This window comes from Silurus meridionalis, chromosome 22, assembly GCF_014805685.1.
Source record: "Silurus meridionalis isolate SWU-2019-XX chromosome 22, ASM1480568v1, whole genome shotgun sequence".
Lineage (NCBI taxonomy): Eukaryota > Metazoa > Chordata > Actinopteri > Siluriformes > Siluridae > Silurus > Silurus meridionalis.
This window is the reverse complement of record NC_060905.1, coordinates 14,778,028-14,922,206: the sequence shown is the minus strand read 5'-3', so window position 1 is coordinate 14,922,206 and position 144,179 is coordinate 14,778,028. Positions and strand designations below refer to the sequence as shown.

Genomic DNA, 144,179 nt, shown 5'->3' with positions numbered 1-144,179 from the left:
ATTAAAAGTGGTCCAAGGAAGGAACAGTGGTGAACCGGTGACAGGGTCATCGGCAGCCGAGGCTCATTGATGCATGTGGTGAGCGAAAGCTGGTCCGTGTGGTCCGATCCTACAGAAGAGCTCCTGTAGCTCAAATTACTAAAAAAGTTGCTGTTAATACTCGATGGGTCAGGAGTGTTTTGGAATAAAAAGGGGGCCAACACAATATTAGTCAGGTGGTCACAATTTTATGCCTGATTGGTGGAAAACTTACAAAACATTTTAATTATATGAAACCCAAAGATAAATTTGGATTATGGATAAACTTCATTAGACAATTTTTCAGGTTAATGTGTGGGATTAATAGATCATTGCAGGACACACTCCCTGGTTATTTGTGTAGTCCAAATGTAAGCATGCAACATTATGTAATGAAGTGTTCCTTCTAAAAAAAATCTAACACCGTGTATTTTAACAGGGGGTTCCACTTAACAGCACGAAATTACGACAAGAGGACAAACCACCACCATATCCTTACAGTCAGTTTCCTTTAACAGGAAGTCCAAAGGTTCATAATTCTTCTCAGTCTTGGCAGCTTCATCAGTCAGAGGGATGGGATCAGTGCAGACAAAATATCAGATGGTGCCAACATCAAGGCACAAAGCTTTTAGGCTCTCACTATAAACCCCAGCCACTATATATGCGGCATCAGAACCAACAGTGCCAAACACAGGACAGCCTGCTGAATCAATATCACTATGCACCTCAGCAACGGCTAGACAAACAAACACCGCAGGCACCACAGCAGTGCCAACAAACTCTAAGTAATCATCAGGTGCAGCAACAAGCAATGAACTGTGCACAGGCTCAGCAATACTTACAGCAACAGTTTCCACCACAGCATCATCAGCAATACCAGCAAGACGACCAATGCTGGAATCACAACATGCAACTCATAAATCACAGCCAGAATCAGCAGCACTACCAAAGCAAAGATGAAAGTCCACAGCACCAGCAGCCTCTTCACCAGCACAATGTCCTGGCAGCTCATGACGAATACAAATCATGGAACTTTCCATCCAGTCAACAAAACTTCCCTAATACGAGGGGACAAAGATCTCTAGGGACGTGTATGCATTTGAAGGAACGGCCAAAACTGCAGTCCAAGAAGCAGGTTCAAGAAACTGAAAGGGAACGAGCTCACATTTCTAAACCAGTCCGTTCTCAGGAAGATCTCCAGTTTAATGAAATGGCTTTTCCCGGTTCACCGGATAATGAATTCGGGCTTCACAATGTAAGTACTGCACTTCATCCTTAATAACCTGCCTTGTGTAAGCGTGATTACAAAATCAGGGAGATGGTAAAAGACACAAAAGGACTTTACTGAGATAGAAACATACTGTCAATAGCCCGTGTGTGTGTGTGTGTGTGTGTGTGTGTGTGTGTGTGTGTGTGTGTGTGTGTGTGTGTATGTATATATATGTATATATATATATGTATATATATATGTATGTATATATATATATATGTATATATATATATATATATATATATATATATATATATATATATATATATATATATATATATACATATATATATACATATACACACACTCACACACACACACACACACACACACACAATGCTGAAAGAATAGGTTCACAAACGTATCTTATAAGGCCAAAAGTATTGGCACACCTGCATTTTCTACCCATATGTGGTTGTCTGCTTTAGAGATTTGACCTCCATCCTACTGAACACCTTTTGGATGAATTGGAAAACTGACTCCACCCCAGGCCCTTTTCACCTCACCTACATCAGGCCAGGACCTTATTAACACTCTTGTAGCTAAATAAGCACACAAGCACACTCCAGAGTCTAGTGGATCTTCCCAGAAAAGTGGAGGTTATTATAAATTGGGACTAAATGTGCAAATGGGGAATAAATATGAAATGGGATGTTCAAAAAGCACAAACAAAACTAATTGACTGGTTTCCACAACATTTGTCAATATAGAGTTTATTTCACCAAAAACAATGTATTTTTAATTGCACAGTAAATTAAATCGCAGTTACTTTTAGAATTTGGTCATTTGCCAGTTCTAATCTAACTATAACATTTATAACTATTATTGGAGAATTTCTGTTTTTCACTGCTGCTATTCCATTTCATTCTGCTAGACAATCATTTTTCTTTGTATATATGTTAATATGTATCATTTATTTATATTTCTTATATTCATTTTTATTTTTATTTTCATCTTTACTTGATTTTTGCTTTTAATCTGAGCAATTGCAACCAAACAATTTCCCTTTGGGATCAATAAAGTATTCTGATTCTGATAGTCCATGACAGCTATGGACTGTAAATGGTAAAGGCTAACGCATGCTATCTTAGAAAAAACCTCAAGCTACTCATTATTAGCTCACAGATGCCCATCACTGATTGCCACTAATCTATAAGCGTCACCACCGGTATCTGTTGCACCACCCAGTTTCCCTCGGGGTGGAATCTTTGAAATGCGATTTTCTTCTTTTTCACATTGAAAGGCTGTAATGAGTTTTTCAGAACTTCATGTCACAGTTGACCCTGTGGCGAGTGCCAGGCCGAGACACGTGAAAAGGAGTTCAAGCCTTGGAATTTGACAGCTTTGTTGGTTAATATTAATTTTACTTTGCAGAAATCCTACAGTGGCCTTCACCTGACACCGAACCAGACACAAGCTCTTTCACAGAAGGTAGCAAAATATTCTGTAGCTTAGTAACTCCTACTGAGCATCTGCTGAACCATTTATGTTAAACCACAGTCTTCTCATTTGTTGCACAGCTTGGCCAACTGCAAAAGGTCAGCAGAAATTCGGGATCCAAATGTCAGGATGTAGAGGGGAAACACCTGTGTCATGTTGAGCACTTCAGGAACTCACCACCCCAGAGTTACAGTGATGATGTGTCAAGTGGTTTTCCCAGCAACAGTTGTTCAGGTCAGGCATAAAGCATTTTTACAGTTAATATACAAGCCATTATACAAGCCTTTTTTAAATCTAATCTAAATCTAATCATACTAAACTGATTTTTTGTTCTCCTATTTTTACAGTGCCATCTTCCTGCATGGATGATGCGATTTCAGATCTGTCATTCTCAGTTCCAGAATTCGACCTGGACCCCTTTATCCTGGCAGACTGAATCACCTGAATTATAGAGGATTTTAGTGACATGCAAAAAAAGTTCACACAAATTCAGGGTAAATTTTACTAAAAAAGAATAGTAAATATTTTAACCCCAGTGTAATTTATAGTAGAAGAAATGGGCCTTATGTACAGAAAAATTAGAATGTGTACAAACCTTTATTAATATATATATATATATATTTTTAAACCATTTTAACGTTCAGTCTTACTTAAACAAACAAAAAAAACGTAGTTACATTATATGTGTGAATAGCTCATTAGCAGTTTGAGAAAAAACGCCAGCTTTAGTCGAGCAGCACTGCTTCCTTTCAGGCAAATAGTAAATGAGAAAGTTTCTATAAATGATTTGCACTATTAAAACAACCTTAATGTCGAATATTTATGTTAAAGTCAATATTAAACGTGACACTAATGGTTATGTTCATTTTTGCTATATATTTTACTTTCATAAGAAAATCTGACATAGTGCAGCAGATCGTGTTGATTAGACACATCTCCCGCATCCCATAATTCTGAGTTTGTGTTTGAATTTTTACGTGTTCTTGTGTCTGTGTAGAGTTTTTCTGGCTTTTCCATTTTCCCTAAAACTACCCTGTAGTTTGATTGGCGATTTGAAACCCTCCTAAGGCGTGTGCGCGTGTGTGTGCATGAACTGCTGTCCCACCGATAACGTATTCCCACCTTGCATCCATTGTCACTGTTCCCAGGACACATATTAGGTCCACTATAACCCTGCACAGGATGAAGCAGTTACTGCAGATGAATGAATAAAAAGCTTATTATTCAATAATCATACATTTTGTTGTCTGTTGTCCCACTTTATATGAATGATTTTATACATGTTCTAATAAATACTATGTATTATGAATTATACATAGTGGTTACTCGAAATCAGTGGTTCTCAAACTTTTTCTGCCATGATCCACTTCAGAGGGTGGTGGGTTTTCAACCCCCAAGCTCCTGTTCTCCATTACCCCCAAAAAAATTTAAAAAAAAAAGTCTAATTTATTGAAATCTCAAGATCCAAATCAATAACACCAAATAGCTTTAAGTTCAAAAATAGAGAAAATAAAAGTGAAGTTGTGTCAGGTACCCTAACTGATACTTAGAATTTACTTGAATGAATGACATAATTTTTGTTTGTGGTTCAAAAATAAAAATTAATAAAGAACAAAAAATCTTTATATAAATCCTGCTGTTCATTGCGCCCCACCTGTCATGTTTTTATTCCCCACTAGAGGGCGCGCCCCACACTTTGAGAACCATTGCTTTAAATGATACAGGCAACTGTAACGTAAGTAGCAGATGGATTAGAGCAGAACGTCTAATATAAGTAAACATGAATAATCAATTTTGGTTTGCCTATGTACACAAATCCACATGGACAGATATAAATGATAAAAATAGATTCAATAACAGAAATGCTTGTGTAACAGGCTGGAATGCAGGTTCTTTTTTTTTTTTTCGGATTGAGAATGTATCTGCATACTACATATGGAGATACGGTTTACCTTTAAAGTATGATTTTATATAGAATATATACTGTACAACTGACTTTTATGTTGTTAGTAAATTGGAACCGTAAAACTACAGATTTACATTTACAGCATTTGGCAGACACCCTTATTCAGGGCAACTTACATTTATCTCATTCATGCAACTGAGCAGCTATGAGGTTAAGGGCCTTGCTCTTAGTTTGGCTGGGATTCCACTGGGTTTGTTTGTTTTAACACAAATCTGGTATAGGTGCTGAAGCTGCTACAGTGTAAACCCATACAACCAATAACATCAAATCAGATGCTACAATAATTATAGATATAATAGTGTGAATTCTTTGTAAATTGCTTAACTGAGCCCACATAATGTCAGAGAAATGTGCTGAACATGTGGTTCAGCCAGACACGACTCCGGCTTCATCCAATGCGAGGATTACTGTGTGAACGTGTCACATAAGACAATGACTAATGTTTCAGCTGAACTCAAAATATTGTTGCGTAGGAATTGCTTATTGGTTAATTACCATTGAAAAAGGTTTTCATGTAATATAACATTTCATGAACGTCAAATTAGCAGTGAAACATTTTTTAACATAATTGCTTATAGATTTGGTCAAAGATCCGTACATATACACTATATTGGCAAAGGTTTTAGTCGCTATGTGCTATTATAATTCCCTCCGCTCTTCTGGGAAAATGTTTTACTAGATTTTGAAATGTGCTTGTTCACATTTGCGTTCATTCAGACACAAGGGTGTTAGTAAAGTCGGGTACTGATGTAGCTGAGGTGAGAAGGCCTGGGGTGCAGTCAGCATCTGCAAAGGTGGAGCTGGCTTTGTGCACGGGGGCATTGCAATGTTGGAACAGGTTTGGGGTTTTCCAAATTCAAGTAAACAAACAATTATTTGTTATACCGCATCCAAAGACATCCTGTACAATTGTGAGCCTCCAGCTTTGTGGTAACAGTTTGGAGAAGGACCACAACCACACAGGAAAGGTCAGGTTTCTGCCAACTTTTGGCAATAAAGTGTAGATTATATATTATATTCATAAAGTATGAAAAAATTGAGAGAATAGAAGACATGTAGTGAGAGAGCCACACTTTAGACTCACTCTGGTCTAATGGGGTGAGTATATTATCGACCAAATCTATGTAGACACCTGACCATCAAAACCAGATGTGCATCCTGAGGATTCTGTTCTGTGTGATAGTCAGGTGTCGAAAAACATTCGGCTGCATTCTGTATGTTTTGTTTTAGGGGAAGAACACTGTTCAAAAGTGTTTGTTTATTGGAATTAATTCATATTATTTTATTATGGATTATTGTCATAGATTTTGCAAGTAAAATTGGACAACTAATAAACTCTCTCTCTCTCTGTCTCTCTCTCTCTCTCTCTGTGTCTCTCTCTCTCTCTCTCTCTCTCTCTCTCTTATAAAAGTATATGTATAAAAGTATCGGCCCTATTGAGAGTAGCTTTTGGTTCTAGTCGAGCAGATTTAGTTGTCGGAACGGAAGTTGGTTTTCCCGTTTCGCTACACTCTTCATAATAATTGCTTTCACGTTCACGAGTTAACTAAAGAGCACATTTTTTCCCACACAATATTCACACAAATCTATTGCGACTTTATTTTAAAAAACAGTGTATACGTGTATGTCTAAATATGTTACATCATAGCAATGCGTTTGAAGTCACTGAGAGGGACATTTATTTTGAAAAATAGTGTAGAATAGTGACATTCCTGATTTCGTTTGACCGGTTTGTAAACTCTCGTCTGCAGTGTGTTTGAGATTAATTTTATATCGAGAGAAAATGGTTTCTTTGTCTATAAACTCGCTGAGACAGGTGATGCGGGCCATGCTGGAGTCTCCTAGATTTGACCGGGTTTTAAATAAGGTGAGTAAGAGTCTGACCTTGAAGAGACTCAATTCTAAACCAAATCCCAAACTCACACAATCAGATCAGCATTCACTTAATCTATAATAATGTATAAAGTCATGCAGCACGTGTCTCTGAAGAGTTCCCAGTGTAATAAACTTTTTTCCCCCTTGTATTTTATTTTATATATTTTTGCTTTTTTAAAGTATATGGATGTGCCTATGTTTAGGTGCAAATGCTTGAAAGGATCAGAATAGGTACATAAAAATTATATAATATAATATATAATAATATACCATACCGAGTGCAATCCTGTTTACATGCACAACACAAGTGAACACAACATGCAGCTTTTAAATGAAGGTTTTTATTATTTATAAACGCTTGATTGTAGTTGTTGCTGCTAAGGGTGGCCCAACCACTTATTGGGTTTAGGGGGCAAACACTTTTTCACACAGGGCCATGCTGTTTTGGATTTAGTTTTCCCTCAATAATAAAAAACTTCATTTAAAAACCTGCATGTTGTGTTCACTTGTGTTTTCTTTTACTGATATTTTAATTAGTTTGATGATCTGAAACATTAAAGTGTGACAAACATGCAATAGAATCAGAAGGAAGGGGGCCAACACTTTCACACCAATATATTTGTATGTGAGTGTGTGTGTGTGTGTGTGTGTGTATATATATATATATATATATATATATATATATATATATATATATATATATATATATATACACACACACACACACACACATCACTGCACATACATAAAAATCCGAGAATTATACAAACATCTACATCAAAAGTTTTGAAACACAAAACACAAGAATTGGACAGTGAATTACTGGAAGAAAGTTCTGACAGTTTTGGCTCAAATAAGTGGGAGAACAGGACCGATATGCCCACACTGCCTCACCCCCACAGTAAACACAGATCTCCAGAGAAGATTGGAGAATTATTTAAGGTGAAAGGAACCAACATTTCAACCATTTCTTAGTTCAACACCATGCAATACCATCTAGACTGCGGTTCATTGTAACCGACTACATCATATACAACAAGACAATGAGCCAAAGCGTATGACCAGACGCTGTAAGCATTATTTAGAGAGTAAAACAGTCGTCTGAAGTGATATCTATCATGAAATGACCTGCCCAGTCACCACACCTAAATCCAATTGATCTGCTTTGGGATGAACTGGATCACAAGGTCAGAAAGAAATCTCCAAGTGAAGAACAACTTCGGCAAGTTTACAAGAGGACCTTTTAAAGTATTTCATCTGAATGCCAAGTGTTTAAACTGTTATTCATGCTAAGGGAATATTCTCCAATGATAAAGAAAAAATGTTCAGGAACAGCTGTACATTTATATAAATGGTGATCCAAGTAAATCTTCATACCGTTAACTTACCATATAAACAAAAGGAACATGCAGGTGCCTCTCAAAAATCAGAAAAGACTTGGTGTTTCCAAATTATTGACAGATACTGTAGTAGTAATAATAATTATAACAGTAATACATAAAGAGCAGAAAACATTAAGCACAATTCTAAGGTTACTTAGAAAAGTGTCCTATTTCAATAATTTTTTATTAGATTAAAAGAATTCAAGTATTTGAATTCATTTCTAACATCAAAATATTCAAATGTTGTATGTATAAAGTGTTTTGTTGTTTCTTGGTTGTTGCTTTTCACTCCGTACTGTTATACAGAGAGCTTATGATCATTATGAAAACAGGTCGAATTGATTTCAGCCAGTCCGGGGAAAGTCGTGTGTCAGTTTAAAGTGGAAAAGGAGCACACTAACCAAGGAGGAACCCTGCACGGAGGAATGACCGCCACTCTGGTTGATGTGATTTCCACTGCTGCGCTCTTGTACACGGAGAGAGGAGCACCTGGAGTCAGCGTCGACATGAACATCACGTAAGTGTTTATTAACTTGGGGATGGTTGGAGAAGCTTTTGAAAGTCAGATGCAGAGTTGCTCGTCTTTCTTTTTTCATACACAGTCTAGTCTTTAGTGTCGGGCCGCTTCACACCACCATGTCGTTAATTATAATCCTATAACAGCATGCCCTGAAGATTCTATTCCTTACATAAAATAGAAATGCTGTTCATGACTGTAAAGGAACCACCCCACCATTAATCAATAAGTTGAATCCATGACACTGATTGCTGCGTGAGAACATAATGGTTGTAAGCTGTTTCCAGAACCGCATGCACTTTGTACTTGTATAAAACTAATTTTATCCAAGATCATATATTCATGATGAAGTGTGTGGAAATTCCCAGCTAACACCCCCTCCCCTCTGGTGTTGTCAGGTATATCAACGCAGCCAAGGTTGGAGAAGAGCTCTTGATAACCGCGCAGGTTTTAAAGCAAGGACGCACTATGGGATTCACGACTGTTGATTTAACAAACAAAGCGAATGGCAAACTGATCGCTCAGGGAAGACACACGAAGCACCTTGGCAGCTGATTCCTAAAACAATGCCTGTGAAATATGGATAAGTAAACGTGTGTGTGTATATATTTGTATGTAGGCATGTAATAAAACAGGAAGAGATTTTCAAAGCTCGCACTGTATTGGGATATTTTCAGCACAGCGGTAATAAATCAATAGAAAAAAAAAAAATACTGAACACTGCAATTTTTGTTTTATGATTTAAAGAGAACTGCAACGGGCATGAAAAGGTAGATTTTTATGCTTTATTACTCAACAAAGCTAGCTTATGATCATTAGTACTCGAAAGGAGGGATGAACATATGGGAGGGGGGAAAGCAAACAAAATGTAATGGTGCACTGAATTGTTCCACAATAATTATTTTGTTGTTAGGTGCATGAATTTAAGCATTAGTTACCCACTGAATATCCACCAACAGAAACAAAATCAGGTATCAGTAGCATGAATGAATAGTGCATGAACCGCTCATTGGTTTCAGAATACCCACACCCCCAAAAACAAAAAGAGCATTATAATTCAACCAACAGACCCACTTCTAATGTCCATATTCACGTCTTAACCCCCAGCAGGCATTAATCTTTCAGAAATTACAACAAAAATATGAAGGAGCTTAACATGTAATAAGCAAAGATTGACACTCAAAAAATATATATATTTCCAGCAAACCTCAGGCAGTTGAAAAGAACGAGAAGCAATGTCTACCCCAAATCAAAGTTTAACAAGTATTGTTCACATACTCAACTCAAATGAGCCTTTTCAATAAGACTACGAAGGCTGTTTAATCCCGTCTCTGATTGTCGTTGATCTTAAACTATCCTTACCCTCCCCCAAAAAAATAGAGGTCAACTATCCACTCATGACACTGATAACAGAACCAGTCCAACACAAGAGGCCCCGTATTTAAGACAACCCCCTGAAATTGGTTTGCTTTTGCTATTATTCCCCCACTAAAGAGTTCCTTCTGTGTTTGGGTGGTGTTGACAGTGCTGCTCCGAGAGAACAACCACTCAGAAACAATGTTCGTGCAAGTTCAAATAAAGGCAGACAAGTTAAGGGCGGGATAAATGAGCAAACCGAACCAAAAAAAACTGTCTGGTAGGTGGGATATAAAAAAAAAAGTACTAAAATGAACTTCAGAATGAAAATGAGTGGTTAACAAAAAAAACAAACAACGAGAGTTCCACACAAGTTCAATTCTATTAAACTGAGATGGCTATGAGGTCAACTTGCTTCAAGTGGCCTTGGAGCAGGAATTTTCTATGTCTGCTAATCTGGCATGTACGGGCGAAGGTGGTCTTCGATGTCTCCGACCCCCCAACAGGTCAGCTGATCCTGTGGCAGGTAGAGGCAGAGGCTGCACAACTTGAAAACTGTGGCCTTGGTTTTTGGAGTCTGCAAAAAAAAAAAAGAATAGAATAGAATTTTTAAAAATGAGAGCGAAAAAGGACATGAAGAATAAAAATAAATGGTACTTAAATATTTCTAGTCGTTATCAGTGTTGTAACAAAACTGACCTGCAAGTGCTGTCTGTCCAAGAAAAGAAACAAAGACTGATTTGGGTTGTTCATCACCATCCCAGCCTTGTCCTTACGGCCAAGAGCGTGCAAAAACTGCTTCTCATAGTCCCCGTGGTGAAATTCAAACTTGGCCTTTGGATAGAAATAGAATAGTAATGAAGAGAAAAACGTTCAGAACGATAACACTGATACACTTACAGATATATAGTTCAAAACTACTAGAATGTAGGAAATAATCACCTGAACAGGCCTGAAGGGTTCATGATCTGCTCCCTTCCATCTGGAGAACAGAAGACACACTATCTTCTCGATATCATTGCGGGGCCAAAGAATGAAGTCCATCTCCTGTGTGCAACCTATTACATCCTTTAGAAGGAGACCATAGGATTATTAATCGGCGTACAAGTGTACAGTGGCCAAAATGTTGCATAAGGTCATGAATATTCTGTATAGAATTTTTTTTTCAATCTTCACACCAAAAATATTGACCGGGTGGATTTCAGTGACCATAATAGCTAAATATGTTTTGCAAAAAAAAAAAAAAATTTTTTCAGAATAAACACTAAATTTCTAGTGCATGAAAATTAAAGTGATGTTTATGTGGAAAGGTTCCCACAAACTACATATCACTATGCACAATTTCTTGTTTATTTGCGAATTGTGACCAGACACTTGCATGTATGTGGCCTTTATGTTTTGGGTTCTATCCCAAACGTTCTTGTTTCTTACCCTGCGCATAGATTGGTAGCGAGGGGCGTGCAACTGCACAACATCTTTCTGAAGAAGATCCAAAGAACTTTCTAAGGAGTAGCTTGAATCCTTCACTCCTTTGAGGATATTTTCTTCATAGTTGTTAGTCATTACAGGCATCACTTCCGCTACCTCAAAAAGTGCAGCCTTCTTTTTCTGTTTGAAATGAAAGACGCGACAAATTAATGCAATGTGGGGACTCGTAGAAAACATTTCTACAATAAGTATGTTGAACAAATTACCACGATTTTTGGTTCATTATCAAATCTTTTTCTTTGCACTGATTATGATGAATTACAGTGTTGCAAATGTCTACGCAAAACAAGTGATCTTCCAGCAAATAAACATATACACACACACGTTACAGTAAGTGTCTGTATGTATTTCAGCACCTTTTCCTTAAACACGAAGGCAATGTAGATTTTGAAGTCAAACTGGTCAGCCAAGGATTCTCGTTTCTTCCGCAGCTGGGCACGGAGTCGGTTTCGGGTTTGATTTCGTCGAGAGTTTGGGTCTCCCATTGTTTAATAGTAAAAAGACTTGTATCTTTTAAATCACCTTATTCGCTTTCAAGACTTTCAAGGCTTGCAAAGAGCAGGCTACACTGTTCAGATTACGGTGTTGTAACAGGAACAAACAGAAAAGAAAAGATCTGGCACTAACTGCAAACGCCTAATAAAAGCCTAATTGAGAAAAAAAAAAAAACCCTTTCCAATTGAAATCAAGTCATTTTTTTTAGAGCGATGTTATTTCGCACAGCCAGGGAGACGGCGTTAACAATTTTAAAGCGGAATAATCACATCGTGTTTTGGGCTAAATTAAAAAAGGGGAAAAAAGAAGGCGAATTTGCACAAATAGGAAAAGCAGTGAGATGATATGCTCGAGAAATCTCAACCTCGCTTTTCAGAGCTGACGAGAACTGAACTGAAATCCATGTCTAGACTAAGTTTTTGGAAGAACAACAACAACAAAAAAACTAAAAGTATAGCCTCTCTTTTTTTTTTTTTGCTTTCACACCCTGAAGCTGCACAAGCTTATTCTATCACCCCAAAAAAAAACAACAAATCCTTTCTAGATCTGACTACTGTGGATGTTGGAGTCTCTTCCACGACAGATGTGATTGGTTTTTCATATTGATGTATTACAACTCTCAGTAACGCACAGCTGAATGACGGGGAAGGAAGCCGACCAGGGCAGAGAAACGGAGATGCCTGAAAGAGTTGGCACCAGGTGCAAGAACAAGGTGCAGACCGCTCGACATGATGGGCTTCATGGCCACAAACGTGACCCAGGCCTTGTTGTTGTTGTTGTGGCCTCGCTGTCGTAGTTCACCATCCTCTCAGGCTTTTGTGGCCGCTTAGCTACCGAAACCTTACCAGCACTACCACACACCACGCTCAGGAAACCTTCAGCTACATGTCAGACTAATGATAATTCCTCCAGGACAGCTTACTAGCTAACTAACTCACTAGTCTTGACGGTAAGACAGTTACATTTTCTCCCCGGGTTCCACTTCAGGGGCTAGTTATGCTAGCAGGGAAGGGAAGTGCGTGGCGTGTCTAGTTCACGTCTAGCTACACTTTCAGGAACTACCGGAACGCGAGTCTCATGGTGTGCAAAGGCTTGAAACTCGGAACCTTGTACGCGTTTTGAACCCCCCTATCAAACAGCACTTTAATCGTAAAAAATAAACTCTTCGTGTGCAAAATTAAACGCTTAGTTGGTGCCTTAGCTCGCTTTCCCCCCCCTCAGTCGTCAAAACCAACCGACCAAAAAACCTCTCGTGCCATGTCAAGATAAAGTGACAAACCAGTTCAGATTCTCCCTTCTTTCGGCTAACAAGCGGCTAGATTTGCTTCGAGGTGGACCCATCATTACTAAATAAGAGGTGTTAAAATGTCTTTCGAGCGCTTCTCCGACACCTCGGCCTCGATCCCCTCTGCGTGTGTGTCTGAAGAACAACAAGCCGTCACACTGAACAAACAACTCAAAATGGCCGACCATCGACCAACCAGCAGGGCTGAGCTTAAAGGGTTGCCAGATCCCTATCAAAGAAACCCGTCTGTCTACCGGGTAAGAAAATATACAGTATAATTCTGAATCAGAATGCTTTATTGATCCTATAGGGAAATTTAAGTAAATATATATTACAAAACAAGAAAATTGTAATTAATAAATATATATTAAGTTATATTACTTAGAGAATGTTGATTGAGAAGTACAGAGAAGGTCAGAAGGAGTTAGATTAGTGGTTTTAGAGAAAAAGTAGGACAGGGTGCCGAGAGAGGAGTTGTGGTATTGTATGAGGAAGTCAGTTGTGTCAGAGAAGTATGTAAGTGTGGTACAGGAAGTGACAGCAGTGACGTGTGCAGTAGGAATGACAGATTGGTTCCAGGTGCAAATTGATCAAGGATCGGCTCTGAGGCCTAACTTGTTTGCAGTGGTGATGGACAAGTTGATGGACGAGGTCAGACAGGAGTCTCCGTGGACTATGATGTTTGTGGATGATATTGTGATTTGTGGTAAGAGTAGGAAGCAAGTTGAGAAGAACCTGGAAAGGTGGAGTTACGTGCTGGAGAGAAGGGAAAAGTCAGTAGGAGTAAGACAGGGTACATGTGTGTGAATGAGAGGGAGGGCAGTAGAGTGGTGCAGTTGCAGGGAGAAGAGGTGGAGAAGGTGGAGGAGTTCAGGTACCGTTTATAGGACTGTGGTGAGATCTGCGATGTTGTATGGTTTAAAGACAGTGGCAGTGACTAAAAGACAGGAGGTGGAGCTGGAGGTAGCAGAGCTGAAGATGTTGAGGTTTTCGTTGGGAGTGACGACGATGTACAGGATTAGAAAAGAGTGTATTAGAGGGACATCGCATGTAGGACGTTTTGGAGACAAGGTTAGAGAGGCGAGATTGAGATGGTTTGGACATGTGCAGAGGAGGGACATGGGGTATATCAGTAGGAGAATGCTGAGGATGGAGCCACCAGGAAGGAGGAAAAGAGAAAGGCCAAGGAGGAGGTTCATGGATGTGGTCAAGGAAGACATGAAGGTAGTGGTATGTGAAAGAGGCAGATGTAGAGGACAGAGGGGTATGGAGACGGATGATCCACTGTGGCGACCCCTAATGGGAGCAGCCGAAAGATGATGAAGATACTTTAATATGTAAATCAATACTAATCCCAGAAGTTTTGTCTGAATTGCTTTTGTCTACCAATAAGTTCAAGGATGTATATTTTAAAATATTTATTCTCTGCTATGCTACCAAGCTTTATTTTAAAAAGTGCGTTGTCTCTTTTTTGTCTTGATAATATTTTAACCTATATTTTTCTTAAAACAAACGTTTGAAAAAGTTTAGTGTGCTAAGACATATTTCTGTGTTTTGTTTTTTGGTTTTTTTGGGGGGGGTAAATCCCACCTGCACACTTTCACCTATCTCCAGCAACACCAAAGCAATTTGGACTATGTCACTGTGTCATCTGTTTGTGAAATATTGTTTGTTGTTTCATAGGTAACTCTAATTTATATTATACCCCTGTTTATGTTGTGCATGTCTTCTGTCATTCGACATCACCTAACCGGGATTTCTTCTACATAGCACACAATCTGGCAACCTTTTTGAGACATCACGTGTTAAACTGTATGGGCTGGTGTTATTGAGGCTGGTTGTTGTTCCCCACTTGAACTTTGTAACAGAACAAAATCCATTTTGCATGTTTGCAAATTTTCATAACGCATTTTTTTGGGTTAGAGAACACATGTATGCGTGTAAATCCAGGTATCCCGGATCCTGAGACTGTATATTCCTGTATTTTTTTTTTTTATATGTGCAGGCCATGAAAATAAAACATGATTATAGGTCCACGTTTTTATAATGTCATATATAGATTTGAAGTCCATTTCCCACCTCCGACTTTCATTCTGAATCATAACTACAGCAAACAAGTCGCATCACTTCAGTCAATCGAACTCAGAAAGAAAGACTCACTTTGCGCATGTCCCAAAGTCACGTGACCAGACCCAGCGCTGCTACTTAAGCTTGTGGCGCGCGCGCTTATCTGTGTTTGGAAGAGAAGTGAACGTGTTGGGAAAATTAATACAAACCCCAAAAGTGTTACTTCCGTCCTATAATTTATTAGTTTTATCATTATTTTCACTTTTCAGGTGCGGTTTTTCTCGACAGGTTTGTGGAATCTTATTTTACAATGTTTTGTTTCGAGTTATAAAAGTCCTAAAACTGTTGCTTGTAATTTGTGGCGCAAACGACCATGTTTTTTTATTTTCTTGGGTCGTTTATTTGCTCTTTTATTTAACAGTAAAAAAAAATTAACTTTTTGTAAAATTGTCTCTTTTTTTTGATAAGCTAAAGACTTTTGCGTGTTTTTTCTGGTTTTGTTTGTTTAGCTAGGTTTTGGCGCCTGTGTAGGTTGTAGCTTGTTCGCTTGCTAGTCGTGTTTCTCCTAAAGGGCATCAACCACAACAATCATTTTGCTGAGGTTCAGTCAGAGAAAGAACCCAAACTAAGTAGATAATAAGCTTTAGGTAAGGCTTGAAAAGTACCTCTACCACTAGTAATCTAGTTAGTCTGTTTTCTTTCTCTAACCGATTCTCACCAAGATGGTGGTGTGGTGGAAATCCTTTCCTAGAACAACCTACTAGATATCTTCTGCATAGTTAGTTTTCTTTCTCTGATTTGTCAAATGGATGTGGTGGAGATTCTTTCCAAGCCCTACTAATATCTAATGGGTTGGGCTAGTACAGGCTCTCCACCATCATTTTGGTGAAATCCTTTACTGGTCCAACCTACTTTCTTCTTGGTCTGATTTGTCTCTGACTGATGCTCTGTAATCAGAATAGTGTGATGCTGGATATCCTTTACAAGACCAACCCACCAGTTCTAATCTATTAACTTGTGTCTCTTTGTAACTCTTTAACAATTAGTTGTGGTTTTTCTACTAGATATTTTCTAGTTAGTTGCACTGCTCAGATTCTCACCCAATGGTGTATGGGTGCAGATGTTAACTAGACCAACATATTTGTTATTCTAGTTAGTTGCCATGCTTTAACTTAATATTTACAAAGAAAGATTTGTCTTTTTATACCTGGGGTTTGCAGCCTGGGCCACTTCTACTGTGCAGTGAATTTTCTGGTTAATTTGTACAGAATGAATATTTGCTTGTGTGAATCTTCTGCTTGCTGTTTGTTCCTGTGATTTCTTTTTTTTTTTTTTTTTTTTTTTTTATATATATAACTTGTAACACCTTTAAAATGGGTATCTGTAGAAGTTGCTGTTGGGTTAATACTGGTTATACTGGTTCATAAGCTTTAGATGAATCCTTTCCACCTACCCACTACATTAGACTTATAAATATCTGTTTAACCAGGGCTTTAGATGGCTAAATTCTTTCTGTATTGGGATTTGAGTGGTGGAATGGAGACTGCATACATTCAGTAACACACAGTATTTTAGGTACTTTTTTTTTAATAAATTTTGTTTTTCCCCCATAGATACCCGAAGACATGAGTTCTGTCCGAAAAATGAAGCAGGTGGAGAACCCTCGTGAAAATGTAAAGGTATGTAAAGGTTTTTTTTGTTTTGTTTGTATCTAATTGTTTTATAAATAGCTGTAAATATGGTTTAATGAACATTGTTTTCTACATGTACATTGTGTTTGTGTGTATGTAATATAATATTACATTACACATACACGTGGTACACGTGTTTGTGTACCGTATTTTTTGGACTATAAGCCGCTACTTTTTTCCCCCACGTATTAAACCCCGCAGCTTATTTATGAATTTTTCCTGGGTTTTTCCTGGTTTCACAAACTTCAAGCCAAAAACTGAACCCCATAACATTAGACCAATTAAATTTCTGCACGGAAATGAAAAAACGCACCTCACCTGTGTTCTGAGCTGCACTGCATCGGAAGAAAAAACTTTTTTTTTTTTTTTTTTTAAACGCACGACGATGCCAAAAGAGAAACTCTTGGTAGGCTACTGTTTAGATACAAGCCGTTGTAACGCGTTGAGTCTGGGTGAAGGGAGAGCTCGCTAACTCCAGTTGCAACAGAAATCATATCACAGACAGGTTTCCAAAACTCGTGCTTTTTTTTTTATTTTTTGGCCACAGCGTTACGGGTTAGTCAAAAACTTAGAAATGAGCATCAGAAAATAATAAGGGCATATTCCTCAGTCTTGCACACATGCAGTAATAGTGGAAAAATGCGGCAGCAGGCTATTCCCAAAATGCCGCTCTGCTCTCAGAGGAGCCACAACATATTTCACCGTGTAACAGACACTGTCTTTCGTTAAAGCCTGTGTAAAGTTCATTAGTTTCAGTGTAGACACCTGCATCTTATAGACAGGTGCGGCATATTTATGTTCAAAATAAAAAATCTTGGTCAAATTCAGCTTATATATGGGTGCGCTTTATAGTCCGGAAATTATGGTATATATTAATTTGGAAATTATTTAAGATATTTTAAAAATACTTTGTTAAAAACTATATTATATACAGAGTTGCTTTTAGTATTGTTTCCTGGACACACTAATAAAATGAACATTGTAGGATTAAAAAAAAAAAATGTATTGTGCATGTTTTGCACATGATGTAAAGGGGAGACTGTAGCAAACCTCTTGAAGAAAACTGAGGTTATAGATTATTTTAAGCTTGAACCAAGGTGGAGAAGAAATTGACCCAGTCTGTGTATTCAGAATTGCCCAACCCTAATGAGTTGACCTTTTTAGTCTGTCCTGTGCTTTAAAATTGGGAGTGCCTCACATTAGGTTGTGTAATTTATGTACAAGTTTTGGTTTTAAATGAACCCTGCTCTCTCGAGTTGAATTAATCATTGCCCACATGGGCACAAGTCACTAATATGCACTGGTGTTGCTCCTCTTGCCACTATGTTTCAGGGTAGAAACATTAACTAACCCCTAACTCGTAGTTGGCAGTAATGAGTTCTCTCAAGCAAGTTCCCACAGTAATTTGTTCATGCAGTAAGGTAATGTGTAAGGACCAATGGCTGACTGTGGGAATTTGAGGTGTCTTGCCTCGTGTAGCCGACAGTCCTGCCTCTTTCCCACGCTAGCGAGGCATGCATACACAGTGCTGCTTGGCTACCGTGCTTGCTTACGTCTCACAATGACTGTTAACAAGAGTGTAAGTGGAGATGGAGTGGGAATGTTTTGGTATGCAGTAAGTGAACTATAGTTTGTCAGTTCAGTTTATTTGTTGATCACCTGATCTCTTAGAATGTTGATGCTAACATGATGCCATCTCTGAAGCTCCATATTTATTTTCTTTGTCTTGCAGAATTTTTTCGTGGCACAAACATCAGGCGAATCTTCCAGGAGAAGAACGCTTCAGGTCCTCCAGCCATCTGCTGTAAATAAACCTCTTGGGAAGATATTTGAGGTACCTTGCATCAGCTATGTTGAATGAAGTGCTATGTTGAAATTGATTAGACCGCTAACCTGTTTCAAAATGTAATTTTTTTATTTTTTATTTTTTGTTAAGACTGGGAAATCTGTTCCTAAGAGGAAGCTGTGGTGTGCTGACCAAGTGAAAGGCTCAAAGAGAGTTAAAGCTGAGGTGGCAGTGAAGCATGCAGATGCAGAAAACGAAAACCAAACTGAAGGAATCTCACAGGAAGCTTATGAGCTGATGGTCAAAGGTGATTCAAGATGTTTATGCTTTTAGTCACCTCAGCTTCTCATGTTTTCCAAACACTTGTATAGTGGAAATATTAAATATGGTGTCATTCTTAAACCCGTCCAAAGGTCTATTGTGTAGCCTGGGAGATCTGGGCAAAGATAATGACCAGTTGTTATTTTTTCCCCTCAGAAACCCCTACGGCATCTTACTGGAAGGAGTTGGCAGAGGAGCGGCGGAAAGCCCTTTTCAACGTTCTCCAAGAGAATGAGAAGGTTTGATTTTAGCACCTAGCCCTGTTTTACATGAAATTCTTTCCGCACCGATAAGTCATCATAACATCGGTTTTGTTCTCAGGCTTGATGTATTGAGTACTGATGCAGTTCCTTTTAAAGGTTTTTACCATACCTTGTTTACTGTAATATTACCCGAAATGGAAATGCAAAAACCGGCCTCGCAAGATGTATTAAACAGGAGCATGCTCCGGTTAACTGCTTTTGTATGCGTAATTTCTGGCTGTCGTCTCTTATTGAACATGAATTCCCGGTGGTTTGTGATTGTAAATGTTTGCTCTATTGGCTTTTCATGAGCAAACCCTGCTGAACAGTTACAAATCTTTGTATTTATTAACCTAACCTATAAACTATTAAGAGATGGTGTGTATACAGTGAAGATGGGGATCTTGTTTATCCACACTCGAATTTCATAAATGGCAAATGTTTCCCCAAACAGCTTCACAAGGAAATAGAAGCCAAAGATGAGCAGATTGCTAAGCTGCAAAGTGAAAATGATGAACTACAGGAGCTAGCGCAGCATGTCCAACACATGGCTGATATGATTGAGGTAAGGCTTTTGTCGCTCATTATGATTCATGTAGATCTAGTCGTATTCCGGATACTAAATTTATTCATTTGGTGACAGCGGTTAACTGGTAAAAGTCCAGACAGCTTGGAAGACCTGCGAGAAATTGCCTTTGATGCAGAAGATGAAAATCCCGAGAGTGAAAATGAAGAATCTGGAAGTGATCTGGAGGATGAGACTGAGAATGCAGGGGTTGAGACTGAAACAGAAGATAATGTTGCTTCAGAAGATTCATCAAAGTAGCCTGGAAAGATTTCCATGGACAATTTGGGACTCTGGCATTTGATCTGTTATGTTTTAATTTGTGATTTTTCTCAAGTGACGTGCAATTTATTTTTTTTTAATTAGAGGTTTTATTTAATCTTTGTTACTGCAAGGAATTTTACATTTGATGGTTGTGAGCATGTTATCTGTACATATGTAAAACTTGACATGTATGTGAATAAACACCCATATTTTACATTTTCTTTTGGCAAACTTGATGCTATACTTTGGGTCTTACTTTGGCAGGCAATTTAAACACGACTTGCTGCATTTTCAAGTGAAGTAATTCAGACTTATTTTTTATTTTATTTTTTTCCTTTTTGGGGTGTCTTAACATTGCTATCCGTTCTTAGAATAACTTATGTTTGCTATGAGTCTTCCTCAACACAGTCAAGATCACCATTAGGTCTGTAGTCAATCTGCCTTTAGCAGTGAGTGGCTTCTCAACATTTGACTGTTACTATTTAGCTGAGATGTAATTTTTTTTTTTTTTCTCTTTTCACCTTCAGTTTCCATAAATGGAAAAAGTACAAAAGGTCATAACTTAAACATTAAACTGGCACTACTGATTATGCTCCATGAGGAAACAAATGCTCACAAACTGAAGTTGGTGTAGCTGTTGTGCTACAAGCTTATGGTCACACCCTGGTCTTGTTTGGGAAGAATGTGAATTTAATAATCTATAAGTAAAGTGCGTTTAAGACATGCATGAAATTTGTAGAAATAACCTTTTATTTGGTGGGGAGGGGGTTTGATTTGACACCACCACTAGTTCTTGTTCCCTATTTGGGAAGAAATGCAGCTTGATGTAGGGTGTGGTGTTTTTTTTTTTTTTTTTTTTTTTTAAATTATAAAAAAAACAAGCAGTTAATTCAAACCTTTGCAGACATGGTAAACTTGCCCAAACTCGGATTTTGTAGGGTCAAATTACAAAATTAGCACAAAATTAGTCCTGATAATTTCATATGTAGGTTGACATTAAATTAAGGAGAAACAGCTGTGTAGGAGGCTGAAAACTGGGTAAGGAACAGCCTAACTGCTAAGGCAGAGGTGTTGGAAGTCACTGGTTATACACCATGGTAAAATACGAGGTAGTTATGCTCCATCAGCAAGGTCTCTTCAGGGCAAAGATTTTAAAGACTGGGGTTTCAAGATGTGCTCTTCAAGCTATTTTGAAGAAGCACAAAGAAATGGGCGATGCTGAGGACCATAGATGCAGTAGTCAGCAAAAGAAATTTAATGCACCAGAAGAAACATGCTTCCCTTTGACATATGTCCAGCAGTGCCATCAGCAAAGACTTGGCAGAAACCAGTGAGACCTATCTTCATGGAAGTATTGCTGCCAAAAAGCCATGCTTCTGGTGTGGAAACAAGACTAAGCAACTCAACTATGAAAAAATGCCAACAGGTGCGCTGTAGTCAAGATTTGAAATATTTGGCTGGCAAAAGTACACACATCCTTTACTTAAGTAGAAGTACAGATACTCATGTTTTAAAATACTCGGGTAAAAGTTGAAGTACTGATTAAACCTTTTTACTCAAGTGAAAGTAAAGAAGTCTTGGCTCTCACATGTACTTAAGTAAAAAGTAATTACTTCTACCTGTTTTAGCTGTTAACTGGACCTCACATCATATTAGAGATAGATAGATAGATAGATAGATAGATGTCAGGGTCCCCACGAGGATGAGTTTGAGAGTTTGATTCCTGGTTGCTGTGTTAGTAAATAAAACTTCTGGACCTTTCTGTGTTGGATTAATTTCTTGATTTCCTGGTCTTTAATGAAAGATAACCCCACCAAAAAAAAAAGGCACTTCTGTGGTAGCTCAGTGGGTTAAGGGTTGTGCCTGAACATGGTCCTTAATATAGTCCACGCTGGTGATAAGGTTTCAAAGCCAGTCCTACATGCCTTCTTTCTTACTGCGCTGACATGAAACAAAGTATGAACCCTCCAAAAAGCACACATGCTTTTCAGCAGTGGTCGCTCAGTGGTTTAAGGCTTGTGCCTCATCTAAACATGCTTCCCAGTCTGATCTCTTCCATGGTTCAGTGGGTTAAGGCTGGTGCCTCGCTGAAGTCCTAGACTTAACACTCGACACACACTCATTACTCATCTCAGCCCATTCCACCATCATTATACTCTACCGTACTACACTGTTTACATGCTGTTTTTTGCACCTTTGGCTCTATTATACCATTTATATGCTGTTTTTTGCACCTTTACTGTTTCTTATTACACTATACTGTTATTATACTATACTGTTTACATGCTGTCTTTTGCACCTCTTGACTGCTGCTGTTTTTTGCACTACATTGTGTCTGTTTATATTCACTCCCGGGTATAGTTTTTACATTTCTCCTCATACAGTACTGTATATTCAGAGTATACAGTATACAGGTTTACTAGTGGGCGCTATCTTAGATTTTTTGTGTCTTTTCTTGTGTTGTCTTGTGTTTTCTGTCTGTCTGGACTTGTTTTTTGTCTGCACTGTTTGCACTAGGTTGCACTCGATGCACTTTATGTAGCTTGTTGTTGTTTAGTGTAACACCAGGGTTCCGGAGGAACTTTGTCTCGTTTTTACTGTGTAATGTGTACCACTGTGTATAGTAGAAATCACAATAAAAACCACTTGACTTGACGGTGAGGATCAGGGTTCGAATCCTGCTTTCTTCCTGCTATTTACAATGTGGGTTCAACTTGTGCTACTTACATCTGTATTCGCTTCCTACATCTTTCCTTAGCGTTTAATTCTTGTGTTGATGGTTTGAAAAGAATGATAGACCTGCTCTAATCAAGCTTCCCATCCTGTTTTTTTCTGATGGCTTAGTGGGTTAAGGCTGGTACTTTGCTAATGTTGGTGGTCAGGGTTCAAACCTGGCTTTCTGTCTGCTAGTCATGAGGTAGGTTCAATTCCTGATTCCTACATCTTCATATTCTTGTTTTGATGGGTTAAAAAGAAAGATAGACCAGCTTTAAACAAGCTTCCCAGCTTGTCCTTCCTGATAGTTCAGTGGGTTAATGCTGGTGGCCTCGCTAATGGTGTGAATCAGGGTTCGAATCTTGCTTGTCCCTGCTAGTCACAATATGGGTTTGCTTCCTACGTCTGTCTTTAGCATTATATTCTTGTGTTGATGGTTTGAAAGAAAAGATAGACCTGCTCTAAACAATCATCGCAGCCTTCCCGATGGTTCAGTGGGTTAAGACTGGTATTTCGCTGTTGGTAGGGTTCAGGGTTCGAATCCTGCTTTCTGTGTTTCTGTCTGGTTGAATTTCTTGTTTTGAAGCATGAAACGAAGGATAAACCCCCAAAAAAAAGAAGGTGTGTTGTGGGACTTGATGGCTTTGTGATAAAAGCCTTGCCTCTGAGCTCAGAGGTTGCTGGTTCAAATCTGGCTTCTCCCTGCATTGGGTAAGCTGTGTAGAAAGTACTCTGTGGTGAGCAATGGAGTGGTTGACGGTAAACAAAGGCTGTGAAGACCTGCTGCTTCAATGCCTCAGAAAAATTGAGGGTGATAGTTTTGCATATATAGGGAAAATTTCTGCCAAAAACCTAAGTCGATACTTTTTTGGAGGTTTTTGCTTCATAACCCCCTCTTTTCAGCTTCTCAGACGCTGGGGGGGCAGATGCCCGGATATTGCCCCCCTACTTCAGGATACACCCTCCGAAACCGTCCACATCCAACCTTCCACGCAGCCATTCCTGACACCTTCCACACTCTTAACTTCGAGCCCTGCCCGGGGTTTGAACCGGCAACCTCTCAACACAGAGGCAAAGCTCTTCCAGATGAGCCACAGGATCTCCTGCAAGAACCTGATTTTTAGGACCTTTTATAGTTCTTTATTAAAACTTTTTAAACAATTTAAAGGAAAGCTAAGGGTAGGAATCGAACCAGGTAAGTCAGATAGCAGAGACCACAGCACTAACCACTACACTACCACAGGGGTGGCAAACAAGCTATTGCTTATTGGACTCTTGGTTTTCTATAGTTAAGAGACCACTGTTTTCTCTTAGATCATGAATTTTGGAGGGTTAAAACTTCTCCTTCCTGTACATTCTCTCAGTAACTCGAAGTCTATGAGAAGTGACTCAGGTACAAGAACCACATCTCCAACACCTGCACCACTGATATACCATGATTTACCAGCAACCAATTTTAATGACGTTTCATTGTTCTGTTTTTAAAAACTTCTTATAATGTTCAATATGAAACTAGAGGTAAGAATCGAACCAGGAAAGTCTTTCATCATAGATCACTAATGGCATTACTTCAAAACTCAAAACTTTGTTAGACATGTAAATAAGCAGGAAAGACAGAGACAGAGACAAAGACAAAAAGACACAGACACAGCTTTAGAAAGAGTGAGAAACAAATAGAGAGACAGCAAGAGAGAGACATATACAATGAGACAGAGACATTTACTAAAAGAGACACAGAGACAATTAGATAGAGAAAATAGAGAGACAAAGATAGCGAGATATAGCCACTTCCTGTTGGAAGTGTTTATACCGAGTGACTCTTAATGATCTCATTTACTAAATGAGCAGTAGTGAGTTAAGGGCTTGCTTAGGTGCCCAAAACTGGCAGCTTGGAGGTGTTAAACATGTATCATATTTACAGCATGTGATATATATGTACTTATAAAGCACTAAATGGATTATCTCCATGTATCTCTCCAGTCTTTTAACACGCTACAATCCGTCACGCTCACTGAGATCTCAAAACTCTGGGCTTCTAGTAGTTCCTAGAATAGCAAAGTCCACTAAAGGCGGTAGATCATTTTCACATTTAGCTCCTAAACTCTGGAATAGTCTTCCTGACAGTGGTTCAGGGTTCAGACACACTCTCCCAGTTTAAGTGCAGATTAAAAACATATCTTTTTAGCAAAGCCTACACATAACATACGTCTCACATCATAACCTTGTGCTCCAGAACATCTGATCACATGCACATTATCAACTTGTGCTGTTAATATCATGAACAGCAGCTACGCTAATTCCTCTCCACTGCTTCTCTTTCCGTCCCCATCCTGAGGCATTCTGAGGTTTGGCCAGCTCCAGTCACCTCCCACCTCGTGAAGAATATGGACCTTTGAAGAAGTAGATGCCGAACTCGCAAACATCCCGAACCATCTAGAGACGTACCAGTTCCAATTGGATCCCACTACATGTGTGGTTTTGACATTGGACCTCCTGGAGTGTTTAAAGGCTCTGGCATGGAGAAGCTGATGCTGGATCTGTGATGATCACAAATGTTGAGCTCATAAAACTAGGAGCTACTAACCATATAGACTGTATAAGACTGTAGGAAGAACATTACTTCTAATCTTATACTCCAGAACTCATGTTAGTTCTCACTCTCCAGTGTTCTGTATTGTTGAAAGATTTATGATCAAACTCTTGATGTCACCCAAATGAGGATGGGTTTCCCTTTTGAGTCTGGTTCCTCTCAAGGTTTCTTCCTTGTTACATCTAAGGGAGTTTTTCCTTGCTACAGTCGCCACGGCTGCTCATCAGGGATAAATACACACCATTCACCCTAACTGTTGATTTCTGTAAAGCTGCTTTGAGACAATTTCTGTTGTGAAAAGTTCTACAGGAATAAACTTGACTTGACTTGACTTAAGCATATGTACAGTGATTAAATATAAAGGCTATAACAGTGCAGAGATGTGTGGACATAATTAAAAGCCATTAAAATGCTATGTTTCCACACGGACAGTTATTGAGGTGATACCGGAGAGACTGCACCTCTTCAAGTTAAGTCAGGAAGCTTATATATATAAAATTATAGACATTTTACAGATTTGAATGATGTATTGTTTTTATCTGTACGATCATTAAAGACATTAATGTAAGTTTGTGTCGCCATTATAAGGGAAAAACCCACAAAACGCCACCCAGAGGGTAAATTGTGTAAAACATGGCGGATTTGGTGTTTGATTTGAGACTTGGCGCAGAAATAAAAAATAAAAAAATACTGATTAAAAATATTTTTATTTATTTATTTTATATCTAAGTAAAGAAAGGACGTCGTGGATAAATTTATTTTTTGCCAAAGGTTTTAATTTCGCCTCTTTTTTATTTAGTTATTTATTTATGTATTTACATTTGGGGAAACAGAAATGTGCGCTGAATTGATCGCACGTTAATAAAATGTCATGCTGTTTAAAATAATTTTCATTTTGACAGCCAAATATACATATACATACATACACATATATATATATATATATATATATATATATATATATATATATATATATATATATATATATACAAAACGAATTAAAAATGTTGTTACCTAATGAATGTGTCCAGGCTGAAGATCCGCATATAAAACACAAGCAGAGAAAAGATGATGATGATCATGAATGTGTCTGTTCTCAGTCATGTTTACATCACTGACTCCCTCTGTCTCATCCACATTAACCCCAAACTTCTTACTGCCTTCTGCCTGCTGATTCTTAGCCTCGTAACTAGTCTACATCTGTGGTAAGTGAGAGTCAGGACTTTATACACCAGTGGATTGAAAAAGATGCACAGTAACAGGAAATCGGTTGTTCGGCTGAAATCGGCAAGCAGTGAAAATAAAAAATATATATTTCACCAAATCAATGGATTAAAACTAAAGTAACGAGTCTGTTTTGAAAATGTAAGAAGTGAAAAGTACAGATATTTATGTAAAAATGTAATGAGTAAAAGTAAAAAGTTGTCTGAAAAATAAATAGTGGAGTAAAATACTGATACCAGAAAAATCTACTTAAGTACAGTAACGAAGTATTTGTACTCCGTTACTTCCCACCTCTGGTGAAACATGATGGAGGTTTCCTGCAAGTTTGGGCCAAAAACTGTGCAAGGGTACCCCTATATATATATATATATACACACACACACACTTTCGGCTGCTCCCGGTAGGGGTCGCCACAGCGGATCATCCGTCTCCATACCCCCCCTGTCCTCTACATCTGCCTCTTTCAACCCAAACACCTGCATGTCTTCCCTCACCACATCCATAAACCTCCTCCTTGGTCTTCCTCTTTTCCTCCTTCCTGGTGGCTCCATCCTCAGCATTCTCCTACTGATATACCCCATGTCCCTCCTCTGCACATGTCCAAACTATCTCGAACGGGCCTCTCTAATTTTGTCTCTAAAACGTCCTACATGCGCTGTCCCTCTAATAAACTCATTTCTAATCCTGTCCATCTAATTATTTTTTATTTAACGCAGTTTATTATTAACAATAATGATCAACATTTGAGAAGTTTACATTTTTTAAAACAATTTAAAATAAAACGCTTGCTTGGTTAAATAATATAGAAAATATTTTGTAATATTTTATAAAAATAAAAATAGAATAAATCAACTTAATACAGTACATTGATAGAATATATTTTATTATATTGATTAAATTTGGTTATTTAAATTTGCACAAAATAAATGTATTCAATAAAAGTAAATAAATGGAAAAATTGTATTAGTTTACATTTGTTAGAGATGTGGATGTAACTGTATGTGTTTTACATTTAATATTTTATTTTTTAAAGATATGATCGACAGATGATCCACTTGTGGCGCCCCCTAATGGGAGAAGCCGAAAGATGATGATGATCTACTTAACGGTTCTATTTTTCTCAGCATACTGAAATATGTTCAGGACTCATTCATTCAGGACTTTGTCCTTTAACAATTTTCCTCATTTATTTGGAGCATTTCTCGAATCATCCTTAATATTTGCAAACCAGTTAGCGCATTTCCTTAATATTTGCAAACACCACAATACATTAAATTTCTTGCAAAAGCCTGAACTTTTCTCAAAATCCTTAGTTCATCTCTCAAAAGTAAGTATTTGTAAGTAAGAAGTTGGCAGAGATGAACTAAAGTTGCACTACGCCACTTAATATGTCCCGCATGTAAAAAAGGATTGTAACACGTGTACCGAATCGAAGTCCTGTACTGAAAAATGTTGGTACTAATACATATACTGTTACACCCCTAATATAATATAATATATATTTAAACTATTAATAATTTTATACTTTAACATCCCTATATTTGTATCAAACACAAAACAAAACAGAAGATTTTGAATTATTTCAGTAAATAACATTATCCAAAAATAAATTTTATTGCAGACAGACAGGGGAATATTATAAACACAAAGAACAAAACTGAATAGAGATATTATACATTATATTTGGGAAGCAGAGTGCATACTGCATTTCGTTTAAATCAAAGTTGTGCGAAAGCTGTTGATACAGCACTCCTTTACCCTGCTAACTAAAATTGATCACTTTGAATCCTGTTATGAAAAATAATACTAAAATATTTAACAGAATCTCAGGAGTTTGTTATTAAAAATGCAAAAAAAAAAAAAAAAAAAAAAAAAAAGACGAATCGAGTTGTATGTGTGAGCTCGCATTTGATTAAAGCACATCAATATTCATTACACAACTCGCATGAACTATATGTACAAAATCCCCCTCAGAGTCTGGTGTTTAACTGGTTCCTTAATGGCCAAGTCCAAAAATACTGTGGAAATGATAATAATGTGTATCAGACACAACAAAAAAAAAAAAAAAAAGGCAATGTTATCTAATATGCAAAAATAGGCCAACTTTACAAAGCTCTGTGATCGGTTACAAAACAAACACGTCATATATATAGTTCTTGGGTGATTTATGGCTTTAAAAAAAATTGTGAAGTATGTGACTGAAGAAAAGAAAAAAAAAAAAAACAGGACATAAATGAATATAAACACTAAAAACAAACCTTTTCAGTGCTTACTAAGAACATTAGTAAATAGTAAAAGATATCACGTGATCAATAAAACAACTTAAAAGTGTACAGTATTAACACATAAAATGTGACTGTGAGTGGTTGCAGAAAGTAATCACAAATACCAAGGAAAAACATTTTCATGTTTAGTATATAGCAGATAATAATGCAATTTTATGATTTAAAAAGGAAAACAAAACCAACCTGAATGTAATAAAAAATTATAATAATAAATAAAGTGATGAAAACATGAGCTGTCACAGGTAAAAATGTGACTCAGTAGTACAGTTACACTAGGCACAGAAGCAAGTTGGATCACGGAGCACTGTACTTTCAGTCTTCATTGAAGCTTAACACCAAATTCACAGTAAATCCATTAAGACTGCTTACTTGAGATACCAAAAAGTGCATTTAAACATACACACACACACACACACACACACACACACACACACACACACACACACACACACACACACACACACACACACACACACACTTGTATCTGTTCTTGACATTCACCCGCGCATTCGTACCATAATAATGCAATACTTAATCTGAAGGATAACACTAAAGAAGCTTGCCTCTTCAGCCAGTAGTGGCAGACCACCATAATCACCATCTTTACTGCTCACTATTCCATATAGTCTAGCTTTGAACGATGCTGACCAGCCTACCAGCAAAGCAAAGCAAACGTTATGCGAGGTCTAAATAAACAGACATGTGCTTCTGCTATTAGCATCCACATGGTGTGGATCCAACGATGCCCACAGTTAGGACCTAGTCACTCACGTATACACTCCGAGTTATTATGAGGGTTAGGTGAAAACACATCGCTCAGAATCCCTGAAGCTGAAAAGCACATGTCTCAGGTAGTTCAGGTCGGATACGCCACACAATACGACAATCATGTGTTCTATGTACATGCCTCTGACAAGTGCAAATTCAGAGAACCTCAACTAGTACCAACCAATAATTAAATGCTAGTCAGAAAGAACATCAATAGTAATGTGAGTGATTCATTATAAAAAAAATATCTACTGCTAGAATCGATCTGTGTATCAGTCTCTGGTACAGGGTGGCTTTGTGTTAAACGGTGCCTTAGTTCTTAACACCAGGACAACCTCATGCCCAAGATAAGTAGGACAAATGGAAACAGGAACACCAATGAACGAGCTGCTCTCAGAAGGCCGTGGTGACAGCAGTGCTACGACGTGTACCCAGTCGCACCATCTCCCTTGGCACTGTGTCCAACTGCTCGTATGCCAGCCGACCTTCCTCACCTGCACACAAACACACTCTCCGTCAAATATCTTCAAATCAGCATGAAAATTAAAACCGACTGGGCTTGCAGTGTAAGTTGTATTTTACAAAATATTTCTAGCTCACCACCTTGTTGTGCCACAATTCTTTCATTTGATAATTAGAGGAGACACTGTGTTCTTGGGAAACTTTAGAGCAGCAAGAATTTTTTTGTAGCCTTCACCAGATCGGTGCCTTGCAACAATCCTTTCTCTGAGCTTTCTGAGCAGGCAGTTCCTTTGACCCCATAGTTAGATTTTTTGCTCTGGTATGCTTTGTCAGCTGTGAGGCCTTCTATAAATCAAGAAACTTTTCCACAGGTAGACTCCAGTCAATGTGTAAAAACATCGCAGCGATCAAGAGAAATGGGAGGTACCGAGTTGCAAATGTTGCAGAGGGTCCGAATACTTATGTACATGTAATATTTAATTATTTTTATTTAAGAAAGTTATTTACAGACATTTCTAGAATTTTATTTTCACTTTGTCATTATGGAGTACTGAGTATGGATTAATAGGAAAAAAAAAATCTATTTGAATGATTGCAGTATCAGGCTGCAACATAAAATTGAAAAAGGTGAAGGGGGCCTGAATACTTTCTGAATGCACTGTAATCTAGAGTGCCTTGCAAGTGTATTATACTGTAAATGCTTTCTCTAAAAAAATCTATACTGATAGTTTTTCCGGGTAGCGTTCGTTGCGTGAGCAGTCGAAAAGGTCAGCTGTCATTATGAGAGTGGCCTCTAGAGGCGAATCAATGAAGCTATGTGCCGTTTGTTTGTACACGTGAGACTGCGCTCTGCACAGAGAATGCTATATTATATGTATTGTTGATGATTGGACAACAACGGTCAAACAACAATAATTAGACAGAAAAATAGGCATTTATTCTTTGCGTCAGGGTCAAACACAGTTGAGTTTGTGGTGTTAGTCATATCTGAGGAGATACAGCAGAATTTTTTTTTTATTTTATACAATATTTATTGTAAACTAATTATTGTTAATAATGATAAATTATTATTACAGATAAATAATTACTAATTATGGTAATTAAATAATTACAAATTATAAACTAGTGTCACAATTTGCAAATTTGAGCTAAACAGCTCAAAATACACATTGTCCATCTTCAGAGAGAAATGCAGCTAAAACTGCATACATACCGAACGTAAGGAGGGTCTCTATGGCAGTATGGCGGAGCTCCTCATCGGCAGCGTCACACAGATTCACAACTGCTGTGATGCTCTCCACAGACTGGGACAAAAAAAAAAAAAACTATGTGATTTTCTACCCTTTCGCTTACACTTGCAACATTATCACACAACTGTAATCATAATTGTGTTGCTCATACTGACCTGCAGACAGCTCAAAGCAACACAAGCAGCTCTCTGTGCAGCTACACCTGCTTCTGATAAGGTTTGTGTGTAGCACTGCACTGCCTGACAACACACAGACACACACATAATTAAACCTGCAACATCTTCCATTTGGCCATTTAAGTCAATCAGGATTACACAACATACACTGACTGATTAAATAAATGCCACTGACCTTTGACCTGAAACTTGGATAAGAGGCAGCATTAGAGAGAAAACTAGAGACAGCTTTAGTGATGTCAGGGTCATCAGAGGTCAGGAGGCCAGCGAGAACACGCAGCGTGTGTGTACGGGGCTGAAGAGCAGTCACCGGCATTTCCTGCAACTCCTTTATACAGCACTCGCCGTCGGTGGAACTGAGACGCTCTGCAAACGCCGCTGCAACACAAAATATGCAAAACGTATATCTTCAATATCCTTACACTCATACCAGATTTATCAACAAGCAGAAGGACAAATACAACGTCCTTAGTCATTCACAAAGGAGTTTTCATAGAGTATTAACTGCATACACTGTAAAACTGTCCTTTGAACATGCATACGTGTTTAATCAGTAACAAATGGTCAGTTATGGAAACCAAACCGCTTTGTAATTTTTAACATAAATTCAGGAACACAGACATTTCCTACACAGCATACGCCACATAAATATGCAGATCACTGTGAAGGATGCTGTGTAGGAAATGTTCATGTGTTCCTGAAGAAATAAATTGACACACTGCTGTTTAGCTTGCCATTCCAGGTTACTTTAAGTTTATAATGCTCAGTTTTATTTTTTTCATAATGCTAAATTTCTTTTTTTTTTTGTTGCATTAAAAATCCCTGATTACCCACTGTTAAAGATTTGCTTCATCAAGGAAAATGATTCTATAAAGACTATGACTAGGTCATGAGACTCCAAATGTTTTTTTCTGTGAGGGTCACAAATTTTTCTTTTCTTCGATGGGGGTTCGAGTCGGTCTGTAACAAAATATTACATGGGCTGGAGTGACTACCAGTATTTTTGTGAAGATTTTATTATTTGTTTATATGTATTTATTATGCCTCCTAATGCCTATTAAATAGCCTACTATTATTATTTATCATTACTTATCAACATTACTATCATAATGACATTTTTTAATATGCATTACTACTGAAATCAAAACATTTACTCACTTATGCATATGCATATGGTTGGTGGGTAAGATATGTTAATAACTGGAAGTCAACCGATTGTGGATTTTTCCAAAACCGATAGCAAGATAACCGATTAATTAAACAATAGTTTTTACAAAGAATACTGGATAGAAAAAACACTCCATGTGAAATAGTACTGAACCTAATTACAAAAATATAAAAAAAAACAGCACTGCATCATAAAAATATGCTATATATAAATAAGGAAATAAATATGAATATATTTTATAAAAAATAGAATTATATTTTTAATAAATCCACCAGCAGTGATTCGCCTCTAGAGGCCGCTCTTGTAATGACATTAATTTCACGTTGCTTTCATATCACACCTTTGTATCAGCTAATTCTCACAGTGATCAACATCCATAGTCAATGTCATCATACCATGGCGGTTTGAAACTTGACACACATGCTTTACAATTCACTTCTGGATTATAGTAAGTGGATATTTATAAGTAAAACTACACTTGTAACACAAGTTATTGAATAATTGTACATTTTTTAATGACAGTTATTGATAACGGCTGATACACTGCTAAGATGTTTTGGCTTTGAGTTGCGTGTGTGAAAGTGTGTCGTACCCTCTCTGGCTAATTCCAGCAGGTGTTGCTCCATGTCTGTGACATTGTGCTTGGTGGCGTAGCTGTAAAACTGGAACACTGTCAAAACATCTTGTGATAGAAAGGAAGGGGAGGAGGCAAGCTCATTCCTGTCTATCATCTCAGTCACCACCAATCTTATCACTGTAAACAAACACACAAACACATACAGCTTAGTAATGCTCCAAAAAACCCAAACCCATAACAACCTAACCCGTGTAATCTGTTCTGCAATCTATATACACCAACCACCAGCTTCTACCCCATTATAACTATTATTTCTGAATTGTTAACCCCAAACAAGCCCAGCTTCTTCATCTATTCTCTTTAAAGTATATTATTCATTAACAATTATGAAATCAGTAAATTACACTAAAGATAATACGAAAAAGTAAATTGTTAAATGTAAGACTTGGTGTTTTTAAAGAGTTTAACAGGAAAGAAAGGGAAGAGAAAAGAAAAGAAGACTGCAGTATAGTGCTTTGTACCCGAGTCTGTGCTGTGACGGTGAGTCTCCTGCTGTGGTGCAGTGAAGCGTTGTTGAATGTGTTGCAAGACTCGCTCCACTGTACTGTGAAACAGGGCTCCAGAACCAGTGCACTCACACCACAGGGAAAGCAATGCTGATCGATCGGCCAGTCCAGGCAGCACTAAGCACACAGACGGACAGAGTTAATGATATTTTACTTTTCAAATGTACATATTTTTATCTGTACAAAATGCTGTTTGGAAACATGCAAATTTTCAAACCTGGTAAAAGTATATAAGACTTTCCACAATAATTAAAAATGCTAGTCTACACCTGGATCAATCCTAGGACTGTTCTCATCAAAGCAGGTTTGTTTTCAGGGAAGTCGAATCTGAATCATGGATTAGTCGTATAATTAAATGTAACAAATTCAACAATCAATGATCTATTAAAGTACATTATTAAACTGATTTTTGCCACTCACTTGGCCACTCATTCATTTATGCTTTTATTCTCTTTTTTCCCTGTCATTAAACTGTCAGAGTGTAACCTGACAATTAAAACTGCTTTCCTTCATCAAACAAATTTTTGTATTTACTCTCTATACATATTTATTTACGGTATTTATTTCTATACAAGCCTTCTGTCTTTTCTGGAGTCTACAACCGTTTGCAAAAATTATAGAAGTAATGCCAATCAACGCTTTTTCTAGCAATTTCTTTGCATTAAGAATTCCTGACACTGTCCAGTAATTTCCTACAAAATCTCACTGTTAAAGATTTGCTTCATCAGGGAAAAAGTTCCTATCAGGACTTATATAGCATATTTTGCAAGGTTTTCTTTTCTGACATTCCCTGCTTATAACTAAAAAGGGCAATTCTAGAATTCTAGCTTTCATATCAACATCCATAATCATTGTAACAGAAATTTTATATTTGATCATATGAAAACAAAATAAAAAAAGAAATAAACCTGCAACATTTCAAAGAATTAAACTGTGTCTCTAATATTATATCAATATTAATATAATTAATATAATGTATCCTGTATACAGTCATTCATTACTTTCTTTTATCCTTGGCATTAAACTGTGAGGGTGTAACCTGACCATTAAAACTGCTTTGCTTAATCTAACAACATTTTTTAGTTGTATTTACTCCCTATACATATTTAAATGGCCTTCTGTCTTCTCTGGAGGCTACAACCGTTGCAAAATATGTTAAAGTAATCCAGCAAGTTTGGCCAATCTCGTTATTTAAGGCTTAGCACCAAGAGCAACTCACTTTCACATGATTTGCCAAAGTTTACTCCAAGGCAACCACCAGGAAACTGTTTGAGGCAGTCTAGAAATCAGTTCCTTACTCCAACACAGCAATACACTAAATAAAACATGCCTTGGTTTGGGTGCAAAAAGCCTTAGTTATAGAAACAAGCACAGTTGTGAAACTGCTCTTTTTTGAAACAGCCATTTTTTTGGACTGCATGTATTGTCGTTCTGGGTAAGATCTTTATATCAAGCTCATACACTCACCCTCAGCAGCTGAGCTGGTGCTTCCCAGCCACTCTATGCTGTTCTCTGTTAACTCCTCAAGCAACTCAGTTTGGACAGACAGTTTGTGCAAATAGGCCTTATGCTGCCACGGGCTTCCTCCTCCAGTTAACATCTATAACCACAAATGAAATGATGTGGCATATGTCAACAAAAATCTAACACTTTTCATGTTTACACAGATCACATTCAGAGTGTTGTGCCTGCAGATATTCAATCTTTACTGGTAAACAAAAAAATATGTAAGTATAGAGCTCATCAACATGATATGTGATTAGCATACTACATCTCTCATAGCTATAAGGATCTAGAATGGGTTGCTCTGTGTGTGTGTGTGTGTGTGTGTGTGTGTGTGTGTGTGTGTGTGTGTGTGTGTGTGTGTGGCACGTCACCTGAATAAGATGGTGGCAGTATTGCAGATGCATGACGATGGCTATATCCAGACTGTCGTTGCCTGTGCTAAGTGGCAGAGGGCTCCCAGCTACACTGTTACCTACGCCTGTGTCCTCTGTCAGGGCTTCACTCAGATGACCCCGTGCCTCTGGATGCCGACTTGGCCTGTACACACACGCAAATATGCATGTCTTATTAACTTCAAAAGAGAGAGTGAAAAAATGAGAGACTGTAATGCAAGTGATAAAATGAAGTAACAAATTTTGGAGCTATTCATTAAAAATCAAAAGTAAACAGACATGGGGACAGTGTTTTTCATGACTGTGTCATTGTTTAATAGACTAAAAAAATGTTTTATGAACAGTTAAGTATAAAACGGGAAGCCCTTCATAACTAATAGCTTATGGAAATTTACATAGAATTAAAATCATGCTGCTGATTAAACAGTATAACAGTGTTGACAGTCACTGTGTTTACTGTCTCCTTGTCCTATGTTCTATCCCGTTAGTTTTGAGTAGTTCTGTGTTTCTTTTTGTTAATGTGTCTGATGCAGCACCTTGGTTCTGGGAAAACATTTCATTTCACTGTGTACTGAACTGTGTATTGAAATAACAGTAAACACCTACTTGATTTGACTTGGCAGAAAGTGTAGAGCGCTTACCCGATTCTCTCAGTTTCTATGTCAAAGAATACAGAGCGTGAGCCTGCAGCATTGTCATCCCCAGTGTCTTCATCATCAAAGTCTGAGGTGTTTAGGAAATCAAAGCTCTCTAAAGCACTCTCCACAGTCAGGCTGAGACTGGAGGAGCGACTCCTGTGAGCAGGACCTCGGCACTGCGGAGACACGACAGCGGTTTTACATTGTGTCACACAATAAATATTATTGTGCATTATAAAGTAGAAATATGGAGGTAATTGTGACTATTACACATTTTCCGAAATCGTTAACTTGTCGTAGATGCAAAGACCACCCTGTAGCTAGTTTTCTTTATTCTTTATTTATTAAACATACCAGGGAGGGTGAAGGCTAACACACTTTTTCTGAGATAAGTGAAGCCTGCAACCACAAAAGAGATGCTCAGGCAGTGTCACAAAACAGCAGGAATTTGGAGGACAGAGTTAATTTGGTTAATTCTATTTAAAGACAATAGAACTCCTCCTTAGCCATACAGAGGGTTAACAGTTTTATAATCAACACACATTGACTCTTATTAGGTTAACAAACAGTACACAAACAAATAATTAAAAAGTTACCAGTTAAAAGATGCAACCATTTAAAAAAAAAAAAAGTTTAACTAAATTTGCCAGAATTGCATTTACATTCAATTGAGAAATCCAAAATTATGTGAGAATTTCAAATCAAATCAAATTTTATTTGGTCACATACATACATATAGAGTACGATATGCAGCTAAATGCCTTTTGCGACTCTCCAGCATTTAAACATAAAAGGAATATCCTAATTCATCCTAATTATAATGTTATCACCACTGACCATTTTCATTAAAGAAATATAAACCTTGAAAATCTTGGAAAAAACATGATCCTAATTACTACTAACTACTACTAACTAACAAGGTAATCTCTCACCTTGAGCAGGTCCTCCAGCTTCATCACTTCCTGTTCGAGGTCCTGAAGCTCTCGACAGCGCTGGGCCACACTTTCTAGCTTTATTAGCAAGCTGTGGATAGCCTCCTCAAGGCTGCTCTCTCCAGCCCAGCTCACAACAGCTGGCTCAGGCAGGATATCAGAGGAAGTAAGCCTTCTTACCAGCTGCCTGGTCAGACTGCCTTCCTCCCCATCCAACTCCACTGGCTTCAGCTCTGAGCTCTCATCGTGGCTGCCAGGCTCCAGAAATACCACATCCTCAGGCCCTACAGCTGAGATCTGTCCTTCTGAGGACAGCGAGGGTGCTGTGGATTCATAGCCATGCTGACACTCTACTCGCTCCCACTCACGCTCCGATTCTGCCTCACTGGCGCTCGCAAGGCTGGCACTTACACTGGTGCTCTCCTCCTCATCCTCACAGTCCTCTTCCTCACCAGGCTGATCATTTAAGGCAGGAAGCTGAGGTGGTTGATCACTTTCAGGAGGCGTTACGGTGATCTCAGGATGTGAATGGCCAGGAGCTGGGCTAGAGGCTGGTGTGTCAGAGAAGGTGAAGGACAGGCGCTTGCATTCGGCTACACCACAGCCACCGTTTTCAAAAACATCATCAGGCAATGTGGACTGTGAAAGCAAGACAGGGACGTAGTATGAGCAACAACAACAAAAGTCTTGACGATCTAAATGGTGTAGTTGTACAACCTCAATTCCAAAAAAGTTGGGAAAAAATGTTCAATGTAAATAAAAACTCCCAAACCCATATTTCATTCACATTAGAACATAGAAAACATATCAAATGTCTAAACTGTAATATACCATTTTAAGGAAAATATAATGTAATTTTAATTTCGATGGCTGAAACACATCTCAGAAATTTTTTAACAGTGGAAACAAAAGCCTGGAAAAGTGTCAATCATAAGAAACAATTGAAGTAACATTCTGCAAATAAATAAGTTAATGGGAAACAGGTCAGTAACATGACTGGGTTAAAATAAATAAATAAAAAAAAAAATGTAAAGTATTTTAGAGAGGCAGAGTCTCTCAGAAGTCAAGGTGGGCAGAGGTTCACCAACATGAGAAAAACAAAGTAGCCATATGTAAACATGATCCGTAAACCCACTATTTTCTCTGTGCCGAACTGTACTGAGGCAAAGTGGAGAAATGTTATGTGATCAGACAAATCTAAATGCCACGTCCTCCAGACTGAAGATATGGATCATTCAGCTCATCACCACACAGTTTAAAAGCCTGCATAAGCATGGTATGGGGGTGCATTAGTGCCCACGAAAGGGCAGCTAGCACTCCTGGTCAAGGAACCATAAATGCTGAAAGGTATATACAAGGTTTTGTGGGCGCAAACGTTTCCATTCAGATCTCTTTTTCAGGGAAAGCCTTGCATATTTCAGCAAGACAATGCTAAACCGCATACTTCATTCATTAAAACAGCATGGCCTTGTAGTAGAAGAGTCTGGGTGCTAAAATGCCCTGCCTGCAGTCTAGAACTTTCACCAATGAAACATGGTGCATCATAAAACATAAAATATGACAAAAAAGACCCATGACTGTTCTGAATCCTGAATCATACACAAATGGAACAACAATCTTCTCCCAAAATTCAGAAACTAGTGTCATATAGTAAAAAAAAATTAAAAAAGAGTGGATACTATACAAAAAATGGGTTTATGAGATTTGCAAATCATTGCATTCTGTTTTCATTTACATTTTATATTTTTCCCAACTTTTTTGGAATTAGGGTTTTATATATATTTGCAGTAAAGCAGGAATGGAAATATTAAGAGTGAGCTAGGAGAACTGGGTGCAACAGATTATTAAATTAGCATGCACACACACACACAAACACACACATGCTTTGAAGGTAGTTGGGCACACATAATGACCTGACTCACATAGACTTCCAAACTGGACCTGGGACGAGGCCGCAGTGCAGCCAGGTCACCAAATGAACGACTGCGCCTGAGTTTCTCTAAGAGAGTGTCCCTGAGTGTATGCAGGAATGAGAAGTGGCCCTGACGAGGCTGAGACTGCCATGTCTGTGCACCCGTTCCAAAACACACAAACACACACATATAGACACACAAACACCAGGGAGAGGGCATGTTGACAACGAAGGCCAGGGCAGGTAGTTAATTGGAGTTAATAAAGCATAGCAAAATAGACAGGATGCAAATCACACAAACATGTTCTATAAATAGCAGGGTTCCTATAATCAGCAGGGTATTAAGCTCAGTATATTATGAGCTATAGTTCTGTACTTTTAGATTATAGTTTTATGCAGAACCCATAAACAGAAAAATAATTACAGCAATTTTTTCCTTCTTATTATTTACACACTCTATCCGATGATTTTATTACTGCTATCATTCTATTAGGTGTATTCTACTTTAGGATTTATACTTGCATTGCAGCGCTCACTGAGAACAGCTGATGATTTTCTACAGAAATCTGACAAGTGGTGTTTGTCAATATTGGGTACGGCTTGTGTGTTTTTCCCCCTCACCTAATTACAAGACTGTTGCTCCCTCAGACCATTTACTAAAACTCTAAATGGTCTCTTTGAGTTTAACCAAAGCAGCAGGAAATTTTTTTTCCCCAGAAATAAATGAAACCAATCATTCTGTAACCTTCTGTAAAATCATCTGATGAGAATCTGATCATTTTCTCCAAAGAAAGTATTAGGACATTGGCTCATGTAAGAATGTATTTTGAAAGGTGTGTTTTTCCCGTTTGTACCATTATTAGGAATCACACGAGGGGATGTTGAATCAATCTGGCTTTTATTTACATTTTAGAATATAGCCAGTTTTCAGATCTCAGAATGGTATCATATTTTCATTCAGACACACTTAGATGTTAAGTATCATTTATTAGATAAATAAAATAAATAATGGAAAATGAAGAATTAACAATTCAATACTGATAAGAGCTGTTAACTATCTGCTAGTTAAATTAGAGCTGGAAAACACTAAAACATTAAGAATATGGGATTCCTCAGGAGCAAGGTTATGGAATCCATGCTATACTTGATAAAAGGTTCAAATCTAACCAAAGTGGTGATGTGCAAAAAAGTGTCCATGGTTCACACAGAAAACATGAACTCAATAATTAAACCTAGTTTCCTGACTGCAGAGTAGAATCGAAAAGAATTTAAACTTACAAAGAATGCTGTGTCCTGGAAGGTGGGGGTCTCAGGCGTGCCCTGGCTGTACACTGACACACGTCTCTGCAGGGCAGCAGCTTTGCTCACGTTCCCTGAGGACAAGGTCAGGTCCTCCACATCAAATGGACTGCATGGAAAGAGAGACAAAATTCTTCATATAAGAAAGACAATTCCTCGCCACTAGATGGCAGCATTCTTTAATTTATTCTAGAGATGACACAATGTCTTGGGTGAGTCCCAAAACTGAATGATGCCACTTTTATTCCTTGAATCTACATCACTCATCTTGTGACCAAGGTATTCGACCAAAGACTGCCATCTTTAAGGCTGTACCAATTTCTAAAAGGCACTCAGAGGAATCATGGAACAAGCTGAGAAGAAGCTCAAGGATGTGCATGTGTTTCCTACAAGGAAGTATTTTTTTTATTTTGCCATTTCTTGCATACATGTCAGTTGATATGCAGTAGTTTAAAAAGTCGTGGTTTTATTTGAAAATGTCAATATTTAGGCATACAATGTGCATCTGCAATTATGTTTTAATTAAAAATAAATAAGTTTGTACTCATTTAAATGTAGTTCAATCATCAATTAATTAATTGTAACGTAATACTTTGAAAAGCATGTCTGTTTGCAATTCCTGCTGTCCTATTCCTGCATGCTTTGTACACTCCTTCAGAGGGGAAAGCTAAAAAGCACATAAGCATGGAAGAAAAACAAGGTGCAAGGAACCCTTTTATATAAATGCAACTTACAACCAGGTGACCTCCAGGTTCAGTTTAATAGTGCCCAGGTCATTGACATCCACAGCCACCACCTGAGGCATAGCGGTGAACAGGTCCTTGGTCTCACAGATCACACTGCCCACCAGAACATGAGTGGCAAGTCCCTTTAGCTCGGTAACCTTAGGAAAAGTCAATGAGAGTTCAGGGTTCACAATTCACTGAAAGGGCAATTGATTTTTTAAAAGATTGAATATAAGCCATTGAATACCTTTTATATTATTTTATTAAAGTGCTCTTGAAAAATAATAGTAATTATAAAAATAGTAATTAGGCATAAGTATGCATTGTGATTAAAAAAAAAAAACAATTTCCAGGACCAATCATATACAAAATGAAAAACCTTTAGCTACAGATCCAATTAGCTAGCTTGCTTACTTAGCTAATGTGATAGCATGCTTTTGATTGTATACAGGGATATAGTTTGACAGGCATGTCTACTGTTAATATAACCAAAAAGACTATAATTCAAATTAATACTTAGAAACTGATTTCAAACTGTATAAAAAGTACCTACTGTAATTTCCGGACTATAAAGCGCACCCATATATAAGCCGCACCCACTGAATTTGACAAAGATTTTTATTTTGAACATAAATAAGTCGCACCTGTCTATAAGCTGCAGGTGTCTACATTAAAACTAATGAACTTTACACAGGCTTTAACAAAAGACAGTGTCTGTTACACGGTGTAACGGGTGAAATATGCTGTGGCTCCTTTAAGAGCAGAGCGTCATTTTGGGAATAGCCTGCCGCCGCATTTTCCAGTATTACTACTTGTGTGCAAGACCGAGGAATATGTCCTTATTATTTTCTGATGCTCATTTTTAAAGTTTTTTTGACTAACCCGTAATGCTTTGCCAAGAAAAAAAAAACACGAGTTTTGTGGAGTTAGTGAGTGAGCGGCAGGTCAAATGTCAGAGGAACCTCATCCATATTTATGATGTGGTGCGGTCTGATTCAGTGGGAGCACATCTGATTTAATATAAAGAGTTTCATTGGTTCACCTGAACCCGTTCCGCAATTTCATTGGTCTAATGTTATGGGGTTCAGTTTTTTGGCTTGAAGCTTGTGAAACCGGGAAAAACCCAGGAAAAATCCATAAATTAGCCGCTTCGTTGTTTAAGCCACGGGGTTCAAAGCGTGGGGAAAAAGTAGCGGCTTATAGTCTGGAAAATACGGTAGTTGTGATCCTAAGAGGATATGGGGCATTTGAATATTGCATATTTATATATATTTATTTATCTCCTGATATTTTAATTAGAGGGTTATGAATAGAGATTGTTCCAAGGCCATTTATTGTCTTTTCCTGGGTATTAATTTTAGACTGATTCCTTTTAATGGTTCACAAATAGATGTTTCGGGGATACATATTATCTTCCACTGCACCTTAATGGAGATGAGATCTGTGATTAGAGGCATAAAGATCATCTCCTCTCCATCCCAACTTTGCCTGGAGTTTGCCTCAATCTTCCCTTTCAGCTTCCAGCGCTGTCGTCCGTACCTCATGAAAATCTGCAGCGGGAGTGGGTGGACAAGAGGAGAGGAAAACAAAAGTATGTAGAAAAGAGAGAGAGAGAGAGAGAGAGAGAGAGAGAGAGAGAGAAAAAGAAAGAGATGGTGGGCTTGAAAAGGTAGGGGCATGCTCATGTGCCCACTCAATCAGTGTTGCACAGTAACTAAAGGGAAAGAACATCCAGCACAAGTAGAGATCTGTAGTTTTTCATAGCCTAATAAACACTGAGCTGGAAGGAGGGTTTGTGCTGTGTTGCTGGATCAGAGCTGAGGGGGTTGCTACAGCAACAGCCATTATGGATGTATTTAGCAGGTTTAACATGAGCAATGTAATTGGGGGTGAGTGCAATGCATTTATATACAAGACTTGTATACAAGAAATAACTACAAAAAGACCTATTAGCCTTAGAGGTTTTTGCCATGCAACATCAATTATACTAGTGATTAGTAACTTGTTGCTTACCTCATATTGATCACCTGGACAAAGCCTCGCAAATCCAGCCAAACCTGAGATTAAGAATATGTTTAAACATTAGTATTAATATCATTCATTGAATCCATTTGAAAATAGTCGCATTTCAAATCTATATCTACGAGACAATGCAGATCTTTTCAACCGTTTCAGCAAATTGAAGTGTTTGTTGATGGAACAAATGCTTGGGAAAGTTTTTCAAACTGGATCAAAACGGGTTAACCAACAGTTCTATCTTGTTGAAAATGACACCATATAACTCCACAGCCATGAAAATGTTTTTTGATGTTAAGAGACGCAGCATAAAACTGTTGTGCGAGACATCGAGGGATGTAATCATTAAATTCTACAGACTTGTTTACTGCTACAGTGTACTATTAAAGTAGCCTATTACTGTAACTGCGAAAGGAATCAGCTAGCAGACCTAAAGAGACTGGTGGCACAAAAACGATTGCATTCACTAATAAAAAGTTATAATGTGAAATTTTAAGGTAAATCAACATATTTAGGGAAAACTTCAGGCCTCCGAAAGCACTAAAATGTGCATGTGAGGTTTTTGAGAATGCAAGAAAAAAAAAAAAAAAACTATTTTAGTAGGAAATCAAACTTAAGCTGTGTAATAAAACAGCTATGTTGTTATTTATGTATAATTATGTTAATATTATGTATTGCTTAATGAAAATCAGATGGCTAGAACTTCATAAAACCAAACTCTGCTTGAGTTTACAAATTAAAACAATTCTACTTTTGTGTGATCAGTGTTCACATCGCACTCTCATGATCCCAGAATTGTAATAATAATAATGTTTTTAAACATGATCATAAAACCATATAAATGTACTAAATAAAATGTAGATTCTGCAGTATCTTACAATTTTGCTGCAATTGGACGCACGCTAAACTGCCATTTACAAATACAGTTAGCCAGATTTAACCCAGATACAACCACATAATATTCATTTAAATAATATTCATTCAACATCCACCTTCAATAACCCAAAAGCTTGTTTACCTTTCATTTTGATATGGAATTCTCCTAACAGGTTTTCCAGCTCTCCCTCAAAAGTGCCCATATTCTAAAGAAACAAAAAAGAAATACAGATAAGCCACCACCATGCTGCCAGAAATGTACCAGGGAATGTCACAGGGCTCCAGTGTAGCTTGAGGCACAATTGTGTTGATGTGTGACAGAAGAGGAAAAGAGAGCAAGAGAGAGAAAGAGAGATGACCTCCGTGTATTCTTTATATCTCCGGTTGACTTCAGTCAGGCTCTCTCGTGTCCCTTTAGTGGAAGGTGAAGCACCAAAGGCTTGCTTCATTTTACTGGCGCCATCTCGTAGCCTTCTCTGGATACAGAAGCCCTCATATAACTCATCCACCTGCAGCAAAAAATACATGCCCCATTACCTTTAAGATCTTCATACACATACACACCCACATAAATGATCCATGAATGTATCACATATCATTTAGCTTGAGGGCTGGAGTGCATTCAGAAGACAAGTTAATCAAAATTATAATACAAAATCATTTGAATGTTCATGCCCAACCCAAGTAAACTTTCCGATTGAGAATCTGCTTAATCATTTCTTCTTTACGCAAAATTGACGTATAAGCATACACGCTACGTAGAAAAAGTGGTCCAGTGCAGAAAACAGGTTATGCTACAGATTTTACAAAAAAAAAAAAAAAACTCTGCAAGATCAGATGAGAGGGTCAGGTGTGCATCTAAACAATGTATTTATTTATAACAAAATAAAGTTTGACTTATTGCTTCATATTCTGTTTTTATATTTTACTGCAACTGCCATTATTTAAGAGTTTTTTCTTTTAACACACCATACAATCATACAACACGGGTCAGGATTATTACAGCTAAATATTCCTCCATTAGCACACATTTGGCTTTGAATAAATCTGAAAATAATTAATGATCCCAAATGGCTTCTCCCATCATGTAAAGGTGCAATCAAGGTAATTTATTTAAAATATTTAATATTTTTTAAATCTATTGTAGGGTGAATGTGCTTTACATTTATGACATTTAGGAAGACGCCCTTATATCATTTATCTCATTTACATAGCAGCTACGGGGGATAAGGGCCTTGCTCAGGGGCCAAGGGGCAGCTAATGGACTTCGGATCCAGAGTTCAATGCCTTACTTTACCTCAAAGCTACCATCACCCCCAATTGTATGCAAGATGCGCATTGAGAGATTTTGTTCAATATTGATTTCCCCCCGAATATTATGCATGGCTTTTTGTTCAACAATTAGAAACTAATACTTTTTTTAAAACTGAAATATGAAAGTTTTGACTAATTTTGGTGGCATCCAATTTAAAAGTTGTAAATTACACTTACTTGCCTTAGCTATATACAGCATATATATTATTTAGCCAAGTCAAACAAATAACAGAAAGTGAGGGCAATCGAGTGAGTGCAATCAAGTACATGAGAGATTAAGTAAAGAAGGTGGGGATTTCAGGCAGTGTTAAATAATTCAGATGAAATAAACAATTTCAGATTCATTTGTTGATTAGCTCGTTTCCTGCTATACTGGGGAGAATGAACTAGTATTTCTTGAGCGCTAACCTACAGTACTTATGTATTCAGATGGTAAATTGTGGACCTGCTATAAAAATTACTGATACAAACAGGCTGCCAGATTGGGTAAAACTAAATAATCAAAGCAAACATATCTGATTACACTGGATTTCTTGGAATGCAATCTTATTTAGGGATGATAATCAAGTTACAAGCTTTTATAAAATGGGTAATGCAACACTACCACAGATTACAGGTTTTAACAACTGTAGGCCATTTTCCCACTAAACAAAATGCACTTATATAACACGAGCAAGCTGTGAATATAGTCTGCATGTTGCGTCACGTTTTAAACATTGTGTCAAAGCAGAAGATCAAGAAAAGAGGACAAATGAGAGGTAGAAAAAGAAGAAGCAACACAAAACAGGATGTGCACAAAAAGACAGTTAAAGAACATACGACAGGATGTGACAGATAGAGGAATAAAAGCGAAATAACAGGACATAAAGAATTGAACACAGCCAAATCTACACAAATGTCCTGGAATTGAGTATAATGTGGTCTCGTAGTGTCAGAGACATCATTTAAAATGTACCACTTTTCTACCAGATAAAGAGAAAGAATACATATAAAAACCCTCAATAAAATAAACTAAATATAACTATGTTCATAAGGAAAAACATTACATAAGGACAGCTTACATACATAATAAGAATCAGGAAGATTTATATCTACAGCATGGAAAATTCATAGTTTCACATATTACAGTTAATATCAGCGCTTCATGTTTTGCAAGAGTCAGAACTAAAATTTTGTGGAGGAGAGAGCTCAGGGAGCAGGGCTGGCTGATCCAGATGAAATGTGTGTTGGGAAAAATGTGGGATTGTCTGGTGGTGGTCCCATCTGTTTAGTTAAACTGGGGAATAAGACCCACCCAAGTCTAGGCCATTACACACACTCCCACCACAGCCATTCTTGCTGTGGTAAGTATGCGGCTTTTAAAATCCCCCTTTTCTTCTTTGCCTTGTTTTTTTAAAGCCGTCTGTTTGTGAAGGCTGAATCAGCTTTATTCGGGGGGTTGGGGGACTTGGGGTTTTAGTGGGGTTTGAACACAATTTGTCTAGTTTTACTAACTTATGTCTTTTTTTGAAAAGTGGAAAAGACATGCCTGAATATGTTCGAATGTCTGACTTAAAAATGGCTGATGCAGCATAAACCAGAGTGTCAACATTGTAGATGTCAGTTCTGCATTTTAAAGAGGAAACTGATAAACAGGGTGTGGACAATTATAGTCTTTCATCTTTTGTGACATGATTATAGGCAAAAAAAGCCTACCGATTTGTCCTAGATTGGAGGCTTCTAGCTGTGATTAAATGCTCATCTCCAGATTGCTCTTTACGTTTTCTGAGAGAAAGTAGAAGGAAGTCCTGCACTGTCTAAACAATAAATACTGGCTGAGGAAAAAGACTGGCTGGGTATGTTTCACGGTCCTATAAAGGCACAGTGGGAAGTGGATCAGAGTGTGCAGTAAAGTTTAGCGCCTGTGCATCTCACCCTTAAACTCAGTTTCAAGGGTGGGGCAAATGTGAAAGAAGAGACCTCAAGTGCACAACACGAGCATGTATTTGCACACGCACATACAAAACACACATGCTCTATTAAACACAAGTGTAGCTTTCCCTTGAGATGGCTGTTGATCTACTTGTGCTCTTTCCAAGTCACAGCATGAGAGCAGCCACTAGTAGACCCACCCATGTATGCAGCAGCTGTTTGGCAATAACGTGTGTGTGTGTGTGTATGCTGGGATAGGGTGTGGGGGTGTGTGTTTGAATGGGGTGGGGGGATTTGTGTGCACGTGCTTGTCTGTGGGTGTTTGTGCTAGGCTTCGGCTGGTGGATGTTCAGATTAGGTCCGAGAAAATCAAATACAAAGAGGGACACAGTTCATTGACACGATTGCTAAAGTTGTAAACAAAAGGTCATATTAAACACAAGTAAATTATGTGTATATTAAACATTGATTTAAAACACTTTAGCCAATTCCATTTACAGCATTTGGTAGATGCCCTTATCCTTATTATAGGGATGATAAAGTATTTGTTAGCTTGTATAATAAAGGCAATGCAGCACGACCACAGATCAAGATTTTAACAACTGTAGGCCAAATGCATTTAAATAATAAAAGTGAACTGTGAATAGTCTGCAAGCTGCATCACATATCAAACAGTGTGTCACAGAAGAAGATCAAGAGAAGAGCCAGAGCTAGCACAAGACAAATGGGAGGTAGAAAAAGAAGAAGAAACCAGTGTGACAATTCACAAAACACAATTATTTAACGTACACAACTGAACAGCCTTGCACAAGAGCCCAGCTGAGGTAGCCTGATTGTGCTGGGAGTTGAACTTCTGATCAGAAAAAAGTTTAACATCTTAACCACAGAGTTATGAATTTAATTATTAAATCCCAGTTTGAAATTATGCTTAGTGAATTTAGGAACTCAGTTGTACAGGAAATAATAAAACATATAACATCAAACAAGCTGGTTGCCTAAGCATTCCAGTCAGATTTAGAAACGATAGAATTAAAAAAGTAAAAAAAAAGAATAAGAGAAACTAAGGGATACAACTAAGGACAACATTATTTGGACAACTGTAAACGCTTTCCAAAACATTTTCTGAAATACTGCCACTCCTAGACCTCCTACAGAAAAGAACAGGAAAAAAAATAATCACAGAATTTCACTGGACTATTCGATCTCCCAGGGTTCCCCTCTAAGGATTTGGACTAAAGAACTAAAGCCTGTAGAATTACTTTCCCTGTGCCAGAGTCCTTTTAATTAAAGACCTTTCCTACATCCTACATTTGTAACCTGTTAAACATTTAACATCCTACTCCATGATAATTGCATATCTATAAATTAATTAATGTCTGCTGTAAATTGTTGCAAATGATTGTATATTGACTGTTGACTGAAACACCAAAACTCATCCCTTGTAGGTGGTGAACATCCATATTCAGATTCTCCAAACAAGAGTAATGCATATTTCGGTAAACACACTACATAAAACACGGAATCTTTCCAAAGCTTATATTTGCATGATAGATATTTCATACAAAAGACATTGCTTTTTGACACCCACTCGTACCTTTTTTTTCCCCCCACACTCTAGATTTCTGATGGCGCTGAAGCCATGTTTTTAGAGAAAGATTCCAGAAAAAGCTGATATTTTTAACCCACGGCAATGCCATTTTTTTACCTGCCTTAGAGAAATAACTAAGAATGACTCCTAACTATGTTTTTTTCCCTTTACCCTTCAACCATGTATTACATGACTTCCTGTTAGTCCAGCTTAATTTCTGTTTGACGGCTCATCAGAGATAAAGGCTGTACACTTGCCCTAACATTATTTGTTAAGAATCAAATGTGTGCAGATCCTAAAATAATGACAACATTGCCATTGTAAAATACATTTAAATGGCATCATAGTGGCACAGTCTCTCTTCAGCCAACCTTATCGAATCTGATAATGATCTGCTAAACACCACCTGTAGTTTGAATAGTCTGTATTGAACTTGGTGATAGACATCGATTGGACGCCTACATGAATCTGTCCTTTCCTGGACAGAGTCTCTGTCCAGCAAAGTCTTATTTCAAATTTGTCCAATTGACTCAGAACATTAGATCGGTATCCACAACGACAGTGTTGAAAACAGTATGAAAGTCCAAACTAAGCATCTTCAATACAGTGTGAACAATTAAAAACTACACAGATTGTGAAATTTCCACAATGTCAGGAATTGAAATAAAAAAGAAAATAAAAAAAGACACTCAGTACACAGGTCATTTTACTTTTTGTATGATATTGTATTTGTATTTGGTCCTTACAAATTTACACCTTACTGTGGTTAATTATTCTTAAGCATTTTAGTGGTGGCTCAATAGTTAAAAGTCTGGTTACTGATCTGAAAGCCCCAGTACTGCCAAGCTGCCATTGTTGCCCCTCAACCTGTCTGTCTGTCTGTCTGTCTGTCTGTCATTTCAGTTATATGCACTTTCCCAGACGGTTTATCGTATTCTTGCTAGTGCACTTCCATGTTTTTCTTAAGGTACTTTTTAAATTAATCTTACAGATTTAGAAATCACAAATAACTGACATTTTTCTATGAAAATACACTTCAAATAAATGAAACCCCACAAATTTATATCATAAGGGAGTAAATCATTTTCATATTTAGTGTCTTAGTACAGGGAAACCTGTTTCAACTGCAGCCTATGATAATTACACATGCAGCACTGCAGGTGCTGTTAAAGATGATGATGAAAAAGTACAAAAACTACACAGATAATTATTTTTCAGTCTAAAACCAGAGTTGATTTATATAAAATACAACGCTTCAATCAATTTGCAAAATGGATATATAAGTGATTCTCAGCAAAATTATGCTCCCAATGTTCAGAACACACAGCCCTCCCATTCGTATTCACACAGCACCATGCATATAGAACATAACCAATTCATCTGTTAGGGGGTCTGCCTGTTATAATGTGGAGAACTGCTTTGACCTACATCCAGAGCTAAGAAAACAACTTAAAATGCTGCCAAGTGGATGGCAAAATAGGACCGAAAGGCTTTGAATTTCTCCAAAGGAGAATCTTTACACACTAACCTGACTATGATTGTAAACAAAAATACAGGTGATGATTCAATTTTCACTCTGTTGTAGTAAAGCAAGAATATTGCAGGGCTAATTTTCTGGTTTCATGAAACGGCTGAAAAACACTGAGCTTCTATTTTCAAGTTTCCATGGCGACCATGAGAGCCCCCAAAAAAAAAAAAAAAAAAAAAACGCTTTAAGAGTTGGCAATTGGCGTGTCGCTGTGCATCAGCCACACACCTGTGAGTGTAGCACAGGGCACAGCAGGGCTCTGGAGACCAGGGCACTTTGGAAATAAGCTCTGTCAATTACCACAAACAAGCTCACCTCACTGCCAAAAGCACCCACTCACTGTTCACACAAGTCCACTATGAAAGCGCAAAACAGAGACTTTACTTCCGATTCACATAGTGAATAATAGAGCCTGGCCTTACAATGGTGTTTTCATTTAAATCCACCAAGGCTGGGTGTGTGTGTGTGTATCAGGGGGTGCATTTGGCTGATGGTGTGTGCAGGAAATACACATGGCAATAAAAGAGTGTGTGTAGGTAGAGATGGAGAATGTCAAATAGAAGAAAAAGTACGTTTTCAAGCTTTATAACATGCATGCAGCTGAAATCCTGTTGTAAGAATTATTAAAGAGCATATGAAGGGTAGGGTCCGTCACTTAAAAAGCCATTAGACCCTTACTGTGGAAGAACTTCTTTCCATTTGATTCAAAGGCATATTTATTTGTCTGATATGAACTGATTAGATTTTCCTAAATTCCACATATCAAGCACAGTGAACAGAATAACATATTTCTTTAATACTAAATATCAAATGCTGCTGTTAAAAGAGTGGTAATAATAAACTTCAAACCATCTTAGTCTTCGACACATTTTTTTTTGCCATTGTTTGGCTTTGATGTTATTTACATGTACTACACTTAATAGAGTTACAGCCGAGGAATAAAAAACTAACACTCCTTACCTTACTTATGTGGAACTCCAGGCGTCGTATATATCTCTCAATGGTCTTAATTTGCTGCGAAATAAAAAAACAAAACAAAGAGATCTGAACAAGTGAGCGATGTGAGTTTATAGATTTGCACACCTGTACAATGTGTTGCAATAATACTATGGTTCCAAGAATGACAGATTTCTATGAGAGGCTGAGTGAAGTGTTTATGTCAGAGCTTCTTTGACTCACCTTGTCAAGATCGTACAGCAATCCCTGAAAAGAAAAAGAAAAAAAACGTGTCAATCAATGTAATATATTAAGACATGATTTAGAAAGAGAGAGAAATAGATAGAAAAAGCGAAAAAGCATATCTATCTATCTATCTATCTATCTATCTATCTATCTATCTATCTATCTATAGCGAAAAAGCATATCTATCTATCTATCTATCTATCTAAAGCGAAAAAGCATATCTATCTATCCATCCATCCATCCATCCATCCATCCATCCATGTTTTTGGTGTCTTACCAATCTGGAGTTCCTCTTCATGTCCTTCATGAGAGAGGTGAGTTTGTCCAACTCTGATTGGTGAACTTCCAAATACTCACTGAACGAAGAAAAACAGAGAAAAAAAGAAAATATTTGGTGAGTCTTGAAAAGGTGATGAGACATAAACTCACACATAGGATCTTAAACATACTGTAAATTGTTTCTTGCATCAAATTCGATTCTAAATTCCTTCGATCTGCTTTGCAATTAGAATTCACTAAATTTACTGTACTTTCTGTTATTAAATTCTAATATCATTAAATATGTATGTATTTTTTTTTTTTAGCTCTGTCAAAATTACCGTTATAAAGTAATAATGTTGATAATGTGTCAACGTTAATTCATTTTAACAGCACAAATCACAGATAAAAATGTGTGATTAAGTTGCGATTAATCACAAGCCAACTCAATCACACGATTAATCGCGATTAAACATTTTAATCAATTGACAGCCCTGATTTTTATATTTATTTTTGGTAGTTATTGTATGTAACATTTACAATACAGACGCTCGCCACCTTACGAACGACCGTTCGTACAATGAATTTGTTCGTAAGCTGTTACTGTGTTCGTTATTGACTATGCATCTCCTAATGATGTAAGAGCTATAAATACTATAAAATAAACAATAAAATTTACTAAAACAAATCGGAATACTGTATACAATATTTTGTATTAAGTAATAAAATAAATAAATAAAAATGTATAAAATAAAATTTATAATTTCACTTTCACACTAATTCATTGGCCCCAGCCTGTGTAGACTTGTTAGGGTGGACGACTAGCTCTTCTCCAATTTGAAATTGTATACAGTGGAACCTCGGTTTACGAACGCCCCGGCATACGTATAATTCAGGTTACGAATCGCAGTTCATAAAAAATGTTGCCTCTAGTTACGAGAAATTTTTTAGGATACGAGCGTTGCGCACGGAAAAATCGCAGGCAGGTTAGTTTTTTACGTATCGCCACGTGCTCTCGCTGCGCTCTCGTGCAGCACATACACATCCGCTCGTCGCTCTAACAGTGTGAAATTACTGAACTTTAAATACTGTACGTATTCCTATCACCATGCCGCCAACAAAGTAGCCTGATGGAAATTCTCCTTCCAAACAATAACTCTCCTCCTCCCGCTTCACGGACGTCGTCTCCATCATGCAGCGAGACTTCTTAAAGGTAAGGTACCATTTAAAAGATTTATTTTTTATATGTTTATATGTTTTTATATGATACGATTTCAATATAACATGTTAAAAGTAAATAATATTAGTGAATATTGGCGTTATTTTTTTTATAAGAAACACTTTTTGGGTGTCCAGAACGAATTACCGAAGTTTCTATTCATTCTTATGGGAAAATTTGTATCGGGATACGAGCTTTTCAGGTTAAGAGTAAAGTGATGGAACCAATTAAACTCGTAACCCGAGGTTCCACTGTATACATAAAATTATAAATATAAAAATATAATAAAATATATACAAGCACAGAAATATTCGTCTCGTATTCAGTTTCCAATTTGAAATAAAACCAAAAGCCTGGCTAGCCTCTGTCTAACAGAAATGACATGAGGTGAACATGTTTTAGCCTCTCAATTTGTACTCTAAATGCATGAAGGTCAAAATTTGCATCCTGCTTACTTCTGAATTCCCACGTTTTTGAACAAGTTGTATGTACAAACACTAGATGTACTGTATTTTAATATTCACTGCAATTATTAACTATATTTACTTTTGTACATATGCATTGTATACTGTATACTGTAAACACTATTTACTATACTATGTATTCTATATATGTTTTGCAATACGTTCTTATATGTACTGTTGTGCATGAATCTGTATGTTGTTGAAAGTATGAAAATGAACTGTACTCACTCCAGGCCCTGTTTCAGAGCTCCATACACTTCCTCCACTCTCTTAGGCTGTGGTTCATGTGAGCTGCTGCTGCTGGACTTGTGCCCACACAGATGGGGCTTTTTGGTCTTTGTGAGTGACTTCTTCTGTACTACAGCGTTCCCTATGAATGAGTTACACCTGGAAATACACATAAGCACACTATAAGAAATAACTTCAAGTAGCTTTATGAATGAATGTGCCATGTGAAGCCATTTCTAATAAACACGTGTGAGAGTATTCTATTTATATCTCCAAGGTCAATAGAAAGGACTTTTGCATTAATTTGGGTTGGTGCTCAGAACATCAGAAATGTAAGTAGCATAGTAATCTGGTGACATATAAGTGACTGACTCTTCTCCAGGTACAGTCATTCCACCAGCCAAATAGCAATTATTAGGTGCTGCATTCCTGACACTGCATTCCTTATTGCTTTTACACGTCTCAGCATGTCCCTTACACACTGGAGTTTCAGGAAGATAAACCTAGGGTACTTTTATGAATAAGCGCACATGCAGTCGCCTAGGGGTCATGAACACACTGCCATGCATAAATCAGCAAGTTACTCACTAGTGGTGATTTGATATGTTCATACTATACAGACATCACAGAGACAGGTCTGCTGTAACTGGTTAAAATCTCTCTGCATGTCAAATCCAGTGCATATTATATGACTAATTGCAAACTGCAAAACACAAATTACGATTTAAACAGTATCTTTGATTATTGTGGTGATAAAACAACACAATTCTTTATTTTTTATATTTACTGATTTCTGGGCATCACTGACAAGCACCGACTTCTATAACAGACTTCTATAAACCTCAAAAAAAGCTTATTCATCTCAATGATTATAAATGTTTATAATTAGTCTGAGTCTAATGGAGCATTTGCCATTCAAAACCCCTGTCTAAAGTGGAACTGTACATAAGATAAAGTGTAAAAATTAGCACACTGAAATAAACATTTGTTTTTATGTGGGCAGTCCTGCTGTTCTAGAAAATGCATCATATAAAAACCTTCTGACCAATCAAAAGTGAGAATTTAGTTACATAGTGGTAAAAATTTGCATACAAAGCTTTACAGCCAAAGATCATGCAGCAAAATAGCTAAACGTTCATAAAAGCCTATAATAAAGTGCAAAAAAAAATCTGACCAACTCTTTAATTTGACCTACAGCATATGCATTATGACTTAGTAGCTAAATGTGATACATAATTAAATCTTAATGGATTCACTTAAAACATAAAAGATATATTAAACGCTTTTTATTCACGTAATCATTTCTGAATGATAACATATCTGATAACTATATGATGCCCACCACGCCTTCTATGCATAGATATAAGAACAGCAGCTTTGGAAAGGTTAGTGTTTGTGACACACGCGCACCGTGAGCGTCTCTCCTGCAGCGTGCTGAAGCCAGCAAACGACTGACTCCGGATGATTCCGCTTGGCCCTCCAGGTGAGTGTGTGCCAGCCGCCATGATCTCTGGGAAGCGGGAGGAAACTCCTGCAGAGAGACAGGTCACCGGGTGAGGAAAAAAGATCACTATAATTAGAGGGGTAAGTTTAGACAGTAGGTAGGATGTAAAATAACACATTTCAAACAGAATGACATAGTTTGGATTAAATGACCCTCGTACGCAATGAGGTAAGATGAAGTGTTTTAAAAGTATTCCTTGTTTTATTAGGAATTGTTTTTAAGGATTGATTTTATTGCCTGGATCTCAGTTCAGCCGTCATTTAAAGAAAATCTAAATTCTGCTGAAAACATAAGCAAGAAATGAGTCATTTAATCCTCTAACCAAATGGTGGCTGGAAATAGCCACTGTAGTGAGAGTCGGCTCCATACTGTGCCCAATCAAGTGCTCATATAAAAGACGTTCCTCTTTCCATGTCCATGTAATGAGGATGAACATTTCTTTGTTGCTGATTCTCAAAAAACGAGGGCACAAAAGATATAGAATGTGAATAAATAAAAAGTATTTGTACAGTAAATGTAATATAAAATGTTATCAGTCTGTATTTAAAATGGTTATGGAGCTGTATGAAGTTATTTGTGTCCCTTAAAAAACCATTCCTGAGTGTGTGATATATAGTTGAAGACAATGTGCAATAGTAGCTGAGATGCTGTTTAAGTCAAGCTAAGGTTATGTAAAGATATTTCATACTGAAAGACCTGCTGAACACTTTATCTACAGTACAATCACTTTTTTTCATTCTTAAGGCACATTTATTAATTACAAGTGAGTGGATACGATCAAAGCCACTTAGAGTCCTGGGTTCAAACCACAATATCCAGGGCACTTGTTCAGTCAATAAAAGGTCAATAACAAACAATAACTAACCAACTAAAATAATTCATTTTATTCATTATATATGTTGCAGAATGAAGAGCAAAAGAACAAGCTGCCCTTCATAGAGCTCATTTCAGCTCATTTGTCCTGAACAAATATATATGGCATATATTATTCTGTATAAACATTTATCCAAGACCACATGTTGTCATATAATGACAATTCCAGCAAATGTTATGATCCAAAAAAATCACTACACACAAAAAAAAGAAAAATAGCAATATGATTCTCCATGTTAACACTCAGCAAGTAGTATTGTTTAAAAACAGTACATCATATATAAACCACTCCAAACCAATTTTGCTTGGGGATCATTCCCTAAACTTCCCAATTCCAACTCCCCAAACAAAATGAAAACGTGGCCCTTGATGCATACTCTGAGGGCTGCTGAATGGAGGTTTCCTCATGCTTCACTGAAGCCTGCATGGAGCGGCTTTAAAAAAAAAGACCTAAAGGCCTGCCTGAGAAGGGCTACGTCATCCTTTGCTCTTTATGCCCAACCCTCATCAGCATTCTGTCTATGTGACAGAGGTCTGGAGTCTTCTTTGAAGACAGATCAAGAGAAAAGAGTGGAGGTGCAAAAGGAGGAAGTTCTTTCCCATGTTCAACAAGCAAGTCCATACACATCAGACATGAAGAGGGTGAAGAGAATGGGTTTATTAATATGCACATATATTATTCCTTTAAATACACCATGTTTTAGCAAATTCTTTAGAAAGAGAAACAGAATGTCACCCGGTTGCATTTATTCAAGTCTTCAGTGTAGCATTCTGTAGCTAACCCCTGATGACCAACTAAAAACTGTCCGAATACAATCATTTGTCTCGCAACTGTGACTTTATTTCTCGAATTGCTAAATTTTTTCTTGTAAAACATCCAACATTTCTGGTGTAATTTGCCTCAATTATTACTTGTATTCGAATCACTAGAGTTACTCGAGGAATCGTTTCATCCCTGCAAGTAGTCATGAACTGGATATTAAAGTACTTAAAACTTGTTTAATACATTTTACTGTTTAAATAGACCTTACATTATCTTACACCTAGCCTAATTTACAAAATGACAAAAACTCTGAATGGAGCCCTCCTGCTATCATCTATATAAGTCTTGATTCATGTCATCAGATTCTGAGACTTAGAATTATCTCATTTAAACAAGTGAGTAGTTGAAGGTTAAGGGCCTTGATCAGAGGCCCAACAGTGGCAGTATGGTTTTGCGACCGTTGTGCATTTTCACATGCACACGCCCCAAAAATAAGGCAAAGCTTGTACTAGATTTAAAAGTATAAAACAAACACCAAAAAATTATAAATGTAAATATTAAACACATAATCCAGGCCATTTGGGTGCATAAAAAGAACAAAAAAAAAAAACATGAGGAACCAAGAAAAAAATGTAAAGAAGCCAAGTTCCTTTTTTTCCCCAGCACATCAATATTACATTACTTTGTACACAAGCAAGAAGATACACATTTAACCCACAATCCCACACACAGAGAAATATAGACACTCAGCAGCTGACATGCTGGGTTCATGCGAATAACATTACACTAAAACCACAATGTTTTAACAGCAGTCTAATTCCATATTCTTGACAAAAACTATGATCTCTCAACAACACCATACAATACACAGTGTGTGTGGAGTAAAACAACATTGCTATTATTTGGCCAGTGCAGAGACCAGCGCCTCCACCTCCCATTCAGCTCTGAAGCTCTGTTGTCTTCTCCCGCGCTCTACTACAGGCGGTGCTAGGTAGGAGGGCCCTTGTGTTTGGGACCTCTCAGACTGTTCTTTGTGTTTCACGCATCCCTTCTGTCTCCACACACACACAAATGCACAGTGACTTCATCATCACTCTCTGTGCCAGTTCACAGTAGTGACCCACTGACCACCGTCCCATTTTAACCCTGAGTGATGAGATCTTTCAGTGGCAATGCTGACCAAAGCTCAGCTATAATCTTCTGCAATGGTGACATGGTTACTGATCTGTTGACCAGCAGAAGAAAAATCTTAAAACTAATGAGCAGAGCTAAACCTTAATCAATCAGAAAAACAACAAATACATGTTTGTCCTTATAACAGTTATATAATATTTGTAAATATTCACAACGTATGGGATTATAAAAAAATATATCTAAAAAAAATGTTCAACCATGTAAGATGATGGCATACCCTGATTATTCCTCTTCTCTCGCTCCTCTCTCTCTTATGTGTACCTCACCAGCTGCCTGGTAATGCTGATGCCGGATCCTCAGGGACTATCATGTGCTCATACCCAGACTCTTGTTCAGAATGTGCTCATAATAAACATCCTTTCCAAAGATATAATTTCATTTTGTCTGTACTTTTCTATACTATATAATTTGCTGATTTAGAATCACACTCACAAGAAAACTTGGTTCTCTTTTGGTTCTTCTCAAAGCTGCTTTCTCAGGTCATTTTTAGGAGCTTTTTTCTTGCCAACATAGCCTCTGGCTTGTGCATTAGGGATCCAAATCTACAATACCAAGGTGTTCCTGAAAAGCTGCCTGTGACAATGTTAAAAATAGTTGTTAATAGATCAGACTCAGAGTACACAGGCTTATATTGATCTTTTAGTTATTTTTGTCAAAGCTGCAGTGCGACAGCATTCATGTCATAAACTTTTCAGGTAATCTGTATTCATGTTTCAAAAATGCCTATATATAGCATTTTTCAAAATGAAGGTACTTTTTCTTGCAGCTTTGATATTACAGCAAGCTGGAGAACCCGGATATCAATATACCAGGCAACACAACACAGCAAGAAACTATAAGAGCCTTTGGCACTGGATGTGGAAGTGAGATTTGATCAGTAGCTTGTTAAAAACTGGCAGCAAAATTTATTTGTGTTTTTGCATAGAGCAATTTCTTTTTGTCCGTAGAGCATATACAGTGTGCCCACAAAACTCACAATAAAACACAACTGGTCCTTTGGGTCATCACAGAGTTCACAATGCATACAGAAATATAATGAACCTCAATAGTTCTTTAGCAATGAGAAAATATCTACCATACTAGTAACAGAAATGTCACGTGGCAGTGTGGAGTTTTAAACACATGTTTTGGATACATTCATTATCCATTCTATTGCTGGACAATAAGATACAGTTGTAGCATCTGTAGAATTTAAAGTGCTTCTAGACCCGCCATATAATCAAATGTTTCCTAAATTATTAGCATACGTCTTTAATCGACACACACTATATGGACCAAAGTTTGTGGACACCTGACCATAAGATTTGTATGCAATTTGTGAACATCCTGTTTCACATTTAGTCCCCATTTCCTGTTATAATAATCTCAACTCTTTTGGGAAGATATAGATTTTAGAGTGTGCTTGTGGAGATTTGTGTTTATCAATCACATGGCTGTAAAGTCAGGAACTCATGTAGATGACCTCAGGAGGAGGCCTGGGGTGCAGTCAGTTTTCCAATTCATTTCAAAGGTGTTTAAAAGGGGGTGAGGTCAGTGCTTTATAGCAGGCCACTCAAGATCTTCCACTCAAACACATGTAAACCATATCTTTATGGAGCTGGTTTTGTGTACAGAAACAGTGTCATGCTGGAACAGGTTTGGGTCTCCTAGCTCATGATTAAGTGAAGGGAAAAGTTTTATGATACTGCATTCAAAGACAACATATTAAATAGTGTGCTTTCAACGTTGTGGTAATAGACTGCAGAAGCAGCAGATATGAAACAGTTTATCTAAATAAAAAAATAAAAACTCCTCATTCAAGTTGACCCAATCTATGCATTAAGGGGCCATACAGGTCAGATCTAGCCACCACAAAACCCTATTTGTTCAACTCCCAGCCAGGGGAGAGATAAACCAGAGCACTACAATGTTATCTCCAACTGTGTGTGAGCTGCTGATATGATTGCTTTAAATGTCATGCCACTTCCTATTCCTACTCTAACTGGGATAGCAGAGCAAGAGGTCATGGATAAGTTTGACTCTATTATAGAGTGGTCAATTTCTCAATGTCACACACTCAAGAACACACGAGGTTTTGGAGAAGTTGGCGCATGCCGAAAATGCTAGTGAACCAAGTGGGACATGGCTCAACGTGACGCAAATCTTCTGTCCATACTATAAAGCGATAACCTTCGTTGAAAAGCTTTGAATTCATGACAAACTACTTAGTGAACAGCTTTAAAGCACTTATGGGGGAGCTTTAGATGGAGACAGCTTATAATTTTGTTTTTGAGGAAGTAATTTGCGAATTTAGGTCTATGAGAGGAAGGCTTGAGAAAGCTGGATTTTAAAGTGGGTCATTGCTACATATGTGACAGAGAGCGGAGATGACGTGTGTATCACACAGCTGCTGGCATGGTATAGGGCATTATGTGGAAGACCAATATTAATAGAACACCCTGACAAGAGAGGCATGTGCAAGGGTTGACATTCCTGTATGCAAGGAGTGTAAGGCAGCAAGAAAATGTGATGCAAACACAGCTGCTGAGACCATCTGAACCCAGCCCTGACAACACGCCTGAGCTGTTTCACAGGCCATGAGGCACCATGACAAACTGTCAGCCACTGAAGCTTTACTAATTAACCTCTGACCAAGAATTCACAACCAATATATGCTATGAAAGGGACACCGTTTCATATGTAGAACAGTGTCCATGAAACATGGATGGTGGGACAAGCGGAAGTTAGGTCAATTAAAAACATGACATGGGACAGTAAGACAGTAAACTTGTTTGTGTCTTTTACAATTTAGTGTCACAATCATCAATACCAAATACACACACTTGGACATGCACAATCATATTACTTCCTACCACATGGCTTAGGAATGGTTAAAAATGAATTGATCAGAAATTAATTTCTACTACCGTTCTGACAGCAGTGTGAACTGTAATTTAGATCGAAAATTTTTATTTTAATATGCTTCATTTAGCATGTTATAGTTTCTGTAGTAACAGATCCAGTGGCGGTCTGTGCATTTGGTACCTGGGCCTTCAGTGTGGACTTACCCGACTTAATCCACCTCTTAATACCACCACTATCACGTCTCAAAAATAGAAACCATCAATACAATACAAAAACCTCCAAACCTCTACACTACAACCGCAACTGTGCCACCTACATCATCTGGAGCAGTTCAGAATCAATATTTATCTAATAACATGACAAAAACATTAAAAAATACAACCTACTTACGAGAGATGCAGACTCATAATTTGCGCCGCTCCTCAGAGGCTGTAAGTCAGTGGTACCGTTCGTATTCACTGGTTTGGAAGTGGTAAACAAACCCTTTAATGGGCTGAGACAAGCTAGCTAGCTTCAGGGTTGGCCGTCCTCTCCTCATGATGTCTAGCTTTTCTTCAAAATGGATTTTTAAATATGTCCGCGACCAAATAAGTTGATAAGTTGAATGATTTAATGCTAGGTTAGATTAGGTCTAAGGTTTATAATAAAAAAAAACATCTAAATATAATTTTAAAAAAATGCATTGATATTTCTTAATAAAATGATAGGCTGCATATGGTGTTTTAAATTCAAGAAAAGAAAAACGAAGTATGTAAATGCTATATAAGTGATAGTAACCAACTTGTGCTTAAAAAATTCAACAACATAAAAAAATCATTTTGTTTTCTTTTAACAAAGAATTTGCACAAATTGCTGTGGTGTCCATTAAATAAAACACTCTGATTGGCTCAAAGACAAGAACTGGATACAGCAACAAACAAAAAAACCTCACAAACAGTTTAATTAAATGCTGTGCATCTATGTTGCATATACATTTATTTTCCTGTAGGCTTGCAATATAATTACAATAAACTATGATTTGTCACGTCACTGGATTCAGATCTGAACTGTGCCATAGATATAAATCCCCTTTTTAGTTCACAATTAAACGTTCAACTTTAAAGTGCAGGAAATTAACTGTAATAATTGCAGGCAGAGAGCCATTCTGGCAGCACAAGACACGTTACGGTATGATACAGCAGCTGAGCTACAGATGTCTGCGCATTTGTTTGCGTGTGCGAGGTATAGAAATATGTGTCACTGGATTCTGCTCTACCCCATTTAAACAAATGGGCATATCTGGTGCATCTGTTCCCAACACGACATATCCATCCACTAAAGCAGTGTAAACATGCAGATTGAACATTGCATATTGTCTACTGAATCTTTTTCCATAGATTTATACTAATTTACACTTTTTTTTGTTCTCGCAACTTCTGCTACCACCAATCCGAACTACAAAGCACTACCATTAGGTCATTCAAAGCATGCATGTGTGCAATCAAGATGCACGTTTAGAAAATACTTTCGCAAGCAAAAATCATCAAAAGTAATCACTTTTCCTGTAAATAAGCACTTCCTCTACTGTTTGAAACCAAAAACATTCTGCTGGCTCACAAATCCATCTCTAATTCCACCCAATGTAGCCTTTTGTCTTCCATGTTGCTATTTAGAGAACCATTACACAAACCAAATTACTTTTTGTAGTAGCCGTTCTGGGTCATTTAAAGAAAGATGGAGGCTGTTGTTGTTGTTTGTGAAAGAGTACTTGCTTGTTGTTTACATCGCCTCTGGCCTACCAAGTCAACTCCATTTGCCAATCTCCTCTACAGCTGTAATGCTATAGTTCTGCATCTCGTCTATCCAGAGATATACAAACCCTCATCTCTTTAAAGACCAACCTTGACAATTTAGCATTTTTAGCAATTTAGGATGTGGATTATACATCTCAGTAGTCCTCCATCTAATAAAATCATAAAGGCGCATAAAGGAGAAAATGTCTCATGGTCAACTGCAGCTCACAAAACAAATGTTCAGACAAAAAACAAACAGTTTTGAGGTACAGATTTAGAAACAGTGAACTGTTTTATTCCAGATGTTCACAGACTTCTTCTCAGCTGATCTGGTTTAGGAACATGGCAATGTCTCAATTTCAACCCCCCCCCCCGCCCCAAAAAAAAAAAATACAATAAATAAATAAATAAAAAACATGGATGAGTACTGATGTACTGCAAGTGGAGTATTATGTCCAGGGATTGACTCTGAAACCACTTCAAACCAAACCAGGATAAGATTAGATTAGATAAGCTCACAATTTATGGCTGGTCAGTACAGTGGTACAATGGGTACCATTACTGCATATTACTGCATTACAGCTCCAGGGTTTTGAGCTATCAAATGTGGATTTTCTCCCAATGCTGGTTTTTCTCAGGTTTTATGGTTTCCTCCAACATTCCAAAATCAAGTGTGAATTGTGTTAAATCAGCTATTGGTATGAATAAGTGTGTGTGGTGCTATACAATAAAATGGTATTCCATCCAGGGTATAGTCACATATGTTTCCAGGACAGGCTCAGAATCTAGATTATGATTAAATGAACGAATGCATCTACAGACGATGGGTTATGTCATGCCTTTTGGTGATACTTTCGAATTTAGGCACAATGATGCAACTCTTGTTTGTTGAGGTTCCACCTGGTGCAGAACTATTCCCTAAAACCTAACCGACATCATCTCCATTTAATGACTGTCCACGGAACCATATTTGTCATTATACAGCTGGTTACCACTGGCAAAGTGCATTTGGGAAAACATCAAACATTGAGTTTATTAGCTTATAAGAGACAAACGTATTGATCAATACTACTGCCGGAAGTATCCTAAAATAGTGCTCACTTAATCCAGATGGTCTATTACTCAGGAGGATTATGGAGCAACCCTACTTTCATTCAGCGCCCCTGTCAAATCAGATCATCTGCTCACAGTAAAAGGAGGATAAAGAAGAACGCCTCAGAGACTCCTCAAAATATTCTCCACCCAGCACCTGCTCCATCTACTTTAGTCACTGGGCATACTCGCTATAATCAACAAAGTATAATCATAGCAAAATGATGCTCGTCTTTAAAATACACACCACACACACATGCACCTTGTTAACACACTATACATCATACAATTTAGTGTGTATTAATGTTAAATAATAAACAACTTTTGACCAATCAGATTAAAGAAATTGAACAGTTCTCTGGTAGAATATAAATGTATATGATTATTGGAGGCATGCACAAAAAAAATTGCTTTGTGCCATATTTAGACAAGGAAAATACATTTCATACAAAAAATAGCATTGTGCACACTTATGGTATTTAGATTAGAGTTTACAAACAGAAATAATGACTGATGAAAATACAACATAGGGGAAAATTCTGCCAGATTAGCATTAAGAAGCAAAGAACCTCAGGCGTACACACTGTACTCTTAGTAGGTCTGACACTACAGCAATCATGCAGTCCTTACCTGCAATTTACCAAGCTGATTTAATATCACTGTCATTACTGTGATGCTGAGCAACACACTGCACATCTCATCATGACCGCAGGACAGCTGCGGATAAAAGCTCTGACGTCGGCTTTCATCCCCCCACTCCAAAATCTTCCAATTAACCGCAGCCCTTCCAGAGCATCTCAAATATCTCTTCTTTTCCCCCATCCCCCCCAAAAGCTCCCCTGCCTCCATCTCTCCTAAAATACCCTTCCTCACACCCTCAGGCCCACAGCACTCCAACTGGGATTTGTCCAGACAAGAGCAGACTCTGTGGCAGCTTAAATACAGATAACTCTGGCAGGACTCGGTAATAAATCACACTTCAACCTCTCGCCATGAAACACAGAGGATGCAGCTGTACAAAGCTGGACCATGAAGGAAGTTTTTCATCTCAGCGTTATCTTGGCTCATCTTTACTTTGAGTGAATGTGGCTGATCACTGCCAAAGGATAAACTATGCAATGCTGGCCATCAAATGCTAGATGCAAAGCTGACATAGTTAACCTTCCCTTAAAACACTTACTTTGTAGCACATACAGCTGCTGAATGCCAGGTCTAGAGAATATTATATATATATATATATATATATACACACACACATACACACACACACACAAGAGATCAGATATTCAGGAAAAACATTCATACAATCGCAAAACTTATGAAGCAATTCCTACAACCTATATTCCTGCCATCGATATCCCTGTCAATGCTTCTACATCACCACAGGCTGGATGCAGTGACAATTTCTGATGGAACAACCACAGAAATACCTACGTGGTAAAAATATAAAGTGTTAGCTAAATTTTTTGCACTACATTGGTGCTGATGTATTTTATCCATGGCCTGCTATAAAAAAAAATAAAAATTTATATATATATATATATATATATATATATATATATATATATATATATACACACACACACACACACACACACACATATATACACACTTTACTTTGGTCCCATGCCAAATACTGTGGTACTGCGAATTCTTAACAAGTCGTGGGTTGTTGTTTTTTTGTAACCTCAAAAGGCTCGTGAGGGAAGGACTGTTTACGATCTGCTGTACTAACTTTACAACATTAAATAGAAATAGAAATTAAAATAAAAGTGTCATTCTTTCTTTAAAAAAAAAGCTAAGGGTTAAAATACTATGGGATGATCTATTAAAGGAAATAAATCTCAAGTGTTGATTTATGTCTTATCTTCAGTATGAGACACCAAAAGATACCAGTTCTCAGAAAGACCCATTGTTCCTAGTGTACCTGTAGCATTGCAGCAAGACAACACAAACGAAACATCATCTGACTCACTTCATTCCTATCCATGGGCTCAGTTCTCACATCATAACAAACCTCATTTTAGAGAAACATCAGCGAACAACTACTAACATGTTCTGTAAAACAGAAATTAAAACAAGAGAAAATAGTGAGTAATGCAGAAAAGAGGAACTGATGGACAAAGCTAGCAGAATTTGTATGTAGCAGCAGGGATGTTATCCAAGATAGGTCTTAGAACGGTCTTCTTAATGTCTTATGAAATGCCCTCATGAAGAAACCACTCTGGGTTGGCTAATAAAACAAATCCTAAGTGTTTACCCATATCAAAAGGACACATATTGCTGATTTTCACCCAACCTCGAGAAGTAGGCCGCTTTCCTTTCCAACCACTTCTGTTTATTTCAACAGACGACAATAACCTAAATTACAGTACAGTTCAGAGCTCTGCAAAATGACTGTAATCACTTACAGCACATGCAGAGCTCTCAGGCATAACAAATTTTCTTAGCAGGACTGACTGGTAATTCACTGGGATGTGTATTAACAAAAATGAGAACAGGAAGACTGGGATTAAACTTGGCAGAAGAGTTAAAGACATATTTCTATACATGCCAAAACACACTGTATCTGCTCAGGGGTTAAACAGAACACAATAAAACAATGAGGTTTATTCATGGCTGTTCCGATATTGCGATTTTTTAAAAGGTTAGTATCGAGGTGAAAGCGATATATCGAACAGACATGGAGTATTTAGATAGGATATGCAACACAAAGGTTGGGGGTGGGGGTCTTCTGAGCTGGGGGTTTTTGGGAATGAATGAAAGCACCTGCGTGAAACCAATCAGTGCGTGAAATTTGGAAAAAAAAAGTGACCAGAAATAGATTTCTATATCTGATCTCCGATTTATAGATAAAAAAAATTCGTGCGTTTCTATTTTACAGACATTATGTTTGTTTAGATGATAAGATAGGAAGACAGGGTGAAGGTTTTGCGCGCGCCCCGGCGCAGTTTACAAGTAAGTAACAAATCAATCCGGATTATTTATACAATAACACACTTTGATTTAATACACACCATAATGCATACAAAAAAAAAAGATACAATATTAGTGCGTGCACTATTATTCTAAATAGTGTAAGTAGGTTCCTTACCGCACTGCAAGGGGGAAAAAAACAATTATTCCAGATGAACCCCGTTTCCTCGAACCTCCATCAGAGATCCATACAACTCGTCCAACACGAAGATCAGCGACTTTGAGCGATAATACCACCGAAACGGATGGCTTCCGATCCAAAACTCGTGTGTAAGATCCCAGTTCAGATTTGGATCAAACACCGCCCCTTCAGCGCCAACTGACCAATCAAAAGAGCAGAATGTAAAAGTGGGCCGGGTCTACCCTTATGAATATTCTCGCTCTTAAGAAGCGTGTCTCGGGGCGTCAGGCATGAAGCGCATGTATACATGTCTCTGCAGCCCAGGGTTAATTTGGTATTTACCCAGCTGTCGTGTTAAACATGGACCATACATGCAGTCTCTCTCTCTGTCTGTAAAAAAAAAAAAAAAAAAAAAAAAAAAGCATCCAGCGTTCCAGCATTTGTACAGAAATAGCTCTGTTGCAGAAGGTTTCATGGTAAAGAATGCAAGATAGTGACCAGCTGACCAGTTCCAACACCAGAAAAGACAGTGGAAGCCAAAATTTTGGTCATAATGCATGTTGCAGTTCAGTCTGCTCAAAATGTTTGTACCCTAGGAATGTGGACTCATGAGTGCCAATGCCAAAATGAGACCTTCCCACCCCAATATAACCTCAGTTAGTATTCTCTCTAACAATTTTATTACTCCTGCAAATTTCATATACAGGTTATGGGTCATCTGGAGCTCATGTTGATTTTGGTCATCTTCAGTAAACGATTGAGCATGGTCACAGTTGCTGTGGATCTGGGCTCTAGCCTCTTAACGCTAGGTGCAAGGCATCTAATAGCCACTTCATCACAGGGCACCAATAAACGGTCAGAAAACATAAACAGAAGTATCTAATGTGGACTACAGACAGACAGTAACCCAAACTTAGGTTCTAGCCATGGGGTCTGGGAATGTTTCAGCAGGCAGTGTTGCCACCTTATGTCATGCCAACCATATTGTACTGTAAATGTACCTCAATAACGGGGCGACGAAAAACTAGACATTCTATAGATGCTGTAAAAATGTTTCATCTTGCATGCATGAGACTCATTTGTAGTGAAATCAGAGCAACCACATGAAAGTGTAGGCACCTGTGATGTCTCGCTGCTTCATAACCCACTCATTTTTCCTCCTCAAAGCATAAGAATGGAGATACACAAGAAAAAAACATGCATAACCTTTTAATTCACGTGCAGTACATTAATCCAGAAAGCAAAGGGTATGTATGTATGTATTCAGACAGTACAGTACAGCACAGACACCTCCACATGCCTCCTCTCTCAGCTGCTGTGAAACCTATCCTGTAATTATGGCTGTCATCAGCAGCCCCCAAACTAGCAACTATGTTTACCGGCACACAAACAGCAATCATGACTCAAACATCTTTAAACTAAACTAAATCTCTAGGGTTATACTGGACCTTCAATTTGGATCTCTTGATATGTGTCTTTGTTCAACATATTGCAAAATATTTGTATTCTCCATAACATCAAAGCAGTGAGGAATGGAAAAACTCTAGATATATCAGTAGATCTTTTAAATTGCAATGCTTCCTCTTTACTAGAATTATAGTGTTGAGTCATTTGGCAGAGTCACAGAAACATTAACCTGGTGGTGGTGAAAGATATATGCCAACCTGCTAACATCTTGTTTTAGAGTCAGGACATTCCAACTCAATAAACAACACGCAAGAGTCGAGGGAGCAAACTTACCCTTGCTCTCTGGATGGGAGGGATGGCGTTCTCACTACCATGTCAAGCACAGCAACTCTCGTAGGTGTGTCTGTGAGCTCAAGTATGCTTAAAAGATATAATAGCAATTTCCTTCATTTTGTGATGCAACATGAGCATTAGTTCAAAATCATGCAGATAGTTCCCATCACATACGTATCTTGGAGAAAGCTCATGTTAGACTTCATGCTGTGTGATTGGTTTGTGTCGTAAAGCTGATGGAAGAGAATTCACAGGTGACTAAATTGGGGAGAATATGTATATATTAAAGACACAAGGGAACATTCTCTGGATCTATTTATTAGTCATGAAATATATCTAATTGCAATGATTGTATTTTAAAATAAGAAAGCTTCCAAAAATATTTTATTGATTATTCTATGGCTACAAATAGGAAAACATTATGATATTACACTTTAACTCGATGGATGATGTATAAAGACTAAAGATGGTAAGATTCAGTGATTGGCATCGTAAACATTAAAGATGTGATTTAAAAAGTGTGCATTGGATAGAAGATTTTAACATATTTGCATCGGTAAAAAGCGATTTATTCAAACATTTTGTTGAATCAAATCGAAATCTGATCGCACTGCATCGTAATGGGGTAGCTGCTTCATATGTATCTTTAATGTATCGTTTCCTTGGCTATGCATCGATATACAAATCGCATCTACCTCAGTAATGGAGATGCACATCCCTAATAAAGGTGTAAAAAGAGTTGGATACACCTTCACCTGGTCTTACTAAATAATAAATTGGAGGTCACACGTTCAGTATAATCTTCTGCAACATATAAGTTGTGGTCAGGCAATGTCTGGCTTCATATTGGCACTCCTGGCTTCAATATATTAATTCCTTGCTACGACTTCAGTGCCATAAAATACCCAACATCCTATTCCAATACATTTTGATGAAAGAAATTTCATTAAATTGTCTTAGAAAAAAATTCATACATACAGTTTCTAATGTCAACATGAACCATCTAAACATGAGATTTGTTCACACAATCTTCTATGTCCAACATGTCCAACAACTACCATTGTGGGATGTGTTAAAAAATACCACACAAGTCATATGTCATAGAGGTCAGTGTTTGAGCATGAACAAGCATAACTGTGAAGGAATGTAAGACTGTGTGTGTGTGTGTGTGTGTGTGTGTGTGTGTGTGTGTGTGTGCATGCATAGAACCTTTTCTCGTTCCCCTTCATGTGCCACTGAAGAAGCTTTCAGGGGCAGCAATGCAGCATAGATCTTTTAACTGAACATTTTTCTGTTCAAACTCCCTCTTTATTATCCACAGTGTAGATGGATCAAAAGGGCAAATGATCAGTATGCATAAAAGTACTTGTTAGTATTTCACTCTTCTTCATTCTATTATTAAGCTCTCTAAAAAAAAGTATAGAAATAATAATAAGGTATTTCATTAAATTCATGTAAAATGAATTATTTTGTGATGTATTCGTAAAAATACATAACAAAATACAAAGCAATAATATTAAATCATTGTTGAAGAAAATATATCTTTTTGCTTTGGATCTTTTCACTCAAACTAATGTCACACATTAGTTAATTATAGGAAGGTTTCTACAGATATACAAAAAGCATATAATCAAAACCATAAAAAAAAAAAAAAAAGCTATTATAACCTGCTACTGTGTGTAAGCCTGTACAAAATCATAATAGAAGTTCTTCAAAGCTAGAAAACCGCGCTTGCCCTGACGGCTGTGTATATTTTCATTGGCAGCACGCTTACACAGTTAGTCAGGCTTAGTTAGATTAAAGACTTTCATGCTTTAAACATATATCTCCTGCCTTTGGTCTTAATAACAGACTCAGCTGTAGGTAGCGGTCCAGGCCGCCCACCCAGCACAGCTGCTTGTACACTACTCGCCAGGTGTTCAGACGTGTGTGTGTGTGTATGTTTATGTTCATGTAATAGGCTTTCGGTTAGTCTATGATCCGTGGATCAGTGTTTGACAGTAATGTGAAACTCAGAACATTAGAGTCAGTTCCTGGGTCACTGTGAGAGAAGAACATTGTCTTTCATCACTACTGATATTGATCAGCTGATAATGGGAGGCCTGGCAACCTATAAAAATGAGGCTGCCATCGGCATGGCTGTGTTCAACTCTCAACATTTTACTCTTTTTTACCAACTGTAAAGAAAACACAAGTGTATTCTCATGTTGGTGGAAAGTTTAGCTCATTTGCATTTAAGCTGGTATATGGTTACATGTATCATTAGACAGTGAGACCTCTTGTGATAATAAAATTCTGCACCACCGTTGACAAAGGAATCTCCAGCAGAGAGGTCTTTCAATACCCCAGTTTCAACAACCAAACCAAATAGAAAAAAACAAGTCCTGCCTCGTCTCTATCTTTTCCTCCCTGATTGTGACCAATCTAAGCAATGCTTTATTTGTTCTATGTGCCCAGGGCAGTATATCCCAGTCTGACATGACCAAACCATGCCATAACCCTCTCCTTCTGACATAAACTCATCTCAGGCCTCAGGGAATATGGCAGACGACCCTTTAATGAACCCTGGAAAAGGAACAAAACATACATCATGTGCACATGCCTGAATAAAACAAATAGACTTAAGGCTAAGACATGAGATGCTCATGAGACTTTAATACAGGTGTTTTGTATGATGAGGCTAAGAAGGTTATCTTTAATAACCTCTCTTCTATTCAGAGATCTTCATACTGGATCCAGACACTGTACAAGAAACCCAGGGAAGAAGGCTGGATAGGACACACACTCATTAACACCTAAGGGAATTTAAAAGTCACCGATTAGCTTACATTTGGGTTTTGGGAGGAAACAAACCAGTGTAACCAGATTACACCCCCAACATCCACTGGAGAGACAACTGTGAACTATACACAAACAGTAAATGAAGCTCAAAATCAAAGCCGGGAACCCGGAGCTGTGATGCATGAAAAATCTCTTCCTGAGATTTTTAACACTGTGTTTAAATGTTAGTTTTATGCTAGCTTGCACTTTAAAGCAGAAATCATAATTAACCCAGTGTAAGTCTACCCTCGGGGGGCCTTGCCCTACCCATGGTGGGGCCTCTTTAAAATCATTAGTATAGGAATAGAACAGTAGGCTGAATAGTGCATTAAAACCCTGAAGTAGATTATCCACCATGATCTAATAACTCTTTAGCCTTAGTTTACAGAGTGCTGGTGTTATTAGCTGGCTGTAACTGCTCGGACCTACAACTAAAATGATGCTTAATCATCTGTGGCTGTAGTAAATAGATTCAAAAGTGTGATGGCTGAGAAGATGGTGTACCAGTCTTAGTGGGTGAGACTTAGCACAGAGCTAGTCCTGATCCACAGGCACAAAGTCTTCAATACTGGGGTAGAAAATCTCTCAAATGTCCCCCTTCCCTCCACCCAGCTGTAACACGCAAAATAACTTGATAAGCTGAAACCAGACACAACCTCAGCAGGCTCTGCGGAGGCGCCTGAGAGGACACACTTCCCCCAACCCTGATATGAGATTGGTGTGTAGATAAGGAGCAGTAGGAATAAGCGAGTTTGTGAAAGCTGACACTGCCTTTCGCTTGCACAACAGTAGCATAAGACATAAATAAACTAAAAAATGCAACAGAAAAAAAACACAAAAACAACAGAAAAAGCACAACACATCTGCATTAAATGAAATGGTAATAATATTGAACATTGCATGCTTATTGCAGAGTGCATCAATCTATGATACTATGGAGCTAGCTGTTCTGTTGTGAGACAATGTTGCTCTACTACTACTTTTCTTTAGTTTTGTTGTTGTGTCACAGCTAAATGAGTGAGATGGCAGCTTAGTGGTTAATGCATTGGGCTCTAGGTCTGAAAGTCGTGAGTTTAAATCTCAGCCGCACTAAGTTGCCGCTCTTGGGCCCCTGAGCAAGACTTTCAACCCCATAGCTACTTAGTAGTATAAATGAAATAAAGTCGCTCTGGATAAGTCTGTCATAAATCTAAATGAAGACTAAGCATGAAATATGGCCTGTCTGTTACATTCACCTTATTCAATACCACGAAACAACCAGAATCGGCCCACAGCTCTAGACAGGAGTTTTGTCTTTTTTTCTATTTCTTACACCTCAGCTATATACAGTACAGAATCGACAAATAACAGGAATTCAAGCGAGACTTCCTTGTAATACTCAATAGAATGTTTAGATTGCCCGAGGTGATACACAGAGATAAAGCCAGGTGTTGCTTATGAAATATTTGAAGTATTTCAGCCTCAATCATCAGTGTTCAGATGATAAACGGTTTCTTTCCCACTGATTTTTTTTTCTGTCACATGATTCACAAATACTTGACTTACAGAAGTGCAATTGGTTGATAAGTGTGATATAAAGGCACACATGCTAGAGCTTGTACTTGTGTAACTTGTACAGTGTTTAATTTTTTGCTTTTTAATCTAACAGATTCAAGGCTCGCTTTGAGCCATAGAACTTATAAGGTTCCCTCTACAGAATGACGTCCCCAGTGTCCTTCCAGCTTTCTGACCATGTCTAATAGGTTTTCCTCTCTGCTTCAGGAACCACACATAAGCTCCTGGAAAAGGCTGACTGAATAACTCCTGAAGTGCATACAGAAAGGAATCAATGGACTCCTTGTGCATATTTTTTTTTCTATTTCCTCTTATTGTGTATTTTTTCTCGGACAGATTGAATTAGGTTAATGAGAAAAGTTTTGAAGGATGAACTCTTGAGTTTGTAGGAAAAAGTTTAGAGAGAAATAGAGAGAGAGAAAGAGAGAGAGAGAGAGAGAGAGAGAGAGAGAGAGAGAGAGAGAGAGAGAGAAAGAGAATGAGCATTTAGTGGAGAGGAAGCTAGTCGTTATTTGAGGAAAGCAGAAGGAGTGTCAGAAGCCGGTTGCTCAGGTTTTAATTTGTTGGGATACACGGGAGACCTCAGACCTCTGAACTGTATGTTCCTCTCTTTTAGGGTTGTCATTAGTGCTCTCTAAGGTTTCCTTTTGGGGTGTCAATGATTCTAGCTTTCCAAATAGGGTTTTTCTGAAAGAAAAAAACTGCTGTAGTGAATGTTTAAGATCGCACCTGAAAAAAAACCTGCAGCTGGAAAGACTCTAAACTGGCAGATAGAAAGGTGTTTTATACTTGTCACATGTACTTTACCGCAAACTGAATTTTTTTTCTTTGCATATCCCAGCAACGTTATGAAGCTGGGGTCAGCCATGATGCAGCACCACTGGAGCACTGAGGGCTAAAGGCCTTGCTCAAGGGCCCCAAGTGCAACAGCATGGCGATACCATGGCTTGAACCCCATGTAACCCAGTGCCTTAATCACTGAGCTACCGCCTCACTAGATGTTGCTGTTATATGAAATGGATGAAACTCTGTATGTGGTTCCTTGTATGGCTAATAGAGCTGGCTCTTTAAAGTTCCCAAAACCCAGAACCATTAAGGGCTCCTGTAGGACAAACCAAATATCCCCTCTTTATTAAGCTAAAACCTTGTGAGGTGTGTATCTCGTACATTACATGCTCTAATTCAATTTCTGTATGTATACATCAGCTGCAGTATCAATGACTAATAAATTATAAATGTTCATAAAAGTATAACGTGACCCAGAACAAACTGGTGTAGTGTAGATATATATAGACCTCTATCATCCCTTTCCCCATGGGCTTCAGAGTGCTGCAGCTGTCTCATTTCAACCAGTTTTCTGAAGATTGCTAAAAAATTCTTTGTGGGTAGAGGATTTTTACAGAAGCCCTATCACTCAATTTGGCTACAAAGGTTTATGTAAGAGAGAAAAAATTAATGGCAAATTGCTGTGAGGAATAAAACAATTCGGGATTGCTGATATTGGATAAGTCTGTGTGCCTCCTGTTACCCTGCCATTGATTATCATTGATCATTTTCTTATAATAATGTTCAATTTTCTTATATTTAGAACTGATCAGCAATGCGTATAGAGATGTGCTGGGTTGAGTCTGGCAGGAGTGCAAGGGTATCACATTAAAGCCCTATTGAGCCACAAACCACATAGAAATCAACTGCCAATGCCTCAAATGGCTAAAATTGAAACATGCAGTACTTGCTTGTAATGTGCTTTCAAGTCTATTACGACACTGCTATGTCCAGAGATTTCGGAAATTTCGGAAATAATGCACTTTATACAGTAATTCTCAGCATATTGCCACTTTCCGTCCATTTGCAGGGACCGAATAGAGAATAAGAGCATCACATTGCAGTGAGGATGATAAGGCAGAACATTTTAACAGCAGCAGCATCATGGCTCAGATGTTAATGTGTGATAAGATACAAAGAGATCCGTTCCACAACTGTCCCTAGTATTCCTGGCAATTAACCATTTCAGGACCTTGATGGATCAAATAACGAATAACGAACAATACCATGACGAAATCATTCCTATTAAATAGGTATACAGTGTATTCCTAATATATAAGCCTACCCAAAATTCCCTGACCCTTGGCCACCCTACCATCAGTGAAGACATCCTCCTCCTCCTCACGCATCAGTTCAGTAAAGTCATCCTCTGTGATACCAGCCAAGGCCATCTCCCTCTTAAATTTTCACCTTCTCTTACACTGCGATGTTCCTCGTCTCGATACGCAGGGTGATATCAATCAGAGCCTGAGCAGAAAACCAAGTACTGCACCGTGCTTCTGCTCTCCACGAAAGGAAGTGTGTGAGTGTGTGAGTGTGAGACCGAGCACACACACCACCCAGGCCAGCTTTCGACAACAGGATGATTTCATAATCAAACGTGTGGTATGTTTGCACAGATCGAAGAAGTGAAGAGCAAACTTCAAGCATGTGTGTGTGTGTGTGTGTGTGTGGGTGGGAGGCTGGTTGTGTGTTGAGTGCAGGATGGAGGGCTGTGAGTCTGCCAAATTATGATAATAAAAAAGCTACATGAGTACAATCTACTTTAGCAGAGATTGGGTGATGTGTGTTTGGTCCAAACTCTTTTTTGTGTGTGCTTGTGTGTGTGTGTGTGTGTGTGTGTGTGTGTGTGTGTGTGTGTGTGTGTTAGTACACCTCATTGTTGTGAGATATTCAAGGTGAGAATTTGCTCAAGGCATTTGTAATAAACATATTTTCAAGAATATCATCATGTAATCAGGAAAATAAAATGTAAAAATCTATATTTATGCATGATGATGATGATAATGATGATGATTATATCACTTTTGAATCAGTTAAATGTCTGTGTATTAGGTACTCATTCATTTGATGATTTTTACTAATCGCAGTGAATGAGTAGCTACAATTATATCTTTAAAGTATTAAAATGTATATTTATTTATATACTTTTGAACTGAATTCTTTTTTTTCTGATTGTTCAGAATGTGTTGATTCATTTTTGTAAAAAGCATGTTTATGTTATTGCCCTCAATCTAATATATTATCATTTGAATATAACATCTCATTCACAAGGACTTGAATAGCAGATATTCCACATAAATGGAGTAAAAATGTGTCATTTTATATATATAGTGTTAAACAAAAGCCCACTGAGGAGATGTTTATTTACCATTTATTAAAGGATTTATCAAATGTCAGTCGTTAGAATCATTTTATAAGTATTTACCATACTCCTTTAACCACAGAGGGTCTTTGTGCATTTTGGCTTCTTGCCAACATGACAATCGTTATACTTAATTCAAGAAAAACAGAGAGGCTGGTTAAAGGAGCAACCATTTATAACTGCTATCACATAAGTGATAACAAGAACTAACCTGCTTTTACACAACATACTGTAAAATGCAACTTTAAGGAGATAAAAAGCACAATGGGTTTGTTAAGAACTTGTCAGCATTGGCAATTGGCTGTATTATACATGAAATAAAACACTCTGGAATGCATTGTTTTTGGGATGGATTTAACGTCTATAAAGATGTTACAGGGAATTTTCTGAGAAGCACAGTCTGTGCTAATAACAATTTGAAAGGATATAGCAATTAACCCATTTATTCACACCAATCACTGCTCTCTTATCACTGTTTGAGTTTCTGAAGCAGGTTGTAAAGGTTGTAAAAGACCTGACATTTGCATTACTGAAAAATTAGGAATGTGGTAGCTCAGGGGTTAAGATTAGTGTTGTGAGTCTCTGGGGTCACTGATGGGCTCTTGAGCAATATTCTTAACTCTTAACTGCTCAGTTGTATAAATAAATGAAATAAATGTAAGATGCTTTGAACAAGGGCATCTGCCAAATGGCCTAAATGTAAAACTAATTGGGAAACTTTCTGGATTTTAGACAAATATTTGTATGGAGGCGATCATGTGACCACATCCATCAAGCATACAGTTGCTGTAAAAAAACAAAAAAACAAAAAAACAAAGATGATGTTCGCCTCCATTTGTCATAAAAATCTATTCGGTATATATAATAACATACCTGCAGTAGTTTAAGCAATAAGTACAATAGCCAGTACATATAGACTTTTACACTATATTACCTGCTTATAAGTTGTGAGCGTGTGAACAAGTTGCTAACACACAACTTGCTTGTTTTATAATCCTACTTGCCCATATTGCCAACTTATTTTATTATAATTTTATTATCAAAAGACCATTTTAAAATACTAGTAATTTGTTTCACAGAGTTTTGTTTCCCCAAGAAAAACAAAATTCGTTCTCACATGGTCAGGAAGATTATAGGGAATAAAGTGATTAAATTTACCAGTACAAATAATTAAAAGTATACTGTGAGGTGACTTTATTCACACAAAAACCTTTACTCATTTCAAACAGTGAATTCAAACAGAAAGTGATGACATATACCAGTCTTTTGAGACAGGCTGAAATAGTAACTAGGCTACAGTGGATTAATTTAACTCCTATCTTATTTCCTCTGTAATTTTTGTGCACCATCCCTTAAACCCCAGTGGAATAGCCCTTACAGCAACCTCATTAATGAAGAGGCCAGTTTATACAACTGCAGCCATAACACAGTACAGCAGTGATGTACCCCAATGCGTATATAAAACATTCTAAACAGAAAATAATAAAATGAAAATAAAAACCAGATGACAGGCATACTGATATAAAATGGATTGAATGGATATGTTCATGATACTAGTGAGAGAGAGAGAGAGAGAGAGAGAGAGAGAGAGAGAGTACACGGTGTGCATAATCTAATTAGAGGCAGCCTAGAGTGGAGTTAATAGTTGAAGGTGTTACTCAGACCAGTGTGCATAAATAATGGAGGACAGGAGAGTAACAAGAGCCCCAAGGCTGTCATGAGCTCCAACTCTTTTTGATAAAAGAACATACACTGAAAGAGCACACAGTCTGGCAGTTCATATATGTACCTACACATGAATGCACAACAGAATCTGTACTCATACAATCTACATAATTACTGGAACACCTGACTTTTACAGCCATACGGTATGTGCTTTTCCCCCAAACTGTTAGTGTAACACAAAGTTGGAGGCACAAAATTATATAGAATATCTTTGGATATGGTAGCATTCAATTTTCCCTTCACTTGAACTTGGAGACCCAAACCCATTCCAGCATGACAATGGGCCAGTGCACAAAGCCAGCACAATGAAGAAACGGTTTACATGGGATAAACTGGAAAATCTTGATTGTCCTGCTATAGAACTCTGGTGTCATCCCTATTGAACACCTTTGGGATGAACTGGAATGCTGACTGCACCCCAGGTTTCCTCACCCTTGATTTTTTCTTTCCTACTCTCGCCAGTGTTTTGCTCATTAGGGACAAAACATTGCTGTGAATGAGCCCAAATATTCCCAAGCACACTCTATAATTAAGTAGAACAACTTTTTAGAAGAATGGAGTTTAATATAAGAGCACATGGGGACTAAATGTGTAATGGGTTGTTCAAAAAGCTCATACAAATCTTACTCCACAAACTTTTGTGCTTACAATGTACAAGTCTGTGTAAACACTGTAATTTGTAATATAAATAAATGAACACATGACAGTGGATATAAAATAATTTACAAAACACATCAATTCCTACCACATGCAATCATATTGTCTATATTTATACATATAGCTTTTTATGTCACAACATGCATCAGCTGGTTTTACTGCAGTCACTTGGACTTTCTGAGAGTGCTAATTCTGTGAACTGTTAGTCATAGTACCATTGAGAGTACATGAGAGCAACACACACACACACACACACACACACACACACACACACACACACACACCTGCTATTTCTAACACATCCCACCCACACCAAGCTGCCAATTGTAACAATGCACTAGATTTTTACCTTAGCATAAAAAAAAAAATCTGATCACTTCAAACTCAAACTCAGACCACAAATGTTAAGAATTTCATGTGCTATGAGAATCAGGACTTGATCCAAATAGTAAATAAATGCAGGAGCACCCAAAGACACACCTCAATCAGATTTAAATCTACATCTCAAATCACTTCAGGTGATCTGAGACACATTTTCACCAGATTTAACAACCAACATTAACAACCAAAACCAGTCCAGACATAATACATAGGGTACTTGACTACTGTTAAGAGTGTACCTGACAGGATATTTCTGAGGAAATTCTTCAAAAATATTTATAAATGTTAATCATCATCACTGCTACCGTTAATAAAGCAGCTGTTATGGGTTATCCTGACAGGATTTCAGCTGTATTCATAAAAGGTTCTGATCTTTATAAGCAGTTTAGAATATCTAACTTGCAACAGTATATTTCAGTATTGAGGTCAACATACTAACTCAGAGACTACTGAAATATCCTGTTACAAGTGAGCTATTGTTATGTCAATATAAAAATAATAAAGATTGATAAATATAGCGAGTTGAAATCATGTTAGCTTTATTTAGAGCTAATTTATTATTGTTAGCAGTGATGATTATTAATGTTTAGAAATATGGTCGAGGAATCCTCAGAGAAATCCTGTCAGATAAACTCATAGCAGATATTCCAGTGCTAACATTAAAAACATTATTAACGTTTTGAATCCTTTCAGAAATCCTGCCACGTCAACTAAAAGCAGCTACTTCATCAGCTCTAGCAGTGACGATTATGAATATTAATAAGCATGACACAAGAATACTCTCAGAAATCCTGTCAGCTCTGCTCCTAGTGTTAGTGTTGATGATGATGAATATTTATAACTATGACATAAGAACCTTGTCCGTAATCATGCTAGCTCACTGCTGCCATTTCTAGAGAATTCAAATACAATTGAGATTCTTATTCTGACTTATTCATGAAATCAAAGATACACACAGTCCACTTTCTGTCACTCTGAACTACTCTTATTTCCATATACGAACTCAGAGATTGAAGTTCTGTGGGTCATGAATTTCAAGACAAAATGAGAAAAATCAATAAATAAATATATACTGGATCTTTTCTTAATCCATTTGACTTTGATTAATTTTTCTGTTGCAAAACAAACATCAAGTCTGACCCAGATGATGTTATGGAGCCTAGGGAGGTAAACCATGACTATGGAAGATAAACATGGTAATGTTATTGCTTAATATTATTTCCTTCCCATCTGTGTTTATGCTGATATAGCCAAAACCAGTCCCTCTTCAAGAAATAATAATAATAAGAAACTGCCTTTATTCGTCACATATACACTATGGCACAGTCAAATTCTTTCCTTTGCTTATTTAAGTTTGTTAGGAATCTGGGTTCAGAGCTCACAATCTTCTAAAGCAAAAAGAGTTAAGAATCTTGCTCAACAGCCCAAAAGTGGTAGCTTGGCAGTGCTGGAAATTGAACCACTAAACCTCAGTAACCAAAGCCATGATTGTTGAGCTACCAAGAAAAAGTCAGACGTCAATCAGAATTTAGTCCGACCACTCTGAAATAAATGGAAATGGAAATACAGGTTATAAAAAAACAATAAAAATAAAAAATATAAACAATGAACAGGGTCTCAGACAGGCCCGTCTCAGCAGGTGAAAAGAAACCAGGTTACGGTTCTGCAACCTTAGCAACCCACCTTTCTTTCCATACTTCCACAAGCACAAACTGCACTTGCGCCATTATTTCTCCACAATAACAAAGTTCTGTTGCACACCAGGGGAGCTGTCAGACATGAATACTAGTCTTCATACACACACACACACACACACACACACACACACACACACACACACACACACGGGTGTTTGCACTTAGCACTTAGTGGACAATAAATTGATGAGACCGTAAATGGATTGCTCCAGTCAGACAAGAAGACTCTTCTCTCTTCTTGAATCTACACAAGGGGGACAATGCGGGTCACAATTCTGGCCACAATCTGCCCTTTAGTGCTCTCTCTGGTTGTCATTAAGTACTCAGGGATGATGTGTTTCTGCTCTAAGATATCGAAACAGGAAAGACATGAGGAAGTTGAAAGAAGCTTGGTCATTGCAAAACAGTCATGCTTATTCTTTGATAACATAAAATGAATGGCCTCTCTTCAGAGAATGGGGTTTGTGTCAGACTAAAATTCTGAATCGAGCACTAAGGACAACAAAGAAAGTTGAGTCTAAAAGTTCAGAATCGAACGAGCACTTCGCCTCTTTCGCCCTGTGCGATCACGCTCATTCTCTTGCTTTCACACAATTTCTTCTCTTTGCATAAACAAGGGCGAATAATTACATGAAGTGTGAAGTTAGGAACATTGTGCTGGGGTTTCCAAGGCAACAGCACCTAGGGTATGCTGGTAAACTTCAGGCTCGCTCGTTTATGTCACCAGATTTAAAATTTTGCATGTGAAACTATTATTGGCCTCTGATTATTTACTAAATCAGCCTTTAAGGAGGAGTAGTGACAGTTCATTTTACGCACATGATTGGATCTTAGTAGAATTTTGTGGTCAGATTTTCCGGCTGTATGATAATTTGCTTGCACAGTAAATAAAATATAGCTGTCAGAATTATGAATCTTTCAGCCTCTGCACGTCACATGACTGAGTCACGTTATTTATCCCTCACACTTGTTCGACATTTTCTGCTAAATATCATTAGTATGTAGCTTCACCTGTATGTGCAATAATTTCAGTGCAATAATATTTACATGTGCAAAAACCTGTATAACTGTATCACTGTAATCTGAATTTTTCTGTTTTTATCTGTTTTAACGCTGTTACACATTTCATACAGTATATATCAGTAAGATTGGAAATTCAATGTACGGCATCTATACTTAATATATAACTTAATATATATAAAGTGTTAACATTTTCTATATTTTCTTTTCTTTTACTTCAATTGTTCTGTGACAATTAACAATTTTTATTGGAATCAATAAAGTATTCTGATTGTGATTCTTTCACAGCAGTTTTTGTCCCATTTTTGTCTTTGTCTTTTGTAAGCAAAAAACTCCTCATATACACTATATGGACATTATTAAAAGTATTAGGACACCTGCCTTTTCCAGCCATGTGAGGTTCTTTAAACTGTTACCAAAAACTTGGAGGCACACAATTGTATAGGACGTCTTTGAGTGCAGTAGCATTCAATTTTGACAACGCCCTTGTGCACAACGCCAGCTTCATGAAGACATGCTTTACTAGCATGTATAGAGCTCAACCTTTACGTTACTAATGCCCTTGTGGCTGAATGAGCACAAACACACTCCAAAATCTAGTGCAACATCTTCCTGGAAGAGTGGATGTTATTATAACAGCAAATGGGGACTAAACGTGGAATAGGATGCATAAAAAAGCACCTATGAATCTTACGGCCAGGAGTCCAGAAACTTTAGAACACTAACTAAGCTACTAATTATTAAAGGTCTTTGTTGAAGCTCAGCTACATCTGCTAGCTGACAGGCTGAAGGTTGTTAGTGTAGTGAAGTAAAGATAATCATCAGCACACTAAAACAGCAGGTTTCATTCTGATTTCTGTTTCTTGTACACACACTCATTCTCGTACCCCTCGGGAGTTTAAAGAGTGAGTAATCAAAGAATGATTCACATGCATCAATCTTTAGAAAAAAGTACAAAAACCACAGCTGGCCTATTACACATCGCTCATTTGCATAGTATGACTCCTAATATGTTTATCTGACTAGCAAAGTGCTTCATTTTATTGTAAAATATTTTACCATCAAATGTAATAAGCAACATTTCTGTTTTTATATTATAAAGAAAAAAAAAAATATATATTTTTTTTCATTTAGAATTAATACACTACATGGACAAAAGTATTGGGACACCTGACCTTTCGTGCCATATGTGGTTCTTCTCCAAACACAAAATTGGAGGCACACAATTATATAAAATGTCTTTGGATGCGATATAATAACATTTTGCATTTACTTGAACTTGGAAAATCAAATCTGTTCCAGCATGGCAATGCCCCTGTGCACAAAAGAAGCGAGCTCTTTGAAGATGTGCTTTACATGCTTTGGAGAGGAAGATCTAGAATGGCCTGCTATAGAGCTCTGATCTCATCCCTACTGAACACCTTTGGGATGAATTAGAACGCTGACTGCACCCCAGGCCTCCTCACCTCACCTACATCAATATCTGCCTTTACCTACACCTTTGCGGCTGAATGAACACAAATGTCCATGAGGCACATTACAAGATCTAGTGGAACATGTTCCCAGAAGAGTGGAGGGAATTATAAGAGCAAATTGGGACTAAACATAGAATACGATACTCAAAAATCACATATCTAGAAGAATTAATTACGAGTGCTGGAAAGAAAAAGGACCTTCTGGGTGAATGCGTTTATTTTCATTGAAAATGTAAAACTTATTTAATACTGTACATAAAAAAATGTGAAATATAAAACATAAGCCTTATTATTTCAGTGGTATCAATAGTATGCAAAAATTTGAAATGTACTGTATTATGTGTATACACACACACACACACACACACACACGCAGGTGAACAGGCCAGGCCCTGGGTGTGTGTGATCTGTGGTATACCACAGTATCCGTTCCTACTGCGAATGACCAGAGAAAAGAGAAGTGTAATATACAAGTAAGAGAACAGAAAAGATCTGTGTATCGCATCTCAAGTGATTAAGATTAAGGTGTGGTTCACTGGTGCTCAAAGTTCAGATTTACCCAATTTCCTGCAAAAAAGTAATGTTGTGTGACCTAATGTGTAACAGGGCTGTTACAGTGTTCTGTTATAATGTTGTAGGTTTGGAAATCCCCACATGGGCACACACCCTGCAGGCATTTATTGGGATGGGATTACACCCCATTTTCTCTTTACATCGCTGTTCTACCTCATAAGCGAAAAATGATAAAAACACAAGTAGTGATGTTATGGGGACATAATCAACCACAGGGTCATGTGATGTGACCAAACTCAAAGCAGAATTGAAGTCATAATTCAGAAATTGCTCATTTTTATATATATAAAAAAATACCTCCTGAAATGTCCTTATATAACAACATTTTACTGAAATAACCTGGTATACGTTTAATTTACATATTTTCATGTTTTGATTGTTGTGAAATTCTGTGAATAAAAATTACACAAAAACAAATATAAGATTATTAAACCTATTCCAAGCATTTGTACTTAGTTCAAGCTCAAAATAATCATGTTCTTTTGACAGATATTATGATTTTATTATTTGATTGACTGATTTAATGTATTTCATTAAGCTCATAATGCAAAATAATGTCCATAAAACAGGGGTTAAAGATCTTATAATAAAATTTCCAGATAAATTGGACTATATTCAAGATAAGATCTGCTAAGGTATATTTTTTGCATTGCATTATAGCAGCTAAAATTAAACACTCGAGAAGTCACAGTGCAAAACCCTCCATACTGAAACTTACTCTCTGAGTTAATAAACACTGGAGACTTCTTCTAAAAATTGTGAAATATCCTCACAGAACACTTATCAACAATTAATTACAATTACCCTACCTGTGAATGAGCTCTTACTAAAGAAATAATATTATATTAGAATAAAGACATGAACACTGCCATCATTACTGCTTTCAGAAATGAGGTTATGGAAAAGTTATTAACATCCTCTAACCAATCAGAAGTGAGAATCTGACAGCACTGTAGAATAAGAAACATCACATATGATATGCACTGATGATAAATGTGTTTATAAATATCAATTTTATGACCAACGAACAAAATAAAACCAGTGAAGCCTTTCAGACATACATTAAAGCTTTGAAATTTGTAAGCTGCAGATGAAAAAATTTCTTCACTGAACCAGCCAGACTCATATATTCCTGTCAGCTGGATAGTCTGATTCATTGGGATGCCAATAAAACAAGCTACTAGTTTCCAAATAAGAAACATTAAACAACAATAAAATAGTTGCTTGACCTTTCAATGGAAAAAGATGGATGGAAATTTATCTTTAGGCTTTTTTTTTTTTTTTTTTTTTTTTAAACAATTAAGTAAACAACACATCATAGTACAAAAAACATTCGAACCCTTTTTCTCAAGAAATTATTGTGAGCAGTTTAATGACAGAATGAAATCTTGCACAAACTGGGTGTCACATTAGCCCGGGACACCGCCCCATCAGCAGAATTCCTGCTCCCCTGACTTAAACACATCTTCTTGCACATCAGATTACACTAGACGCTTTACATTTACATTTACGGCATTTGGCAGACGCTCTTTTCCAGAGCAACTTACAAAGATCTTATTATTACAGCTGTGCAGTTGAGGGTTAGGAACCTTGTTCAAGGGCCCAGCAGTTGCAGCTTGGTAATAGTGGGATTTGAAATCACAACTTTTAAATCGGAAGTCGCTGAGCTACCACATCCCTACTTATAAGGTGGTAACAAAATGTTTCGAGACTAGCTCTGTGCATAAGAAAGTGCTATATTCATCTATGTTACACAATATCACCATTAAATTGTCCCTTTTCATAGCAATACAGCGCTCCCAGCATTCCTGCTAGTTTTAAAAGTCTGCTTTTTCTAAGCGTGTCAAGCATCTTCTGCGATTTGTGCTGGATCTCCGCGCTGGTGTCAAAACGGCAACCTTTGAGCTGGATCTTCATTTTCGGGATGAGGGCAAAGTCAGCAGAAGCCAAAAGTGAGATCATCTTGTTTACAGCAAGAAACTCTTGTGTGAGTAGAGTTCAGTGACATATGGTCACTGTGGCGCTGTGGGCAGTCTGGCAGCTCATGTGGTCAGAATAGCACCAGTTCCACAGCTCCTGATGCCTTTAGGCACACAGACTTATGAAGTTCGGCGCTCCCTGTGACTGTGCGTGCAGCCTTGTACTGCTTTCTGTTGGAGTGTTAAAAAAACGATGGTCGTCTCGAAACTTTTGATACCACCTTGTACATGCTATGTTTAAAAAAACATGTTGTATTACACATAACAATGACTAGCTTTTTAATTCAATAAAAAAAGGACTTTTGACAATAGACAAAAATACAGATTTTTAATTCATAAGATCCTATAAGTTTATCCCTAATTAATGGCAATAGTGGTGTGGACAATCTCCCTGAAATGATATAAGAAAGAAACCTTGAGGGAAACCAAATGGACACATGAGTGTAAAACTGTGCATTACAGCTGCAGTCCTAAACTATAAAAGCAAACTTTTTATATTTAGTTTTAGACCAAATTCATCTTCATGGTTCTTAAGTGAAACCATCCTCATTATCTCTAGCTCCCCGGAAAGTTTCAGTCAAAGAATGTGCAGTAGCGAACTAAGGCGATGTCTAATTTGTTCTTTAAATAGTTATAAAATGATGCAATGAAGGCTGGATGAAATACAGCAACTTTTATTTTCTGATTTCTCTCTCTTTCTCGCTCATCGTGTATGTATGCTAAGCACGTCAGGATCATGCTGTCTACAAACTAGTGATTTTTTATATGCAGCTCAAAACTAGACAAGGGCCCCTCTCTGGTTGATCTGCATGAGAATAGGCCTTCCCACGAATGGCTTTCACGCCTCTGCATTCAGAACAGCCAACCAAGGCAGTCTGGCATTGCCCAAAGGCCCTCAATGAGTCCTGCTTCCAAAGCTAGCAGGGATCCAAAGAAAATGCATAGTGTCCTCTGTCAAAAGGGAGCTGCATGAAAATCCTATTGCCATAGATAAAAAAAAGTGTGAGACCCCTCACGTATCGCTGTTTCATGTTTCACGCTTACGTATCTGGGCAGGACATCAGCTCCATAGTTGCCTAGAGTTATATATGAGGCAATTGGGTCATGGTTGAGTGTTATTGTGTTTATAAGTGCTTACAAAGGCCAAGTAATCTCCATTTGCTATGCAGTCCAATTTTTTTTTCTGGAACACACTGCCATCAGATTGCTATTTCAAGTTTTTCACTTGTTCTCGTTTTGATTTATGAGCGCTACATTAAGGCTGCTGTGTTGTTTTGCACCATGCTGTCCTGCAGGCTGTTCCTGGCGGTCGGCATTATCTGGAGGTCCTGGCTGGCGTGACTCACTTGTGACTTTTTTCCGAGCAGATACAGAGAATTCGAGCCAGCTCACTGCTGTCTGCTGAGACTCCGACTGCTCAAACACTGTCCACTAAATGCCACGTTCTGTTTTCAAAGTGAGTTTAATTATGAGTGTTGACTTATCGCAAATTCTCAGTTATCCCTGACTCGTTTGCCCTGCGACTTTCTATTTGCGGAGAAAGTGTAGAATGAGTCACATTTGCAGTCATCTGATACAAAAAGGCTTACAAAACATTTAAAGATTACTTCAGGATTATTCCAAGAATGGAATATATACCTTAATCTGTTTAATTTGTTATTTCTGAGGTTTAAATAGAAGAAGCTCTGGAAGTGTTAATAGTTTATTCGACATGTGTGACATATTAAAGGAAAAACCTAAATTATGTGCCATCACAAGCCACTAAACAAACAAATCTGGACCAGTTTGGACATAGTAGACCACAGCTTATTATTTACATAATGTTTATTCCCATCATCCTATTCAGTGAGCACTCATGCCCTGTGTGCAAGTTCATAATGAAAGACACCAGTCCCATGTCTAGTATGGTTCATCACTATATAAAGATAAAGGGTCAGAAGAACTGCACATAGATCTAACAGAACCACCATGAAAGTCCCACCTGTACCATTCTAAGAATGGTAAAATAAACAATTTGCTTTTTAATGTATTCTTGTGTTGGAAAAGATAAAGAATTTACTATATAGTCTAACATGTAATTACTAAATTCAATTGTATTCAATTGTATACTTTACTACTACAAGTCAAATATCTTACTTTTTACTCAACTACATTTAGTAAAATCAGTCGTTCCTTTTTATTTACGAGGATAAAAAGTTAACTGGTCAAACACGCAACAAGCCACCAATCAGAGTCGAGCACGTGCTCTGTTTTGAACTTGTTTTGATTGCTGATTGGTGTATCTACTGATCACCAACATACAGTTCAACAGCAAGCAGAACATTTTGGGAGGAATAAATGATGGAAGAAACTCCTGACTCGAACTCGCCACAACGCCTGCGACCGGATTTGCTTTTTTTTTTTTTAAGTAGATTAAAAGAAGGTTTTCGGCTTATGTTCAATGTAATAGATATCAATCATGTATGACTCATTAATATCATTCTATTAATAGATGGAGAGAGTAGAAAGTAACATTAGAGTCTTTCCACATAAACTGAATCGATTAAGCAGAGAGTCTTGTGATAAAAATGATAATAGGCACATTAAAGCCATAATAAATCATAATACTTTGGATACTTAAGTGCATTTCAAGGCAAATACTTTTGTACTTATACTTTTACTGGAGTCATATTTTACCTTGTGTATCTCTACTTTTACTAGACTACATGGTTTGTGTACTTCGTCCACCACTGAACGAGTGAGCCAGTGGTGACTGTGGCAAGAAAAATCTCCCTGAGATGGCATGAGAAAGAAACCAACAATTTCCCAATTAAACATCAGCTCTGAATTTCAAGTCAATTAAATGAATTTGATGGTTTTATTTTGTTACAGGAAAACATGTTGAAGCCTTTGACTGCCCGATGCATGCAGTCCAAACGGATAAAGACGAGTTTGAAAGAAAAAAACAAGCCTGAGTGTTCCTTTAATAATGAAGTAAACATCGAGGATATCTATTGACTGACTTAAAATGCAATATACAGCAGCAATAAAGATAATAACAAGGCTTTCATTGTCACTTGCCACTATTTGTGCTGGCATGTGTCTTAAAAAGACGGCAAACTGCTGTGTTGCTTGTGCTAGAAGCAAGCAATCAAAAGCAGCGTGCTGCAGATCTGCAGTTTTAAAAGAAATCGTTCTTTTTCCCCCAGCAGAGGCCACTGAGGCTCAGTGTCAGTATGAGCACATCAGAATATCTGACATGAAGCTGTTACAGTGTCATAGAGGCTTTGTTTTAATGTGAGAATTGTCGCTATGTTACAGCTTTGACACAAAACCCTGATGTTCTTTATTTTGGAAACTTCTAAAGCAGTTTTTTTTTCTCTGATTTCTTGCTGTCAGAAGAAGATGAATAGTAAAGGGAAATAAAAGGCAAAGAACACTGGAATGAGTCAGTGGGCAGGGTAGCAGAGAGAGAGAGAGAGAGAGAGAGAGAGAGAGAGAGAGAGAGAGAGAGGGTGAATCACAGCACACTTCGACTCTCTGCTTTCCCCTGTGCTGTGCTCATGGTCCGGCTTTAGCACGAGAGAGGCGTGTTGCCATGGAGTGGGAAGATGTTCTTGCCTGAAAAGCCTGTTGAATAGAGAAAGATGGAAAGATAGAGATCATGGAGGAAATATTTTTGTATCGTCTCCCTCTAGAACTGTTGTTTATCAGAACGATTAGAAGTTGAAATCCAGACGCAAAACAAACCATCATGATAATAGTAAAATATTCTGAGCATACGAGATATGCTCAGTTTTATAATATTCATGTGATATGATATTAATGGATATTCATGATCACATTTGAAAATACACCCACAGTTTCACTGTATGACCACAATTCAGATGTTATCACCTCATCTGCAAAAGTTCCCACAGGGTGTGTCACATCTGCAAGTGTGAAAAGAAGTAAAAATTTAAATAAGCATTGCACAAGCCTTGGCCCTGTCGCTTCCGATTTCCATGAAGTTGACCATGTGCAACCGGGCATTGCTAAACATTTTTCCCCCAAACACTGAAATACTGTAACTAACTGCAAGAGTGCTCGTAAATGAATTTGCTTTTCATTAAAGATTTACAACAATCAGGCATAACATTATGACATTATAACATGGTGACCAGTGAAGTGAACAATACTGATTATCTCTTCATCATGGCACCTGTTAGTGGGTGGGATATATTAAGCAGCAAGTGAACATTTTGTCCTCAAAGTTGATGTGTGGTGGGCGGCCGAGGCTCATTGATGCACGTGGGGTATGAAGGCTGGCCCCTGTGGTCCGAACCAACAGATTGTAGCTCAAATTGCTGAAGAAATGAATGCTTGAAGGGTCGGTCAGATCTGTTTTGGCAGGTGGTCATAATGTTATGCCTGATCAGTGTGTAATAATGAACTGATTCATTAAATCGTTGATTTGGTTTATACAGTCTGTACTGAATTTTTACATATTTGGTCTTTTTCAAGCTATAATTAAGCAGGATGACACGTGAGCAAGGCTTTTAGTCTATACAATACTGATAAAGACTGATCTCAATCGTATGTGGCAGGTACTGGAAGCAATTCGGAGAATGAAAACTGCAGTGAAGCCACCTAGTGGTCATCTGTGGGAATATTAAAGGTTTACAGCACTGCTTTATAATTATACAGCACGTTGCATTAAAGTACATTCAGCAACCTTACATGCTGAAAGTTTTAGATATGTTGCAGTTCCCTGACACAGCGGATCTCGCGTGCACCTCTGGCACAAGCTCCAGGTCTGTGGGTGGACAGCTGCATCCTCCCTGCTGTTTCAGGACACGACACGATCGAGGCACTGATTGGAGCACTAATGAGCGGCTGACTGATTGCAGACAGGCACGGCGCATTGCCAGCTAAGAATAGCACCTTTTCCTCCCCTGTCAGTCTTTACTACAGGGTGAGCTGACAAGAAACAGAGCTGAACCTGCTTCGATGCTTCGCTGAATTGCAAACAGAGCTGCAGGTCTTTTATTCGTTCCGCATCAGCAAGTATTTCATCCTAAGGTCTCGGTGGTTTGAGAGCACTGAATGTAACCCTGGAATACATCTAATCTCTATCCATTAAGCACCTTTAGTCTAAACATTTTGATACCGCCTCTTATGGAATTATTCTTGTCGAATAAATGACTCCAGGTAAGCAGTTCACACTTTTAGAGTGGACTCAGGCACCTTCTTGGAGAACTGGACAGCAAAAATCATTCACCTCATGAAGATTATGGACCTTAAAAGAAATACATGCCAAACTCGCAAAGTTCCCGTACCACCCAGAGACCAAGTGCCAACTGGATCCCACTTCATGTGTGGAGTTTTGACATATGACCTCCTTGAGTGTTTAAAGGCTCTGGCATGGAGACACTAGTGTTGGATCTGTGATGATCAAAAATGTTGAGCTTTTTTATACGTTGCTCAGTAGCTCCTAGTTTTATAACCACAAATGACTGCAAAAGACTGTAGAAAGAATATTACTTATAATCTTACACTCCAGTGCTCATGTTAGTTCTCACTCTCCAGTGTTCTCACACTCCTGATGTCACCCAAGTGAGGATTGGTTCCCCTTTTGAGTCTGGTTCCTCTCAAGGTTTCTTCCTCATTACATCTGAGAGAGTTTTTCCTTGCCACAGTCGCCACGGCTGCTCATCAGGGACACATACACATCGTTCACCTTAACTGTTAAATTCTGTGAAGCTGCTTTGAGACAATGTCTGTTGTGAAAAGCGCTATGGAAATAAACTTTACTTGATTCATCGATCAGGTCTGAGTAGAGCACAAAATTTGGATTTCGCATTTACGACTTGTGAGTGAAAAGTTCAAACTCTGTGGATTATTGTTTTGCAGAAGAAAACCATGGGCTCTTATAGTCCTGCCTTATCAAAGGAACTTTTAAGGGGGTACCAGGTTGGAGGTTCAGATTTGGCATCATCCCTTACTCACTTTAGGAGGGTAGAATCAAGTCCATACACCCTTTTTTTTCTGCTGAAAAGAAAAAAGAAAGCTCTCCCCCCTTGAAGAACATTTTGTCCCCAAGCATGTGTGCTGCTTCGTCCTTCGGCCATTATTTTTCTACGGATGTTGTAGGATTCAGTGTGAAGACCTTCATGCTTCCTTCATGCACAAAGAATCAAAGAAGGGAAAAAGTTCTTTGTGTCTGTACAGCAGATGTAGAATTAATGGGATCAACCATAAAGTGAATGTGTGAAAAGACCCTGCGGTTTATTATACAAAACTGTTACAAAACCTCAGCAAATACAAAAATTGTAAACAGTGTTAATGTTGGCCAATTATAAATTCTTTCCAACTGGCTTTGAAATGGCCATAAATGTAACACATGATTGTGGAATGAAAAGCATATGATCAAGCAAACTGTTTTGCTTTAGAGCTATTTGGCTGACAATACAGAGTAAGCGTTCTCTGATCAGCGCTTATACAGAAGGACTTTCTTTTGGCTAAAACAAATTAGCCATGCTTAGGGGTTTGTGGGGGCCTTTGCAGTGAGTGTTTTAAATTCAGCTGATCAGCTCGGGTGAAATCTTTTGTCACATGTAAAACAGGATTTCGTCACTGAGTGGGAGGCTTGTAAAATAATACAGACTCCGATTCAGTTTGACATGCGAGTGCAAAGCTTTTTCGGTGCCAAGGCATAATTAGCATTTTGCGTCCAACTTAATACACCTCTGATTAATTTCACGCACTTGTGCGCTTCCATGGCGGCTCCGCACAAGCACAGGGTGGGAGATGAGTTCATAACAACCTCATCATCAATGCAAAAGTAGGAGAAGACAAACCCAGCTCAGAAGGAGTTAAACAAACAAATAAAAAACATGAATAAAGCCAGACAAAACAAGACACATACAAGGATGTGGGCACTATATTTTCCTGTCAGTGGTCCAGTTTCAGACAAATGTCCCCACAAGATATTCCAGTCCTTGTGGTTATACACTAAGATATAAAACATACCCCATACACACCCTTTTCTCATTTTGCTGACTGTTAGAACCAAAGTTAGAAAGTATAAGGATTTCAACACACCAGCACTGCATTGTTCTTCAGCGATTTGCAGAAAGACATTTTCACCACACCGTTTCTGCTGTATCTACTGAAAGATCTGGTCACGTTGAATAGAATAATTCTCTCATATAACGATTTCAATAACGTATTATAGAGGTGCATTAGGAGTATGGCGGTCTCAAGGGTCCATTGTCCCTGGTTCAGTTTCTGTCCTCAGGTTTCTCCCCAGTTTGTGCATACAGTCCCACCTGCTGAAACATGTGGTTAGTGTAAATTACCCCTACGGGTGAAAGAGTGTTGGTATATTCCATCTCACATCTGCTGGCTGTGCATGCACTGAAACCCTAACCAGAATAAAGCAGACATGACAAATCAATGAATTTCAGTTCTAGTTATTATTCTGTAAAGTTTTTACATTTCAAGCTTCAATGTTTCCAGCTGGCCAATTTGCTCCACCCCCGCAACAGGAAGAGAGATGCTGCTTATCCTTAAAAAGTTCATTCAATTGAAGCTGGAACAGATAAGATGGGCATGGTCATGGAGAAGGGGGGAAGCCTTATCAGTATTTTCACTGGAATCGTTATTTTGGATGCATGCAGAAAAAGTGCTCTACTGATGACAAGTTGACTCACAACAATCAAGCCTAGCCTGTTGCCAAATGTCATTAAGGGCATTTTGACATTTCCATGATTGTGTTCCAATTTAATTTGCAACCTATTAGATAGTTCGATTAGTCCTGTGACCGAAAAGTCTACACACACCGTTTCCTCAAAAAGGTTTCCAACCACTCAGTGCATCACCGATTCATTTCCTGTGTGCTCCAGTGGGTACACATTTCTGGCATTAAACCCAAACCGAACGAGGTCCTCTGATTGGCTATGACTAACCAGAAAGACGTCAAACAGACACAGTCTGTCAATCACATCAAACTGCCAATCAGCACACAGCCAGTGTCATCGTCTGAGCAACACCTGATCCCATATCAACCTCAACGCAGAAGAGTCACTCCAGTGTAAAGAACACACAGTAAACCTAGAATACACACACACACTGGTAGCTTATATATAGCTATAATTATAAAGAGTCCTGATAAAACCTTTATACACACACACACACACACACACACACACACCATGATCCAGGAAGTAGCCTACTGAAGGCCTGAAATACAGAGGAGAACATTGGTACTTTTGCATAATGGTACATTTACAGCAACAGTGGTCACAATGCACAAAGGAAGAAAATAAAAATCATAAAGCTTTATAAGCAATTTTCCCCTCTCACACTCACTGTTGAACTCCCTGCGATGGGCCCGTGCCCTCCAGGGCCGGTTGTGGATCCAGCGTAGCCGTCGAGGCAGGTCCATGGCCTCGCGCCAGCGTCCATCCACAGGAACTCATTCAGTTAAATGTAGTCCTTAACGCCTCCACTTTCTCACGCAGAGCATATGACTACATGAACAACCGGACTGTCTGCGGATTCTGCACGTCCTTGTTTTAAAGATGTGGAAAAAAGGGAGAAGCTTCTTCAGTGTGATTCTTCTTTGCTCCAACACTGGCTCTGGTTGCAGTCTCTTGTATCCTTGAGTCTGTTTGTGTTACCTCAGCGCTATATTTTATGCATGAGTCAGGGGAAACAAACTCCCCATGCGGATCAGTGAACCACAGGCTGCCTCAGCCCAGTGAGGAGCGCCTATTCACGGCCAGGAAGAAAGATGGACACGCACTCAGACTGTAACATGATACCATTTAATCACAAAGAAAGGAACGCGTTCACACGAGCACATAAACGTGTTTCGGTCTATATGTTTTCAAAACTAGATCTCAGTGGAGTGATTGTTTAGATGGATCTCAGACATCCAAGAGAACAATTTTTTAATGAAAACAAAAACAAAAACAAAAAAAGTCCGACCAAAGTCCATGACAGTCATGAAGCAAACTTAAGGTGTAGAAAGTCCTCCAGTTGCACAGAAGCACCCTCTAGTGGATGTTCCTTTTTACTGCATGAAGTAAAAAGCCGCATTTTATTTATTTATTTTTTAAAACACCACCGTTTTATTTGGTATTTAAAAATCCAGGATAAAAAAAGGGGTAACAAAACCACAGAGGCAACAACTGAATGCATAGATACAAAATGTTTATGAAGACCAGCAAACTGGGTAAAATGAGAGAATCAATCCCACGCACATTCTATTCTACAAAAACGTTGGATTTGCGCAAGTTATCCAGAGACATATTTACCTTAAACAACACACAGAAATGTATAATTTATGGAGAGAATACACACACACATGAATCAATGACACATACATTTCATATATGAATAAGGTACATGTGATGATTATACAGTGTCTGGGTGGTAAAACAGAACCTCTCCAAAAATGTCTTTCCATGACATATGCCTGAAGTGTTTAATAAAACTTGCTGGTTTACAGAGAGCTGTGCTGAGAACAATTTGGGCAAAATACAAAACAGTAACTTAATGAAAACGTTTTTGGTTCAAGTGTGTAAGGTGCTAAAAAAAAAAAATACAAAAAAAAAAAAAAAACCACACCATACAAATCTAAGAATGAAGAATCAACACACCCAGCTTTTGATAATCACATGATCCTGAATCATATTATAACCTGAACTAGATGTGCTGCAATGAAACCTGTTCTGTCGAGACAGACACCTTAATCTTGGGCTTTGGCTAAGTATAAAAGACTCGCGTGTGAACAAAACAGCTTTTGATTTAGCCTGAGATTAGACTGCTGTGTCTTGAAATCCAGCGCCGACAGAAATAATAACAGGTCCTTGAGCCATAAATTGAGTGACAATAAAATGCGAATTGTAGTGCAATATTGCCTCAGATAGTGTTAAGTATCTTAACGGGTATCTGTGCACATTTTTCCAGCCTGAATATAAACTCTGAGCTGGAACAGGTGTGCAGAGATCGGCTCCCTTCTCAGAAGAGAACTCTTGCGACCTATAAGACACTGTTACTGTACCTTTCCCAAAGACTCATATAGCAGGAAACTGCTTGATTATACAAAATAAATGGTTCTGATGTAAACAAGAAGGACTGATTGGACTACTCTTTCCTATGGAAATAGATTGCAGTTAATAATAATCCTAAAACATACAAACATCAATGTACTTGGTGGATATATAACTCAGTGTAAGGGGGAAAAGGCACCCAATCCAACCTGGCTATCGATCATATAATCCTTCATTTACCTGCGCCAGTGTTTACCTTCGGCTAGCACGCATTAAATCAAAGACCGCACTAACTGCTAACCGTTACTAAAATATACACACACAAACATACACAAATACATAAACCAACATTATCAACAAGAAATGCATAGACAGACAAATAAAATAAATCCAATGTCACTCAAGACTATTGACGAAAGCTATTCATTTTTCATTGTCTGCCAAGTAACTATGTGCACACACAACACACAGTAATGCTGATGTACGTGCTACTTAATAATAAGCAGCTTTCTTTTTTTTTTTACTGAACAGAGAGACCTCAGTTCTTCCTCTTGCTTTCTATTAGCTCAAAAGCCTAAGGCTCGGGGACACAAAGTTTACCTACGTAAAGTGATGCAAGATGCAAATGACGATTTCATATTTCGTGTCCTTTCTGTTTCAGTTAACTGTTTGTTTGTTTTTTCCTGATGAGCACATTTTATTTATTTGGTCTAACTGCACTTATAATATGGAATGATATTTTGGACAACATTCAAAAGGTATTGCAAACTGTATTGTGCTTACATAGTGATATAATCCAAACGCTATTGCAAATCTTTCGCGAACACACATTGACCGCCAGATTTCAAATGGAAAAGCCCAATCCATTTGCAACTGTATTCCACGTGTCTTACGAGTTATGACAATGTCATATTTAAATAGCTATATTAATTTACCACGTTTGCTTTTTTTATTTCTCTGTGTCGTGTATGCAGCCTGCCAAAACTCAAATGGCATCGCAATGCATTTTGTATTTGCATTTCCGATGCCCTGCACTGAAAGCTGTCAATCAAGTGCCATGAGTGGGGATTATATATTGGGCGTCTTTGCAGTGGGAAGGGACGACACTCGCAGTCGACGGCTAACAGGGGAAATGCCAATAATAGACGATTTTTAGATCATAATTAGACATTATGATGCTCGCGCAGCAAGTTGATGACAGTTCATTCTCTAATTGGATTAATTTAAATTTAATTATGAAATAATTTTTCATAAATGTATAAGCAACTGACCCTTCGCAAAAACCCGCCCTCCTTAGTTACTGTTGCCATGTCCGACAAGCCATGACGCCATGACAAGAACCCCTGTCAATCAAGCTCTTTGCGAAGGGTAAATTGCTATTTAAATGAATAATATTGCAATTAAAATATGACATGTCCATAACTCGTAAAACACGGGAAATACAGTTGCAAGCGGACTTTGCTTTTCTATTTGAAACTTCACTGTGCCTTCGCTAAAGCAGAAATGCAAACGGAAATGTAAGATTTGCAATGTTGTCCGGAATGTTGTCCGGAATATCCTTCCATACTATAATATGACAAACGCAGCGAAGTAATACCATTTTTAAGTCTTTCTCCATTCAGGGTTCAGGGTCGCAAAGGCCATAAACACTAAAAATCCTACACAGCACACGCACACAAATGTATACATACACACACAGACACACAGACACACAGAGACATTGATCAGGCACATAACTTTAAGACCACCTGCCTGATATTGTGTTGGTCCCGCTTTTGCTGCCAAAATAGTTTTGACCAGTCAACAAAATCCAACTTGCATTATATAAGCAAAATATGTAAAAAATATATATTAAATACAATAAAAAAGCTAATTTAAAAACAAAAATTTTTTTAAAGATTTAAACAGAAATTCTGGTAAGTAAATAAGTTTCACCAAATCCTGGATCCATGAAGAGAAAGAATCTTCAGTTGATGGTTATTTCGATTTGCCCTCTTCAGGTGGATTGTCGAGGTCAAGGCCCGGATGGGCTACACAGCAATAACACAACTTCTGGGTGAACAGCGAGAACTTATCTGTAAGGGAAGAGAAAGATGTGTTTAAAATATAGGGTTGCTAGGATTCATTGACATTATTACTCTGATTAAAAGAAATCAAATTTTATTTTAAAAGAAATAAATGTTATAGCTGCCATGTAATTAGAGCAGACTTGGTGGTCACAGGATTATTTGTCTCACACATTTTCTGCTTCAAAATACCTTTTTAATTTTAGTCACAAATTCTGCTCTTTTAAAAAATGTATTACTGGTCTATGTAAAACTCTATATCAGCACAGTAAGGACATGGCCCATTCACAGGACCTTTGAACAACGTCTTGCGTGAGAAAAGCTTGGTGTTATAAAGGTCAGTATTATAAATACACTGTGAATTCACATTATATTTTAAAAAGAAGTCTGAATAGAACAACATGATTACTGACAATGTGCTTTTCACTCATCTTTAATAAGCTGCAAAGCTAGGACCTGGCTAAACAATGTAATGTGGAAAAAAGCCTTAGGATATGTGACAATAGGCACAATATTGTCATATTGAACTTTGTCCTGCCCAACCTTGGTGCAAACTTACCAAATATTCGGCCCAAGAAGGCAGGTCTGGAGCTGGCAGGCAGGTACACGAAGAGGTAGTAGATTGGAGCACCGGAGAGAGCCACCGCAATGCCCACCAGAGAGTTTATAGTGTCACTGTAGAGCGGTACCACCACAAGAAACACGGTACACAAGCAATACACTATAGGGAAGAACAGGCTGAGCTACACACACACACACACAGATGCAGACACAGACATATACAGACACAGTGTTGGTAAAAAGTCTATTAAATACAAATCCAGGTGACAGTGAAAGAATTTACCTTTACAGGACGAGGCATTTCAGGAGCCTTTATGCGCAGGAAGATCTGACTGGCAATAGACAGGCCAATGAACAGCCAGTAATTAAAGCTGAAATAATTAATCAGCTGGAATACATCTCGAACACACAGGTAAAGCAAGCTCATTCCACCCTAAAAAGAACGCAGCTCTGGGTTAAAGAATGTGGATGCTTGTGGATATTTATTCTTTAAAAAAAAAAATTTTTATAAAATCTCAAATTAGGTACTCACGTTGAACAGTAAGGCTGGGATTGGTGTGTAACGTTTCACGTGGATCATGGACAGAACGTTGGGCAAATGACCCTCTCGAGATCCGACGAAGAACAACCTGAAGGGAAACAAAAATCCGGAGGAACGCACTTGAAGTTACACCCAGTTGTAGAAATGTCACACAACTACGCAGCAAACAAACTGATCACCTAAACTCAGAAACCAAATCCATTATATTTCCTAAGACAACAAATAAATCATTATAGTTATCCAATTTTAGGAAATTTACAAGGATTTCAGCTTGCACTTTTTTTTTTATGCCATATCTATCTATCTATTACTGAAACCATGTAGAACAACTACAGTATGGTCATGGAGGCTTTGTATAACTGCTGGAGAAACAACTGACCTAGAGGCAGCAATGATGGAGGAATTGAGACCGCCATAGCAGGAGATGGCTACGGACAGAGGGATCAGCCAGCGTGCATAGCCAAGAACACTATCAGCAAACGTCTGCACACAAACAAAAAGATTTTCACACCAAACAACAATTGACCTGAAATCCCTAAAAAAAAAAAAAACAACAAAAAAAAAAACGTTTTTATATTGAATTAGAATCTGGTTGCTCTACAGTAATGTAACCAAAAACAAAATAAAGTTAAAATGAAAAGATCTCCTATGCTGTCCTACCCCCAACAGATGCATTTGCATATTAGAACATGATTAGCTCTTATAAATGTTAATGCTTTAACATTTAATTATTTCACAAAAGATTTATTTTACACACACACAAATATTTTTTATATATAAAATGATGACTAATCGCCCTCAGTTCGGTGCCACACAGTCATTACCAGGCAACAGAGTAGCTCATCTCCTGTTGTGGAATAATACTGCAGAATCTCTAGAGAGTCTGCTGCGTGAGACTTCCTCTACCTAACTGGATCAGGGGAACAGCAGATGGAAATTGTATGATCCAAATTACCCTGACCAGATACTGGCATTTACGAGCTGCTTTGTGACTTTCTGGAACCATGAACTTAAATGACAAGCAGTGTCTTCTGCTGAGGTTTTTCCAAGCCTAAATGCATCTGTGCCGGAACAATCTGAGACTGCAAAACAATATGCATACACAGAGAGCACAGTTATTTGTTAATATCTTTTTTGAAAAATATAAGCTTAATAAAAGGCACATTTGTGCAGTATTGGGTTTCCACCACAATCAGGGTACTCAAATTGATTATGAGTTCGGGTTTTGTACAGTATTTTCTCTCTGAATCATCATCATGGAGAGTTTTGCTTTGTGTGGAGTTCCTCTATGGTCTCTAGTTTCCATCCACCTTCCAAAAAAACCTTACCCAAATCCATCCATTCATTAGAAGTAAATGCGTTTAACCGGTTTATCCCAGGAACACTGGGTACAAGGTGGGACAATATTGTCTATTTTATGACACACACACACACTCACACACCCACCCATACGGACAATTTAGCATAACTAATTCTCACTTGCATTTCTTTAAGGAAGTGGGAGGAAACCAGAGAACCCAGCAGAAATCAGCACAAAGAGAGCATTAGGAGAACAAGCTAAACTCAGAACAAACAGTTACCTCAGCTCAGGATTAAACTGGGGACTATGTGAGGGAGCAATTCAGTATTGAATTGATGATGGATGTAATGTCTAAAACCCAAGAGAGGGTCTGGATCCCCTACAGCCAGGTTAAAGCAGTACTGAAGATAAACCAGGAATTTTTGTGTCGTTTAATTACTCTAGTTTGTCCATGACTCTGTGTGTGTGTGTGTGTGTGTGTGTGTGTGTCAGAATATGTATAGGTAACTGTACTGTTTGCAATAAATATATTACTTTATAGAAAATTGTAATCCTCATTGAAAGAAAATCTCTGTCTATAATAATTGCACGTACACTACATATGAAGAAGACTGTACACTAGAGTAATCCTTTATATCTTTGCACTGAATAAAATCGTGAATCGATTACTTCGGTAATAAAATAAACCTGCCTGTAGCAGAGATGTTTATAAAATCCAGAAACCAGACTCACCACGGCCACGGCTTCACTGTGTAGCACAGTCTCTGCATTCAAGACTGCGTAATAGGCCACGTTGGTCAGGAGGTAAATAACCGTGACGATGGGCATAGAGATGGCTATAGACAGTGGCAGGTTTCTAGTCAAGTACAATACAAAAAGAAAGTTAGTACAAATGTAAACAAAAACGTTTCATCCTTTACTATTCAGTGCTCATGACAATTCTGACCTCTCTGGGTTTTTGATCTCCTCAGTAATGAAGTTCAGGGTGTCCCAGCCAGAGTAGGAATACAGAGCAGCATACAGGGCCAAGGCCATGTCACCAGGATTCAGTTTAGAGTCCTTAAATGAGTCTTGAAAGTTCTCTGTTTTACCTGTAACCCAATACACCAGCTGTAAACTTATTTTTGGAAAACTGGAACTAGTTTAGCGTTACATGTTCCTCTTTAAACATAACAAGGGAACACATTACCAACAACAGTATGAATATATTTAAACATACATTTCCAAAGCAAAAACAACAGGAGAAAAATGTAATGGGAATTTTAAACTACCTTGGCCAAGGACGACCAAACCAGCAATGATGATGACGATGAGAGCCAGCACTTTTGCAACAGTAGAGATGACCTGCAGGATGGCCCCCCACTTCACCTTCATACAGTTCACAAAGGTCAACAGACCTGCAAAAAAGGAGGGCAATAAATAAATAAATCAGCAAAACATACTAATAATAAGCAGGGCAAAGCTTTTCCAAACAAAGTCAATAAAAGGCGAGTTATCGCATGAATCTCGTTTCTGTACTCATTTGTCCAGTATATATTAATGTGGTTTATTTTTTCAAACAAACAGTCTCCATCTCTGTCCAACTCTTCCGCTGATGACACACCTGAAAAAAGCAGGCTACAGTTGTGCCAGCGTTGGAGAGAGGGAGAACGAGAGTTTTCATGGCTGAGGTTTGATCATGAGACGCAGAAAACGTTTTGTGACTTCTGTTCTAAAGTGGGCAGAGAAATTGGGGGAAAAACTGATTTCATTACCGGAACAGATCATTTAAAAAAAAAAAGAAAAGAAAGAGAGAGAGAGACAGTAAGAAAACACGACATTCACACGACAGTCTCGTGCATGAGGACTGCGTGCCGAAAAAGTATGGAAAGCGCTAAAAATAAAATTCAACACCACCTATATGATCGCTTCAGTTCCCAGGCCATGCTGTAAAAAGATGGCAGATGTACACATGACAGGATGGAAGTGTTTTAAATATTTAAAAGTTCATTCTTGTGTGGCACTTTAAAATATAATTTGGTGCCTGTTGTTTTTCTCATAGGAGCCAATGTCTCCTTAAATAATTGTTTTTTGTCTGGAGCCCTCTGTCAGAAACTTTATATAGGCATCATGCATGAAAACGTATACAATACAGTATTACTGCCGTGACCTAATATCGGCATGTCTTTTTAATTTTTTTTTTTTTTGGTGTTGTGCTCATCTCCTTTACTTAGTAAAATAATTACATATTTATAGATGCTGGACAAATCGCTGTTGTCTCACTATAATGTTAATGCAGGGGTCACAGGTCATATTAGCTTATATGCAATAAACATTTTAATCATGTTCTCAAACAGGAACGAAAAACTTCAAGAATCTATAGATTCCAGATTCTCTTCTTGCTGTACAACGGCTTCATTTTTTTTTCTTCAATATTTAAATACCAAGAGAATTTAGAACAACATAACATGCATTTTCAATATGAAAGTCCTTGTTTGTGTGTCAGAGGACTTTATAGTTGTATGTACCCGAAGCTTTGTGAGAAAATATATGGAATATAACGATATTCATTCATTTCAGTCATTTAGATAGAAAAAATGTTTAGATTTGTCATTATAAGCTACTGACTGCTGTCTTTATCGAGGGGGGTTAATGAGGCTGGGGAGCGAGGAATGGAGTTAATGAGGCTGAGGGTGCATATTTGCATCTACAAGCATATTAGCATGAACAGCCAAGCTCTAGCTGAAGGATTAAAGCAGGTAGCACTGGTGCTAGAAGTTCAAATATATTTGCACTGCTACAGAAAAACATAATTAAATATCAAATGGCTGTTAGTCATGACGTGAAACAATTATGGAACAAAGATGTACAATTTAAGAACATGTGATACCTGAGAAGGAATGCTGGACTTTTGTTCTTATTCAGACTGTAAGCAGATACCACAACAAACAAACTTTCATTCTTGATCATGAACAACCAAACGGAAATCCCTTAGTGACTCAAGATAAGATGTAAAATCTGTAAAAATGTATTTACCCCTAAAGAGTTTCCTTTTTTTTAATCAGCATTATTACACATCATGAAACACTTTCTAAACACTGTCATCTACATACATACAACATATATTTTTATAAGTATATTTTACCCAGTTCTGTTCAAACTTTATATAAAAGTGTTATCTTGATTTTTATTTTATTTTTTAAAACAAGAAGCAGGCTAAACACAGATGGAGTAGGGTGGATTACATTATAATTTTCCTTATGCTACTTAGTTGCGTCATGGCTAACAATTATCTTGAAACAAAAAAAAAAAAACTGATTAATGGAAAGAATTGAATCTTGACATGATTCTATGTGGTGGCTTCTGCTGCCTGACCTCTCTTTTCAAAAACTTGTCAGATTTCAACCATCTGGGAATTTCAATTTGTAGCAATCATCACACCCTTTAAAAATGACCCCTGTGAACTCTGACTTCCAAACACAAACACTCTTCAGCTTATACACACACCCATCCACACCCTTTAAAGATCTGTCACAAAACTGTCAAAGGTAATGCTCATAGTGACCTGTTCTTTTGTCATACAGAACCTTATATTTCATGTTTGATGCGCTATATGGACAAAAGTTTGTGGACACCTGAGCATAAGATTCATGTGATTTTTTAACACACTGTTCCACATTTAATCCGAATTTACTATTATAAAATCCTCCACTCTTCTGTGAAGATGTTCCTCTAGATTTTGGCATGTGCTTGTGGAGATTTGTGAGATTTAATTCAGCCACAAGGGTGTTAGTAAAGTCAGGTACTGATGTAGATGAGGTGAGGAGGCCTGGGGGGCAGTCAGTGTTCACAATTATCCAAAAGGCATTTAATACGGTTGTGGTCAGAGCAGGCCATACAAGATCAGCCCATGTAAACCACAGCTTCATGGAGATGGCTTTGTGAACAGGAGAATTGTCATTGTCATGTGCTTCCATCTTTGTGGTAACAGTTTGGGGAAGAACCACATATGAGTGGAAAAGTCAGGTGTCCCAATACGTTTGTTCATATAGTGCAGTGGTCCCCAATCCCCCGGGCCACGGAACAGCACCGGTCCGTGGGTCAATTGGTACCGGGCCGCATAGAAATAATAGTTTTATTTATTATCTGATTCTGAACGATGTTTTATTTTGGAAAATGACCGGATTTTCTCTGCCACATCTGTCTACGACTCACTCTTGATGCGTCATGATTCCTGGTCACGTCTTGCCTCCATCCACTACCTTCTTAAAGGGGCTCCGGCCGCTAACACACAATATATTACTGCTAAATTCAAACCCCCAAGCGAGCACAATAAACAAAAAAACAACACAGTGGATTCATGTTTATTATTATATTCAGAAAATAACAGTTTTTATGGTCGTATCATTTTATTTTGTTGTATTTATCCGCCACACCTTAAAGGCCGGTCTGTGAAAATATTGTCTGACATTAAACTGGTCCATTGTGCAAAAAAGCTTGGGGACCTCTGATATAGTGTATCTTGTGGCAGACTTCCAAGTGATTCTGTACTCGTTTCCCCTCTAGGATTTTGTTTGCATATCACACAAATTCTTATTGCTTTAGTTTAATAAAGACTTTCCATTTTTACCAGGGTTTCTGCAGGTTTCACCAAGTCATATTTAAAACATTTTAATACCTTTTTAAGGCGATTAAGAATTAAAGAGTTTATCTCCACTTTATTGCGTTTGGGAGAACGTTTGTTTATGCCTGAGCAGATAAAAAATCTATAACTGCACAACAAAAGTGGTGAGGAATTTATTGCACACACAATCATGCAAGACTATGTAACATATGTAAAGTTACAGGTGTATCTCTTGGTGACGTTGCCATGGTAATGACTTGAACGTTAGATTAGATTACATGTGGACATCAGATTTACAATGTAAAGTATCGTCTTTTACTCTCTCTTGTCTGTAGTGTTTGACATTAGCTCTGTTATAAAGGTCAACATTAATGGACTTATACATGGTAACACAAACACAGGAATTTAATTACAAACTGTCACTGCTCTGGTGGGACACCTCTGCCAACTGGAAGCTCCACATTCCAGAGGTTTTTTTTTTAAGGTTGTTCTAAATCACTGTGAACGAAGCATGCTTTCATTTTTAGTGTTAATACTTTGATTCTTCTAGTGTGCACTAGATTTTTTTATAAAGCTTTTCTGCTTGTATGAGACATGGAGAAATCAGAACACGCACACAAGCAAACTCAGGTCCTGACTTGTCTGTAATGAGATCAGAAAGTCTCTTTAAAAGTCTGTTGAAGATTAAACTGACAACTTATTGCCAAAACCCCGAAGAGAATAAATGATATATGTCTGACTACCCTGCTTTCTACAATAATGCACCAAACACCTCAGACAAAATGAGGAAATACTTTAAGGACAACTAATTGAAAGTCCTCAAATACACAAGCAAACACCCTATGCACACAGAAAAACACACACGCCACAGATCAACACAAACACACAGAGAAAAGCGAGGAACCCTCAAACACACAAAAAAACACCACAAACCACAGCGAAACACATCAAACACACTAAGACCTCAATCACCCCTAGATCACCAAACACACAAACACCTGAGAGTAACACCTCAAACACAAGCAGAAACATTTCAAACACAAAATATGCCAAAAAGCCTGTGAAAACACCTCACACACGCACACACGCACACACACACACACACACACACACAGAATTCCTTACAGAGAAATAACTCAAACCCCTCACACAAACAGAGAAACACCTTAGATAAATACCTCAGCATACACAAACATCTCAAACACACACAAAGAGAAAACCTCAACACACACAGACAACTTATAAATAAACCCCTCATACAAATTGTACTTTGACACAATCTCATAAGGTTATTTCTCCTTTAATACACCTTTATTAAAAGAAAAACAAAAGCAAAAATGCAACATAAGAACTGAACTTATATCATATCTTCTGTGAATTGATAAAATATTATTCAAAACAAAAATTACAATGTTATGAACACACACACACACACACACACACACACACACACACACACACACACACACACACACACACACACAAAAGACAATAAAATATGATCCATTTTTCTTTTTTCAGGACTTTTACATTTCAATCTGAATCCTGCAACATTTACATACTGAGACATCAAGGAGTTTCCCAGCAACAGTGTTCAGTAGTGTGAATCATCCTTTTGTTCTTCAAGTGAAAAAAAAAAAAAAAAAAAAAAAGAAGAAAAACTCACCAATGATGAGAGCTGCGATGAGACGCACGCCATCATACGGAGCCGGGCAGGTCGGGTAGAAAGGCTGCACCAGATAGTTGGAGAAAGTAAGAGCGATGACCGCCTGGCATGCCGGCTCCACGATCATCAGTGAAGTCCACAGGCGAATAAACGCCAGAAGGCCACCAAAAGCCTCCAGGATGTAGGCATAGCTGGCACCCGACTTCCGGATCGTGGTGCCGAGTTCTGCGTAACAGAGGGCACCAAACACAGAGAAGATGCCCCCGATAGCCCACACCACCAGTGAGAAACCGAAGGAACCCGTGTACTGCAGCACACCCTTCGGCGAAACGAAAATACCCGAGCCGATCATGTTACCCACAATTAAGCAGACTCCATGTAACAGCGAGATCTCCTGCTTCAGACGCATGGAGTTGGTGGAACCGGTGTCCACTTCTTTAGACATGGCTTCACGTAGTGGAATGGAGTGGAGGACAGAGAAGCAGAAATGAACAGAGGGGAAGAAAAGATGATGGGGTGGAGCCAAGTAACCAAATCAGCATTTACAGCTCATCATCATTCGTCACTGGGTCAAATCTGTAAAATAACAAAACAAGGCTGTCAAACGATTAAAACATTAAAGCTCGATTAATCGCATGGTCATGAGTCAACTCACGATTAATCACAACTTAAAGGCACATTTTTATCTGTATTAAACATAATACTTTTAATACTCTAATCAACATGGGCATGGACAAATATGGATGAAAATGTATGTTTATTATAAATAAAACTAAACTCAACATAGAGCATGAAGGCAAAAAATTCTTATAAATGTGTTAAAGTATTTATAACGGTGTTTTAAATGCCATAAATCATCAGGACACCAAACTGAACTTCTGCCGTTTCCACCGTATGTGTGCACCATGGCAAATTTTTGGTGCTTGAATTGAGACTTGGTGAATCAATCAAACAAATGTTTAATGGTTACATTTTTATTTTATATCTAAATTTTAAAAAAGGAAGCCACGAATAAATGTGTTACGTAGGTTTGATTTTTGCCTCTTTTATAATTAATTAATTAATTAATGTTTATGTTTAATGAAAACGTTCACAGAAATGCACGCTGCATTAATACAATTAGTGCCTTCAAAACTGATTGATTTTGACAGCCCTAAAAAAAAATTATAATAATAAACATTCAGAAGAACCAAACAAAAGTTTTTAAGAAAAACAATCCTTCACAAATGTTTGAAAAAATTACAGCATTATTTATATGATTTCAAACCACAAAATCCAGAAGAGGTCTGATCAGCATCACTTCATTCCAAAAGCTGAAATGATTTTTACAGCAAAATGATCTTCACACTTTTACTAATAATTGAAAACCGTTCGCTGTTGATCCTGCTCTGGATGGCTCCACGTGAACAACCCACAGATCCATGAGGGTCCAAACAGGTTTCAATCAATACGATGGATTTGGACTGAAATGTCCTTCAATGAACAGCACATTACCTTGATAATATCTGAACTATGGGAATGGTGGCTCAGTGGTAAGGTGCTGGGTTACTGATCGGAAGGTTGGGGGTTCAAGCCCCGGTATCGCCAAGCTGCACCTCTTGGGCCCTTGAACAAGTCCCTTAACCCTCTATTTTGTGCTCCAGCTTTCCAAGCAAGCTGGGATATGCGAAGAACGAAATTCACTGTGCTGTAATGTATATGTGACAAAAAAAGCCTATTCTATTTTATGAATGGATGTTCGGTGTGATGAGGATGGGTTCTCTTGAGTCTGGTTCCACTCAAGGTTCCTTCCTCATATCATCTCTGGGAGATTTTAATGCCTTACTCATTAGGAAACAAAATCTCCCCGGAGCCAATTTATTCCTTCACACACACAGTATCAGTATTATAATCAACATTGTAAAAACTAAAGACAATCAAACTATGAACAAAAACACGCATGGAATTACGTAGTAAACAAAAACGTCTTAAACAATGATTCAGATTTTAGTCCACAGTAGCTCCATTTAGATGACGGCTTGGCAAACTCTCCCATCAGATTCACGAGGTAGTCCCCTGGAATGGTTTTCAGTTTACATGGTGTGTCTCGTCATGAGTTCATTTATGACTATTTTTGCCTTCTCAATGGGCCTACAGATCCATGAGGTTACTCCGGATGGTTCCACTCAAGAGAATGGATTTGGACTGAAGTGTCCTTCAGTGAACAGTTGAAAACCTCAACAATGATAGAAACTATAATGAATGGATGGATGGATGGATGAATGTTCAGTGTGACTAAGATGAGCATGGGCTCCCTTTTGAGTCAGGTTTCTCTCAAGGTTCCTTACTGAGAACATGTAAGGGAATACATTCCTAGCATGTAATATTTGGGTTAAACGTAAATCTGTAATCCATTTCTATATATATATTTTTTTTTTTACAATGTCTATTAAAGAAAAAACAAAAATTGAATATAAAGACACAATGAAATTAAGCATCTGCCATTCATACCGAAAAAGGAAGTGAGGATGTACAGCTAATCACACACGTGAACTTCACCAGATAATCACAGGGAATCTTGACATTTTGGATTTTTGCTGGTCCATAAGACCAAGGCTCATTGTTTCTACTCCTTCCTTTAGTTGAGGAAGTAGAAAAATTGCCCAATTTCAGGGCAAAACTGAGAAAGTGTCCTAACAAAACCCGTCTGTCTTCATACTAGCCAACACGAACACTTCAGTACCTTTTAGGTATGAAGGACCAGGCTTACTGACTTTCCAGACACTTCTTCCATATTGTACACACTTTACATTTACAACACCTACCGTAAAAAGGCGGAAACATCTCGAAATTATGTCCAACCCCCCTGGAGTTCGTCTACATATGAAACCATGACCAACATTCAAACAAATTAGCCGGTCGGAGCTAAAACTTAGCATCAGTCAGTATCACAGCCCGGGTTAGTCAGAGAGCTAGCTCCGGAACATTTCCCACCAGGCTAGCACGACAAGGAAAACAAAGTCCTGGTTGTCAGGTTTTTACCTGGGAAAGAAAAGCTCCTGAGATTAAAAAAATAATAATAATAATAATTAAAAAAAAGAATACATAAATATATTTTTTAAGCTGGTTTTCTGAAGCTCACAGGCAGTAAGACAGCAGCCACGCCGACACTCCGAGTCTGAGCGCGAGGAGATGAGGAAAGAGCTCAGTGATGGTGTGTCCGATTCACGCGAGTCACTACAGATTCGATTCTTCGACTCCCTGTTTAGACGCGTTCAACTATACAATTCGATTCCTTTAAGTCTTTTCTCAGATGCTAATGGTGTGGTTTGATTTGCAATTATTATGTACTGATAATTTTATAAATATTATTAAACATTGTATCTTATAATAATTCGCATATAATATTATATAATATTTCTAATAAAAAAACTGTATATACTGTATATATTATATTTTATATAAAAAAAATTATAATATTTAATTACAGATTAGATTCTGAAATCTGTTTTTGTTGAAAATAGCCTTTTCTTTTGCATAGTGGCTCAGTCATTAAGACCTCAGTCTATTGATAGGAAAAGTTGTGATTTTAAATTCCAGCATTTCCAAAGTGTCATGGCTGAAAGGCCCTAAACTAAATTGTAAATAACTTTAGATATAATAGATATAATGGATGTAATTACATTTGGATATAAACAAGAGTCAATGAATAATTCTTTAGATGTTAATTCAATAAAAATGTGACATATTTTTACTCTTGTGTCATTGCAACCCACCTTGATTTATGCAATGTATTCACATTTGTTTGTTGTTGAATTATTATCTCTGACAGTTGCTTCGATGCCTAATTAATATGTTGTTGTTATAGTGAAAGCTGGTCTATATACTAAATAACTAAACTAAAGAAATATAACTATATAATTATTTTATACTTACGAAAGAAAAAGTACATAATCATTGAAATAAAGTATCCCATTCTTTGCAACAGTCTGAGTCTGAGAGGAAATTGCAGAACAAGTTCGGGGAAATACCCAGACAATTCACAACATTACAATATTATAACACGTGAATACAAATAAATGTGCTTTACTTTAGCAAAAAAAAAAAAACCCAAACAAACAAAAAACTATTTGGTGTCACATTCAGTCAGTTTTAACCTTGAAGTAAGTGAATATGTATGTGAATGACTTGTAGTATACATTATTTTTCTAGCTTTTACAGAAAATATGTGGAAGGGTTTTTTTTGTTGTCTTCTGGATGTATAATTAAGCAAATAAATTGTATCTTCGGGCATCTCTATCCTCAATTGCAGTGTAGAATCACTATAGAAAGTTATTTTTCTCTGAGAAATCTTCCACAGCAACAGTGTGACCTTATTCTACACATCGAGTCATAAAGTTTTACTAATACGCTTCATGCTTTTCTTCCCTACCAGTGTCAATCTCTCTAAATTATTTAAATCATTGTAACCATAGTGTTATTTTTTATTGCAGTTTTCTTCTGGCACATACTGTGTATGATGAAACACTGTATAGCTATTTTGTTATAACAAACAAACTTTTATAAAGTGTCCAGAACTGTGAACATCTAATAGTCAATAAAATAGTTCCCGTCCTCATAAAGCAATATAGATTGATATACATATAATATATATTTAACAAGGAAGCACTGGTGGATGATTGCAGTCAGGAGAGAAGACCTTTATTAGACTGCCTTTATTGGCGTAAAGTCAATAAAAAGCCTATAAATCATTGCAACCCTATAGTGTGTGTGTTTTTGTGAGTTTGTGTTAGTGTGTGTGTGTGTGTGTGTGTGTGTGTGTGTGTGTGTGTGTGGTATACTACTGTGAGGTGCAGCTGAAGCCTGGTTGTGCAAGCAACCATAAAGCAAAATAGCAGAACCATAAAATGTCAGCATTCTGCCATAAAAGGCATTCACCTAAAACTCTGCATGTGGGAATATGGACTTTTAAACATACAGCAAGCTAAAAAATATAATTTCAGCACCTCTCTGTAGATAATGGTTCATTAATTAAATTATAAAAAATAAATGTGAAGTAGCTTATGGTAATTAACAATAGGACATTTCTAAAAGACTATTTCCTCTTTTTATTGACGCCAATGGTCCATATCCTGTTATAAAATTTCCATGGCTCTTAACTCATGATGTATCTGAAGAGGCTCTAAGCTGAATTAGGACATGGACGTACCGGATATGTAAATAGAGGCAGTACATGAGATTCCTAGGATTGGAAATTATAATCATTATGACAGCATTATATCTAGAAACATTTTACCAGTGATTTTATTTCAATATGTAATGACTTCAGGGGGTCAAAAAACAACTAATTATAAAATTATATTAGACTGAATAAGAGTGACTTACAATGATCTCAGTTATACAGCTGAACAACTGAGGGTTAAAGGCCTTGCTCATGGGCCCAGCCAGGACCATTTCTAGGCATAGGCAAACTAGGAGGTTAATTAGGGTGCAACCACCTGCCTAAAAAAGGCTAGAAATGGCCCTGAGCCAAGCAGTTGCAGATTAGTATTGCTTACTCATGACCCTCTGATTAGAAGTCCTATCCACTGAGATACAACTTACCACAATAAATGAATTATGAATTATAAAATAGAAAAAAAAACTTTACTATGTTATGTATTATATACTTATATGTCAACAAGCCAATGGGAAACTGTGTCTGAATGAATACCTGGTGAAAAAACTCTTTATTTTAATTTTTTTTTATTTGGAATTCTTATTATTTTATATAGAAATAAGTCTGGAGTTGTGAACTTACTTAACATAAACAGATTCACTCTGACATTCTTCACAAGTTCCTCAGTCAAACAGTGCCTCCAACCAGCCTTGCTGTAAGCTTCTTTGCTTATAAACGCCACCAATGCAAATGCTCCATCTGTCACATCCTCACATTTCACCCACAGGGCAAACAGAATTGCCTTTATAGAGTGTAGTGTGGCAGATTTTTTAAATAGATTCAATATGTGCAAAATATATCTGCACACAATGCCTCCTTGACACTGACGGGGGGAAAAAAGAAAGGCCCTGAATGCACTTTGCATAATGGTAAAGGTATTCCATGCAGGCAGATTAGATGAAATCAGAACAGACTTATGCTGTCTGTGAGATGGCATGGCTTTCTACTTTTACACTCCATGGCATATGAGCTCTCAAACAGCTGCATGGTCATGTGACTATAGTGGTGTGAGACGTTCATTTAAAATTGTTTAATATATAGTAGTTTAGTATACACTGTATGTTATTGCATGTTATTCAGAATTTATGAATGCATGAGTTGTACCGCATTAAAAATGTATAGGATTTAGATTACTCAAGGAAAGCATGCTACCAACTGGAACATAGAACATGGAAGTGGAAGCTTAATGGGTTGAAGTTATTTTAAAGCAGGTGTGAAAGCAATACTGAACCAACATGGCTACCATTCCATACTTGCAATTCTATCTGGACTGTGGCTGATTGGAACCGACTTCACCATACAACACAAGACAATAAGCCGAAACATACGTATATAAATGTTTAGTAAACATTATTTAGATAGTGAACAGTCTTCCAAGTCACCACACCTAAATCCTACTGAACTGCTCTGGGATTACCTGCATCACAAAGTCTGAAAGAAAACTCTAACTACTAAAGAACGACTTTGGCAAGTTTTACACAAGGCACGGAAAGCATTTCCACTCAACGAACGATCTGGATGCCATATCTGGATGCCAGCAGAATTTATTCTTACAGTTTTTCTCAGTTACTTTGGAGCGTTTCTCAGATCAGAAATGAATTTGTCAAAACTACTTGTTCAACCTCTATATCATTTAATTATTTGTGCTCATCATAAAAACATTTCTTGTTGCTTTTTGTTTAAATTGCAAATGCTTTTGTACATTCATTTAATCGATTGTGTACAAGTGTCTGCTGTTTTTTACATTATGAGTTGTTTATGTCATGTTAATCAAAATATATTATACTGGTTTATACTGGTAAATAGTCTAAACCCCCAAAACATCTCAGCAACAGTTCATTGTATAAGTCATTGAATGCAAAATCAATAAATGAATTTGTGCTGCTGAAATTCATATATACCAAATATTTGCAAATATTAAGGATGATTTGAGAAACGCTGCAAAGCAACTGAGAAAAAGTGTACCGAGTACAGTCCATCTAATGCTACTACTGCCATCTTGTGGTTTGAAATAAAATTGCAATTTAATTTGAAGCGTTTTTAGTGCTTAGGGCGTTGTCTTATAGACTCTTCTCATTTTGTATAGCTCGACAACATTTTGGAGGTTTTTGGCCTTTGTGTTACCTTAGATTTATACCCCTGTGAAAGAGGAGGTCATAGTTTTCTGTTCGTAGTCTTTCAGATGTAATAAAACATCTAAAATATCAATGGGAATGTACTTATTTGGTTAATAATTTACATATATGAATAATTACAGGTGTTAATAATTGTGTCACATATTTAACAAAGATATTTCTTTTGTGTGTGTGTTATACTGATATATGTTCACACAGCTTGAATATATATATGTTTCCTTTGTGATTCAAATTTGTTTCTAAGACAAATAAAAACATACATGTTTGTGATTATTGTCATGTAAGGAGCAGGGAGTAGATGCAGGTACATATATTTATTTTAATTTATAGCACAAATGAAAATAAAACTCCAGAAAACATGACTATAAAGAACTGAGCCCTGAACAAGAAGCCAAAGTGTGTGAGAAAAAATGGAAGACAAATGAAACAAAGAGTGCTGTGATAGGTGAGACTTATTTCAAGATCTGCTGTTCAAAATATTTTTAGGAAACACAAAGAAACAGGCAATGTTGAGGACTGTAGAGGCAGTAGCCAGCCAATGGAACTTTATAATTACTTCCCTTTGACATCGAAATATGTCAAGTACTAGATGAAAGCAGTGGGACCTAGGAACACCCATGTAATGTCTAAAAAACTCTGCTCAGAAGTTGTCTTCTATTTGCTCAACTGTCTTAGGTCTTCTTTGTCACATCTTCTTCTTTATGATGCGCCAAATGTTTTTTATGAGTGAAAGATCTGGACTGCAGGCTGGCCATTTCAGTACTCATATCCTTCTTCTACGCAGCCATGATGTTGTAATTGATGCAGTATGTGGTCTGGCATTGTCATGTTGGAAAATGCAAGGTCTTCCCTGAAAGAGACGACGTCTGGATGGGAGCATATGTTGTTGTAGAACTTGGATATACCTTTCAGCATTGATGGTGCCATTGAAGCTGCCCATGCCACACGCACTCATGCAACCCCATACCATCAGAGATGCAGGCTTCTAAACTGAGCTCTGATAACAACTTGGGTTGTCCTTTCCGGCCTTGACCCTTACGCACAGAGATTGTTCCAGATTCTCTGAATCTTTGGATGATATTATGCACTGTAGATGATGATAACTTCAAACTCTTTGCAATTTGTCTCTGAGAAACTCCTTTCTGATATTGCTCCATTATTTTTAGCATTGGGGGAATTGGTGATCCTCTGCCCATTGCAATTAACCTAATAAGTTGCAAATTGGTCCGCCAGCTGTTCCTTATATGTACATTTAACTTTTCTGGCCTCTTATTGCTACCTGTCCCCACTTTTTTGGAATGTGTAGCTCTCATTAAATCCAAAATGAGCCAATATTTGTCATAACATTTCAAAATGTCTCACTTTCAACATTTGATATGTTATCTATATTCTGTGAATAAAATATGTTTATGAGATTTGTAAATTATTGCATTCCTTTTTTATTCATAATTTGTACAGTGTCCCAACTTTTTTGGAATTGGGTTTGTAGACTGATGAGTCAAAATCTCAAATATTCTGCTGTAGCAAAAAACAAGTTGCTTGTCGAAAGGCTGGAGTTGGAGATTTAGATTTAGACCGGATGGAGAGTGTCCTCAATGCTGATAAATACAGTACATTACATTACACAGTACAATATATTGGATTTCTTGCAAAAGTCTATACTTTTCTCAAAATCCATAGTTCATCTCTCAAAAGTAAGTATTTGTGTCTATGAACATCTCAACGCAGTCCTTTTGTCATTGTTCATAAACAAAATCGTTAAAATGTTTAGTCATGCTGTCAGTATGACGCTGCACATTTTCAGTATTTCCTGATACAAACTACGAATGAAAATACACAAGACTGAATTTCTTCTGTATGATTTCTCACTATATATATATATATATATATATATATATATATATATATATATATATATATATATATATATATAAATATATATAGTGTATATACTGTATATATATATATATATATATATATATATATATATATATATATATATATATATATATATATATAGTGAGGATATATATAGGATATATATGAGGATTCAGGATCCTGGTGGAGACGGCACGCAGCACATCACCCACAACGAGGATCATAGTGTCAGGACCTCTTCCCACTTACCAGCGAGGGGCTGAGAAGTTTAGTAGACTTTTAGCTCTAAATGAATGGTTACAGTCATGGTGTCGAGAACATAAACTTCTCTTTGTTAATAACTGGAACTGTTTCTGGGAGCGTCCTAGGTTCTTCCGCCTGATGGCCTGCACCCCAGCAGAGTTGGAGCAGCAGTGCTATCAGATAACATCTCTAGGATACTTCACACCATCTGACTGGTAAGACATCAGGAAATCTTCGACAATGAGAACACGCATACAACAGACCAAATAGTTACAAGTTCACACACAGCCCAGTTTATAGAAACCGTATCTATCCCTCGTGTAGCAAAACCAAGAAGTAAATACACAAGATCCAGAAACAATCTCATTGAAGTTAAAACTGAAAAATGCCAGATAAACAAACACCAAAAAGTTTTAAAGTTTGGTCTTTTAAACATTAGATCACTTGCACCCAAAGCACTGATTATAAATGAGATGATCACAGAGAATAATCTCGATGCACTCTGTCTCACTGAGACCTGGATTAAACCAGGTGATTATATGGGTCTAAACGAGTCGACACCGTCAGGATATGCTTATAAGCATGAGCCCCGTCAGACTGGTCGTGGGGGGGGTGTAGGAACCATTTATACTGCTTCTCTTAATGTTAGTCAGATGTTAGGATTCAGCTTTAAATCATTTGAAGTGCTCGTTCTTAAAGTTGTACTTTCGGACATACATAGTAAACTCGCTCTGGTCACCGTGTACAGACCCCCAGGACCCTACGCTGATTTTCTTCAAGAGTTTGCTTGTTTTCTATCAGATCTCTTGATCAATTTTGATAAAGTGCTGCTTGTAGGAGACTTTAATATTCATGTAGATGATGTAAACGATGCTCTAGGATTATCATTTGTTGACTTATTAAACTCTTTTGGGGTTAAACAAAACGTCACCAGACCAACTCATCGCTTTAACCACACACTAGACTTAATAATATCACACGGAGCAGACGTCACTGATATAGATATTTTACCTCAGAGTGATGACATCACAGACCATTACCTCATACTGTACACACTACCGGTAAAGCAGATTAGCCGTGTTGCACCACGTTATCGACCTGGTAGGACTATTGTTCCAACCACTAAGGACAGATTCATAAATAACCTGCCTGATTTATCTCAATTTCTCACTAAACCCATAACTACTATTAATCTTGATGAGATAACTAAGAACATAGACCTTATCCTCACTAGCACATTAGACACCGTTGCCCTATCCGGTTAAAAAGGTTAGAGACCAAGCACCTGCATCTTGGTATAATAGTCATACACATGCCCTCAAGAGAACAGCACGTAATCTGGAGAGAAAATGGAGGAAAACTAAATTGGAGGTATTTAGAATCACAGATAAAGACAGTATGCTCAGCTACAGACGGCGCTAAAAGCTGCTAGAGCTGAACACCTGAGCAAACTTATAGAAAACAACAAAAACAATCCCAGGTTCCTTTTCAGTACAGTAGCTAAACTAACTACAAATCAGGGCTCTGAAAATTGTGTTCCATCACAGTTTAGTAGTGAGGACTTTATGATTTTCTTCACTGAAAAATAGATAACATTAGAAAAACAATTGTGGCAGTTCAACCTCTTACAGCATCTCCTGAGACAGTGTTACCTTCAACTCCACAACTCCACTGTTTTACATGTATAGGACAGGAAGAGCTGTATAATGTTATTGCCAAAGCTAAATCGACAACATGTCAGTTAGATCCAATTCCTACTAAATTACTGAAGGAAGTGTTATATACAACTGGTGAGCCTCTTCTAAATATTATTAACTCCTCACTATCTTTAGGTCACGTCCCTAAATCCCTCAAGTTAGCAGTTATTAAGCCCCTCATTAAAAACCTAATCTGGATCCAAACACGTTATCAAATTACAGACCAATTTCAAATCTCCCATTTATGTCTAAGATTTTAGAAAAGATTGTCGCTGCACAGTTATGTTCCTACCTGCAAGAGAACAATATCTTTGAAGAATTTCAGTCAGGTTTTAGGCCCCATCATAGCACAGAAACTGCTCTAGTTAAAATAACTAATGACCTGTTTTTAGCTTCAGACCAAGGCTTCATCTCGCTGTTGGTTTTACTAGATCTTAGTGCTGCATTCGACACTATAGACCATGATCTCCTCCTAGATCGCTTACAAAATTACATCGGCATTCAGGGACAGGCATTAAGCTGGTTTAAATCCTACCTGTCCGATCGTTACCATTTCGTAGATTTGAATGGAGAGCTATCCAGGCTAATGCAAGTAAATTATGGCGTGCCGCAAGGTTCAGTTCTAGGACCCCTGCTCTTCACAATATACATGCTTCCGTTAGGAAATATTATTAGAAGGCATGGAATTAGCTTCCATTGTTATGCTGATGATACTCAGCTATATATTTCATCTAAACCAGGCGATACAGCTCAATTAACCCGGATGACTGAGTGTGTTAAGGAACTAAGAGATTGGATGACCCATAACTTTCTACTTTTAAATTCTGATAAGACTGAGATTTTGCTCATCGGCCCAAAACTGGTATACAGACGCTCCAGCATCTCAACCTGCATTTAGACGGATGTTCTGTAACCACTAGTTCAACGGTAAAAGACCTGGGTGTTATTTTAGACAGCGACTTGTCTTTCAAAAATCACATCAATCAGGTTACAAAACAGCCTTCTTTCACCTTAGAAATATTTCTAAGCTAAGAAATATGTTGTCTATATCCGATGCAGAGAAGCTCGTCCATGCGTTTATGACCTCCAGAATAGACTACTGTAATGCGTTACTAGGTGGATGTCCTGCTTCATTAATAAACAAGCTTCAGTTAGTCCAGAATGCAGCAGCCAGAGTTCTTACAAGGTCAAAAAAATATGATCACATAACCCCGATCTTATCGTCCCTACATTGGCTTCCTGTTAAGTTTCGAATAGACTACAAACTATTACTTCTCACTTATAAAGCACTAAATGGTTTGGCTCCGTGTATCTATCCAGTCTTTTAACACGCTACAATCCGCCACGCTCCTGAGATCTCAAAACTCTGGGCTTCTAGTAGTTCCTAGAATAGCAAAGTCCACTAAAGGTGGTAGAGCATTTTCACATTTAGCTCCTAAACTCTGGAATAGTCTTCCTGACGGTGTTCGGGGCTCAGACACACTCACCCAATTTAAGTGTAGATTAAAACGTATCTTTTAGCAAAGCCTACACATAACACACATCACATCATAACCTTGTGCTCCAGAACATCTGATCACATGCACATTATCAACTTGTGCTGTTAATATCATGAACAGCAGCTACGCTAATTCCTCTCCACTGCTTCTCTTTCTCTCCCCATCCCGAGGCATCCTGAGGTTGCTCCAGCTCCAGTCACCTCCCACCTCGTGATGATTACGGACCTTTAAAGAAGTAGATGCCGAACTCACAAACATCCTGAACCATCTAGAGACGTACCAGTGCCATTTGGATCCCGCTACATGTGTGGAGTTTTGACATTGGACCTCCTGGAGTGTTTAAAGGCTCTGGCATGGAGAAGCTGATGCTGGATCTGTGGTGATCACAAATGCTGAGCTTATAAAACTCGGAGCTACTAACCATATAGACTGTTTAAGACTGCAGAAAGAACATTACTTATAATCTTATACTCCAGTAATCATGTTAGTTCTCACTCTCCAGTGTTCTGTATTGTTGAAAGATTTATGATCAAACTCTTGATGTCACCCAGATGAGGATGGGTTCCCCTTTTGAGTCTGGTTCCTCTCAAGGTTTCTTCCTCATAACATCTAAGGGAGTTTTTCCTTGCCACAGTCGCCACGGCTTGCTCATCAGGGACAAATGCACACCATTCACCATCACTGTTGATTTGTGTAAAGCTGCTTTGAGACAATGTCTGTTGTGAAAAGCGCTATACAAATAAACTTGACTTGACTTGACTTGGATATATATAGTGTGTATATATATTTTTTAACTATTTATTTGTATGATACAGCTGCAAATAAGTATTTGAACACCTGAGAAAGTCAATGATAATGACGGAGGAGGGATTTTGGCCCACTTCTCCACACAGATCTTCTCTAGATCAGTCAGGTTTCTGGCCTGTCGCTGAGAAACACGGAGTTTGAGCTCCCTCCAAAGATTCTCTATTGGGTTTAGGTCTGGAGACTGGCTAGGCCACGCCAGAACCTTGATATGCTTCTTACAGAGCCACTCCTTTGTTATCCTGGCTGTGTGCTTCGGGTCATTGCCATGTTGGAAGACCCAGCCTCAACCTATCTTCAATGCTCTAACTGAGGGAAGGAGGTTGTTCCCCAAAATCTTGCAATACATGGCCCTGGTCATCCTCTCCTTAATACAGTGCAGTCACCCTGTCCCATGTGCAGAAAAACACCCCCAAAGCATGATGCTACCACCCCCATGCTTCACAGTAGGGATGGTGTTCTTGGGATGGTACTCATCATTCTTCTTCCTCCAAACACGTTTAGTGGAATTATGACCCAAAAGTTCTATTTTGGTCTCATCTGACCCCATGACTTTTACCCATGACTCCTCTGGATCATCCAAATGGTCATTGGCAAACTTAAGACGTGCCTGGACATGTGCTGGTTTAAGCAGGGGAACCTTCCGTGCCATGCATGATTTCAAACCATGACGTCTTAGTGTATTACCAACAGTAACCTTGGAAACGGTGGTCCCAGCTCTTTTCAGGTCATTGACCAGCTCCTCCCGTGTAGTTCTGGGCTGATTTCTCACCTTCCTTAGGATCATTGAGACCCCACGAGGTGAGATCTTGCATGGAGCCCCAGTCCGAGGGAGATTGACAGTCATGTTTAGCTTCTTCCATTTTCTAATGATTTCTCCAACAGTGGACCTTTTTTTCCAGCCTTGTGGAGGTGCACAATTTTGTCTCTAGTGTCTTTGGACAGCTCTTTGGTCTTGGCCATGTTAGTAGTTGGATTCTTACTGATTGTATGGGGTGGACAGGTGTCTTTATGCAGCTAACGACCTCAAACAGGTGCATCTAATTTAGGATAATAAATGTAGTGGAGGTGGACATTTTAAAGGCAGACTAACAGGTCTTTGAGGGTCAGAATTCTAGCTGATAGACAGGTGTTCAAATACTTATTTGCAGCTGTATCATACAAATATATAGTTTAAAAATCATATATTGTGATTTCTGGATTTTTTTTTTAGATTATGTCTCTCACAGTGGACATGCACCTACGATGACAATTTCAGACCCCTCCATGATTACTAAGTGGGAGAACTTGCAAAATAGCAGTGTGTTCAAATGCTTATTTTCCTCACTGTATATCAGCAGCAGCACAAATGTATTTATTTGATTGCCTATGTACAGTTTTACTCAGTTGCTTTGGAGCATTTCTCGAATCATCCTTAATATGTGAAAACCAGTAACTGCAAAACAATGTGTACAAGCAGCACAATACATCGGATTTCTTGCAAAAGCCCTGACTTTTCTCAAAATACTCAAAAGTTTATCTCTCAAAAGTAAGTATTTGTGTCAGTGAACATCTCATTCCCATCAGAATGAAAAGCCTCTTTGTCATTGTTCACAAACAAGATCATCAAAATGTTTGGTCATGTTGTCAGTATGACGCTGCACAATTTTAGGATCTCTTGATATAAACTACAGTTTGGATCACAGTGACTAAAGAAAATGCACAACATTTTTATTCCTTCTGTTTGGTGTATATGAATTTCAGCAGTACAATTTCATTTGTTTGATTGCATATTTGATTTATACTGATTGCAAGAGACCGCACAAGATTCACACTTTTACTGAACTATACAAGTGTTTGTTTGTTTCTTGGTTGTTGATTCATTTTCAGAATGTATAATTCTTTGTTTTGCTCTGTCCGTATACACTCCAATTGAAGTTTCACAAGATTGACCTTTGACCTGTTTTAGAGAACTAGTTGATCATTGGTTGATCTGATGCCGTTCACTCGCCTTCATTAGTGACATTCAAGATTCATCTGCACAATTCATCAATTCAAGTCACATTTACAAAAAAAAGTTTAATAGAAATTTTAGCTGACAGATGATGACAACTGGATTAACCATTTTGCATTCAATGACTTATACAATGAACCAATGCCGAGATGTTTTGGGGTTTAAGACTATTTAGTTGAAACCAGTATAATATATTCTGATCAACATGAACATAAACAACTGATAATGTAGGAAACAGCAGACACTTGTACACAATGTATTATATGGATGTACTAACGCGTTCGCAATTTGACCAAAGCAACGAGAAATGTTTTTATAATGTGCTAACTAAATGACATGGAGGTTGAAAAATGAGTTTTGAGAAATTCATTTCTGATCTGAGAAACGTTCCAAAGCAACTGAGAAAAACTTTAAGGACTATCTTCAATATAAAGAAGAACAAGGAGTCCTGGAAGTACTAGTTTTACCCCCACAGAGCCCTAATCTCAACATCATCGAGTCTGAATGAGATTACATGATGAGACAGAAGAATTTGAGGCAGACTATATCCACAGAAGATCTGTGGTTAGTTCTCCAAGATGTTTGGAGCCTCCCAGCCAAGTTCCTTCAAAAACTGTGTGCAAGTGTACCTAATAAGAATTGATACTGTTTTGCAGGTAAAGAGCTCTCCTACTAAATATTGATTTGATTCGGATTTCTGTTCATTTTCTTCCATTTTGTAAAATTGATGTAAAAAAATTAACACTATTGTTTTTGAAAGTATTCTTCTTTACTACAGCATTTTTTACACAACTGCCTAAAACCTTTGCACAGTACATTATCTATATATCAGTCTGTCTGTCTGTCTGTCTAGAAAGATAGATACAAACCCGATTCCAAAAAAGTTGGGACACTGTACAAATTGTGAATAAAAAAGAATGCAATAATTTACAAATCTCATATAGATAACATATCAAATGTTGAAAGTGAGACATTTTGAAATGTCATGCCAAATATTGGCTCATTTTGGATTTCATGAGAGCTACACATACCAAAAAAGTTGGGACAGGTAGCAATAAGAGGCCGGAAAAGTTAAATGTACATATAAGGAATAGCTGAAGGACCAATTTGCAACTAATTAGGTCAATTTGCAACATGATTGGGTACAAAAAGAGCCTCTCAGAGTGGCAGTGTCTCTCACAGGTCAAGATGGGCAGAGGATCACCAATTCCCTCAATGCTGCGGTGAAAAATAGTGGAGCAATATCAAAAAGGAGTTTCTCAGAGAAAAAATGCAAAGAGTTTGAAGTTATCATCATCTACAGTGCATAATATCATCCAAAGATTCAGAGAATCTGGAACAATCTCTGTGCGTAAGGGTCAAGGCCGGAAAACCATACTGGATGCCCGTGACCTTCGGGCCCTTAAATGACACTGCATCACATACAGGAATGCTACTGTAATGGAAATCACAACATGGGCTCAGGAATACTTCCAGAAAACAGTGTCGGTGAACACAATCCACCGTGCCATTCACCGTTTCCGGCTAAAACTCTATAGGTCAACAAAGAAGCCATATCTAAACATGATCCAGGAGCGCAGGCGTTTTCTCTGGGCCAAGGCTCATTTAAAATGGACTGTGGCAAAGTGGAAAACTGTTCTGTGGTCAGACGAATAAAAATGTTAAGGTCTTTTTGGAAAACTGGGACGCCATGTCATCCAGACTAAAGAGGATAAGGACAATCCAAGTTGTTATCAGAGCTCAGTTTAGAAGCCTGCATCTCTGATGGTATGGGGTTGCATGAGTGTGTGTGGCATGGGCAGTTTACACATCTGGAAAGGCACCATCAATGCTGAAAGGTATATCCAAGTTCTAGAACAACATATGCTCCCATCCAGACATCGTCTCTTTCAGGGAAGACCTTGCATTTTCCAACATGACAATGCCAGACCACATACTGCATCAATTACAACATCATGGCTGTGTAGAAGGAGGATCCGGGTACTGAAATGGCCAGCCTGCAGTCCAGATCTCTTACCCATAGAAAACATTTAGCGCATCATAAAGAGGAAGATGCAACAAAGAAGACCTAAGACAGTTGAGCAACTAGAAGCGTGTATTAGACAATAATGGGACAACATTCCTATTCCTAAACTTGAGCAACTTGTCTCCTCAGTCCCCAGATGTTTGCAGACTGATAAAAAAATAAGAGGGGATGCCACACACTGGTAATCATGGCCTTGTCCCAAATTTGAGATGTGTTGATGCCATGACATTTGAAATCATCTTATTTTTCCCTTAACATTATACATTTTCTCAGTTTAAACATTTGATATGTCATCTATGTTTCACATCATTGCATTCTGTTTTTATTCACAATTTGTACAGTGTCCCAACATTTTTGGAATTGGGTTTGTAGATAGATAGATAGATAGATAGATAGATAGATAGATAGATAGATAGATAGATAGATAGATAGATAGATAGATAGATAGATAGATAGATAGATAGATAGATAGATCTATCTAAGTGATCTAAGTGTTCTAAGTGTTCTAAGTGTTCCATTATTCATGTTATTCCCTCACCATAAACTATTTTATTTGTACATTACCATGAATACAGGAACAGTATTGATATGATTCTGCTTCAATGTTAAGATCCACTTAACAAGTTAAACACAGTAGCATCTACAAACATGACCTCTAGATATTAATTTGGGATATGGGCTTACAACATGACGGGAATGAAGGTTTTAGATAGCAGAGACGAGTAGATTAGTTTCATGTTCATCCATGTTAGACTGGAAACATCAAGGAGAGGACATTACACAGAATCCTCCAGTGTGCTGTAGCAGGGGCGAGTGCTGCAGACTGTTACTGTGGAAAGCCATATGGCTCATAAAAGCCCCAAGAAAATATTCTTCGTTTTGTACGACACGATGGAAAAAGCTGTAATGAAACACTAGGTAGCAGATTTATCTGTCCACCAGACATAATTTAAGAAGCATTACATTTTCCAAGAATGCATACTTTTTTTTTAAATATGGAGTTTGTAGGGGTATATCGGTAGAAGAATGAAAAGAGGAAGGCCAAGGAGGAGGTTTATGGATGTGATGGAAGATGACAAAAAAGATGAAAGTTTGTTTGAAAGAGGCAGATGTATAGGACAGGGTGGTATAGAGACAGAAAATCCGCTGTGCCGACTACTAATGGCAGAAGCCAAAATAAGGTGAAGAAAAAGAAGAAGAAGAAGTAGGGATATAAAGCTGCAAGAACTGTGTTATATGGTTTGATATTATAAAATGTCTTACTATACAATATGTTAAAAATAAAATATGCAAACTTTTATTGAACTTGTTTTAATTTAAACCCCAAGAGTGCATGGTATGGTACATAATGGTACATTCACACAACATTGAAACAAATCTATTCTTTTTGCAACAGTTGCCATGCCACTATCCTTAATCCAATCCCCAACTGGAAATATTCCTTTCTATTTTTTGAATAATGAGAACATTAAACAATTTTTACACCCTCCATTTTACCCTCAAGTATCAGTATTTTAGTTATATGCGTAAATATTTTTGCAGGCCATATTCACTATGTCCTCATGAGCATACTTTGAATAATTGCACAACTCAATCTCACTCAGACTTTACCACGTGTCTAAAGCATATCAACATATTGTGACACCCACAAAACTTCAAAGCTTACAGAGATAAAATGCAGAAATAACGACCAAAAAAGTTCTTGCCATGTGCTCAAACCTCCTATAATGCAGCTCAGCCAATGCAGTGCAATCATCTACCCTTTAAATCATCCTGGTTTTATCTCTAAAAAGAGAAAACTTACTCAAGAAAAAAAAAAAATCTGATTTTACAGGAGCTCTGACGAAAACAATCATTCAATTCAACAAATAATACGACAAACTAAAATTTGTCATTCAAATAAAATAAAAAAATGCATAAAATAAAAAATATATAAATATTGAACAATTTTTAAAATGTAAATGCATTGATAAATGCATTAAGAACTTTTTCCATGAATTCAGACATGTCCCACCCATTGAGAGGAAAAGTCACTTATGGACTATTTGGCGCGCCATATTCAAGCGCGCGCCCAGTATAACGAGAGCGCGCGGCCGTGTGTTAATATTCTCGAGCTGTCGGTCTCCGGTCTTCTCCGTCTCAGAGCGTCGTTCTGCTGACTCAGTGCCTTACAGAGCAGCCCAGTCTCTCCACACCGTCCGGAACTACAGCTCCTCTCCGCTAAAACACCAAGTACCACCGCAGCCATGGCCAAAACCGCAGTCGGTAAGTCAATCTAACTGCTTTGAAAACCAATTTGATATTTTTGTGGGTTGATGATGTATGAGATGCTCCAGGCGGCGAGACGACACCCTGTTTGCACAGAAAAGAATCCTGTATTGGCTACATCTAGATTCGCATCCTCCCATAGGTTACACAATAATAAATAATACTGTTGCAAATAATAATAATAAAACATGATGATACATAATATCAATAATGATGCTGATGAATGTTTAGATGTCACCTGCGTCTTTTGTGTGTGTCTTTTGTGCGTCAGTGATCGATTCGAGAGATAAAATTGCTTCATGCATGCTTTGGTATGATTGTTTGGAAAAAATAAATGCGTGAAAATGCGTGAAAATGCGGGTCTTAGAGGCTGTTTCTGCTGCCGCACCTGCCCATCTCAGGCTTCTTTTTCCAGCATGATGCAGAAGGGACCCCACCCAAGATCACGCTCTTCGGTTATGATCGACTTCAGCTGCACAATGCTGGACAGCTCCCTCTTAGAAACCAACACATGCTCTTTTAGATCCGTTTTTATTTGTTCACGTACTGTTTTCTGCAACAACAACAAAAAAATACAATTAAAAAAAGATTCAACCGGATGTGTTGCTGTCAGAACCGAATTCTCATCCTGTCGCTTTTTAATGCCCGACATGGCGAATTTGTGGTGGCACGCCGACATTTTGTTACGGACTACATCAGATTTATTCGGTCTCATAACCAAATATTTTCTTAGATATTAGCGCATATGTGCAATGACGTTAAAACTGACACCTGAATTTTACATGCATTAAACAAAAAGGCATTGAGCTCTCCAAGAAATCGGCGATTTACATGATTTATTTATGAGCAGTTCTTTTCATGTGCATGGATTTCAGACTCTGTCTGGAGCCATGATTTATGGCTGGATAGACAGACGCATGCTTGCGATCAAAAAGGACTGTCAAGGAAATGTGCTTTGAAGTCGAGTCACACATATACATGTTTTATGGCTTTACAATTTTTGGCTGAGTATTGTTAGGCTGATCAGGCGCTGCCATCATTGAGTCATGATGGGTGGATGCTGGGGATGTGGCCTGCTCGCTAGATCAGATTCATCTATTGCCACCCAAAACAGGAAAATTATGATGTTTGGAAAATCGTTGCAGTTCTCATTGTGTGGCTTTAAAGTGATGGTTCAGCTCAAAACTATATCCTAGAGATCTGTAAAGAAAATGGAAAGACGACAATTTTCTTGCATTGTTTAAAAATGTGATCTAAAGTATTGCACTGAAATGCGCCAATAAAGTGACAATGATTTTTCCTTTTATTAAAACATCGGGGATTGATTTATGTTCAGCTATTACTTCACAGAAAACAAAGTATAGTCCTCATTTGGACATCTAAAGTCCTAATAACGTTCTTTAATGTGTATCTCGAAGCACAAACATTACAGTTTTTTTTTCTTCTGTTTTTGTAGGTAATTATGACTAATGAAACAGGGCGTGACAATCAGTTGCTGTAACATTTAAAACCTTGGTGGTAGATATCATCAGAGGTTTATGCATAATTTCCAGGCATCGTATTGCTTTTAGAAATGATGACTTGGAAATGAATAATAATAACGTAATAAGCCACCACCAAACCTAGCCTGGGGATGAGCTGCAGTGTAATACAGTAATAAATGTGAAGGTTGTAAAAAATTGCAGAGGGCTTCTTCTTTCGCCTGCACAGCTGATGAAGCACATTCAGCTGCAACACTGTAGAAAAAGCTCGTAATTTACTTTCATCACACAGCATCATAATGATTTTAGTATTCTGCTCTAAAAAAAGAGTTTGCATATTGTACGTGTGTCGCAGAGACATCTGCAACTTCTGAAAGAAGACCTCTAATCACTCTGAGAGGTTGAAGTTCATACATAGTTAATGAATCAAATGTTGATTTAGAAGATTAGCTTGGTGTAGGTATTTTTACTACATCTGCCATGTCTTTGAAACTTTATGGAGGAATTATGCAGCTGATTACACGTCTTGGATCGTTGACACTAAAGTGCACAATATATATATATATATATATATATATATATATATATATATATATATATATATATATATATATATAGTTTATTTGCCAGTTACATAGCCTAAATTGCATTATTTAGAAATTCTAAGTGTCATAGTGCTCATGTATTTATAAGAAGAGTCCGGTTTTGATTCCATTACGTTAGGTTTAAGAGATCTAACCCAAATCTATACCATTAAACAGGATTATTTCAAGGTTACAAATTCACCAGCATGTCCAGTACCCTGAATAGTTACAAATGCGTAGACGCTAATATGTCTGATCAAGCTTTTGTTTGCTTTGATTTGAAGTCTCCTTCTAAAATGCACCTCTGATGCTCAATCTGTCTTTATAGTGCCACAGGAAATATAAAACAGCATGCTCCTTACCGGCATTCATAATGGTTATATGTCTGCAGAACACAGGGTGTATGTGGGGAGGGTCAGATTATTGATGTCTAAATTGGTCAAGCTGATTCATTATCTGAATGTGCCACACAAAGACAGCCATTCCCTTCACTGTTTAACGTTTTCTGCGTCGGCCATTGTGCTTTTTATGTCACTTTGTATTTGGCATTAAATCCATATTTATTGCATTTCTAGCATGCAATCGCAGGTCGTCTCTGATATGTGCGCTGATCTATTCTTTCAAAAATAGAAAAACCTTGTTTTTATGGCCCAGTGGTCAGGGCATGGGTGTGGTCTCCTCATGATGATTTGCCAGTTGTCTTGGCATTCACTAAGTGAAGCTCAGTAAATCTTAACAGATTTTACTGAGCACAGACGTTTGGCCTGTCTGGGGTCCCCTTTTTGACCTCCAGATCAGAAGACCTAAATTAAATGCTTCATTGAACCGCCAATCATTCGTCTTTCCTCCTTGCTTAGACAGTCTAGAAAGAGGCGTGGTGACTACACTTGCCTGATTGCTCAGTATGCGTGCTTCGTATTCCGGCACCAAACCCCCACCACTGCTCTCCTCACTCAAATGGTTCACTCTGGTAATTACAAATTAGGGCTCACACACCACCAAAAGCGGACTGCTTTCATTTGCCTGCCTGCTTCCATGTCTTTGTTTCATCTGACCTCTGTTTCTTCAGTGTGATGGGTTATCATGGTGATAAGAGTATACTGGAAAGTTCTGGAAATGAATAGAGCAAAGGGACAGGGTGCTGAGGAAGGGCAATGGAATGAGAAAAGAGAGATATATTGATACAAATTCAAAACCAAAAACATGTCCGAAGACAGATTTATCAGCTGATACTCATCTGTAGGGAAGATGCCGAGTTCCTGTAATGTGTAATATCAATATCATCCCACACAGACCTACACAAATTCTAACAGCTCAGCAAAACTAATGAACTAGATAAGAGTCATTATGTAGGTTATCATCCTGCCAACTTGCAAAATTAAATCTAAAAAAAAAAAGAATCAGAGTGGAGTCATGCAGTTGGATGCCTGCTGAGTAAATAAATTATTTAACATACGTCCAGGAGGTGGATGCCTATGGGGAATATGCTTGTTTGAAATCCTGGACCTTTCGACGATATCATGCCTCTTCCTCGGCTATAAAAACTGCGCACATAATTGGAAACAATGCTGCTGCTAATTCAGCCCTGTGAGAGTTTGCGGTGATGATGTTTTTTGTCCCAAATGAAAACCCATTCCCATTTTGCATATATTCGCTGGAATTACAGATAACAGATCTGGGCCAAGGGCTTATTTGATGTGTTTTTTGCTGCAGCTTACAAAGAGAAGATGAAGGAGCTGCCCCTTGTCTCCTTCATCTGCTCCTGCTTGTACCCAGAGGCCCGGAACAAGATGATGGGCGAGTTTGAAGGTAAGGAAAGGGAAATGAAAAAGTTATGTTAATTCTAAGTTATCAGATAGCTTGGGGTCTGCATACGAAAAGAAAAACTCAGTGACATTTAATCCAGGTGAATAAGTGTCTCAAAGCTGCATTAGATTGTTTTCTAATGTTGTTTAATTGATACATGTGTTTGATTTGCTTGTTGCCCATATGTTTTGCTGTGCCTGGTCTGTGCACAGACATGAAGGTCACGCCCATTAATAAGCGAGCCTCTGGACAAGCCTTCGAAGTGATCCTGAAAACACCATCCCCCACTACTGAGCTGGGTTACAGCATCACCGCTCCTCCCAAGAAGAGGGACGTTTCTCTGGAAGACATTCAAAAGAAGCTGGAGGCAGCTGAGGACCGAAGGAAAGTGAGTGACACATCTGCTGCATTCTGTTCCTTCCAAAAATTGCTTTTCTTTAGTGAGAACTGAATCATTTATCGCTAATACCCTAAGCCGCATTCTGGACCTGAAATACGTATTGATTTATGCGGACCGTCATTGATTCTTTTGTTATAACAGTTTCTGCTTAGTCATTGACAATGTTTGCTTTTTTCAGTTATTGATCAGAACTTTCTGGTAGGAAATGAGTAGCCAGGCATCATTCAACTGTATATCTGGCTTTTCTCTCTCCTTTCGCCCCTCGATTTTCCTCTTTCCTTTCTGTCTGCAGTCTCAGGAGATTCAGGTGCTTAAGGCTCTGGCTGAGAAGCGTGAGCACGAGCGCGATGTGCTTCTCAAGGCCATGGAGGAAAACAGCAACTTCAGCAAGATGGCAGAGGAGAAACTCACCATGAAGATGGAGCACAACATCAAGAACCGCGAGGCTCTGCTCATAGCTATGCTCGAGCGTCTTCAGGAGAGGGTGAGTATTTTGTTCAGGAAAATAACAAAAAACAAGCACCTGCCTGGATAAGAGAAAGAATTAGATTTAGTTGGAATAAAATACATTTTAAAAAGTTATTGAGCTGCAATATGATTTTATTAGAAGAGGCTCCTAAAGCAGAGTTTGCACAGGAACGCACTAAATATCATGTTCAGCCATCGTAAACCAAAAATGTCTGGCCACATATTATTTAAATTGTATAAAGGTTTTTTAGGTTTAAGTATTTTTTTTAACATAGACTCATGCAAAAAATTATTGTATGTACATGATCCCAATGGAAAACAAGATTAAGGATGGGATTGCCTATTTTTAAGTGGCATACATAAATTTTTTTTTATCAATGCAGAAGATATTTTAGTCTTATTAACATCAAGTGAAATAAAAGAAAATAGAAACTGGTGTGGAAATAGCCAATATTAGCCAATATTACTATAAACTGTTTATAAAGTTTAAAGAGTATATGTTGTTCATTACTAAGGTAAATATTATAATCCTTGGCAGGAGGGTATAAGAAGAAATAAAGATTTTGGATATGCTCATATTGAAAAACAGTAAACATCAGTTTTGTCTTCAACGCACCACACCACTGTTATTATGATAGCAGTTCTATAATGTGTTCCTCATAATGTTTTGTTTCTTGCATAATCAAATCTTATTGCATTGAACTATCACCAAGTCATTTTGAAATGTAATCAAGTTATTCCTGGCATGTAATAAAGGTAAAGACAGACACACCTGCAGCAGCACAGCTTTAAAAGGCAAATAACATGCTTATGTAGGCCATTAGATACAGGATATACAGATGGCCCCCAAGTTATGATGGTTTAACTAACGGTAATGATAGTGATATGACAAAATGTGAAAAAGATTTTACGTTTCGGGTACAAATGCAGCAGCGTATGCTCCGCCCTCCACAAACATATATACTGCATAGTTTATATATTTATATACTACGCTACTGTAAATTTCTCTGTTGTAATTTGTTAAATTATAGTATATTACTTTATCAGGGGCTCGAACACTCCAGTGTGGCACCACAGTAGCGATGGTGAGCCCAGTTGCAGAGAGAGTAAAACTGGAAATGTAACACAAAGGGTAAAACCCTGACACTACCCCATACTGATCACGCTTTTTTAAGACTCCTGGGTAGGCTAGGCCATGTCTCGGCTTACAATATTTTAATGTTACGATGGGGTCATCAGAACGCATCTACATCGTAAGGCAGGGACTACTGTACAAATACAAAAAAACAGAACGAAATACCGGTCAAACTAAAATCTGTGGCACACAAACAGGTGCGGTAACATTACAAAAACACAGATAAACTGAGTGTATACGTCGCAAAGTATGATTGAATAAGAAGGTGCATCTCAATTAGATCCCTACTTCCTACGTCGTGACTCAGTATATTGAGTACACATGTTAGGACACTGGCAAGGACAGCGGTTTATTACATATTAGGACACAGTGATGATTTAGATTCCAGCAACATGAGCACATCTCATACAAAACAATTATAAGAGTCAAAATAGCTATGTATATAATCAATTGACAGTTAAATATTTGTAGATAAAGCTGCCTGAGAGGAAATATTAAAGGATTTAGAAAATATGTTATATCCAGTAAGTAAAAATAATAAACATCTGCAGTGCAGAGTCTCTGATCAATGCCCTGATAAGTGAAGTAGGGAGCTGATTAAGAGATGCACATAGAGTCCTATTTAAAGGCTGATTATATGTGATTGTGAATGTGTGCTCAATCGGAAGTCTGCAGACTGAGAACGATGCAACATTTGTGAATTCTAGGAAGTGTCGTCCTGGGCAGCCATGTCTGTTGACTGTGGATGTTGGAAAAGGGGGTCAGAGCTAAAAGCTAAGCAAACCAAAGAGTGTGTGCAACAATGAAATGGAGCTTGCTGCAGTTGTGAATCTATGACTTTCTACAAGGAAGTAGTTTGGAGCAAAAATAACATTTAATATAAATATTAAATATATAATAAATATATTAAAATAAAAAAATTAATTTTATATCCCTGTTTGAAGATTTGCAGATGCTACTATACTTTAGCATTAGCAGTGTAAAGTGTAGTGCATTGTGAAACATTGCAGAAAACATTACCATTTTATATATATATATATATATATATATATATATATATATATATATATATATATATATATATATATATATATATATATATATATATGGGTGCAACGTTACAAAAATCCACATTTCGGTACATACCTAGGTTTTACCAGTTTGGTTCAGTTTTGGTACATAAAACTGCTTGTTTATTATTAAAATTTGTGAACAACAATTTACATTTTTAAAACAATTTTAAATAAAATGCCTGCTTATTTGACTATTATATAAAATAATATTTTTTATTTGATAAAAATCAAATTGAATAAATTAAATGAATGCAATATACTTTATTATATTGTTTAAGTTGAGTAACCAATTAAATTGGCACAAATTAAATGAATTAAATGAAATAAAAGAAATAGAACAATTTAACTAAAAACAATTATTTTACACTTGTTCGAGCCTATTTGGGTAATTTGGTACCATTTAATATAAAATTTTCAAAAGATATATTTTCCTGTCACCGACAGAACAAGAGTCGGAAGAGTACGGTTAAACACTATTTGTCTGCATATACAAGGCAGAGCCTTGAGGATAAATACGAACCGGAGAGCGGGTATAATCAGTAATGCGGGTATAATCCATAATGCGGGTAGGGTCCGGTATGCGGGTATAATCCATAATGCGGGTAGGATTCGGAATGCGGGTAGAATTCCTAATGCGGGTGGAATCCGTAATGCGGGTAGGGTCCGTAATGCGGGTGGGATTCGGAATGCGGGTAGGGTCCGTAATGCTGGTAGAATCCGGAATGCGGGTAGAACCCGGAATGCGGGTAGTCCAGGGATGATCGCCAATGTGAACCGTTAAAGGCAAACCTATCTTGAGTACCTCCTCCAAAGTGGAGCCAGTAGCATCGAAGTACGGGGAATACTAGTGGTAGGACGTCCGGTAGATCTTTCATGGCAACGAGTAGAGCGAGTGAGGTGGAATCGGGACCTTACAAAGGGGAAAGGTAATGGGAAACAGCTGTAGGTGATTTAGAGCAGGGAGAGGCTGAGTGAGAGTTAGAGCCTTGAGGATATATATATATATATATATATATATATATATATATATATATATATATATATATATATATATATATATATATATCTCAACCCATCAAACCCATCAACCCATGAAACCATCGTAACTATATATAGGCTACCTGTATATATAGAGGTTACCTATATTAAATAGAGTGTAGGAGAGTAAAGAAATATGACACATGGATCATAAAATGTAATATAATGTGTATTTGTGGTTCTATGTGTATACAGGAGAGACATGCCCAGGTGGTGCGCAGGAACAAGGAACTGCGGGATGAGCTGAGCGCAGATGAAGATCTCCAGTTCTAAAATGCTCCCCCACCCATCTCCCCCCTATCACCCACCTGACCAAGTCAGAGACCCTCTCTCCCTATTACCTAGTCCTCCGTAGAGAAAGAGTCTCATACACTCACACACCACATACACTCCACACTTCCTACCCCGAAGGAGAAGGACAAACCCCAGTCTGCACCAACAGCACATACCCTATCCCCAGTTTCCCCCGCAAAAAGTAAGTGAAATAATAATAATAAAAATAAAATAAAAAACAGAAACAACATGCATCTTACTGCTCCCTAAACAAGAATGTTTTTTGCTCGAATTCAAAAAATCAAAGTGGGTATAAATTTTTCTCTCTTTTTTTTTTTTTTTGTAAATACTTCCTTTTTTTGTTTTATATATATGAGGCGACAAAAGTATTGCATTGTGCCATTTTATAGTTTTCTCTCTATTTATCAATGGATGTATTCATTTCTCCTCACTCTATCTCTCCAATCTGCTGCAGTTTCTCTTGTAACAGGCTTTGGTGTTTGTGAATTTGCTGGCTAGCTGATATTTAGCGGTTTTACCTCTTCGACCCCAAAAACGGCCATGATTTTCTGTGTGTGTATGTGAGTGTGAAGAACGTACGTAGTCGCATCACTTCACGCACATTGTCGGATCACCACAGACGCAATGTATTTATGGACGCACGTATACTCACGCAAGGACACACACATACATACATGAATAAATGCACGTGCAATTTAGCAAAAGATGACGTCCTGCACAGGGGGGAGCTTGCTAAATACTCCATTCACAGTACTCGATTATGTGATGTGACATACGTGCCATTCCGGTGCCACGTTTATCCAGTCGATCTCACTATTTTCCTTTCTCTAGTGGTTCTCTCATTCTAATCAAAACATGCCATAGAGAAACTCTGTAGTCATAGCCATAGATACCTACCAGGATCTCAGAAGAAGGTTACCTTACATCATCATCCTTAGCCAAGTGTGTGTGTGTGTGTATGCGCCTGCGTGTAAGTGTGTGTTTGTATCTACAGAGACATGGGTGGATCACAGGGGGTGTATCAGTGCTCTTGTGTTAAAAGCAGGGGATTTGAGCCATTCAAGACATCCCCAGGTCACAGAGCTTCGTTCTGCATCCTTTCTCCTGTTCATGTGCTTTTGTCCCTTAACACATGTATCGATGTGAGCAAGCTGTGGTGAATAAAGGTTTGGGGTTCTGTGAAAGAAAGCATGTCTATGTTTTTTTTGTACTTTTCTACTAAGAACTTACTTTCTTTTCATTCTGAACATACATGATATAAGATCAGAGTATTACTATTATAGCTTTTGTGCTTCTTTTATTTATTTACAGTTACACTTAATGTTGTGACATATACATTAGAAGAAGTATATTCATATTGTAAGTAATGTCATAACAGCTATAAATGGCATTCCCTTGCCAGACACTATTTTTATGTATACAACGTTAATTGGGATTGAGACAGAATGTAGTATTATGTTAACATCTAATTTACATTTATGGCATTTAGCAGATGTGCTTATACAGGGAAACGTAATTGTATCTTATGGGTATGACTGAGCAGTTATAGGGATAAGGGTGTTGCTCAGGTGTATAAGAATGGCAGCTGGGTGAGGCTGGGCTTTGAATTTACAACCTTATGGCTCTAAAGTCTAATCCCTTTACCACTAAGCTACCAGCTCAGCAGTAGTAAATACAAATTACTCAGTAAATAGTTATACAGTAATTATTTAATAATTCGCTATTAATAAAGCACTAATTAAACAGCATACTGTATCTCTTTGAAAACTGTCTAGTCAATAGCAATTTTAAGTTAATATGTGTATCATTTACAGAACTCCATCAGATCAGTGTTTCCTCACAGAGAAAGAAAATGTAACACTCCAAACATTAACATCATTTTAACGGAGAGCACGAATATAATTAATAAAAGAAAAGTGTAATGTTTCAATCATTATCAGACATACAGTACACTTATTAACTGACAAAAAATGTATGAAAGATGATGGAAGTAACACACATGAAAAGTATGCTTCGTTGGGATTATTCACAATGAATATTGACACAGTCATTCCTGAAGAAAAAAAAGGTAAGAATTAAGATAATTACTCACATTTTTTTTTTTATATTGTGATTTTCACATAGCCATTAGGAACTCATATGACAAAAGAAATGGCATTGGCAAGTGGTACCCAGTGTTGGACAAATCCCAGCATGACCAAACTGCCACTGATGAGCCATTATGCAAGGCCCTTAACCATCAGCTGATATAAATTAGATAATAAAAAAGTCGGTCTGGATGAGATCGTCTGCCAAATTACATAAAAGTGAATGTAAATGTAAATTGTGCAAAAGAAAAAGGTAATAATAGCAAAAAGGATCACTTAAAGCAACTAATCCAAAGTCGAATAACAGGCAGAATGCTGTAATTTGTGTAAACACGAGTTCACCATATATTCACAATGAAAAGGAAATAATATAAAGAAAATTAAAAGTGTAGTTTGCTAACAACAGTTTTTTCATCTATGCATGAAAACTTTGTGGGCCACAGTTATATAAGTAGATACCTAAAATACTTTTTACAGTGTAGGAATCCAGGAGATATAGATAACTGTATGGATATACTCATCCACAATACATTATAGTTTAATAGTTAACACGGTTCAAAAATAAAATAGTGCTCATGTGCCTCATACCTGAATGTTTGACAGTGCAATGCCGTATGTAACCAGCAGGTGTCGACAAAAGACTTTATAAGAAGTCACTGCAGCTGTATGATGAACTGCCTGCTATAGTCACTGAATTTATTCTGACTCAACATCTCTGGTTTCTCCTGTGCGCCTTATGGGTTCATGAATATGCATAAAACAGAAGTGCATAGATCTTATAGTGTGGCAGGAGATGGAATGGGGTGGGGGGTACATAGAAAAAATGAATAGATTAAGAGAGTAAAAGTGTATCTTGGCATCATGGTGTGTGTAGGAGGAGAATCTGTTTTATGGACCTGGCTGCAAGCTTTCACAGAGCTTGCAAGAGCGTGGGAGTTTGACAATCCAGGAGTTGTGTGTGCTGCTGCAAAGGCTCCAGGGCTAAAGCTGCAGCATACAACCACTTCCTCTCTCTCTCTCTCCATCTACATGCACTCACTTCTTCATCTATCTCTGTGCATTCCCAGGATATCCCCTGGCTGTTAATGGTTTCCTGAACACATAGAGAGACCACAGAGGCCCAGAGGTTCACTGATCTTTCTCTCTCTCCGTCTCTTTCTCTTTCTCTTTCTCTCTCTCTCTCTGTCGCTCACCCATTCTGTCACCACCAGAGATCTTCCCTGACTACTTATTGCTAATTCTCTTTTCCTCTCGATGTGGTTTCACAGGTTTGCCTCCAGTTTTCAGCTATAAAGCTCAGCTCTAATGAATCTCACATGGACAAAATAAAGTACTTTTTAATAGTGTTTCAAGCATAATAAAATATATAAAATATATATTTTCTATATAAAAATATTTTTTATATGGAATAAATATTTTCAGAGGTGAGAGAGAGAGAGAGAGAGAGAGAGAGAGAGAGAGAGAGAGAGAGAGAGAGTTTGGCTACTGATGAGTGTATATATGACTGTGTTATAACATCTCTTATTATACCATGAAGCAGGACTAAAACACACAAATGATATTTTACATTATTTATTAAGTGACTTTTTGAGAGATTGTCCTTTCTGAAACAGTGTTAAAAGCTTGTCACAATATTAGAAGGGGTTAAAAAGCAAATAAAACCCCCAACACTGACTACCACAGTTCAAGACATTTCATATAAATAGATATGAACAAAAAATGTCTCCGTTGCATAGCTTTTACTGTATGCATTTATACACAAGAACGCGCCAGATCTTAAACCATAGAGATTTCGTAATCTTGTAATACCACAGATCGATTGCATAGCTCTTAAACTTTGCAGAAATACAAAGTCAAATACAAACATAATATAAAACAATGGTATCTTGCCAAGACGTAAGAGGGAGTCAAATAATCCCTTTATATTTTACCCATGAGCCTGTCAATTCTAAATATGACTCGGGGACTGGATTTTATCAGGCTTAATTGAAATATTAAGACATGGGGGTGGACAATATTCTGCCTCTCGTTTGGAACTACACACTGATATTACTTAGTACTTTTCATTATTATAAAAACCTGGTTCTAGTTTTAACACTCAGTGCCAACTATTTTGCTGTAACAGTACCTCAGCCCCAAAACCTCCATTATATCAGGACATTTCCTTTATCTTTCTATCAGCATCAGCATCCAGGCAGGGCATTGTACCAGCACAGCACCCTGTTTAACTAAGAAAGAAAACCATTAATCATCTTAAGACTTTAATCAGGCTACCAGCAGAACCTATCCCTGATTAGCTCAAATTTAAAGGACATGAAATTTTAAGTAAAAAAATCTGCAAAAACCAACAACAAAAAACACATACAACTAATTTTCTGGTACATAAGTCCTGCGTTGTCTTTCCACTTTGTTGAGTCCTGACCTGCAAACTCACATCGTTCGAGTCTTTTCTGGTCTGAAAAAAAGTCATTTCTCCACGTGATCTGGTTTAAGAGTTCAGAAAGCACCGATCTCCATGTTCCATGGGCGATAGGGCTTCCCCAGGCTACTGGATGGGGTGTGACCCAGTGTGCTGGGTGAGAGCAGGGGAAAAGCGCTTAGTGGAAAGGGAAAAGCCGAGATACTGGACAGTGATGTAAGAAGTGGGGGAGAAATCTTAGATGCGGAAGCTGGCGTGAGCCCTGGGGGAATGGCGCCGGTTGCAGGGGGTACCCTGAGCGGTCTGCTATGTCCTGCCTCGCTGATCGCCTTGACAGAAAGCCTGCTGCAGCCATGGGATTCTGAGGAGGGCGCTGATGGTGAGGAGGAGGGCGACGATGAGGATGAGGACGCAGGACTGCTGGGGTTGCGTGATAACGATGCCCCTTGTTGATGCTGTGGTAAGAGGAGGTGATGTGCCATGTGAGGGCTGCTGAACGCCGAGCCCCAGGCTAAATGCCCGAGACCTGTGTGAGCCTCTCTCTGAGTGGCGTAGTTGGTCAAGTGGGACACCAAGCGGATGCGGAGTGGGTCAGTGTTGTCCAGACCCTCGATGATGCTCAGGTATCGGGCTGTCTCCGCCAGACACTCGCGGAAACCCAAGCCACGGTAATCCATCGCCAAAGCATGGGCGTCAAAGTAACCTAAATAAGGAGACAAAAATTATTAATTATTTTGTTTTGAAACATTCTTCTTTCACTGTCATAATTACACACTTGGTTGTGTTTGTACAGCACAACCTAAACCTAAGGACTTAAAGTATTTGTACTCAAGCTAATGAATTATTTTGTACAGAAACAGTTACAGGCTACATGCTGACATGGAATATGGAAAACAATGTGTTACCTTTGCCTCCAGCTGCATGAAGCATCTTCAAATGATCCACAGTCATCTGCAAGATCTCGGCTTTCTCCAGTTTAGCTGAGCCCTAGAGAGAAGGGAAAAAAGGGGAGTTTATTTACTGATTTCTGGGTACAGATTAGACAAAGATAGACATGTTAAAAGATCATCATGTGTAGTGAAGAGCATTCTTACCTGTTTCTCAAAAGCACTGGGAACAAGGCGGCGCAGTTCGGACAGGCTGTTATTAATGCGGTCTCTGCGCCTCTTTTCAATGATCTGTGCAAAGACATTCAAATCACAGTTAAAACTTACAATAATAATAATAATAATAATAATAATAATAATAATAATAATAATACATTTAAATAATCATAATCATAATAATAATAAATAATAATAATAATAACATGAATCATATGAAAATAGTAATAAGAATAGTATTTATAATATGATCATTGTCATACTGTTTAATAAAAAAAAAAAATTGCTTAAATTATTTATTTTGATAATTTAGTCTACAGCATATATTGCTTAATAATCTATATGTCATGTTTATTCTCCTTTCTATAATTTGATGTTTGATGATTACTCACCCCTCGGCGACGTTTTCTTGCTTGTACTTGAGTAGTGGAAGGAGAAACCGATTCGAGTGGAGGACTCATACCCCTGAAATAGAAAACAGTCATCACTAACAGGTCAGTATTTATTCTAGAGCTTATTTTAGATGTATATGTCTATAAATTATTATTGGAAATATGGGGATGGGAAATATATATATATATATATATATATATATATATATATATATATATATATATATATATATATATATTTGCAAAGTTGAAAAAAAATCTAAAAAAAAGACTTACAGGTTTTCATCAGCGCTCTCCTTCTCCACTTCAATATTTTCATCTAATTCGCTGTCAGAGGAGCTGAAGTCGTGATTTCTCTTCATTGTGAAGATCTAAGAGTACCACTCGTCCGTGAACGTCCAGGTGAAGCCTGCTGTGCTTTCGACGCGTTTGAGGAGCCGGGCTTTCCCACGGTGTCATTTCAACGCCGGAGCGTGTCGCAAGGGGCGGGGCTGCGCGTCAAAACCGACCAATCCGTGAGCGCCTGGGCGTTTGGGGCCAATCGGTAAGCAGAAGCGAGATCTAGGCACGCCTTGTTCATTTGGATAATTGCGACGACGAGCCAATCAGAGCGGGCTCTTTTTTAAGGTACAGCCCACTCGTAGCTCCGCCTTTCCCCGTGCAGCGCCGGCGTCTTGCGCGGGCGGCGGCGGCGGCGGGGAGGAGGCCAGCCGCCTGTCAGCACGCGCAGGCCGTGGGAAAGTTCCGTTGGTTTCCTTTAGCCCCCTGAGCGGATCAACCAATCAGGGGTGAAGGAGGGGGGGCGGCCGTCTCCGGCGCTGCCGTGAATGGGGCAATTGGTCGGGGCGACGGGCGGTCTGCGCGCGAGCGTGTGAACCTGTAATCTGATAGCGGTTCATCGCGGTGTGCAGAGGAAGCCTCCGACTCTAACCTCAGCCCAGAGGAGTTCCAGGCAGCGCCCGCCTGGGGATTTGCGTTCACACTACTCACAGCCTGCACCAGAACATCTAGATAAAACCGAGCGATGTCCAGCTTGTGGCATGCGCATGCACATAGACATACACATGCACTTGTGGCTTGTTCACTCTTCTCATGAGAGCAGCAGTTTTGTCAAGCACACGTTTATGGTGATATCATATGAAAGATCACCTCGACCACTCACAAGACTTACTTCAACTAAAACGTGTGTGTGGGTCATCTGACACGTCTAATTGAAACATGCAATTTATTGAAAAATCGCATTAATATTGTGATATAACAATAGAATCAGATCCCTTTAATATTAGAAAATATATTGTGGTTAGTCATCATTACATACATAAAGAAATGTAATAAAATTGTGCAAAACTTTTGTCTAATATACAATTCAATATTGTGTCTAAAAGCCCAGACATGCTAGTTTTAAGTAAAGTCCAAAGATGCTACAAAATCAGTTCCAGCTCCAAATAACCGATAATTTCAATAATCATAAAGGAAGAAATCTTTTAGTTGTTTGCAAGATCTATTAAATTCTATAATTCCATTACATTACTCACAATTGTTTACCCGTTAATATTGGAATCAGTTGAATTTACCCCTTTGCATTATCTCAAACTAAAGAGGTTGATGCGGCAGTGCTTTATTTCTTGTCCATCTCCAACTCTCTCACTTTGCATATAGACACGTTTAACGGTTAAGAGGACATGGTAGCATAGTGGATTTCTGAACAGAGGGTTGTGAGATCAAATCCCAGAACTTCAGACTGCCAGTGTTGGGGTTTCAGAGCAAGGCCTGTAACACTCAACTGATTAGTTGTATAAATAAGATGATTGTAAATCATTCTGCAGAAAAGCGTCTGCCAGGATGTCTTACATTGCAAATTTAATGGTTTTCAGGGTGGATAATTACACTCAAATTCAGGATTTGATTTACCCAAATTACTTGATTTTACTCAGTTCAAGAATGGGTACAATAATAAGTTCTGACTTCACAGCATTCTGGATCCAAGAAAAGCTAAAAAGGCCACAGAACAGTGTGCATACATACACAAGGCTACGTTTGCAGGCTGAAAGGCAGGGCACCGGATCCTTATCGACCCTTGCACAGCACGCTTAATTGTGAAGAAGAGAAGCCCCTCATTCTGCATACATGAATGAGAGGAAACACACTGGGCTTGTTTTCATGTTGTTGTTCTTGCTACCAGTCTGGTCTTAGCGGTAAAGATAAACCCCCCCATGTTTGCCTGTGATTGTTGGTGGGGTGTCAGAAGCGGGGCGTGCTGTGGGTGCAAAAGAGCTGGTGTGTGTTTGTGTTTGTGTGTTTGTAGAGAGAGAGTGTGTGTGTGTGTGTGTGTGTGTGTGTGTGTGTAAGGAGGAGAAGGAGGGAGACTTGTAACTCAAGTTCACAGAGGTTTCCCACGCTGTTATTTTCTGCTGCCGTTCGCCTTTGTTCTAGTGTCTCATCACATGTTGTGATTAGTGCTCTCGCCGACTCTCTTTTGAAGGTAAAGTCCCAACAACCCAACGTTATTTCCCTCTGACAAAGCATACCCTGGGCCCTCTTTCAGTCCGAGCTAAAGCGTTTTTGAGCTCCTCTCAGTGGGTCTGCCATGCTTTCTCTTTTTACCTTCAGTCTCTTTAAATCCATGCCAAGAGATGGAGTCCACTTACCATATGAGCCGAGCAGATCAGGACTGAAGGAAACCTGCTGCTTTTGGGGATCGTTGTATAATTTTGTGACAGGGCATGACGTGGTACGAAATTATGCATTCGTTTTAGAAAACAGTCATTGTTAAGCGTCTGATTAAACTGAACCATTAATACTAATCTTATTGTGTACAATAACATTTTATGGACTTATTTACAGGTACTTGGGAAAATGTATGTGTACCTCTATTTATGCACAGCTCAGGTATAACATTATGACATTATAACATTATAACCGGTGAGGTGAATTACACTGATTATCTCTTCATCATGGCACCTGTTAGTGAGTGGGATATATTAGGCAGCAAGTGAACATTTTGTACTCAACGTTGATGTGTTAGAAACAGGAAAAATGTGTGTAAGGATTTGTGTGAGTTTGACAAGGTCCGAATTGTGATGTCTAGACGTCTGGGTCAGAGCATCTCCAAAACTGCAGTATCTATCAAAGGTGCTCCAAGAAGGGAACAGTGGTGAACCGGTGACAGGGTCATGGGCGGCCAAGGCTCAACGATGCACATGGGGAGTAAAGGCTGGCCCGTGTGGTCTGAACCAGCAGAGGAGCTCCTGTAGCTCAAATTGCTGAAGAAGTTAATGCGGTTAATGCTCTACAGGTCAGGACTGTTTTGGGAGCAAAAGGGGACCTGACACAATATTAGTCAGGTGCTCATAATGTTATGCCTGATTGGTAATATATTTGTCCTATACTGTATATAGATTAAGCATGGTTTTGCTAAAAGAAGGGCTCCATAGATGCAAAAAGTGGAGGCAAAAGCATAAAGACATCGGACACAAATGTTTAGGTTGCATTCAGGAAAAGAAATGCAAATCTAACAGGGATTTTTAACAATCAGTTTTTATACCTTATTTTTTATTATTTAACCAGTTGTTGTTACCTTTAGTAATAAGTGAACATCTTTATAAACAAAATTTATCATCTCCATTGTATACACATACAAATTAATCCTTCTGCAG

At 37.9% G+C, this 144,179-nt stretch overlaps 8 protein-coding genes across 15 annotated transcripts in view; 4 read left to right on the top strand and 4 right to left on the bottom strand.

The window, feature by feature from the left end:
- Positions 1-3,964, top strand: part of crtc2 (CREB regulated transcription coactivator 2) — a 10,469-nt gene extending 6,505 nt beyond the window's left edge. For both annotated transcript variants that reach the window (XM_046835441.1, XM_046835440.1), the window contains exons 11-14: positions 458-1,273; positions 2,663-2,719; positions 2,809-2,962; positions 3,076-3,964. In XM_046835441.1, coding sequence (XP_046691397.1) covers positions 458-1,273; positions 2,663-2,719; positions 2,809-2,962; positions 3,076-3,164 — 1,116 coding nt within the window. In that variant the 3' untranslated portion in view covers positions 3,165-3,964. The remainder of the gene's footprint in view (positions 1-457; positions 1,274-2,662; positions 2,720-2,808; positions 2,963-3,075) is intronic.
- A 2,274-nt stretch (positions 3,965-6,238) lies between these two features.
- On the top strand, positions 6,239-9,118 carry acot13 (acyl-CoA thioesterase 13). The gene is made up of 3 exons (XM_046835229.1): positions 6,239-6,561; positions 8,284-8,468; positions 8,867-9,118. The coding sequence occupies exons 1-3, from the start codon at positions 6,478-6,480 to the stop codon at positions 9,021-9,023; spliced, it is 426 nt and encodes a 141-aa protein (XP_046691185.1). The 5' UTR covers positions 6,239-6,477; the 3' UTR covers positions 9,024-9,118.
- Positions 9,119-9,239: 121 nt separating this feature from the next.
- Positions 9,240-13,270, bottom strand: c22h6orf62 (chromosome 22 C6orf62 homolog). Its single transcript, XM_046835227.1, has 5 exons — positions 11,669-13,270; positions 11,256-11,432; positions 10,767-10,892; positions 10,524-10,658; positions 9,240-10,401 (listed from the first exon to the last, which is right to left on the bottom strand). The coding sequence occupies exons 1-5, from the start codon at positions 11,795-11,797 to the stop codon at positions 10,276-10,278; spliced, it is 693 nt and encodes a 230-aa protein (XP_046691183.1). The 5' UTR covers positions 11,798-13,270; the 3' UTR covers positions 9,240-10,275.
- Positions 13,271-15,291: 2,021 nt separating this feature from the next.
- On the top strand, positions 15,292-20,259 carry gmnn (geminin DNA replication inhibitor). The gene is made up of 7 exons (XM_046834278.1): positions 15,292-15,447; positions 16,773-16,838; positions 18,583-18,684; positions 18,787-18,943; positions 19,114-19,196; positions 19,654-19,764; positions 19,843-20,259. Exons 2-7 carry the CDS (start codon positions 16,785-16,787, stop codon positions 20,023-20,025), a joined length of 690 nt encoding a protein of 229 aa, XP_046690234.1. The 5' UTR covers positions 15,292-15,447; positions 16,773-16,784; the 3' UTR covers positions 20,026-20,259.
- Positions 20,260-28,134: 7,875 nt separating this feature from the next.
- On the bottom strand, positions 28,135-94,383 carry ripor2 (RHO family interacting cell polarization regulator 2). 5 transcript variants are annotated; one of them, XR_006923726.1, is made up of 24 exons: positions 75,191-75,420; positions 55,208-55,328; positions 53,798-53,956; positions 51,906-51,984; positions 51,626-51,649; positions 51,407-51,460; positions 44,465-44,614; positions 44,248-44,311; positions 43,227-43,270; positions 42,638-42,763; positions 41,223-41,371; positions 40,468-40,597; positions 39,200-39,343; positions 37,278-37,916; positions 36,349-36,521; positions 35,687-35,852; positions 35,277-35,409; positions 33,765-33,926; positions 33,259-33,420; positions 31,674-31,876; positions 31,478-31,561; positions 31,286-31,376; positions 29,953-30,104; positions 28,135-29,921 (listed from the first exon to the last, which is right to left on the bottom strand). XR_006923726.1 is itself a non-coding variant. In XM_046834418.1 (23 exons), the coding sequence occupies exons 1-23, from the start codon at positions 94,152-94,154 to the stop codon at positions 30,004-30,006; spliced, it is 3,234 nt and encodes a 1,077-aa protein (XP_046690374.1). In that variant the 5' UTR covers positions 94,155-94,383; the 3' UTR covers positions 28,135-30,003. The 5 variants fall into 5 exon arrangements, 4 of the variants coding, with proteins under 4 accessions (XP_046690374.1, XP_046690373.1, XP_046690375.1 ...); XM_046834418.1 differs by lacking the exon at positions 75,191-75,420 and adding an exon at positions 94,079-94,383 and having other exon boundaries at positions 28,135-30,104; XM_046834417.1 differs by having other exon boundaries at positions 28,135-30,104.
- Positions 94,384-94,520: 137 nt separating this feature from the next.
- Positions 94,521-109,737, bottom strand: si:dkeyp-120h9.1 (Y+L amino acid transporter 2-like). Of its 3 annotated transcripts, XM_046834422.1 has the most exons (11): positions 109,625-109,737; positions 109,308-109,524; positions 106,504-107,079; positions 101,506-101,631; positions 101,181-101,325; positions 100,967-101,090; positions 99,314-99,417; positions 98,926-99,022; positions 98,677-98,826; positions 98,392-98,575; positions 94,521-97,841 (listed from the first exon to the last, which is right to left on the bottom strand). In XM_046834422.1, exons 3-11 carry the CDS (start codon positions 106,946-106,948, stop codon positions 97,744-97,746), a joined length of 1,473 nt encoding a protein of 490 aa, XP_046690378.1. In that variant the 5' UTR covers positions 106,949-107,079; positions 109,308-109,524; positions 109,625-109,737; the 3' UTR covers positions 94,521-97,743. The 3 variants fall into 3 exon arrangements, with proteins under 3 accessions (XP_046690378.1, XP_046690379.1, XP_046690377.1); XM_046834423.1 differs by lacking the exon at positions 109,308-109,524 and having other exon boundaries at positions 109,625-109,712; XM_046834421.1 differs by lacking the exon at positions 109,308-109,524 and having other exon boundaries at positions 109,525-109,686.
- A 16,333-nt stretch (positions 109,738-126,070) lies between these two features.
- Positions 126,071-135,710, top strand: stmn2b (stathmin 2b). The gene is made up of 5 exons (XM_046835552.1): positions 126,071-126,240; positions 130,022-130,117; positions 130,327-130,502; positions 130,807-130,998; positions 134,424-135,710. Exons 1-5 carry the CDS (start codon positions 126,222-126,224, stop codon positions 134,499-134,501), a joined length of 561 nt encoding a protein of 186 aa, XP_046691508.1. The 5' UTR covers positions 126,071-126,221; the 3' UTR covers positions 134,502-135,710.
- Positions 135,711-138,165: 2,455 nt separating this feature from the next.
- hey1 (hes-related family bHLH transcription factor with YRPW motif 1) lies at positions 138,166-140,961 on the bottom strand. Its single transcript, XM_046834939.1, has 5 exons — positions 140,800-140,961; positions 140,524-140,596; positions 140,123-140,206; positions 139,934-140,015; positions 138,166-139,731 (listed from the first exon to the last, which is right to left on the bottom strand). The coding sequence occupies exons 1-5, from the start codon at positions 140,883-140,885 to the stop codon at positions 139,106-139,108; spliced, it is 951 nt and encodes a 316-aa protein (XP_046690895.1). The 5' UTR covers positions 140,886-140,961; the 3' UTR covers positions 138,166-139,105.
- Between the last annotated feature and the right edge of the window lie 3,218 nt (positions 140,962-144,179).

Bases quoted from the DNA above. Each gene is read 5' to 3' on its own strand.
- hey1 (XM_046834939.1), bottom strand. From the start codon at position 140,885: ATGAAGAGAAATCACGACTTCAGCTCCTCTGACAGCGAATTAGATGAA. The intron at 140,597-140,799 runs GTAAGTCTTTTT...TTTCTATTTCAG, and splicing joins GAGAGCGCTGATGAAAACCT to GGGTATGAGTCCTCCACTCG. The intron at 139,732-139,933 runs GTAACACATTGT...CTCCTTATTTAG, and splicing joins TCATGCAGCTGGAGGCAAAG to GTTACTTTGACGCCCATGCT.
- stmn2b (XM_046835552.1), top strand. The intron at 130,118-130,326 runs GTAAGGAAAGGG...GTCTGTGCACAG, and splicing joins GATGATGGGCGAGTTTGAAG to ACATGAAGGTCACGCCCATT. The intron at 130,503-130,806 runs GTGAGTGACACA...TTCTGTCTGCAG, and splicing joins CAGCTGAGGACCGAAGGAAA to TCTCAGGAGATTCAGGTGCT.
- ripor2 (XM_046834418.1), bottom strand. From the start codon at position 94,154: ATGGACCTGCCTCGACGGCTACGCTGGATCCACAACCGGCCCTGGAGG. The intron at 36,522-37,277 runs GTGAGAGATTAC...GTGTCTCCGCAG, and splicing joins AGCTGGAGGACCTGCTCAAG to TGCCGAGGTCCTGCTCACAG. The intron at 33,927-35,276 runs GTGAGTGTATGA...CTGTGTGCTTAG, and splicing joins CACCAGCTCAGCTGCTGAGG to TGCTGCCTGGACTGGCCGAT.
- si:dkeyp-120h9.1 (XM_046834422.1), bottom strand. From the start codon at position 106,948: ATGTCTAAAGAAGTGGACACCGGTTCCACCAACTCCATGCGTCTGAAG. The intron at 99,023-99,313 runs GTCAGTTGTTTC...GTTTCCCTTCAG, and splicing joins TCCATCATTGCTGCCTCTAG to GTTGTTCTTCGTCGGATCTC. The intron at 98,576-98,676 runs GTAAATTCTTTC...GTGTGTGTGTAG, and splicing joins AAATGCCTCGTCCTGTAAAG to CTCAGCCTGTTCTTCCCTAT.
- c22h6orf62 (XM_046835227.1), bottom strand. From the start codon at position 11,797: ATGGGAGACCCAAACTCTCGACGAAATCAAACCCGAAACCGACTCCGT. The intron at 10,659-10,766 runs GTGATTATTTCC...TTCTATCCAAAG, and splicing joins AACCCTTCAGGCCTGTTCAG to GCCAAGTTTGAATTTCACCA. The intron at 10,402-10,523 runs GTCAGTTTTGTT...TTTTTTTTGCAG, and splicing joins TGGACAGACAGCACTTGCAG to ACTCCAAAAACCAAGGCCAC.
- acot13 (XM_046835229.1), top strand. From the start codon at position 6,478: ATGGTTTCTTTGTCTATAAACTCGCTGAGACAGGTGATGCGGGCCATG. The intron at 6,562-8,283 runs GTGAGTAAGAGT...TTATGAAAACAG, and splicing joins TTGACCGGGTTTTAAATAAG to GTCGAATTGATTTCAGCCAG. The intron at 8,469-8,866 runs GTAAGTGTTTAT...TGGTGTTGTCAG, and splicing joins AGCGTCGACATGAACATCAC to GTATATCAACGCAGCCAAGG.
- gmnn (XM_046834278.1), top strand. From the start codon at position 16,785: ATGAGTTCTGTCCGAAAAATGAAGCAGGTGGAGAACCCTCGTGAAAAT. The intron at 16,839-18,582 runs GTATGTAAAGGT...TTTGTCTTGCAG, and splicing joins ACCCTCGTGAAAATGTAAAG to AATTTTTTCGTGGCACAAAC. The intron at 19,197-19,653 runs GTTTGATTTTAG...TTCCCCAAACAG, and splicing joins TTCTCCAAGAGAATGAGAAG to CTTCACAAGGAAATAGAAGC.